At 45.5% G+C, this 141,081-nt stretch overlaps 5 protein-coding genes, 1 long non-coding RNA gene and 2 other non-coding genes across 23 annotated transcripts in view; 3 read left to right on the top strand and 5 right to left on the bottom strand.

Moving 5' to 3' along the window:
- Positions 1-20,245: 20,245 nt before the first annotated feature.
- PNLDC1 (PARN like ribonuclease domain containing exonuclease 1) lies at positions 20,246-49,215 on the bottom strand. 6 transcript variants are annotated; one of them, XR_011568560.1, is made up of 20 exons: positions 46,317-49,215; positions 45,846-45,903; positions 45,485-45,558; positions 43,633-43,672; positions 42,756-42,879; positions 42,490-42,578; positions 41,234-41,334; positions 39,533-39,609; positions 38,835-38,978; positions 38,240-38,309; positions 35,800-35,885; positions 33,927-33,982; positions 30,096-30,160; positions 29,639-29,692; positions 29,396-29,438; positions 27,842-27,941; positions 27,274-27,449; positions 27,092-27,190; positions 22,201-24,897; positions 20,246-21,880 (listed from the first exon to the last, which is right to left on the bottom strand). XR_011568560.1 is itself a non-coding variant. In XM_070796478.1 (19 exons), the coding sequence occupies exons 1-19, from the start codon at positions 46,582-46,584 to the stop codon at positions 24,834-24,836; spliced, it is 1,788 nt and encodes a 595-aa protein (XP_070652579.1). In that variant the 5' UTR covers positions 46,585-49,215; the 3' UTR covers positions 20,246-24,833. The 6 variants fall into 6 exon arrangements, 3 of the variants coding, with proteins under 3 accessions (XP_070652579.1, XP_070652580.1, XP_070652581.1); XM_070796478.1 differs by having other exon boundaries at positions 20,246-24,897; XM_070796479.1 differs by lacking the exon at positions 27,274-27,449 and having other exon boundaries at positions 20,246-24,897.
- A 147-nt stretch (positions 49,216-49,362) lies between these two features.
- MRPL18 (mitochondrial ribosomal protein L18) lies at positions 49,363-54,617 on the bottom strand. Of its 2 annotated transcripts, none has more exons than XM_070796483.1 (4): positions 54,479-54,617; positions 53,791-53,977; positions 50,260-50,491; positions 49,363-49,734 (listed from the first exon to the last, which is right to left on the bottom strand). In XM_070796483.1, the coding sequence occupies exons 1-4, from the start codon at positions 54,528-54,530 to the stop codon at positions 49,663-49,665; spliced, it is 543 nt and encodes a 180-aa protein (XP_070652584.1). In that variant the 5' UTR covers positions 54,531-54,617; the 3' UTR covers positions 49,363-49,662. The 2 variants fall into 2 exon arrangements, with proteins under 2 accessions (XP_070652584.1, XP_070652585.1); XM_070796484.1 differs by having other exon boundaries at positions 50,409-50,491.
- Positions 54,618-55,468: 851 nt separating this feature from the next.
- Positions 55,469-66,498, top strand: TCP1 (t-complex 1). The gene is made up of 12 exons (XM_070796481.1): positions 55,469-55,730; positions 57,358-57,443; positions 57,639-57,767; positions 58,839-58,936; positions 59,312-59,422; positions 59,727-59,908; positions 60,299-60,425; positions 64,385-64,560; positions 64,883-65,006; positions 65,288-65,480; positions 65,572-65,735; positions 66,203-66,498. Exons 1-12 carry the CDS (start codon positions 55,667-55,669, stop codon positions 66,417-66,419), a joined length of 1,671 nt encoding a protein of 556 aa, XP_070652582.1. The 5' UTR covers positions 55,469-55,666; the 3' UTR covers positions 66,420-66,498.
- LOC139185027 (small nucleolar RNA SNORA29) lies at positions 59,097-59,233 on the top strand. Its single transcript, XR_011568619.1, has one exon. It is a non-coding gene; the product is annotated as a small nucleolar RNA SNORA29 (small nucleolar RNA).
- On the top strand, positions 65,070-65,199 carry LOC139185026 (small nucleolar RNA SNORA20). Its single transcript, XR_011568618.1, has one exon. It is a non-coding gene; the product is annotated as a small nucleolar RNA SNORA20 (small nucleolar RNA).
- Positions 66,407-81,976, bottom strand: ACAT2 (acetyl-CoA acetyltransferase 2). The gene is made up of 9 exons (XM_070796482.1): positions 81,805-81,976; positions 80,937-81,071; positions 77,106-77,287; positions 75,556-75,673; positions 69,786-69,929; positions 68,884-69,006; positions 68,064-68,218; positions 67,513-67,623; positions 66,407-66,808 (listed from the first exon to the last, which is right to left on the bottom strand). The coding sequence occupies exons 1-9, from the start codon at positions 81,857-81,859 to the stop codon at positions 66,638-66,640; spliced, it is 1,194 nt and encodes a 397-aa protein (XP_070652583.1). The 5' UTR covers positions 81,860-81,976; the 3' UTR covers positions 66,407-66,637.
- A 5,720-nt stretch (positions 81,977-87,696) lies between these two features.
- WTAP (WT1 associated protein) lies at positions 87,697-114,320 on the bottom strand. Of its 10 annotated transcripts, none has more exons than XM_070796473.1 (9): positions 113,891-114,037; positions 110,552-110,714; positions 105,718-105,755; positions 103,894-103,949; positions 100,744-100,802; positions 99,353-99,480; positions 95,639-95,817; positions 90,315-90,469; positions 87,697-88,951 (listed from the first exon to the last, which is right to left on the bottom strand). In XM_070796473.1, the coding sequence occupies exons 3-9, from the start codon at positions 105,745-105,747 to the stop codon at positions 88,368-88,370; spliced, it is 1,191 nt and encodes a 396-aa protein (XP_070652574.1). In that variant the 5' UTR covers positions 105,748-105,755; positions 110,552-110,714; positions 113,891-114,037; the 3' UTR covers positions 87,697-88,367. The 10 variants fall into 10 exon arrangements, with proteins under 10 accessions (XP_070652574.1, XP_070652572.1, XP_070652569.1 ...); XM_070796471.1 differs by having other exon boundaries at positions 110,552-112,199; positions 113,891-114,036; XM_070796468.1 differs by lacking the exon at positions 113,891-114,037 and adding an exon at positions 112,045-113,864.
- A 24,600-nt stretch (positions 114,321-138,920) lies between these two features.
- LOC109564094 (uncharacterized) overlaps positions 138,921-141,081 on the bottom strand; it is a 6,654-nt gene continuing 4,493 nt past the window's right edge. Inside the window, exon 3 of the long non-coding RNA XR_002181470.2 lies at positions 138,921-141,081. This exon is cut by the window's right edge and continues 443 nt beyond it. This is a non-coding gene — a long non-coding RNA (uncharacterized lncRNA).

The raw sequence follows: 141,081 nt of genomic DNA, 5'->3' as shown, positions 1-141,081 counted from the left end.
ACTGCTCCCAGGCACAGAGCTAAGGAATATATGTATATGAATACATATATACATACATATAGAGACTGACATCCATATTTTTGTAAGGTTCTACATATGCATTGAATACCAATGAATTCACATCAGTATCTCCAATTTGGATCCAGCATCACTGAGTTCAGTTTCGTTTTCTTCCCCTTCTCGTTTGTAATTCCTGTCTCTGATGGTAAGAAACCTGGCTCCCATCGCCCTCAAGCATTTACCTATTCAATCAACCCCGCTACTGGCAATCACTCTCCTGTGTCTAACACTGCCACTGTCTCCTGCCCTGGGACACACGTCTCCCAACAGAAGATCTGAACCTGGCCCCAGGTTTCCTCCCTTGCTGTGCAGATGGCTTTCTTGCCCTGCCGTATCACCACCACCCTCTTCACCTAGCTGGGCTGCTCCCCGATGGCTGTTCCTCCCCTGCTCAGATTCCCCCACTTCATACAAGCCACGATGAGTCATTTTTCATATTGTTTGGCTCATCAGGCAAGTTTGGCCTTGGAGTACAAAAGGAAGCAGGGAAAAGGCTAACAGAGTTTTGCCAAGAGATCACCCTGGTCATAGCAAACACTCTCTTCCAACAACACAGGAGACAACTCAACATGTGGACATCACCAGATGGTCAATACCGAAATCAGATTGATTATATTCCTTGCAGCTGAAGATGGAGAAGCTCTTACAGTCAGCAAAAACAAGGCCAGAAAATGACTGTGGCTCAGTTCATGAACTCCTTATTGCAAAATTCAGACTTGAAGAGAGTGGGGAAAACCACTAGACAATCCACATATGACCTAAATCAAATCCCTTACGATTATACAGTGGAAATGAAAAATAGATTCAAGGGGTTAGATTTGATAGATAGAGTGCCTGACAAACTTATGAATGGAGGTTCCTAACACTGTACAGGAAGCGGTGATCAAAATCATCCTCAAGAAGAAGAAATGGAAAAAGGCAATATCGTTCTCTGAGGAGGCCTTACAAATAGCTGAGAAAAGAAGAGAAGCAAAAGGCAAAGGAGAAAAGGAAAGATATATCCATCTGAATGCAGAGTTCCAAAGAATAGCAAGGAGAGATAAGAAAGACTTCCTCAGTGATCAATGCAAAGAAATAGAGGAAAACAATAGAACGGGAAAGACTAGAGATCTCTTCAAGAAAATTAGAGATACCAAGGGAACATTTCATGCAAAGACGGGCTCGATAAGGACAGAAACGGTATGGACCTAACAGAAGCAGAAGATATTAAGAAGAGGAGGCAAGAATACACAGAAGAGCTATACAAATAAGATCTTCATGACACAGATAATCACAATGGTGTGATCACTCACCTAGAGCCAGACATCCTGGAGTGCAAAGTCAAATGGGCCTTAGGAAGCATCACTAAGAACAAAGCTAGTGGATGTGATGGAATTCCAGGTGAGCTATTTCAAGTTCTAAAAGATGATGCTGTGAAAGTGCTGCACTCAAAATGCCAGCAAATTTGGAAAACTCAGCAGTGGCCACAGGACTGGAAAAGGTCTATTTTCATTCCAATCCCAAATAAAGGCAATGCCAAAGAATGTTCAAACTACCACACAATTGTACTCATCTCACATGCTAGCAAAGTAATGCTCAAAATTCTCCAAGACAGGCTTTAACAGTATGTAAACTGAGAATTTCCAGATGTTCAAGCTGGATTTAGAAAAGGCAGATGAACCAGAGGTCAAATTGCCAACATCCACTGGATCATCGAAAAAGCAAGAGAATTCCAGAAAAAAAAAAACCCGTCTACTTCTGCTTCACTGACTATGCTAAAGCCTTTGACTGTGTGGATCACAATAAACTGTGGAAAATTCTTAAGAGATGGGAATACCAGACCACCTTACATGCCTCCTGAGAAATCTGTACGCAGGTCAGGAAGCAACAGTTAGAACTGGACATGCAACAACAGACTGGTTCCAAATTGGAAAAGGAGTATGTCAAGGCTGTATATTGTCACCCTGCTTATTTAACTTCTATGCAGAGTACATCATGAGAAATGCTGGGCTGGAAGAAGCACAAGCTGGAATCAAGATTGCAGTGAGAAATATCAATAACCTCAGATAGGCAGATGACACCACCTTTATGGCAGAAAGTGAAGAGGGACTAAAGAGCCTCTTGATGAAAGTTAAAGGGGAGAGTAAAAAAAAAAAAAAAAAAAACTGGCTTAAAACTCAACATTCAAAAAATTCAGATCATGGCATCCGGTCCCATCACTTCATGGCAAATAGATGGGGAAACAATGGAAACAGTGAGAGACTTTATTTTCTTGGGATCCCAAATCACTGCAGATGGTGACTGCAGCCATGAAATTAAAAGGTGCTTGTTCCTTGGAAGAAAAGCTAGGATAATCCTAACACCATATTAGAAGGCAGAGACATTACTTTACTGACAAAGGTCCATTTAGTCAAAGCTATGGCTTTTCCAATAGTCATGTATGGTGTGAGAGTTGAACCAAAAAGAAAGCTGAGTGCTGAAGAACTGATGCTCTTGAACTGTGGTGTTGAAGGAGACTCTTGAGAGTCCCTTGGACTGCAAGGAGATCAAACCGGTCAATCCTAAAGGAAATCAGTCCTGAATATTCATTGAAAGGACTGATGCTAAAGCTGAAGCTCCAATACTTTGGTGACCTGACTCATTGGAAAAGACCCTGATTGGGAAAGATTAAAGGCAGGAGGAGAAGGGGATGACAGAGGATGAGGTGGCTGGATGGCATCACTGACTAGATAGACTTGAGTTTGATCAAGCTCTGGGAGTTGGTGATGGACAGGGAAGCCTGGCATGCTGCCGTCCATGGGGTCGCAAAGAGTCAAACAGGACTGAGTGACTGAACTGAACTGAACTGATGATGAACCAGGCTATGATAGAACATAACACCCACCTCCCTCCCGCAAACATAAAAGAATCATAGTCAGTAAAGCATTTGAATGCAAAAGAAATGTTCAGAAAAAAAAGTTGGACATTGTTCAAATTATGTCCCAGGGGTGACTGTATTCTGTCTGTTTATCCTACTTTGCCTGAGAGCCACACTTTCACTCCAACTGACCTTTGTTCAGGTGTGAGTCCTGAACAAAGCAGCTTAGCCCCTCTGAACCCCAGGTTCTTCGCAGCGTTGGCACATATTTTACTGTATTTCTGGAAGCCTGGGGTGTCAGAAAAGCTAGAGACTGAAAAGCACTTTGCCAGTACAAGTCTCATGGAAACGCCGAACTGAGATCATAAATCAACAAGCAGAGAAAACAAGCGTGGTGGTTTCCATAGATGTTTAAGGAAGCGGGCTGGCAGGTCTACTTGAAACTGCTACCTGCATTCACTTCTCAGTGAACAGATGGGCAGCGAGGGTGACAGAAAAGCAAGAGAGATGAGAGAGGGCAGAGTCATGGGGGCATTCCAGCTTCAAGGAGGTAGAAGGCAGAGTTTTAAAGGCTCTGTTCAGGTGCTTGCTGAAGTTTTCTCTTAAAATCTAGAAAGAAAAGCATCCTCTGCCATAGCTCCCTCTCCACTCAGGTGCCCAAGGTCCGCCCTGGTCCTGAATTCTCAGGCTATCATAGCCATCTTAGGAAGGAAGGAAGAGAGGGATGGAGGGAGGGAAGGAGGGAGAAAGGAAAGGAAAGGAAAAAGAGCAAGAGTGAGAAGCCAGCCAGCGTCCAGGGTAGGCCACCTGAAACTTCGTACGCTCCTAGGCAACCGAAAGGAGGGACCGGCCCCCAGGCTGGACCGTGCGGGTGTGCAGCTCCGGAGAGACGGGCACCTGCCTCTGTGTGTGTGCGGTAACCTGGACAAACAGAGACCCATTCGAGAGGTGGAATTTCCATGGCAGGCACCGGATCTGATGGGAATGTGCCGGCAGGGACATCTGTCCTTGTATTAAATGCCTCGTTCCCTCGAGCCGTCTGCACAGAGAAGCAGAAACTCCTCACTCCCTTCCCAAGGGTACAGCAAGGTCACCTTAGACCACTCATCTCGAACGTGGGGGGAGTTGGGTGATTTTATATCTGAGGGGACATTCGGCGTTTTGATGGTCACGCTGAGAGGAGGAGGGAACTGGCACCCAGTGGGCTGAGACCAGGGATGCTGTTCAACATCCTAGGAGCTTCCCACAGGAAAGAGTTTCCCGCAGGGAAGAATTTCTAGCCCCAAATGTCATGATGCCAAGCTCAAGATACCTAGCGGTGGGCTTCTTACCACCTTCTCCCTGCTCTCTGCATAGCGATCGGACGAAATCCTGCATGTTCTCTCTCCAGTTCCCCTTACCCACCCTGCCTGGGAAATGCTGCCAAGATGCTCACATCAAAGAACAGGGGAATCCTTTCAACAGAACCTCGCCACCTGCGCACCTGACTTGAGAAGCGACGGAAACCACGACTAACACACCGTACCCTCTGAGGAAGGCAGAGGAGACTCAACCCCGCTGCCTCCAGCCAAGTGATGTCCCCAGAGGAATCAAACACACGGTAACAACCCCTTCAAACCCCAATTCCTTTATCCCTGATAATATCCCCTTAAACAACCTTGACCACCTCTAAGTCCACCACTGACTCTGGGAACTGAGATTCTTGCCAAGATTCTCGCCCCCAAGATTCTCGCCCCCTGTCACGAGTCAGAAAGAAAAAGTTAGTGTGGAAGTTTCGACCCCAAAAGTTGAAAACCGACGCCCGGGGACAGTTAATGCAGCAATAGAAGCAAATTTTCCAAAACAAAGGCAGGAGAGAGAGGTTTTTGGCAACACAGAGCAGACATCTAAGACACCGTTAAAACCACCAGCACAGAAAGAGTGGCCCAGGCAATAGCTTTTGGAAGATGGAAAAATCTTACTTTGGTTGTCAAGGTCAGCTGAACAATTAGAAACCAGGGTGCAGGCTCACGCAGTCCATTCACTCAGAGAGAGTCAGAGGTGGCGGCCGGGAGGCTGGACCTTCGCGTCCTGGGCGCTGCTGTCCTGCCGACCTGCAGGGTCCCCTGTGCCCACATCCCCTCCAGGCAGGCTGCAGCCTGCCTTCTCTGAGGAAATCAGAGCTGCTCTCCCACTGCTGAAAAAATTCGAGATGTGCCAAGCAGATGGTCCCACGCTTATCAGCAGAAGCTGTGCTTCAAATGGCATTGCTCAGTGACATGCTCAAGTGAAAATCTTCACTCCGATCCAGAGTGGGACTAGGCTGGTGATCACGTGAGGTGACTGACCTCCCCCCTACCCCAAACCACCAGGGCCAGCCAGGGTTGAGGAAGAAGACAGCCCAGAGAAACACTGCACAGAAGGGCAAAATCACGTGTGTAGCCGAAAGACAGCCGCAGCTCAGATTCCTGACTCAGCCTGTGACTGGCCAAGTGATCTCTGCCAAGCTCTGGAAGACTCAGTCTTGTCCCCTGTAGAATGGAACTCATCACGACCCAAAGCTGCAATGGTTAAATGAGGTGTAGGAACGCACCTGCACAGTGAGGGACATGTGGTTAAACAATTAAACATCCCCTCCCTTCCTGCAGGGCTTCCCTGGTGGCTCAGACGGTAAAGAATCTGCCTGCAATGAGACCTGGGTTTGATCCCTAGGTGGGGAAGATCCCCTGGAGAAGGGCATGGCAAACCACTCCAGTGTTCTTGCCTGGAGAATCCCCGGGGCAGAGGAGCCTGGCGGGCTACAACCCATGGGGTTGCAAAGAGTCGGACATGACTGAGCGACTGACACTTCCCTTTCCTACAACCCATGTTCAGAGAGTCTCATGCCCATGTGAGTGTGCAAACGTGATGCAATGCAGGAGGGAGAAGGAGAGAGAGAGCCCAGAACTGGGTCCCAGGGGTGGACGAGCACCAGTGCCCAGCTCGCATCTTAGCCTGGCTCACAGATGATTCCTGGGAGCAGCTGTTTCTGTGAGATGCAGATCCTCACCCAGGCAGTCAGGTTACTTTCTCCCAAGACCCTCTTCTTGGTCAACAGACCCCACGTGAAGGTGCCAAGACCAAGCAAGAGGCTTCTGGAAGGTCTGAGTAACCAAGCCTTGCGGTGAAGACCCCCACCACCCATTTGTGGCAGCATTTATTCCTTTTTTTTTTTTCCCAAAGTATTCCTTCATGGTTACTGTGGCAAAGTAGCTGTGGACTCCTGGGACTGACTCGATCAACAGAGGGCAGGAAAGCAAATTGGGATTCTGTGGGAAAGCAGCCTTAGGAACCCACAGACGGAGCTTTCTTCGGACTGTTTTCATAAGCAGGAAGATGAGAGGCCAGCCAAACTGGCCTTGTGGGAAACCTGACCTGCGGCTCTGCCCTCCAGTGGAAGAGGAGGGGGGTACCAGGGCACCTCACCGAAGATCTCCAAACGGCAGGCAGAACAAGGTGAGGTCCGGGCACCTACTGGGCAGGCAATGCTGAGCAGCAGAGCAGAAGATGGGGGAGACTCAGTGCGATTTCATTACCTGGATGCGATGCTCCAAAGAAGGAGAGTCAGCCTTCTGAAGACCTTTCCTTTCCCCCGAGGATCATCAGAAACTGCAGGGAAACCGGGACTGCCTGAGGCCACCAGCCAGGCCGAGAGAAAGGAGCGGTCGGAGGAGAGGAGATCAGACACGCAGAAGCAAGTACGATTGGGAGAGAAGGATCAGGCTGGCTGAGAAGGTGCCAAGGTCACGGGCGGGAAGGAAGAGACCAGAAGGGAAAGAGGAATGAAGGACGGGGAGCGCTCCACTCCTCAGAAGCTCAGGGACTGTCCGGATCTATGAACCTTTCACCCTGTCCTTTCGGGGGCTGTGAAACTCTGAGCTGAGGGACCCACGGGAAGAAAGTCTCCAACGTCACGATTTAAGTCAACAGAACAGAGGGCCTCCCCAATTTGCTTCTCCCAGTTCCTAACAGAGCAGAGGCATCTGTCCATCCTGCAGGGAACAAGATGCCACATTTGGAAACTGGTAACGGTCACCAGGTAAACAAAAAAACAAGGCAGCGGGAAGCGGTGCCTGGAGTGGCCAGATGGGGTCCAGGTAGGAGGAGACGCCCCGGGGGAAGCCTGGAGGAGATGGCACTCTCCTCCTCTGATCAAGCGGGTAGGGGGAGGCGCTGATTGTTTTGTGACTAATTGGCACCACTAACAAAAGCGGGGACTCTTGCAGATGGAGCAGGCGTTTCACTCGTGGTAGATGATGCTTTATACTTAGAGAAAACGCAGCAACTCTCTGTAAAAATAAAACTGCTTGCATTTAAACCACAAATAGGTTGGCTATTTCTGTGCCCGGCTGGTCTTTGTGAGTAATCGTCCTCCTCTTGAGAGGCAGGCAGAGTCTGGGGTGGGGGAAGTGTAGAGAGAAGGGGCAACAGAGACGGCAGAGGCCCAAAATGAGGACTCCATGGTCCCAAACATCCAGGGTGGGATGAAGTTCTAGCTTTCACCTCCACAAGTTGCCTACAGAAACAACATCCCTCTTTATCCCATCAAACAACAGGGAAACATGGCAGACATGGCCAGGGAAGGGCTTTATGGGATCAAGTGAGGAGGAAGCTTGGTAACCAAGGAGGCCACAGAGTGGACCCAGAAGTAGAGCAACACATGAATGGTAGACCCATCAGGTGGTGGAAGCCAGAAACAGAGCCACACACAGTAGAAACCCTTTCCTTCATCAAGTGTGCATGCGTGCTCAGTCACTTCAGTCGTGTCCGACTCTTTGCAACCTATGGACGGTAGCCCGCCAGGTTTCTCTGTCCATGGGATTCTCCAGACAAGAACACTGGAGTGGTTTGCCATTTCTTGTTCCAGGGGAACTTCCCAATCCAGGGACTGAACCTGAGTCTCCTGCAGCTCCGGTACTGCAGGGAGATTCTTTCCTGCTGAGCCACCACGGAAGCCCCGTTTCCTCAAGAGTTTACTCTTAAGTTCCAAACCCTCTGAATGCCATGTGGACTTTGCTCTGTGCTAACCCCATGGACGCCCAGTGAACTCCAGTCACACCCTAGGATGTTCTCTCCATCTGGACGGACCTCTACTGTACCTTGGCTATCAAGCCCTGGGTTACGGGGAAACAGCTATCCAGTGCTTCCCAAAGCCCTTCCCAAACAGTGCTGGGAAAGATTAAGGGCAGGAGGATAAGGGGGCAACAGAGGATGAGATGGTTGGGTGGGCTCACCGACTCAGTGGACAAGAGTTTGAGCAAACTCCAGGAGATGAAGAGTGGGACATGACTTAGCAATTGAGTAACAGCAACAACGAACCACAGAAGTTAGAGAACTTAGAACTTCCCAAAGGCCAGCACTCCCCTTTAGAGTTAGAAAGATTTGAGAGCTAGCAGAGGAAGAGGGTGGGCCGCTCAGACCAAGAGAAAGGCCCCAGGTGGGGCAGGTGTGAGCCCTCATGTCCACAGGGAAAGATGGCCCCAGAGTCAGTGCTGGAGCAGCAGCTCCTCAAAATGGCAGGCGAGTCGTTTAGCCCCAGTTGTCTCGGTTCACCATTTGTCAGCTAAGCAACTTCAGGTCTGCTAGAAATTGGGACTCGCAAGCTTGATTGGAGTGATGAGTGAAGTTTTATCCCATCTGTTTGATTGACAGGATCTCAGAATGGGCCTGGCCCCGCCCTCTGCCCTCCAGTCCTGCAAAAGGGACCTCAGATGCCATTGGCCAGATAAAAGCCCAAGATAAAACCCTGAGAACAGAAATCTGCTCCGAATCCCATCAGCCTCGGGGAATCTTTGCCCTGCTTCTCCTCGCCTGCTCTGGCCCGGCATCAGTTGGGTCTCTCCCAAGTAAGGATCTTTACTTTCAGTGCACGTTTCTTAAACATCGAATCTTAAAGAGAAATGCACGTTTGACACCCTGCCCTATGTTTTCCTCTGACCAGGCAGGCCGGCGTGCCGGGGACCATGAGAATATGGTGGAGCGGAGCCCATGGCGGGAGCCACGCTGGGGAAAGCAGACCCACCAGAGGCTGTGGAAGCAGCCCCTCCGCGTGGACTCTGGGAGGAGCCGGAGCTCAGATTAGGCCCTGCTGTGGGGGACTAGGTACCCTGCCCTGAGCCTCCCCCGGTCTCCCCTCAGTATTTAGAATCTGCCAGAAAGATTCTTCCAGCCCAGCACGAAGCGCCTTTGCAGGGAGAGTGTGAAGTGACCCACAATGAGGCCAGTGGTCCTCAAGCAAGATGGCTCTCGACCCCGAGGGGCAGTGGGGACACTCGTGGTGTGGCGGTCACCCGTGTAGACACAGCTGAAGCATCAGGCATCTTCCTTAATGATAACAGATGGACCGTTTCCTTCTGCTCTGAGTCAGCACCGAATCGGCAACATAGACACTTGCCCTCTAGATTCCTTACCTAGATTGTAATCGTGTGCTCTCCCTTGTCCAAACATCATGAAAACTCCACTTGTGAGAAAGAGTATTTTTGGAGCACTGCCTGGGGTCATGGAGTTTGTCCATCCCTCTGGATGTTCTAAATATTACCCTGGGTTCAGCCCTGCATTCTTGGCCAGCATTGTCTCGGCCCTTCATAAAACTGTACTTTCTAAATTATCCTTTGGAGATATTCATCAGCTAACATTTAGAGGCTCTATTAAAAAAAAGAGAGAGAGAGACATAAAAAGATGAAGACTGTGTTCATGTTGGAACCGGCTAGCAGGCTTCCCACCGTAACTCCAGAGTCTCCTGTCAGAGATTTCTGCATCCGGAGGGACTGCAGCAGCCAATTTGTTTATGTCAATAGAACACCATAAAGTGTGCAATTAGGGGTTTTCTTTTCCTTCTAGGAAGCTTGAAGACACATTTTTGACCTGCCTTTCCAAATGTCCCACAGGGCTACTTAAAAGAATGTCTGAAATTACAAATTTAGTCCAAGGTCAAATTTGGACACATTAAACTTCTACCCATTGTCTTTTTCTGCCAATGACTATGGGTTTGGGCAAACAATGTTTTTCCACCTACAATTTTTTCAAGGAGACTGAAAATATCAGTCATCTTCAAATGACAAAAATTCACATATTGAGAGTACCACAAGTAGCTAACCTGAATAGCTGGGACTTTGGACCCATGCAGAAGAGTTCGCTAACTTTTGTGATTTGTTGTTGCTGTTGTTCAGTCGCTAAGTCATGTCCAACTCTTTGAGAGTTGGACTGCAGCACACCAGGCTTCCCTGTCCTTCACCATCTCCTGGAGCTTGCTCAAACTCATGTCCATTGAGTCAGTGATGCTAGTGAACCATCTCATCCTCTGTCGGCCCCTTCTCCACCTACCTTCAATCTTTCCCAGCATCAGGGTCTTTTCCCATGTGTTGGCCCTTCGCATCAGGTGGCTAAAATACTGGAGCTTCAGCTTCAGCATCACTCCTTCCAATGAATATTCACGCCTGACTTCCTTTAGGATGGACTGGTTGGATCTCCTTGAAGTCCAGGGACTCTCAACAGTCTTCTCCAACCCCATGGTTCAAAAGCATCCATTCTTGGGTGCTCAGTGACTGCACCTATTAAATTATTTTATTAGAGTTACTTGTTTATGTGTCTGTTTACCTCCAGACACTTAGGCCCTGGAGGCAGAGATAAAGTCTTACTCGTCTGGCATAGGCTGAGTGAAAGGGTAAGTTAAATAAATCAATTATGTATAAAGTTAGTACCACGATTTTATTTTTACTTACCTTTTAATAATTGTATGCATTTCCTTGTTTGGGGTTGTGCGGGGTCTTCGTTGCCGCTTGGGCTTTTGTCTAGTCTTGGAGACTACTCTCTAGGTGCTGTGTGTGGGCTTCTCATTGTGGTGGCTTCTCTTGTGAAGCCTGGGCTCTAGGACACGTGGGCTCAGTAGTCACAGCTCTCAGGCTCTAGAGCACAGGTTCAATAGTTGTGGTGCACAGGCTTCGTTGTTCCCAGGCATGGGAGACCTCCCCAGACCAGGGATCGAACCCGTGTGTCCTGCACTGGGGGGCAGATTTTTTTTTTTTTTTTTTTTTGCTGTAAATAAAATGTTTATAAGTGTTCCTACTAAGTATCAGGAAGCTTTAACTATCTCTTCCTCAAATACACCCATTGTTTTGGCAGTCATTTTTAATTGTCTCTTAAAGGATCATGCATCATGATCAGATATTAAGTAGACTCATTGTTATCCAGGTAGTTTATAGTGAAGTCGCTCAGTCATGTCTGACTCTTTGTGACCCCATGGACTGTAGCCCGCCAGGCTCCTCTGTCCATGGGGATTCTCCAGGGCAGGAATATTGGAGTGGGTTGCCATGTCCTTCTCTAGGGGATCTTCCTGACCCAGGGATTGAACCCGGGTCTCCTGCACTGCAGGCAGATTCTTTACCACTGAGCACACCAAGGAAGCCTGGGACCACAATTTTAAATACTGCTTGTTTTCTAATTCTTTGTTGAATGTTAGTTTAATTTCCCCAGCTGCACTGTACACCACTTGGAGAAGGAACCACATCTACATTCCCTGAGAACACCAGGGCTGAGCACGGACAGGTGGTTTGACAAATACCTGGCTTTACGTCACTGAGAGGGAAACTCCAAAGCCCTCAGGTGATGGTTTGCGGAACTAATCTGTCTCCACTGATTACAATTAGCACCTAGCAAATGCTTCTGAATATAACATGATGCCATGCTGCTGACTTCTGTTTGCTCAGGGTTTTGAGGGGGTCCTTGGGCGTTAGGCCTGCGGTATTTTAGAGGGTAAGGGCTTGTGACTCTTTTGCAAAACCAGAGTGCCTTATTGTGGCCTACTGTGTAACTGCCAGGCAATCTGGGTGGCAGGTCACAGAGGTGAAAATGGATCCAACTAGCCTTGCTCCCATTGTTTGAAAACAACCCATACGACAAGCTCAATATTGGTAAGTCAATATGTGTACGTTGCCCCCAAGTAGGACACTCTGCGGTGTCTGCAGCCAGAAGAAAACAATAGTTAAATGTCTCCTGCAACCATAGCTACGTTAGACCTACTCAGCTGCCCTGTGCTTGGTTATAAAAATTGTATCAGACAAAAACACAAGTGTCCAGCTTAAAGTTGGGACAAATTAAGGCTTTATTATTTTGCCTAACTTACACCGGAGGTCTGAGGTCACAGTGCCGGCAGGGTGGGTTCCTCCTGAGACCTCTTTCCTTGGCACGCAGATGGCCGTTTTCTCTCTGCCTCCTCACGTCACTCTGTGTGTGTCTGTGTCCTAATCTCTTCCCATAAGGACCCCAGTCATCTGGATCAGGGCCCACCCTGAGAACCTCATTGTAACTTAACCATCTCTTTAAAGGGTCTTGTCTTCACATACAGCCACATCCTGGGGTGCTGGGGCTTAGACACATCAATCTGGGGGATGCAACTCAGCTCACAACAGTGACCAGTTAGGTAAGGCCTAAACTGTCGCAGGAGAGGCCTCTTGGGGGGGGCTTCAGCAGCTGACCACCTTGCTCCTGTCCTGCAGGCTCTGGCTCCCCAGCAACGTCCTGTGTCCCAACAGCCCCCAAGGCCTTCCTCTGGCCCCCAGCCTTCACCTGTTCACCTCTGAGCAGCCCCAGGACACATCAGCAGCTCCTCACACAGTTCTTGTGTTTATCCCTGAAAGCAGTTGCCGCTGGGTTAGGATTCTGCATCTCCACTCCTTCCAGATGGAGATGAACAACCTAGGTTGCCCCCACTTGAGATGTTTCCCAGGGGCATTAAGGACACACAACCGTCTAGCATCTTTGGGAAGTTTCATTAAATCTCCCCAGTTGAGGCCACCTTGGGAGCAGTTGGTGGATGGTTCTAGATCTCCACCTTTCCCTGGCTGAGGACCATGCTGCGTGCATCACCCCTGTGTAAGAGGATTCTTCTAGCAGGAGGCCCATACCCTGAAATGTAAGGATTCTGGCCCAGGGGGAGCCAACCCGCACAGGACACGTGGCCTGGGCAGACACATCAGTGCATGCCCAGACTCATGCTCCCAAGTCCCTCCCACAACCAGCGTGGACATACAATACCTGTGCCTTGCTGTCTCGAAGAGTCGACTCCTAAGTGTCCCTAAAGTCAATATCACCCTCTGGATACGGCAGTCTTGAGGCGTTCAGAGTGACCACATCCTGCCTTCTTGGAAGAATGTGCCTTCTCCGAAGTCTGCAATCATCACTGATGCGTCCTGAACAATGAACATTTATTGTTGGGGGCCGGAGTGCGGTACTCCGCCCATGGCAAAGGTCATGAGGAAGCAGGCTCGACATACGCAAAGGCGGGATCGAGCCTCAGGAGTCCCCTTGGAAATCCTCGAGCATCTACCCCCATAACCAGAGCCTGCCTACTTTGCTACTTTGTGCTCTCACCTACACCTCTGACTTTATGGGGGGCTGTCCCCCACCACCTCTTTCGGAGAAGGAGTTAACTTAGAGCGCCAGTTAATAATAATTCCTGGGCGTGATAAGAGTGTTTTAACCTACAAACTCCTCTGAAGGTTCTCTAGCCTGCCTGACAGGCTTGTCTGGCCACATGTGATTGCTCACAGCCTCCCAACTGTGAGAGGCACGAGATGCTTTAAACCTTCTAAAAACAGGTTCCTTAGAAAAATTAGAAAACTATTAGTATAAGTATAATGGGCTGATTAGAAATTGTATTGGTGAGGGGTTTTTCATTTGTTGAGCCAATGTTTGTTGCTAAGTCTCCATATCCCCTGCCCTTACACACATTAATGAATATATAGAAGAAATAACTATTAACCTTTGATATTAATCGCGTTAGACCTTAGGCTAAGTAAATTCTTTCCTTAACTAAAACCCACTACACCCTCACCCTATAGGAATGTAACTTTATTTGGGTGGTGTCTGTTTTAAGAATAATCACCCTTGGAGAAAAAAGAGTTCTGACCACTGTCACAAGGAGAGGGTCGTAAATTGTCAGCAGGCCCCCCTGGCCAGAAGATGATGTAACACCCCTAAGACCTCTGTATACATTTGTGTGAAGCACCTGACTTTAATAAAAGTCAGGACTGCTGTCCCCACGTGACTTTTGTATAACATCTCAGTGTATAAAAACAGACTCTGGAAAATAAAGAATTGGGATCAGTTTCTCAAAATACTGGTCTCCCCATGTCGCTCTCTCTCTACTCTGGTTGAGTCTCCATCTGGAGCACGGAACCCGCCATGCTTACTAATTATGCCTGGGCTTCTAAGATCCGACCGGGGAGGCCTCAGTGTCTCCTCTCCTTCGGGAGAACGGAAGGATGCCTGCGGCCTATGTAAGTGGTGCAAGCTTCTTGTCTTGAAGTTTTATTGGTCTCCCGCGTAAACCAAGCTACTCAGCCTCTTTTCTCCACTGAATTTTCCTACTGAGCTATCCTTATTCTATTACTCTTTATATCTTTAATTAATATCTAATTGAAGCTATTGTATCCTGACCCTCGCTGATGCCGTCCCCACTTTGAATACCCTGGATCAGCCGGGGCTGGACCCCGGCAATTTATCAAGAGGAAAGACCACCCTGGAACAGGGCTGTGCAGCACTTAGGTCAACACCGCCTTCTATTCTACTCTAGTTTGCAGTGAAATGTTGAGGCTCCTCCGAGACACAAGCTTTCCTAAGGCCCGCAGCTCTGGACCATCCCACCTACATCCTCCTCCGTCTCCTGCCCCAAATGAAGCAGGCCAGAGCTGCCTGGTGCTGCGGAGGGCTCAGTTTTGCAGTGGGGCTCTCTCCTCGGTGGCTCCGACAGTTAAGAATCTGCCTGCAATGCAGGAGCGTCAGTGTTAGTTGCTCAGTCATATTTGACTCTTTGCGACCCCATGGACTGTAGCCCACCAGGCTCCCCTGTCCATGGGATTCTCCAGGCAAGAATACTAGAGTGGGTTGCCATTCACTTTTCCAGGGCAACACAGGAGACCTGGGATCAATCCCTGGGTTGGTAAGACCCCCTGGAGAAGAAAATGGCAACCCACTCCAGTATTCTTGCCTGGAGAACTCCATGGACAGAGGAGCCTGGTGGGCTACAGTCCCTGGGGCCAGAGTCGTACGCGACTGAGCACGCACACAGACAGCCCCACCTCAGACCGTCAGCATCTGCTTTGGTTTCAATGAGCGGTCACGTGAGGGGACCACGGCCAGGCCTTACCACAGAGACAGCCCTATCCACATCCTCCTGCAAGCAGTTTCTAGGGGCCCACCTGAAGACTTAGGAAATCTAATGCGGGTTCAAGTCTCACGATCAGACAGACTCTGATACACAAAAGCTTCTCTCTGGAAGACCTCTACTTTCGGTAATTTTTATGCTAAAATATACATAACACGAAATGTATCATTTTAACCATGTTTGAATGTACAGGTCATTGGTGTTAAGTGCATTCACCTTGTTGTGTAACCATCGCCACCATCCATCTCCAGAATGTTCTTCATCTTCCCAAACTGAAACCCTGCCCCTTCCGCAAAGGTTCCCCATTAGCCCTTTTCCCCAGGCCCCGGCTACCATCCTTCTACTTTCTGTCTCTATGGACTTGACTACTCTAGCGACCTCACACACGTGGAATCATACGTGTCCTTCTGGGTCTGCACGATATCCATCCTGGCATGAGGTCTTCAAGGGGCATCCATGTTGTCACGAGTGTCAGAACTCCACTCCTTCCAAAGGCTGCATAGTGTTCTGTGTGTGGAGGGGAAGGTGTGTGCAGCACGTTTGATTTCTCTGTCCATCCAATGATGGACACTTGGGTTTTTGGAGGATGTCCTTTTTAAGAATGCTGCATTATAAATCAAAACCCAAATACCCTTTTTCCCACCCAGTTCTCAGGCACATCCTGCAATCAATAACCCAGGAGGCTTCACTTAAAACTACACAGAAAGGGGTCTTCCCTGGTGGTCTACTGGTTGAGAATCCACCTTGCAATGCAAGAGACACTGGTTCAATCCCTGGTCTGGGAAGACGCCACATGCCGTGGAACAACTAAGCCCATGCACCCCAACTACTGAGCCAGCCCTCCAGAGCCTGGGAGCCGCAACTACCAAGCCCACGTGCTGCAACTCCTGAAGCCCGTGAGCCCTAGGGCCCGTGTTCCACAAGAGAAGCCACCACAGAGAGAAGCCCGTGGCCACAACCAGTGAGTGGCCCCTGCTCGCCACAACTAGAGAAAGCCCACGTGCAGTAACGAGGACCCACCACGGCCAAAAACAGAATAAATTTAACGAAAAAGAAAGCCACACAGAAGCTACTTTGCAGGTACTTCTAGCCCCTAAGCTCCACGTGTGCCCAGGGAGCTGTTATCAGTCTGGGCTCTTAACTGCAAACAACAGAAACAGACTCTGGCTAATTTGAGTAGAACGGCGATTTATTAAAAGCACATTCGCCAACTCACAGAATCTCCAGGAGGACAGAAAAATCCAGGCTAAGTTACGATGCCAAAAACAACTGCGTGATGCTAAAATCGTGCGGCAGAATTAGCTTCATCAAGACGCGCCGCTGCCTCCGCCAAGCTCTTCCGTTCTTCCCTTGCCCTCACAGCCCTGCTGCTGCTGCCCTGGGCTCTGGGTCCTCCCCTCGGCACCTGCCCCCACCAGGGGGGACTCTCAGTGTCCCACCTCCTTCTTGTCACCAGCAGCCGAGGCAAAGCCCAGGCAGGCTGAATCTGGCTGACTGCTCTCCAAGGTCAAATGCCTCAGCCCACTGGAAGGGAGGCTGGGAACCCTCCCATGGTGGGGGCAGTGGGGTGGGCAGGGACCCGGATTCTGCAGGGCCAAAAAGAGAAACAGGGATCCAGGTCAGGCTGATGGCTTCTCTAGCCTTCGCCCCATCTCAACACAGATAACAGTGGTCCCCAACTGTCCTATACTGCCCTAGGCCTGAGAAGCGGGCCCCCTACCCCAAGCCCCACATTTTAAAGGCCCCAGTGACCTGCCCCATCAAGTCCCACCAACCAAAGTTCACAGCCACAGGCTCTGGGCCGGCCTGAAGCCATAGGCCATGCTCTGAGCACCCAGGACCCTGGTGCTCTGGGCCAAACAGCTCTGAGCCTGCCTCCAGGGCCTGGTCCCACCTCCATGAGGGTCAACCATGCTGCCAGGAGCCCTCATGTGCGGCGAAGGGCATCTACACGGCCAGCCGTGTGTGAGGCCCCTCGGGGTCAGGGACGGGGCCCAATGCAGGGAGAGAGGAGAAGGCTGACCACAGGTCAGGGCCCAGCTCCCCAGTGTGGCCGTGTTCCAGCCCAGAACTCCAAGGAGTCCACGAAGTCTCAGCGTGAACCCAGCCGGCCTTCCAGTTGTTACTGAACTATATTTGTCAAGGTCGAACAATAGAACACATTATATTGAACAGTTTGGTATCTTGTGTTTTTTTGATGTGGTTAAATATGCACGACAGAAAACGTACACTTGAATTTAAGCGTACGGTTCAGCAGCACTAACTGCAACCAACAATCCTGTGCAAACTTCACTATTCCCAGTGCTTTTCCATCTTCCCAAACTGACGCTGTGTACCCACTGAACACCAAGTCCCCGCTGCTCCCTCCTCCGGGCCCTGTAAGCTCTAGTCAGCTGAGTTTCACTGCTCTGGATGCCTCATGTAAGCGAGTCACACAGCACTGGTCTGGAGCTGGCTTGTGTCACTTAGCATGATGTCTTGGTTCTTGTTTGCTTTTCCACTCTGTGTGGCAAGTGGAACCCGAGTTCTCTGACTAGGGATGGAACTTACTCCCCCTGCAGTGGAAGCACAGATTCTTAACCACTCGGCCACCACGGAAGTCCCAGCTTGATGCTTTCCAGGTCCATCCGGGTTATACCATGTGTTAGAATGTCCTTTTCTTTTTCTTTTGCCCCCTAGAAGGTCCTTTTCGAGGCTGAATCATATTCTATGGATAGCCCTCATGCTGTTTAACCATTTGGCAGTTGCTCCTGGGTGGATGAGTTTGAGCAAGCTCCAGGAAATAGCGAAGAACAAGGAAGCCTGGTGTGCTGCAATCCATGGGGTCGCAGAGAGTCGGATAGGACAGAGCGACAGAACACCACAGTCCTGGAGGCCAGAAGCTTGAGATCAAGGTGTACACAGGGCCTGTGGCCCACAGAGTCTCTAGGAGAAAAGGCCTCCTCCAGCTTCTGGGCTCCCAGCACCCTCCGTTCCCTGCCCCTGTCTTCGTGGCCTCCCCCTCTGTGTCTGTCTCTTAGGGGAGACCCTCAGGGATTCAGGGCTGTACTTTCATCCAGGGTAACCTCAGCTTGACCCTCAGTGACACCTGCAAAGACCTTATTTCCAAATAAGTTCACATCCCGAGGCTCTGTGTGGATGTGACTTTGGGAGGGACACTGTTCAACACACTCTAAGAAGGAATTCCCCTCCCAAAGCTCCATCCCACTAGCAACACAGAGCCAGCCCATCACAAAGGAGCCACTGAGGTGAGTGGTCACTGGGGCGCCCCGGATTCACAAGTTAAGAGCAACCCGGACAGGGTCCCGTGAGCAACGAACCAGGTGTAGCTTGATTCCCTTTGACTCAGATATGGAGAACTACATCCCTTTTGAATTTTCCAGAGCCAAGCGAGAACTCCCGGAACCGCTTTGTTCTGGAAACATCCTTAATTTTGGCGCCTCGACAGTACTCATCGCTTCAGGTTTAAATAGCTTCTTTCAGGTTCAGAGGCAGTTAAGATGCTCAGCTCAGCCATTTCAATGCCCACCCAGTCCTTCCCTCCCTCCCGCTCTGCAGAGTGGATACAGCGCTGCCTGTAAGGGCGGCTCTGGGACCTCGGGGTGTCAGGAGGGGGTGTGAGCGCCCCCCTCCCTGGCCCCTGAGAGGCAAACGAGGCAGGATTCGCATACAGGAATGGTGTGAGGTGAGATGCCGGCGTGAGATGAGAGACGAGACGGGAAGAGAGCAGCCGCTGGGAGGCGCCAGACCCCAGGCGAGTCTCACCCTGAGCGAAGGGGCGGGAGGACAGCTGGCAGACGCGTCGGATCCGCCGGCAGAAGGCCGGACGGGGCGCACACGAAGGGGGAACCCGGGCCCCGGACAGTGTCCTCCCCATGGCCGTGCCTAGTGCTGGCTCCGCAGGGCCCCCTCCTGGCCTGGCTCTGGGACGTCTCCCTGCGGCACCCTACCTCCACCCCCAGCGCTGGTTCTCGCCCTGCACAGTGAAGCAGGAGGTCATCCCCAGGCCGCCATGTGACACCTGCCCCACCGCGGCCGCTCCCCCAGCCAGGGAGGAAGCAGCGTGGCGCCACCTCCCCTGCAGGTCCCACACTTTCTGGGGGACCCTTCCCTTGGGGTCCGTGTCGAGTGTCCCCCAATCTGCTGCCCCCCACCTTCCCGCGTCCTGTGCCAGCTCTGCTAGGACTTCCTGGCCGGCACTAGCCCCCGAGAGTCTGCAGCCTGTCTTAAAACCAACCCTCTAGCCTATGGTCCTCCAGACCAGACCTGTGGGCGTTCATGGCGCCGCCTTCAAGTTCCCCAGGAGCCCCCCATCACTGTCTGAGACATCCCTTTCTAAGCTCATTTCAACTCCAGCCTGGACAACGGTGTCTGTCCTAGGGAGGGGAAGAGGGAGTCACAGGTAACAAGCTCTTCCGAGAACAAAATACATCCAAACATTATTTCAAACAATAGCATCCCTCCCTCCCGCTGGGAAAAATGACGTTTAAACGCCTCCTCTGGTCAGCAGTGGGAAGCCCTTCTGGGTTTCTTACTTTTTGGTGCCATCAAGTGGTGATTCAGGTTATTACAAAATGGAGATCATTTGAATGAACACTCTTCAACAGTTACTTTAGGGGAATTTCCCCCAAAAGACAAGGGAAGATTCCTTTACCTTGTATGTGTGTGCTTAATTGCTCAGTTGTGTCCGACTCTTTGTGGCCCCATGGACTGTGGCCCACCAGGCTCCTCTGTCCATGGGATTTTCCAGGTAAGAATACTAGCGTGGGTTACCATTTCCTTCTCCAGGGGATCTTCCCAACCCAGGGATCGAACCCACCATGTCTCCTGAGTCTCCTGCATTGCAAGCGGATTCTTCACCCACTGAGCCATCTCCCCAAATTAAACAGGCTGTTTTTTAAAGTCATGACAGACATTCTGAATTTCTACGAGGCAGCACTCAAAGGGATTTTAATGACATTCCTTTGTTTTCTGCCCAAGATAACGTCACAATATTTAGCCATCACCCACACCGCTCCTTCAGCTTTGTGGGTCTCTGCCCTTGAACTTGTTCCAAAGGTCAAGTAGAGATCAGAGCGCTGACACCAGCAACAACCAGAAAGTTCAGAATGATCTTCAAGGCAAATGTGGATGCTGGAGGACTTAAACAAAATACTGCACAAAACAGATTAGAAAGTTCACACATTGTATTTATTGGAAGACACAAAAGCAGAGTATCTGGATCAAAACTAGCATGTGGCGATCTTAAAGGTAAGACTGGCTCATTTCTTCCACGAGTGGAAAGTGGAGTTTTCAGGTCTTCAGGTAAATAAGACTCTACGTGGCCAAATAAGCCCACGGTTCTGGTTGTACATTAGTCCCCTGCCTTCTCATCCCCAGTTCTCATGGGGACCCCTGTCTGCCCTGATCTGTAAGAATATTAATATCGTCCTGTTTCCACAGCAGTTACATTGCTGCAAGGAGAAGGGGGGGTACCCAGTGAAGTCCTATAGACACGAAATTGTAAGAAATGTCCATCCATAAATATTCACTACTTTGTTTTTTTTCCCCCTTTTTTGGGGCCATGCGGGATCTTAGTGCTCTGATCAGGGATCGAACCTGGGCCCCCTGCAGCAGATGCACAGTTTCAACCACTGTACTGCCAGGAAAGTTCCTTACCCTTCTTAATTACATAAAACATTCTAGAGGACTTGCATGAGTTCTTATAATGAATGATAAAGATAAAATTAAGATCTAATAATACGGTCAACTAATATTTCTTAAGGGAGCCAAGAACATATAATGAGGAAGGGGTTGTCTCAACAAAAGGTGTTAGGAAAACTGAATACAGTAGAAAAATGAAATGAACCCCTTATCTTACACCACACACAAAAAGTAACTCGAAGGGGCTCAGACTTAAACCTAAGACCTGAAACTATCAAATTCCTAGGAGAAAAATATAAGGAGGAAGCCTCTCAACATTGCTCTTGGCAATGATTTTAGGATATGACACCAAAAGCACAAAGAGGAAAAAAAAAAATTAACACGTGGGACTACATCACATTTAAACGTTTCTGCGCTGCAAAATGGACAATCAACACAACAAAAAGGCAGCCTGCAGAATGGGAGAAAGAGCTGCATAACCATGGAGAGATCTCCCCCACTTTTGGTTTTAAGCCACTTTCCTTTTTCAAAAGGCCTACATTAGTACCTGATATTCCTAGCTGAAAGGAATCAAGTTTTTCATTTTTATGGAAAAAGATAAAAAGCAGAGACAGTGTTCAGTATTTGTTTTGCAGCAAGACGTCCTAGGGGCAGCGTCACCTCAAGAGCAAGACTGGCGTTACCAGGCTCCTCCCCCAGGAGCTACACTCTAGCACCTCGGCACCCCACTCTATGGTCCTCACTGTCTCTGAGCATCTGTGCTTTATCCCCATCCATCTGGACATTTTACAAGCAACATGTGTCCTCAGGTAACTGCTTCTTCACTTTGCTCCATTGGGGCTTTCAGAAGGTTTCACAGGAAAGCTCTGCTTTCAGAGAGTGGGGGAAATCTGTATCAGATAAGGGGTTAACACCCCAAAGTATATAAAGAACTGACATAATTCAATGAAGAAAAAAACAAACAGTCCGATTTTAAAACAGGCAGAGAAACCAAATAGACATTTTTCCAATGAAGACGTTCAAATGACCAACAGGTACATGAGAGGTGCTCAGCGTCACTAATTGTTGCTGTTTGTTGTTGCTGAGGCGCCAAGTTGTGACGGACTCCTCTTCGACCCCGTGGACTGTGGCCCACCTCTGTCTTCTGGCCACAGGATTTCCTAGGCAAGAATACTGGGAGTGGGTTGCTATTTCCTTCTCCAGAGGATTTTCCTAACCCAGGGATTGAACCTACACCTTCTGCATGGCAGGTGGGTTCTTCACCACTGAGCCATGTCAGAGAAATGCAAATCAAAACCACCCACAGTGAGAGAATCCCCTTGTCGGTCCAGGGGTTGGGGTTCAGGACTTGGCGCTTTCACCGCCAGGGCCTGGGTTCAATCCCTGATCAGTGAACTAAGACCCTACAAGCCAGTGGCACAGCCAAAAAAAAAAAAAATCAAACAAACAAACCCACAATGAGACAATGAGATAAACTCACATCTGTAAGAATAGCTATTATCAAGACGACGACAGGTTGCAAGTTGAGTATTGGCAAAGCTGTGGGGAAAAGGCAACCCATGTGCACGACTGGTGGGACTGTAAACTGGTTCAGTCACTATGGAGGACGACATCGAGGTTTCTCAAAAAATTAAAAATGAAACTACCATATGATCCAGCAGTCCCACCTCTGGGTATATATCCAAAGGAAATGAAAACAAACTATCAAAGAGAGATATGCACACCCACCGTTTCCTGCAGCATTATTCACCGCAGCCAAGACAGGGAAACAATGGAAGACGTGAGACACACACACTCATGTACACACAGACTGGAGGGGAGAGTCTGCTTTATCTGTTTCTCACTTTGGTTCTTTCCTTTGATGACGGGGAAGGCACGGCACAAGATGCACCGACGTGAAGAACTAGCTGAGCTGAGGAGAGAGCGGGGGCAGGAGCCCCAGAGCTGCCCCCCAAGCCCCTGAGGCTCTGTCTGGGGACACAGGGTGGGAGGTGGTACGAGAAGGGCGCTTCCTGGACTCGGCACCTCCAGCGCGGCACCCGTGGAGAATCCTCAGGGAAGTTAATAAACAGAAGCAGATCGAGGTCATGGGTTGAGCAGCTCAGAACCCACCACCAAAGCCTCCTCCAGGAGGGAAAGCAGACCATGCGGCCAGCCGGGGTCCCCACGGACGGATGGACAGCAGGACGCTGACTGCAGCACAGAGGCCCTGGTGAGGGCACCCTTAGCACGGACTCCGGAACAACTTATGAAGAGACAAAGAGTTAAAGAGCAAATGGGTAACATCTGATAAAACAACTACAGGGTCTCTTGCTCCAGAACTAAGACAGCTTAGCGCTCAGCGCCCTGACACCAGGAGGTCAACATGGCCACTGCACAGGCTCAGCTGAGAAATCTGTTTTCACTTCCCAGGTTTGCTTACTGACTGCACGGCTCACATCCATGAGACAGGGTCCCAAAAGCCCATAAACAGTGGGAATTTTCCACAGCATACACAAAGGAATACCCAATAGGAAGACAAAAACAAAACAAAATCCCCCAGGAGTTCCATGGTGGTCCAGTGGCTAAGACTCAGTGCTATCAATGCAGGGTGCCCGGGTTCGATCCCTGGTCAGAGAACGATATCCCACATGCTGCCAACTAAGACTCCCTGCATGCCACAGTTAAGACCTGGTGCGGCCAAATAAATTAAAAAAAGAAAAAAATTCCCCTAAGACGCTGTGTGGACAGATGGACAAAGCCCCCTTCCCCCGACTGAGGGAAGCCTTTCACTGGTCTGAACACAAGAGCTGCCCGGAAGGCTGTAGGGACAGCAGCCCATCAGTCAGCGTGTCACTCACACCCCAGGATGACAGGGGAGTTCCAGAAAGGCAGCTTCCAAACTCTTCTTCTGGGTGACTGCCATCTCTTAACACTTCTGCTTTTACAGAGGAAAAAACCTCTTTTGCACAGAGCTCAAGGCTTTGCTGAATAATGAAGTCAAGTTCAAGGCTGAGCACACAGCCCAGCCAAGTTCAACCCCCAACAGAGAACAGCTCCCGATAAGGCCACGTGACGTGCACGTCACTGTTGAGGAAAGAAAAGAATCTGATCCTACCTGTTTCGGGGCACACACCTGTGCTACAGGTCACTTTGTTTCCAAAGTGAGTATTAATGCTTTATGGTTTATAATGTTTATCTCAAACATGGACCATAAAACCGTAGTCTGCTCTACCCCTATTTATCCGAGGGGAAGCTTCTTAGCAAAACATCAGGGGCCGTGTATGATTTTATAAATGGCAACCTAATTAAAAAACAAAAACTAAATGACTATTACCATAAACATCCAAAAGACACGTTCTAACATCTTAGGCATCATAGAAGTTCAGTAAATATTTGCTGAATCAGTGAACAGATGAATAAGGAAAATCAACCTACCTTTACACTCACTAGAGTTGAGCTACACAAACCTAACAATACGATGTCCTATTTACTTGTTCTGCATGGCATTTTCCATGATTCTGATATTAACTGTTCTCTGTTCTAACCTATGAAATACTATATTCTGCAACTTAAACATATAAAATTTTAACTACAAGTAGCACATTTGTAGGCTGGAGTCTTTTCTCCTCAGTAAAAACTATTTTTGACCCAGAAAACAAACAAACCAAAAAACCCCAAAGAGAAACCCCAAAATAAATAAAAACAGATCAACACCTGTGCACATGGACACTTGGCTTTACTTTTCCCCTTTACTAAAACGTAGGCCATTTCTAAGGCCTAAATCCCTGTCAACCGATTGGCTAATGATTTCTCTGCCAGAAATAACAGAGCCTTTGGCTCGCTCAGTGGCCAGCTCCACTGGATGCCTAGCTGTCCGTTCAGAAGATGCTCTGGAACGTGAGCTTAAACGCCCAGGAGACGTTACTTCTCCTCAGTCATTTATAGAAAGAAACGTTTGGGCCACAAACAAAGGACTTATCAGTGATAATATTTACAGACTTTTTCACGTTGAAACCAGAACACAGTTCCCTGTGGGGACGGTACCGATCCACTTGCACGGAGGATGTGAGGCAAACAGCCCTACGGGGGTCGCATGCAGACAGGATGGAGCTGCAGGCGGCCTCGCTGCCCTCACAGGCCAGCTCCTCCCAGGAGAAACGCAATGAAGGCCCAGGTGGTAATGACGCTGCAGACTCTGCAAGACAAGGACCCGGGTCAGCAGCCTGGCCCTCGCGGAGGCCCCGGCTGCACCCAGCGGGTGAGGCTGGCGCGGGCTCCGCCCCCTCTCCCTTCCCACCTCCGCTAGCCTGGCCCGCGCGGAGGCCCCGGCTGCACCCAGCGGGTGAGGCTGGCGCGGGCTCCGCCCCCTCTCCCTTCCCACCTCCGCTTGCCCGGATGGCATGTTCTTTCTGTGTGCCTCCGGAGCCCACGTTTTCTCGAGGCTGGACTAGCCCTGGGACGCAGAGGGCATCTTCCCTGGTGGCTTACGTTGGAGGAGGAGAGGCAAATGGACTTCTGAGCAGCCAAGAGTTTTTGCTCTCTCCAGAATTTTCAGCATTTATTTTAATGGGATTTTGTATGAAGATTTCATTTAAATTTAGTTGTCACCAAAATATCTTGCCTGTTTTGCTAGTTTCTTTGCCTATTATCGAAACATTTGCTCAGGCTTCCATCTCTGCAGGTTATTTTCCCATGGTTATATTATTTAACGTTTCTCAAATTTCATATATGTAGATGCTCAAAAGGAACATCTACAAATATGATATCTTAATCATATGACATCTACAAAAAAAGACATCTCACTTCAAAACAAGAAAAGTTTAATTTATAAGCAGACAACAAGTAGTATTAATGCATACACAAGCCACAGCTAATAGTTTCTTGGGATTATAACATAAAGAACTTACTTATATGCCAACGGTGTGGCTTGCACAGAGAAGGGAATGGCAACCCATGGCAGTATTCTTGCCTGGAAAATTCCACGGGCAGAAGAGCCTGGAAGGCTACAGTCTATGGGGTTGCAAGAGTCGGACACGACTGAGCGACTCCACCACCACCATGCGGTTGACATAGAAGGAGTTTTTATGCCAACTAGACAACGATGACGACGTGGTTTTCAGTGGATCTGGCCCCTAACGGGAATCCGAAACCTTTGAAGCTCAGTCAAGAGCAGTCCCATCTTCCCAGTTGCTCAGGCGCCAGACCCTGGATTTAAACTTGACCTTGCTCCTGTCTGTCGGCTCCCAGCTCCACCACCCCCATCACCCCTCTGTCACCGAGGGGCACAAGCTGCAATGGAACCGTGTGTCCAGGTGGCCTGGCTTCCTGACGACTCCTGCCCTGTGTCCCCCAGTGTCTTAGTGAGGAGCGATGCGCCACTGCTCTGCCAGGACTATCGATGGAGACCCAGCTTCGCCCAGTCCTCACCCAGCGCCCTCCGCTCCATTGGGACCTGCCAGCCTCTGCGGCCTCGCCTCCTGCCCCTTCCGTCCTGTCTCAGTGGCTTCTCGCTGCCCCTCGACAACACTAGGAGGCCCCACTTGAGGGCCCCCCTCTCCACCACCCCCTCTGCTTGGACGGATGCCGGTCCCTCCACTGTCCGTGTGCTTGGCTCACTCCCTTCCCCTCCTGGCCAGTCTTCGACAAGGGCCCCCATCTTCCCCTTCAAAGAGCAACCTCCCCTCAGGCCACCGCTCTTGCCTCCTGACCCTGCTCATTTCTCTTTCATCACCTACCAGACCATGCAATTCACCTGTTCATTGTCTGCTGCTGCTGCTGCTGCTGCTACTGCTAAGTCACTTCAGTCGTGTCCGACTCTGTGTGACCCCACAGATGGCAGCCCACCAGGTTCCTCTGTCCCTGGGATTGTCCAGGCAGGAATACTGGAATGGGTTGACACTTCCTTCTCCAATGCACGCATGCATACTAAGTCGCTTCAGTCGTGTCCGACTCTGTGCGACCCCATGGACAGCAGCCCACCAGGCTCCTCCGTCCACAGGATTCTCTAGGCAAGAATACTGGAGTGGGTTGCCACTGCATTGCAGATGCTCGAGTAATAATCTGCTATTCCCTACAGGAGAGGCTTCCTTAGTGGCTCAGATGGTAAAGCATCTGCCTGCAATGCAGGAGACCTGGGTTTGACCCTTGGGTTGGGAAAATCCCCTGGAGAAGGAAATGGCAACCCACTCCAGTCCCCTTGCCTGGAAAATCCTATGGATGGAGGAGCCTGGTGGGCTACAGTCCATGGGGGTCGCAAAGAGGTCCACAGTGCTCTACGGGTCTATGGGTCTACGACCCCTTTACAACACACTCCAGCCAGCAAGCCGTGTCGACTCGCCCCGCTCGGGGACCACCAGCCCCGCGAGGCAGGCTCCGAGCCGGCCACTTACTGCAGCAGGCAGTTGATGTCCGGGGAGTGTCTCCAGTAGCGGTACAGGGAGATCCGCAGTGTCGGGTGGCACCTGTACTCCTTCAGGATGCTCCGCGTGCTGCCAAGGGAAGGGCACAGTCAGGGACGCGGGGGCCTGGCCTGCTCCCGGGGGCGGGGCGGGCCGAGAGCCCAGGCACCTACTCCTTGAACTTATTGGTCATGAGCAGGAACTGGCTCCGCGTGAGCCTCCTGACGTCAAATTTGCAGAGGTTCTGAAACTCGCGGTAGACCTGCTGCTCGCTGACCCCAGGCCACTTCCTGACGGTGAGGATGAGGATGGGGGGGCGGATGCTAGGGGAGTCTGGGCCCGCAAAGTTCTAGAAGACAGGGAGGGGAAGCAGAAGCGATTTCCCACAGCTCCTATGGACGGACCACCCACCCAGCTTGTTCTAGAAGGCAGGGAGGAGAAGAGATTTCCCACAGCTCCTACGGACTGACCACCCACCCAGCTTGAACATCCTGAAAGAGAAACTAGGAAAGGCCCTGTCTGCCAGGGGTGGTGGTGGTGGGAGAGAAAGAAGGAACAAGCAAGGTCACCTTGCTTCTGGCATGGAAGCACGAGAAAGAAAATAACAGGCTCAGTGTGAACACCCTTCTCGACTCTGAGTCTGGCTCCTGTCAGAAGCCCTAGAGAGCCCAGAGGAGCATGCTGCATCCTAGCACGAGCCTGTCCCCCTCCCCTACAAAGGGCAGAGTGAAGTCTACTTACGATTTTGGGGACCCCGGCTCGGATAAGATTCACCTGGTTCACGTAGGGAGCCAGCACGTCCAGGTAGAGCGGGAAGCTGGGCTCGGGGATGGGAACAGCGCTGCGAGGGCGGAAAACGCCGTGGTGCTCAGCCTACGGGCGCCGTGCCCGGCCCTCGGCCGAAGCTGGGGCCTGGGGACAGCGGGACTGTGCTGCCCGACACCACCCTCCTACCCCTCCTTGCAAGCTCTAGGGCTCCTGTTGCTGGATGTCCCCCTCACAACCAGCGAGCTCTCAGCATAGCCCCAGCCCAGGGGGAGCATCCAGGGGTCACCATCTGCTGGCAACACTTCGGTGAACACCTCTGGGCTGATGAGCACCAGCCACAGGTCAGAGAATGAGAGGAAGGTCCCTTCTGTCGCCCCTCGAGAGGGCATCACCCCCCACTTTGTCCAAAGGACCGTCCCTCCCCCCACGGCCTGGTTCTGTCACCAGCCCCCGCCACACGTCCGAGAAAGTAGGAGCCATGGGGTCAGGAGGGCCTGGGCTGCCACAGAACCCCTCTACACCAAGGAGGGTGGTTAGGTGGTGAGGAGTAAAAGAAATGAAGGAGGCAAGGCCCAGATACCAGGGCACCAAAAGGCTCCACTGCTCCCCGCTGTCAGGGTGCAGGGAAGACAGAGATGGGGGCAGGGAGGGGGTGGATTTCTTAAGCTATCAACATCTCAAGTTACAAGCTTCACACCGGCGTGTCACAGGCTATTTCTATGTACAGTGCATGCGTGCTTAGTCGCTTCAGTCATGTCCAGCTCTCTGCGACCCTATGGACCATGGCACGCCAGGTTCCTCTGCCCATGGGATTCTCCAGGTGAGAATATTGGAGTGGGTTGCCAGTATGGTACCCTCTGCCAAAATGGACAAGTGCAGGCAATACCCAGATGAACAGGGTACAGTCTGAAAACTTTTAGGTCAGCCCCAGAGAACACAACTTTGTTCGGCTCCTGCCCCGGGCATGCTGTATCCTACCGGGCACACGTGTGCGGCAAGGGTGGTGCTGCTGAGCGTGAGGCACACGTGCAGCTGGTGCCCACGAGCAGGGCCCTGCAGGGAGGCTGAGGCCCTGAGAATGCACGGCTCCGATTCCAGTCTGGGGTTATAAGAACCTCCCCTGCAGGTGCCTTAGTCCAAGTCCCTGCCCTCTCCCCCAGCCCGACTGTGAACCTGGCATGGATTATCTGTCCCCCGGATCGGCTCTGTTTTCTCAGCTCACTGTGATTCACACGGTATGAGGAAACAGGAGGGTAACAGATGGAGCGGGCACACGGCACTGGGACCCGAGCCTCACCCACGGCCTGGCCTGACAGGGACTTTTCCCAAGGCTGGGACAAGAGGCAGGAGGGCAGGGACCAGCCCAGGGGTCAGGGGGGAAGGCCATCCATGGAGGCGAGCTGCCCGCTGCTCGTGAACATGTTGTTTACACAACACGCATCCTCCTCCTCTGGGAGAGCGTGGGCGCCCCGCGGCCCTGGCTCACCCCTGACCACGGACCGGTCACAGGATGAGAGCGACACTCACCTGTGTACCTTCCACAGGAGCAGGTGCGCCACTTTCAACAGAACTGGAAGAGAAGAAGCTAGCAACGTGACAGACACCAAGGCACACCCGCCCACCTTATCGTGATACGCAAACTCAGGCTTTACTTCCAAGGGGCCGCCCACCTGGAAGTAAATGGGGCGGGGGGTGCCCAGGGACAGTGGGGGATTATTGCAAAGAAGACGCAAGCCACCCCCAACTTTGGAAGGGGGTGGCGGCGCTCACCTGACCCGCACAGGAAGGCGTCGTATGCCGCTTCGTGGGGGTACTTGGTCTCCACTGCAGGGTTTCCCCAGAAGCACGAGGACAGCCATTAGAACGCAGCCTGGGAGAGGGCACGCCCCCAGGTCCCCCAGGTACACACCCACGTCGGCCATGCACACACAACACACCCACGGCTATTCCTCCAGAGACCATGACCCTTGTCCCAGCTTCATGCCACCCTGACCTAGTCCCCCTCACACACATGGTGGCAAGAGGACCCATGGAAGCAGGAAGCAGAGGACTTCCCAACAGACTCATGGCCCCTGTGACTGCTCCTTTTGAGGGAGGGGTTACAACATGGACAGGGCGCTGGAGAAGCCCCACCTGGCCCCCCCCACACCTCCACGTGGGGACTGGCCTGAGCGCCAGCACCTCAAAGCCACGCTGACCACGTGGGAGCCCGGCCCAGGGGACCTACCGTACTTCTCACACCTGCTGGCGTGAATGATCACCGGCCCAGAGTTCTTGGTAGGGTTCAAGTCACTAGGAGAGAAGAAAGGTAAAGAACGTTCGCTGAAAACGGTCCCTCTGTGTGCCCTTCACCCTCTTGAGTTAACCAAAAGTGCCCTCCGTACTGGGACTAGGGGGCGAAGTTGGGAAAGAACCTGCCTGTGGTTGCAGGAGACACAAGAAACGGGGGTTCAGTCCCTGGGTTGGGAAGATCCCCTGGAGAAAGAAATGGCAACCCACTCCAGTATTCTTGCCTGGAGAATTCCATGGACGGAGGAACCTGGTGGGCTATAGTTCATGGGGTCATAATGAGTCAGACGTGACTGTGCACATGTGTGTATAGACATAAATCACAACAAACTGTGCTTCTAATAGAATGTAAAATTTAAGCAGACAAAAACCAGGGATCTAGGCATGGGCAGATGGGTCTCATTAACCCAGCAACAGGACAGAGGAAAGAACAGCAATGTGAGAAGCTCCACCTGCATCTTTCTGAGCATCTACCAGACGTGTGACCCCAGGAAGGCGCCAGGACCAACTCCGGGCCGGCTCTGCCCTCGGGGCCTTACTGTCCAGCGCACCCGAGGAATGCAGTGCCCACGGTGCTGGTCTTCCAGGAAGCCTTGAGCCCAGGAAATCAGTGGGGCTGAGTGGACAGCGGGTGGCACCAGGTGTTGGGGCCGACAGAAGAGCAGGCGGAGACACGACGCAAAGGGCGAGCCCCGACCTGTGACGCCGAAACCTGAGTGTGGCCGCAGCCCGCGGTGAAAGCAGGGGCTCGGGAAAGAGCTCGGGTGATGCATGGGGGCGTCAAGAACCACAGAAGACAAACAGGATCCAGTCGAATTCACGTTGTAGAAGATCACTCCAGTGGTGATCACTCAGCACAAGAAATAAAGTAGGTCAGGGACAACCAGCTACCAGGTAGGAGCTCCCGACACCACAGGAATAAAAGGTAAAAGCCTGAGTGAAAGCAATGACTCTTGAGGATGCCGAAAAAGGAACAGAGTGTAGGACGTTCGGGGAGTAAAACTCACAGGACTAGACTAGAAGATACAGGAAGTCCGGCTCTGGGATGCGTTCCAGGGCTCGGTCCTGGCACGTGGGTGAACGAGGGCAGCCCTCAACAGGGAGATCTTCCCTTCATTTGATTCCCAACAGAATCTACTGGCGCCTCCCTATCCACTTACTAGCTGTGACGCCGCTTCCTCATCTGTTAAGCGGCATGTGCCTGGGCCGCAAGGTGGCCGTGGATCTGCCCGGCAGGGGACGTCCCGCTAAATGTCGACGACACGCAGGGCACGCCCCAGCTCCCCTCCCACGTGCGAGCTCGTGTAACCCTCAGGGCCAGCGTGGGTGTTCTGTGCAATGACCCCCTCTCTTCAGGTGGTAACACTGAGGCATGCAGAGGTTAAGCCGTTCTCAAGCTCACGCACAAAGCCAGCGAGCCGCAAAGCTGGGGTTTAAGCCCAAGAGGTCTAGATTCAGCGCCCGCACAGATGCTGTCAGCCCGGCGCTGGGGCGGCAGAAGTTGCTGCAGCAACTCGACAGCAGCAGGCTTGACGGATGGACAGGGGGGCAGGGGGGCCGAGAAGGTGCCTGCAGGCCTCCTGGGGCAGGAACCACCAAGGACAGCAAGCAGGAGTCTGGAGCCCCGGTGGGACAGAAGCGGTTGCTGAGGCTGACGAGGTGGACTCAGTCACCCAGGGGCACGGTCAGGAGGAAGAAGAGAGCTGCGGAGGGGCCCTCAAGAGTGGAGGGACCACAGGGGAGCACGCAGAAGAGAGAGGAAAACCCTCACCATAAAATAAGAGATCCAGGAGAGGGCTCAACTGAAGGGAAGCAGGAGGGGTGCCCACTGCGTCAGATGCCAGCGAGGGGTTCCCCTTACCCGCCCCCCCCCCACCCCTGCCACGCCCTGGTCCAAACGCCTCTGTGCATCCTCCCACCAAATGGGGAAACAAAGTGCCGTGGAGAGAAGACAACTGGCCTCAGGGCACCAGGGCGGAGGCGGGGCCTCTGAACAGACTTGCTGTAACAAGAAGGACAAGGACCGCGGTGGAGGGGTGGGGACCAAGGAGAGCGTCATGCTTTCTGAGCTAGAAGAAGGGATGCTGAAGCCGAGGGACAGACAGAGGGAGGGGCTGGGACTTTGCAGGCGGTGAGGGTGAGGAGGGCAGGGGACGGGGGTGAGGAGGGAAGGGGTGGGGGCCCAGGAGGGAGGGGGAGGGGCCGATGAGGGAAGGGGCGAGGTAAGGCGGGGGGGTGGGTGGAGGGGTGTCACGGAGGGCGAGGCGAGGAGGGAAGGGGTGGGGCCAGGAGGGCGGGCAGGCCGTGGGAGGACAGCCCTTCCTGCCCTGCAGGACACTGGAGGGGATCCGATGTGACGGGAGAGAGGGTGCTGAAGGTGACAACACCGCAGACGCGTCTGCAGGCGAGGAGGGGACGCTGAAGGATTCCCGCCTCTGGCTTCACAAGGACCAGGAGGTCCGTGTGAGAAAGGAAAAAAAGATGAAGCATAAGAGGCCAGAGGACACTGTCACATCTCAAGTAAGTGATGCTGTGAGTAGAGGAAAAAGCACCTCCTGGAAACTCGTAAGAGACCACTGGGGACCGGGCCAGGCACTCATGGGCGTGGCTGGACGACGGTGACCAACAGAGACAGCTTCTTCCCTAAGAGGTCCCACCTGCAACTGCCCCCAGCCACCCTCCGCGCCCCAAACCTAGGCAGAGTATTAAAAAGCAGAGACATTACTTGGCCGACAAAGGTCCGTCTAGTCAACTATGGCTTTTCCAGTAGTCATGTACGGATGTGAGAGCTGGATCATAAAGAAAGCTGGGCGCTCAAGAATTAATGCTTTTGAGTTGTGGTGTTGGAGAAGACTCTTGAGAATCCCTTGGACTGCTAGGAGATCCAACCTGTCCATCCTAAAGGAAATCAGTCCTGAATGTTCATTGGAAGGACTGATGCTGAAGCTGAAGCTCCAATACTTTGGCCACCTGATGCAAAGAACCAACTCACTGGAAAAGACCCTGATGCTGGGAAAGATTGAGGGCAGGAGGAGAAGGGGATGACAGAGGATGAGATGGTTGGATGGCATCACTGACTCAATGGACTTGGGCTGAGCAAGCTCCGGGAGCTGGTGAAGGATGGGGAAAGACACCAGCTGGGGAGGGAGGAGCCGGCAGAGCAGACCCCAGCCTCCTCCTTGCAGACAACACGTTCCCACCGGCACATGTCCGCGGTATGGCCAGGCATGAGGGAAAACTGGACTGCTATTCCCGTGGGAAGATCAGGAACTTGACCAGGTACCAGGTTCATTCAGTAGCTCAGAAGTTTAATGTGCACCTACTGTGCCTCGCACTGTTTAGGCCCAAAGGAAAGAGTGCAAAGGAAGAATAAAACCTGTTCCCATGGAGCTTATCACTCCAACAATCAAACAGATCACAAGAGAAATAAAACCCTGGCCAAACAGAAAGCACCATGGTTCATGGGGTCGCAAAGAGTCAGACACAACTGAGCAACTGAACTGAAATCAAATAGCTCTAAGTCCCCTCCCAGGCCCCCTCCCCTCTAGAACAGGGTTCCTCAGCTCAGCACCAGTGACATCTGGGACTGGAGAATTCTTTGTGTTGAAGGTTCTCCTGTGCATCCTGGCCTCTGCTCACGAGGTGCCAGGAGCTCCCTGAGCTGAAACAACCGAAATGTCTCGGTGCTGCCAAAGGTGCCCTAGGGAACAAAACTGGCCCAGCTGGGAACCCCTGTTCTCTAAGCACCCCCCGAAAACAGCCTCCTTACCTGTTCAGGACTTCATAAACTTCTGAGAGATTTGAAACCCTTGGGAAATTGAGTTCCTGTAATTATGGAAAACAAATGAGGGAGAGTAAGACATTTGAGGTTTTGTTTCCTCTCTGCTTAATGGACTTCCCAGGTGGCTGGCTCAGTGGTAGAGTCCGCCTACAGTGCGGGAAACGAGGGTTCAGTCCCTGGTTTGGGAAGACCCCCTGAAGGAGGATATGGCTATCCACACTCCAGTATTCTTGCATGGAGAATCCCATGGACAGGAGGGGCTGGTGGGCTCCAGTCCACAAGGTTACAAAGAGTTGAGCACGACTGAGCATGCGAGCACCTCGGGTATTACCAAGTGGCCATTAAAAGACCTTGAAAACTCCAGGTCCTCTTCACGCACACCTGGTCCTTATTCCTTAACTGTGAATGACAGAGTACCTAGTGTACTTGGTTGGGACCTGATAACCCAGCCTAGAAAAAAACTGCCACATACATATATACAATGGAATATTACTCAGCTATAAAAAAGAAATTCATGAGTCAGTTCTAATGAGGTAGATGAATCTACATCTACTCCACTCAGCCAGCAAGAGAAAGACAAATACTGTATATTAGCACATACATGTGGAATCTAGAAGGATGGTACTGATGAACATATATGCAGGGCAGCAAAGGAGATGCAGACTGAGAAAACAGCTGGTGCACAGTGTGGGAAGGAGAGGGCACAACAAATCGGGAGAGTAGCGTGGAAACATATGTATTACCGTATGTAAAACAGATAGCCAGTGGGAATTTGCTGTGGACCCAGGGGGCTCAACCCGGTGCCCTCTGACAACCTAGAGGAGTGAGATGGGGTAAGAGGTGGAAAGGAGACTCAAGAGGAGGAGACATATGTATACCTGTGGCTGATTTATGTTGATGTATGGCAGATACCAACATAATATTGTAAAGCAATTGTCCTCCAGTAAAAAAAACCAAACACTGCCACAAACAACTCATACCATCTTCCCTCAAAGACAAGTGTTTAAGGACGCCATGGCATCAAACTGTGGCCAGGGACTCATATGGTCGCTGGGCAGTCTAAGGACCTGCCAGGTCACCAAGTCCTAGAGTTCACCTTATCTTCACTCCCTCAGATCAGCCCCCACGTCCTCCCCACTTTGCCCTATGACTCAGTTACGTAGAGACGGGCAGCATCACAGCACACCGTCAGAGCTGCAAATATAGGTACGAGCAGTAAGTGTGTCCCTGGGCAAAGACGTACCAAGTAACCCAGTCCCAGTTCTGTGGCGTCAGCTTAAGGCTTTATTTAGAACACTCAGTTTAACTTTTAAGCAGGATCTTAACTAGCTGGGTGCTTCTCTTCTCCATGGGCAGTGCACAACCCCAGCCGCACCACAGAAGTCACCTGGCAGCTGGAGAAATGCCGCTCCCAGCCCCTCCACACCAGAGGAGCTAAAGGTGTGGCCCAGGTATCAATATTCACCTTCTCAGGTGATTTTGTTATCTGAGTTGAAATTCCTTGACCCGAATGCTCTGTAAAATTTTTCAAGCGGGATCCCTGCCCCCCAACCCTGACAACTTTTAAGCACATTGAAACACACACAAGGTATCTACCAAGCTCTAGAATAAGTTGTTCTGTTGACCCATCTAAATAAGCCCATGAACTAGACAGCAATAAGTCAAAGCATGAGAACTTGAAGGAGGGAAAGAAAAAAAGATCACATATAAGCCAATATGACTCACAGGTAGTCAAATTAAAAAACCAATACTGGCTATAAAATATGAGAAAAGGATTCATGAAACAATTTCTGAAAAGAGTGAGAAAGCTAAATGTTCCTGGGACTAATGAAGTGTTCCTTTCCCAAAGGAGTTTAATTACCTTCCAGATATCCTTTGTCACATTCTTGGTGTCAATGAGAACAGGAAATAGGTTGTGGATATTCAGCTTAAACTCATCGTAGCTTTCTGAAGGGAAAGACCCAGGTAGTCAGAAGTGAGTTCACTGTAAAAATGGAAGAAATTCTCCAATCTAGCTTATCACCAACACTGGTTACTAAAGCAAATAAAACAAAACAGGAATTGAAAACATCCTTGCTCCTCATCATTAAGGATTTCTGAATCTTAAACCAACCTGACATTACCCTTTGTTACAGCAGAAGTCGAACAGTTTTCCATTAAATTCAGCCTATTGTCTATAACCAACCTTAGTTAATGCAGTTTGCAAAGTTGTAGTCAATGGTAAAAGGGAGAAAGAGATTACTGAAAAGGCAAATGTGAAATCTGTAAATAACTGTTCAGAGAAAAATCCAGTAAGTTAAAAATTGTAAGTGCCTTGATAAAAATCACCTATAATTTGCATATCTGTCAAAATTATACCACATACCTTTTAAAGAGGCTCACTGCAAAACCAACAAACCAAAATCTCTCTGCTCACCCTCTCCTCATTAACCTCCCATTTCCTATTCCCTGACGGCAGTGATCTTCAATTTTTTCCTTTGGTGTGTACTCCCACCACTTCTAAACAAAGCTTATGCTGCTCAGTGGTCTCCCAGTTTGGGGCATTAACTCTGGACCCCCACAAGGTGAGAGGATCGCCTGCCCCGCCCTGGGCCACTCACCACCCCCAGCACCTGCACAGCTCTCTCCATGGGGCCAGCCGGTCGCCTCCAGGGGCCTTTCTGCCATAGCTTTTGTTTCAGCAATTTCTTTGTTTGCCTGTCTGCTTAGTTTGGGGGAAGTGATTATTTGACACTTAATTCTTCCCCAAATCTCTCAAGATGCTCAAACTGAGGTGTTTTATTAATTCATTTCCTAGAAAAATCTCAGGGAAACTGTTCACCCCTTTCCAGCTATGCTAGTGTTTTCTAATGCCTTGACCACCTGATGCAAAGAGCCGACTCACTGGAAAAGACCTTGATGCTGGGAAAGACTGAGGGCGGGAGAAGGGGGTGACAGCGGATAAGACGGTTGGATGGCATCATTGACTCAATGAACATGAGCTTGAACAAACTCTGGGAGACAGTGGAGGACAGGCAAGCCTGGTGTGCCACAGCTCATGGAGGTGCAGAGAGTGGGATATGACTGAGCGACTGAACAGCAGAATAGTGTTCTCTGAGCAGTGTTAGTTCATTTAATCCCCAATTCTGATACTATGATCATCCCCATTTTACAGACAAGGAAACAGAACAGCTACATTAAAGTAACTTGCTCAGGATCATGTGTAACAAGGGATGGAATGAGGATTCAAGCATGACTCTTGAATGCATGCTGTTAACACTCCATCACACTGCAGTGTGTCCAACAGCATCCGTCATGGAAAAGACCGGGACAGCCATTAGACAGTACCGTATGGCCACTGAAATGATTTCAAGTTAAGGACATAAATAAATGCTTTGGGTGAGTGGAAAAAAAGCCAAACGGAATAAAATACACTGTGTGGTCAAATATGTAAAAGCCAAAACAAAGGAAAAAGCAAATTAAGATTATGTGTGTGTGTGCGACCGACTCTTTTCGACCCTATGGACTACAGCCCACCAGGGTCCTCTGTCAATGGCATTCTCTAGGCAAGAATACTGGAGTGGGTTGCCATTTCCTCCTCCAGGGGATCTTCCCAACCCAGGGATGAAGCCCAGGTCTCTTACATCTCCTGCATTGGCTGGCAGGCACTTTACCAATGCGACACCCGGGAAGCCCATGGAAAAGTCAAAACAGAAGAAAAAGCAAAAAGTGTAAGAATTATAGCCGTGATTAAAGGCAAGTTTGTTTTTCCTGCACATCTCTGATTTCACTAAGTTTTACAGTGAGACTGAACAACTTCTGTAATGCGGGGGTGGGGGGTGGGGAGTATCAATCAAATATAAGTTTTTCTCCCTGAGAAAGTCACCTGCTGCTGCTGCTAAGTCGCTTCAGTTGTGCCCGACTCTGTGCGACCCCATAGATGGCAGCCCACCAGGCTCCCCCGTCCCTGGGATTCTCCAGGTAAGAACATTGGAGTGGGTTGCCATTTCCTTCTCCAGTGCATGAAAGTGAAAAGTGAAAGTGAAGTCACTCAGTCGTGTCCGACTCAGCGACCCCATGGACTGCAGCCTTCCAGGCTCCTCTGTCCATGGGATTTTCCAGGCAAGAGTACTGGAGTGGGTTGACATTGCCTTCTCCGAGAAAGTCACCTAGTTCCAGGAAAACAGTAACAGGCACAGATGCGCCGGACCTCTCTGGAAACCCGATGCCTGTAGGGGCTGCTCAGGAGCACAAAGCCGGGCCCACCCCCCTGCCCGATGGCAAGCTGAGTCAGAGGAAGGAGAAGGATGGATCGGCCCTACCTGGGAGAGGTCTGAAGAACTTCTCATGGAGATGCAGCAGATCCATCATCATGTTATGTCCCACTAAGGGCTACTTGGAGGAAATCGACAGGTGAGAGAAATGAAATTTTAAAAATAAAACAAACGCTGTAGACTAACTGCTGTCTCTGCCAAAGGGTGTAGCTTTAGAACCCACTGCATTCTGATGACATGGTAATTCCATCCCCACACGCAATCCACTCCCGTGAAAGGCAGCCGGACTGCTCAAATGCTAGAAAGGCAAACCAGTGGGTCAGAGGGACTTGAGGCCCCAGCCACACTGGGATCTAAGGTGTGAAGCAGACACACGCGGTCCCCAAGCAGTTTTAAGTCAATTTGTATTGAAATGCCTGTGTGCACGAAAGGAGCAAGGGAATGGTAATATTTCACAGGGACAGTCTTTCCCCAAATTAGTCTATCATGACTTTGTAAAACAAGGTTAGATCCACAAAGTTAGTTAACAAAAAGAAACCACTCATTTTAAGGAATCTGAGTTTACTGTTGAAGGACTCATTTGTCTCTACAGTCAGATACAAAACACTGCAAAAAGACCAAGGAAAGAGAATTCTCTCCCTACCTTCCGGGCTTTCACCAGCATCTGGAAAAACACAGAAAAGCCCCTTGCAGAGAGAAGAATCTTCTCCTTCCAGCAGCTCTCTCGATCACAGGAGGTGGTCTCAAGATACCAGCGGTGCTGCGTACTCACCTTCTTCACGATCACCTGAGCGCAAGAGGAGGAGACAAGCTCCCGCATCCTGGGAATGCTCCCAGGCTCCACCGCTGGTGCATGGGTTTAGGCTCTGCAGTGGCAGGTGGGATCTTGCCGGACCAGGAATCAAACCCATGTCTCCTGCGATGGCAGGTGGACCCTTTACCACTGAGCCACCAGGCAGACGCCCCAAGCCCTCTCTGGGGTTCCCAGGTGGCGCTGGTGGTAAAGAACTCGCCTGCCAATGCAGGAGACGTAAGAGACACAGTTTCCATCCCCATTTTCCATGGGTCGGGAAAATCCCCTGGAGGAGGAAATGGCAACCCACTCCAGTATTCCTGCCTGGAGAATCCCAAGGACAGAGGAGCCTGGCCTACAGTCCATGTGGTCGCAAAGAGTCGGACATGACTGAAGGGACTTAGCATGGAGCATGCCGGGAATGGGGCCAAAGAAGTGGTCCCTCATGTCAAACAGGAAGGAGTGGGGGAAGAAGCCTTTCACAGAGGCCCGATTTGGCCAAATGAGACAGAAATGATGGGGGCTGGCCCCTCCAGGTGGGAACTCACCCCTTGGTCTCTCAGCACCGTCCAGATGTCAGGGAGGGCCTTCCTCAGTACGAGCTGGACCTCGAAGGCCTGGAAGCCTGCAGCAAGGAAACAAGGCTTGCACGGAACCACCAGAGACGCTGGCAGGGCAGCTCACCCTCCCCTCAGGAGAAGCCTCGCAGGCAGCAGCAGCAGAGAGATGGAGGAAGCACGTGGGAAGACAGCTCTTCGCTGTCCCCAGGCCGAGTGACGGGGGCGGCCCAGCATGAACCAGGGCAGCTTTCTCTGAGTCTCTGATCTCAGGGCCACTCTCAAACGGAGGACCCCAAAGAGCCTTTGTGTGTGTGGGTTACAGGTCTTGATGTCCACCATGTCAGAAATTAAAACCATACACATGACACTAAAAACTGTAAGGTTTGAAAAATAATAAACCCATTACACTTTTGCCTATGATTGTGTGACGCCACGCACTGGTTATCTGGAGAATGTTGGTTTCCTGATTATACACACCACTTTCCACATGCTCACATATCATGAGATGCCATCAAGACACACTCGTACATGTGGCCACTGATCTCATCAGAAAGTCTCATAAAGCTGTCGAGCTAACCGTGAGAGATGAAATCTCAAATTTCAGTTTCTGACTGAAAGCTCAAATCTCATCTCTACTAAACACTAGGGGTTAGTCTTCCTGAAGACAAGGCTTACTTTTTTCACTTGAGAAGGTGACTGAAAATACCCACATCAAAACAACCAGTCAGTTCCTTCAAGTGAAAATTATATTCCTTTGGGGAATTCCCTGGCAGTCCAGTGATTAGGGTTCCTTGCTTTCACTGCCAAAGGTTTAAGGTTCAATTCCTGCTCAGGTGACTAAGATCCCACAAGCCTCACAGCATGGCCAAGAAAAAAAAAATTACTTTCCTTAAAAAAAAAATTAAAAAGAAATAGAAGGCAGCTAACTCAGCTCTCAACACAAAATCCTGCCCAAGTGCTTTTCCTTGAGGTAACCACTGTACTGCAGGAAGCAGCAGCCATATTTCACGCACATTTATTTCTTCCATACTTCTATTGATGCACAGAACGTTGTAAAAGACGAGCAATGAAATGTTGAAATTTAATAAAACTAAGAATTATTATTTCACTCACAAGGTTCTTCAGTCAGAATTTTTTTAAACTGGAAGTGGCAACAAAGAACATGAGTGCTGTGCGGCCAGATGCTCCCACGCCACCTGTGCGGAGGCGCCAGGGGCATCACTCACAGGGGCTGCGGGACCGCCAGTGCAGATGGCACAAGGACAGCAGCAAGCAGCAGCCAAACCATGTTTTCAGAACCATTCTGACCTCATGGACCCCGTGGAAAGGGTCTCAGCAACCCCTGGGGTCCAATGACCAAGGCTGAGAACTGCTAATGTAGGGCAGCAACCCCACACTGAACTGTGGGGGAAACATTCAGAGATTAACGGAAATAAAGAAAGAGTCCAAGGGGCACTAAGGATTGGGATGAAAAGGATGGTGCTGAGCGGAACCTGACTTCCTCAACCTTAAAATTCAGAACAGGTGGACAGCCCCCCAACCTCCCACCCGAGGTCAGAGCTCCATCTAATCACAGGGACCACGTGTCTGCTGAGCCGACACCCAGGGTCCACCGGAGGAGAAGGGATGCTCCCCACAGGTGACAGTTCCCGCTCCCAGCTCCCAGGTCGGGGGGCCGCCCCTGCCTACCAGCAATACCAGGGAGGGTCATCCAGTCCCCTTCCTCCGCCAGGTCCAGCCAGCGCGTCACCTCGTCAATCACCACCTTGATCTGGTCTTTGTCCAGAGAGCTGAAAATGGGCACGTGAGACAACACTAATGCGGGAGGGGATTCTGAAGGCGCCTGTTTTCACCCTGTGATCCTGGCAAGAAAACGGACCCCAGAAAGACCATTTCTTTTCCGAGTCTTGTGTCGCAAGAGGAAACCAAACACCTGGCCTCCACCCTCGGGTCTGTCCACAGGGGCACGCCCCCCTCCCGCTGACCGGCCTGTGGGGGGAAGGGGCTGGGAGACAACCAACACTAAGGGACCCTATCGGGTCCGTCTCCTCAGTGCCCCTCTCAGAGGTGGAAAAGCACCATCTGGTGAAGAATGGAAAAGAAAGGAACTTTGGTAAGTACATCTTTTCCTGTGTTAGATATACAAGAACACTGTGTCACATGGAGAAAAGGAAAGCCTTTTCTCGAACATTTGAACATAACAGAAGATTAAAAATTCAAGTTGCTTTTCCCTTCCAAAGCAGTATTTTTATATAAAACCAAGAACAAGGATAAAATTCCAATGTTACATAATGATTTGGACCAGACAATCATAACATTCCAGAATTAAAAGCTGTCTAATTTAACCCTCTCACGGATAAAGGCAAATAATCGAAAACCCAAGGAACTTAAAGGATTGGCTCAGAACCGCACAATGCTCAGCAGACCTGGGCCCAGGTGGCGGCTCCTTCCAGCGCACAAGGCCACTGAGCAGGCCTGGCCCAAGCCCCACAGCACGACCGGGTTAACATACAACAGCAGGCACTGGAGGCCAGAGAGACAAGGCAGAGACCCTGCCCTCGGGGAACACACAGATCAAACTCATGGGGCAACATGACCAAGCTGAGCTACAGGGCCACATGGTCAAGGTTACCTGTGACCTGCCTTGAAAAACCCTAAGGCTCTCACAGGAAGTCCCACAGAGCCATTTTCCCCCTCTAGCACTGGAATGGAGTTCCTGCCTCTTTGAGGACCAAGTTAAGAGTCAGTTCTTTTGCCCCTTCATCCCACGCTATGCAGTGAGAGGTTTCTGATCTCAGGCATAGGAACGGCATACCAGCACTCCGGGCTGTCACGTGTGGCTGAGCCCAGCTTAAGGGGACAGTGTGAGGTTACCACGTCCAGCAAAGCCAGAAACACACCAGCAACAAAGAAACCTACAGAGCACCCGGAGAAGCGGGCTTTACCTGCGAACTTTCCAGTTCCCAGTCAGAATGTTGTGCTTTATTTTCTTCTCCTGTTCTTCGTTCATATAGGGGATCCCATTTTTGAGAAACTAAAGACAGGGAGAGACCAGGAAACGAGTCAGTGGCATCATCTGTGTGACAGCAGAGAAAGAAACCTTTGTCATCCGCTTGTACGTGGACAAGTCAGAAGGGCGACAGGAAGCGGACTGGGACCAGGTGGACGCCCGGCCCCTCAACCCTCTGGGCCCCCTCCTCCCAGGCCATACCTTGTTATAGTCGAAGCCATACTGGTTCAAAAACTGAACACTGGAAGCCTGGAAAGAGAACTCTGAGTCCAAAACCCCAAATGTCGTAGGGAAGAGGAAGAAGTTACATGAATGAGCTACATACCTAGCAACAAAAACAAACAGAAGGGGAAAAAGACAGAAAACACTTAAAATTCTGGCTCATGGAGCAGGCTTCCGAGTGGGCTCCTCCTTCCCCTTGAGAAGTCCAGCTGACCCCTGAACAACATGGGGGTTAGGGGCACCAGCTGTTCTTACAGCCAGACATCTGAGTATACTTTAGAGCCTGCCCTGGGTCCAGACACAGGCCCTCTGCACCCACAGACCCCACTGTGGGGCGTACAGTACCACAGTGTGTATTTAGTGAGTGTAAGTGGGCTCAGGCAGTTCAAACCCTGCGTTATTCAAGGGTTCGCTGTATTTGAATGCCAGCTGTGTTTCAAGTACTATGACTGGTGCTGGGGGCCAGTGAACAAAGGCACACAGTCTGACCCCCACTGAGAGAGGGGGGTGCCATTCACATCCTTTCTGGCCGCTGGGGCCTGGGAGCTGCGTCCCCCTCATTGTAACACTGCTGACTGCAATCCTGAAGAAACACACAGGAGTGAAGGACGCGTGGCAAGGGGCACTGACGGTCCGGGGGGTGCTGGGAGAGCCCCCAGGGACGGTGCTGCTTTGAGAGACTTGAAGGACCAGCCGGCGTCTGCAGGGGAGGCGGGGTGGCGGGCCCGGGAGCAGGGAGACTGTGGGGCATCCAGGGCCAAAGGGGTCAGAGCCTGAAGCAGAATTTGAAGGGGGAGCAGGTGGAGAAGAGAAACAGGCGAGAGCCAGGTGTTTCACCAAAGGTCTTTATACATACTTGTTCGACTCGCCTTCAATACTGGAGAACACAGACAATCCTAGAAGAGTGATGGTGGACAGAATGAATGCCAAGAGAAAAGCTACCGGAAGCTAACTCAAAAACGTCCTGCACATATCCCCTCTAGCACTGGAATGGGGTTCTTGCCTCTCTGAGTATCAAATCAAGAGTCAGTTCTTTACACCCAAAGTTACTACATAGGCTTTAGGATAAATTCTAAAAAAGAAACAAAGGAAGGAAGAAAGGAATGAAGGGAGGAAGGGAAAGAGTCAAAACATGAGAACCGTCAAACTGTAATTCACACAAATTCCTGAAATAACTGTAAATGGCTGTTCAAACACAGAATATTGACACTTACAGTTTTAGTAGTTTTTAGTTTATTAATTTTTATTGCAGTATAGTTGCTTTACAAGACACTTTTGTAGTTTTAAAACAAGAGACACTAAAATCTATGAAGATTTACACATTTGAACAATTTTTAAATGTTTGTGTTGTTAAAAAGATCAAAAGTAAAAGACTTTGAAGAAGGGGGAAACAATACGAACGTATTCAAGTGCTGTTTCCCATACTTTCAAAGAGGACTCACAATTAAACACAATCACAACAGAAAAACAGCAGGACTTCCCTCATGATACAGTGGATAAGAAACTGCAGGCTGATGCAGGGGTCATGGGTTTGGTCCCTGGTCTTGGAAGATTCCACATGCCTCGGGCAACTAAAAGCCCGTGCTCTGCAACAAGAGCATCCTACGCTCCAAAGGATGCACAAAGAGCAGCCCAGGGCACTGCAACTAGAGAAAGCCCTCCCGCACAATGAAGATCCAGCATCCAAAAATAAATAAGAAAACAGCAAAGGACAAATAAATAAGAAAACAGCAGACAGCGAACACACACAGGTGTTACTCATTCACAGGAAAAGCAACAATCAGTAAAATATCTCAGGACCTGTTTTTTTTTTAAACAAAGTTTTACTGAAATACAGCCATGCTCAATTCATTTATGTATTAACTACAGCTGATTCCTCATTAACAAAGGCAGCACTGAGTTGTTGTAACTTCATATGTAGACCATATGACCCACAAAACCTAAAATATTTACTTTGGTCTTTTACAAGTACACCAAACACATACACTCAGGACTGCACAGTAATATATAAGAGCTAAGACAGTCAATGCAACCTTGTTTCATCACATACAAATGGCAACCAAAGCATTCATCATTAGGAGATAGAGCCAAACCATACACAGAGTTAGGAGTGCTAAACAAATAAATTACCACATGTAAAGTAGAGAGCCAGTGGAAATTTGCTGCATGATACAGGGAGCTGAAATCAGGTGCTCCGTGAAAACCTAGAGGGATGGGGTGGGAGATTTAAGACGGAGGGGACATTCGTATACCTATGGCTGATTCATGGTGATGTATGGCAGACACCAATGCAATATTTAAAGTAATTTCCTCCAATTAAAAAAAAAATTTTTTAAACTGAACCGGAAATCTGTATAAGCTGATATAGAAAAAGCTCTATTTGCGGGGGCGGGGGGGGGGTATGCAGAACAACATATTTATAGTATAATCTTGCTATGTATGATTTTTGCTTAAAGAAAACATACACTTTCCCCTGGAAGATGGTCCAAGTGCCTCAATGTTGATTCCGGCATGGAGATCAAGTTTCTACTTATTCTGAAGAGTTAGGTCTCTCAGGCAAGACATGGCCAAACACCAAACGAGCATGCAAAATGACAGCCAGTGTCTCAGAACGGCGCCAAAGAGGTTTTACCAGTAGGAAACACAGAGACAATAAAAAAAAGGTTTTTTTCAATAACTCAAAACAAACAGCTGAAGGTTAAACTCACCGATCTGACAGATGGTGAACTGCTGAACACTCTGACGGGTCTTTAGATACCACTCTGATGGCAAGTCAAACAGACTGTGAGAAAAACAGACGTCTCAGTCCAGAGGCAAAGAGATGCTATCAAGGCAGCAGCCTCCACGCTGGGTTAGCAGCTCTCAACCAGGGCAGCGCTTTCCTTGTTACAACAACTAGGGAACCTGCCTTTTGTGGAAAGCCAGCCAGGTCCGCAACCCCCCCCCCCCCCCCCCAAAAAGCTGTCCTGCCCAGCTGCTGCCAACAGGGTGCCCGCTACTAAGTAATGCTGGCCAACCAGGGCACAGAAGAGGCTTTCCAGCCCAGCTCTAAGGCAGCTTTAGCTTTACCTGATCTGCTGGGGCCCAGACAGGTTAGAACGAAGGCCCGTGAACTCTATGTCCAGACCTGCAGGGAAGGCAAAAAAAAAAAAAAAAGAGTCCCCAGGCACAGACCATCGCAAGGCTCTTCATGCTATAAACGCTGCAGGTAGCAAAAGCACTGGCTCACCTTCTTGGCACTCGAGAAGCCAGGTGAGGTCGAGAAAGGAAAACAGAGGGAGCCAAAGCGAGGATGCCAGGCCACCCCATTCCACCTGGACTACATGGGGGCTACGAATGGAACTGCTGACCAACATCCCACTGCCCAAACTTGAGGAGTCCCACTGTCCTTCCGAGGAGCCCTGCTTGAGTCTCCTGTGGCCTGGAGACCACCCGGCTGGGCCTCACCTCTCCCGCCCGGTCTGGCCCGAGAACCATACCCTCCCCAGGAGCGCCGGCCAGCCGGCTCCGGCGCCAAAGCCTGGGATCCCGGGGCCTTACCCACGAAGTCCGCACCCAGGACGAGCTCCTGCAGCAGAGGGAGGCTCTGCTCAAACTCATCGGCGCCTATGTCCATGGCCACGCAGCAGCTCGGCGGAGGGCGCCCAGTGAGTGCGGCCACGCGTCGCCTCGCACTTACACGCAAGCGCCGCGCAGGCGCCTTAAAGGGCTCGCGGAGAGCGGGCGGGGGAGTGAAGAAACGCACAGCCCCCGCGCGCGCCCACCAGCCCCGGCAGGCAGCGCACCTGCCTGCCCACAGGTGTTTCATCTTGTATTTATTTGATCCCCTAGGGTTAAGGATCGCTTAGACCCCCGCCCTAGCAATCAAAGGTCGTTTACGCTCCGCAACAATTCCTTTGCAATCCCTATAAGGGGAGAATGTCATTTATGTAGACCTGGAATATTAAGAAGCTTCTGCACATCAAAGGAAACTATTAGCAAGGTGAAAAGACAGCCTTCAGAATGGGAGAAAATAATAGCAAATGAAGCAACCGACAAACAACTAATCTCAAAAATATACAAGCAACTCCTACAGCTCAACTCCAGAAAAATAAACGACCCAATCAAAAAATGGGCCAAAGAACTAAATAGACATTTCTCCAAAGACATACAGATGGCTAACAAACACATGAAAAGATGCTCAACATCACTCATTATCAGAGAAATGCAAATCAAAACCACTATGAGGTACCATTTCACACCAGTCAGAATGGCTGCGATCCAAAAGTCTACAAATAATAAATGCTGGAGAGGGTGTGGAGAAAAGGGAACCCTCTTACACTATTGGTGGGAATGCAAACTAGTACAGCCACTATGGAGAACAGTGTGGCGATTCTTTAAAACACTGGAAATAGAACTGCCTTATGATCCAGCAATCCCACTGCTGGGCATACACACTGAGGAAACCAGAAGGGAAAGAGACACGTGTACCCCAATGTTCATCGCAGCACTGTTTATAATAGCCAGGACATGGAAGCAACCTAGATGTCCATCAGCAGATGAATGGATAAGAAAGCTGTGGTACATATACACAATGGAGTATTACTCAGCCATTAAAAAGAATACATTTGAATCAGTTCTAATGAGGTGGATGAAACTGGAGCCTATTATACAGAGTGAAGTAAGCCAGAAGGAAAAACATAAATACAGTATACTAACGCAGTGGGAGAGGGAGAGGGTGGGAAGATTTGGGAGAATGGCATTGAAACATGTAAAATATCATGTAAGAAACGAGTTGCCAGTCCAGGTTCGATGCACGATACTGGATGCTTGGGGCTAGTGCACTGGGACGACCCAGAGGGATGGTATGGGGAGGGAGGAGGGAGGAGGGTTCAGGATGGGGAACACATGTATACCTGTGGCAGATTCATTTTGATATTTGGCAAAACTAATACAATTATGTAAAGTTTAAAAATAAAATAAAATTAGAAGAAAAAAAAAAAAAAGAGGCAATGGTAGGACAAAGTAGTGCCCGAAAGAGTAAAAACAGACCAGTAAACAGAGCCTGAAGGAACTGCAATAAAGCAGGTACTGCAGCCACGGTGCGGGGATAGGGGGCCCGCATAGCCTCTGGTTTTTAAATCACTTCTTGCCACCTTGGCCATCACTGTTAACATACGTTTGCCCCGTACCCTCCTCTCCTCCCCGGTCCCCTTTTCCCTACTTGGCATTGCTGTTGCCTTTGTCACACCATTTATCATACTTGCTATACCAAGTCTCAAAAATTGCCCAAACTGAAGGAATTCTTGATACTGAGATGATCTAGATCCTATGCCTCCAAGAAAAAAATCCCCACCAGGTGGTGCAGTGGTAAAGAATCCACCTGTCAGTGAGGGAGAGGTGGGTTTGATCTCTAAGTGCCCAAGATCCCCTGGAGAAGGAAATCACAACGCATTCCAATATTCTTGCTTGGGAAATTCCACGGACAGAGGAGCCTGTCCAGTTTTAGTCCATGGGGTCGCAGACTCCACTCATCAACTGAACCACTACCATTTACAGGTGAACCCTGTTGTCAATTTCCAAAGCCACACTACCCCAGTCCATGGTCTTGTGTCCTCCCTTGAATTCTAGACTTGTTTTGACAGCCTTTTAGAACTGTGGTCTTTAAGATGAGAGAAGAAAATATTAAAACTATCATGGTGGTGGTGTTAGACACAGTCGTGCCTGACTCTGTGACTCCATGGACCCTGCTAGGCTCCTCTGTCCATGGGAATCTCCAGGCAAGAATACTGGAGTGGGTGGCCATTCCCTTCTCCAGGGGGATCTTCCCAACCCAGGGTTCAAACCCAGATCTCCTGCATTGCAGGCAGATTCTTTACCATCTGAACCACCAGGGAAGCCCAGAACTATTAATACATACCTATAAATGTCTTTACTGTAATAGCTACAGATCAAAAGGAAAACTAAGCATTGCATTCTGAAAGCCTCTCACAATGAATCAAACTTTCAAAAAACGTTGATTGCATACATTTTCCTTTTAAAATAATACCCTGAATATTCAGATTGATGATAGCAATATTATTTCACTTCTATATAAATACAGAATTGGACTTCATATTTAAAATGTGGGGGGAATATGCTAGAAGCCACTGTGCTTACTGGCTCTTCCTCACCACATTTCTTAAATAGCCAAGATCAGTTAACACCTTACTCTGACTTAATCACTCATTTAAGAGACCTGCCATGATTCCCATCTACCCTACCTCAACTTTAAATTAACCCAAATGCACTTCAGGCTCCATCTCCCAACAGCTTCTCTAGATGGTATAGACACCTTATTTCCTTTTCTCACTGCATTCCTTTCTTCAAATCTGGCTCTGTTAGGATCCAGGAGCCCAATAAGGTTAGGATTTGCTCTTATCTTTGCATTACTGTTTATAATAAACTGATACTGACATCTCCTACTTAAAAAAAAAGCCTCCACACCTGAGCAGCAACAGTTCTCATTTACTGAGACCACCTGCTATGACCAAGTGCACAAACCTTTAATGTGTATCCTTGCCACCGAGAGTTCATAGTTGGGAGAAAATGCCATATAACTAAAAAATAAGAGTTAATAATATACCTTTATTCTTTAACTTATAAACAACAATTTAATTTGTCCTTCAGAAGTCAATTACAATTGGCAACAATTTTTCTCAGACACCTCTCACGTCCAAGAACGAAGAATTCAGCCCTGGATTTAAGACAAACATACTGAAGGGGAGAAGGAGACAACCTTAACTAATAACATTCTGCTGTTAATTTTTGTATAAAACGTCCAAGCTGGCAGTTCTTCCCGAGGCGCTTTTCTGATGAATGAAGAGCTGACAGCTTTCATTTACAAGTTCCAAACAATGCTTCTGCTTCATTCATAGATTCTCCGAGGCTCCTGCAGCACCACACCACCCTCTATCATGCCAATCTGTAGTCGTTTCATCTGGTTTTGAAGATCAAGAAAGAAGGAAAAGATGAAGTTAACACTAAAAGCTGACCATAAATAGCTCACTTCTTAAGAGGAAGAGAAATAAACCACCGATCTGCTCCTTGCTAACTTCCCAGCCTACACTGTTTTTTTCAGAAAGTGATCTTAATAATGACACAGATAAAAGAAGGTGTAGAGATGTTAAGGATTAGCAGTATTTGAAAATATTCTGTGGACAAGATGATACTATATGAACGGCAGAGAAGTCAACATTACAGCTATAGAATTGGTCGCATGGGTTTGAACCCTGCCCAGCACCACACTAAGCCAGTCAGCCAACCTCAGCTAACTTACAGAAGAGAGACCATGAGTCCTGATGCTAAGGCTGCTGTGAAGCTGAAGTGAGGTACCGTGCATCAGGACACTTAACTCAGGCTCAGACACTTGGAAAGAACTTTATAAACAAACTACTATTATGTAAGTATCTAATGTCAAGAATTAACACGACACCTCCTAACTAAGTAGTGAGAACAAAAATACCGAGTCTGACGCTGCCTCCCAAGGCGTGGGTTGGTAGACCATGAAGTTGATTCCTGCTTCCAAGCACCGCTGTGCCAGCACTCGTCCTACACTCTCACAAGCCACCACACTTTTGGTGCTATAAAGGTGCTTCTTAATGGCCCATTCACGAGTGGAGGCTGACACCACAACCTGGCCGTTGCGATGCTCAACAAGCGCTTCTATGTGATGCTGGCTCCTTATAACTCGCAACCTACACAAGGTGAGAGGAGGACAAAAATCATAGAAGAATTCTAAAGACAAATGACTTCAGGTGAATAAGTGCAAAAGTACTTCTCAAGAATGCAATGTCTCGTTCATTTATGTCAACATACTCAACCTGGTTTTTACTTGGGAGAGTTGTTTTCCCTCTGCCTTTATGAGGATATCCTCAATAGTAAACCAAACATTTCTACTTAGCCTCAAATATCCAGAAGAAAGTTGGCATTTTAGAGCTGAGATTTACACAGTATCTACTTCAAAAAAGGAACTGAGGAGGCAGAGCTAACTTGCTGACTCTTCACTGGATAAAGATATACTTACTCTGTATTTTCCAAAATAAATGTAAGATGGCTCAAACATTTAAATATAAAAACAGAAGTCATGTGAGTACTAGAAGACAACATATTTTTAAACAATCTCAAAGTAAAATAAGCCTATTTAACTATATCAAGCTAGTTAACATAACATCAAACTATATCCTATGGCTTTTATAAAAAAGAAAAAAAGTGAGTTTTCTGCATGCTAAAAACAAAAAAAAACAGTAAAGTCAACAGGCAAACAAAGAAACAAAAAATATTTTAAAATCATATATTGTTCAAAGGGCTAATTCCCATAATATATAAAAAGCCTCCTATCATCAATAAGAAAATGACCAGTAACTTACTAGGCAAAGGATTTGGACAGACTGTTCACAGAGAAGGAAACTATTAATGACCCTTAAAACCCATGAATATATGCCCAATCTCAGTGCTAAACTGCATGCATGAGACAATTAATTGCAACACTGGTTGAAATAATAAAAGATAATCATCAATCCGGAATCAATGAATTAAAACAGTCACGCAATGGTATTTTACAGTAACTTTAAAGTTATTTTACACAGTTAAGAACAAAGTAGCACTTTATGCTGCTACTGCTGCTGCAATCATTTATTGAACACTGACTGTACCAGGGAGTCCTAATTGTTTACAGGTACAGCTCATGTCTCAAACTAATCCCATTATCCTTTCTTTCCTTTTGGGCTGCAGAAACCAACACAGAAAGGTTAAATAACTTGAGCGATATTACAATTAATGGTAAGAAATGGTCATAGGCAGGATTTAAGTCCAGGAGACTGGCTCCAGAGCCAATGTTCCCAACCAACACAAAATACTTCCAAGACGTATTCTGTGGCGGAGGTGGGGGTAGTGGTGAAGGAATGGGTGGGGAAATGCAGAACAACATATATGTTAAGATTTATGTTAAAAAAAATTACAAGTTTATACTTATGTGCACAGACTAGCTATAGAAGGGTACATGAGAAACTACTCCTTTTTGGATTTTATAACATCTGCATACATTACACATTTAGAAATTAAGTTCACGATAAAGAAAACACGGGGCGGGGGGGGGGTGCGGAGAAAACGCTGAAATTAGACTATAGAAAGATTCTTAGTATGAAACAGCATAAAAAGCACTAGATTTAGAAATATGGGTTCTACTCCTGGTTTTGCTGTTAGTCTTAGTAAAAAATCACAAACTCTTAATTCAGTGGTCAACACACTTTTTCTATAAGGGACCAGATTGAAAGCAGAAAGGGTAGTGGGTCCCTGGAGAAAGAGAACCAGGTGTGGCTTTCTTGACCTAAGAGAAGCCATTTTTGACCTAAGCCATTTTGTGATCTAAGATTGGCCACTGTAACTGCTCTTGAATAGGTCTCAGTAATTAATGATCTTAAGGGAAGTAAGGGAATGAAGGAACAAAGGAAAAGCAATCAAGAAACAAAAGAATAAAAGAGAGTCCTGATTCCTCCTCAAGGGACATAGAGAACAATTTGATACCGCCTTGGATTTCTGCACTCAGGTGGAGGAAGGAAATGACGATGCTGACCCTGTGACTTCAACAAACTAAAGCTAGCACTCTGTAGACCTTGGCCCTGATTCTATTCTATACTGAGTGCTCCTCTGCTCAAGCCCCTTCATGAATATGTGCGTAACCTTAACTTAAAACTTCCCCAGTTATGCTGTCTGGGGAAACACTGCTTTGAGGAAGACACCCAGTGTTCTCTTTACTTGCTGCAAGTAATAAACCCCTCCCTCTCCTGATCTTGGTTGTGCCTTCTGGCCTGACACCCACCAAGAGGCGAACCTAGTTTTCAGGTAACAATATAGGTCAACTATTCAACTCAGCCACAGTAATACCAGAACAGCCAGGTGAGAATGGGTGGTGGCTGTGTGCCAAGAAAACTTTCTTTGTGGATAAAGAAATTTGAATTTTACAGTTTTCATGTCACAAAATATTCTTTGCATTTTATTTGAACCTTTCAAAAATGTAAAAATATTTAGCTACCAAGCCAGCTTTGGCCCAGGAGCAAAAGTCTGCTGATCCTTGTCTTAAACCATCTGTGCAATAAAAGAGTGGGACTCATTATCTCCAAGGTCACTTCCAATTTTCTACTGGTAGTACTGTGAACAGGACAAATGGGGGGAAGGGGGAGGTAGGTCTCCCATTATTTAAATATCCAAATATTAACAGAAAATAATAGTTTGAGTGTTTCAAAAAAAATTCTAGACTTAAGAGTCAGATTATTTGAATATGAACTGCCCTGCCACCTTTCTTTGAACCCTCGTGTTTCCTTCCCTAAGCCTCAATTCCCCTGCTCTATAAAATGGGGGAATTTACTGCACTTGCCTCAAAAAGTACTTTTTAGGAGTAAATGAGAAAATGCATATAAAGTGCCTAGCATCAGGTTCCTGGCAAATAGAAAGTATTCAATAATTCACCATCTTTATAACAAAGAATAAACCCCTAACTGCTCTCCTGCCTTTACCACTGGCCCCTTAAAAATCTGTTCTCCTCAAAGGAACCAGAATGATCTTCCATTCAGGCTTAAACTAAAGTCAGTTTCCCACTACAATAAAAATAAAGCCCCCAACGCTTCCTTGATTTACAAAGCTAATGACGTGTATCCTACCTACCTCTCCATTCACCTTCTGGCCCAGAGCTCTAGGTACACAAGCCTTGCGGTTCCTCAAACACACCTAGCTCATTCCCACCCTAGCTGTTTTCCTCTATTAGGAACCCTCTTCTTGGCAGATAGTTTGGCTTTTATTCTATTTTCGGAGAGTTTGGGTAGGCAACCAGTCTCCTATTCTTTACCTTTTTTCCATGACACCTATTTATTTACCGTTTGCCTCCCTCTTCCCCTCCTAGACCCAGCACAAGTCTGAGAATCGCCAGCAGCTACCTGGCACGCTCCTTAAACGAACTGCCGTGCAGGGCTGTGTGGTCAACACGGAGCAACTTAATTACCTGTGCCAGAACTCACGGGAGGGCCACACGGTCCCCCAACCCCGCTCTTTTCTGGCCACAGCTAAGAGCTCCAGATTCCGGGGGTTGCGGTTGGTGAACTCTGGGGCAACGGCTTCATTTCCCACGGGGTCCGCCTCAGGCTTCACCACTGGCTTAGCACTGGTCGAGAACGCTGCCACCCGACATCCTAAAGAACAAAAACCACCACATGGATCTTAAGAGAATGACGAATACGGACAAATCAGGAACATGATGTAACTTGTGCCCATCTTCCCCACTTCAGGCCTCGCGCCCTGGAAAAGGTACAAGAGATATGTTCGGTAACGGGGTGTCGTCACCACAGAACCTGGTCCTTAATTTTCTACTAATGTCGTCACCACGCTACCGTTAGCTCCTTTACTTTTCCGTGGGAAATGATGGCTTCCCAGGAGCCTAAAGAATCTGCCTGCCCGGGCAGGACACGCCAGAGAGGCAGGTTCGATCCAGGGTGGGGAAGATTCCCCTCGAGAAAAGAATGGCAACCCACTCCAGTACTCTTGCCTGGAGAATTCCATGGATAGAGGAGCCTGGGTGGCTACAGTCCATGGGGTCGACAGAGTTGGACTCGACTGAGCATGCATAATGCATGCTGCATATACAACGACCATTTGCCAGTGCAGACCCCGGGGTGTAACCTGAGACGAATTACCGGGGTTTCTGCAAACCGGCAACAACTCCCAGGACCGCGACCGAAGCGCCATCGCTGAGGAGAATCGCAGCCAAAGCCTCGGATAGACCTCGCCCTCTTCTCCTCAACGGCGTCCCAAAGAGCCGCCAGCGGCAGCCATACTTACTCAGGGAAAAGCCTTCGAATGACGTAAGGTCGTAGAGGCCTAGATCGCCGCGCTAACGAGCCTCTGCAGCTGAGTGACGGAGAGTGCAATCCGTCATCTCCATTCCTCCAATCAGCGCATACGCTGTGGCGCACGGAGACGCCGGAGCCAGCCAACCACCTCGCAGTGAGCCAGAAGAGGGGTTGGGCACGGTCCGTTAAGCCGGTCCGCGCTTGTCTGCAGCATCCTGCGTCGCTGGCCCGCAAGGCGTTTTGGTACCTTACTTGGGCTCGATAATCGTCGGGCACGCACACACACACACACACACACGTTGGTCTCTGCGAGAAAACGGCAGCGCGAGGCGGTTTTCTCTTCAGATGTTATGGTTGTTTTCCCTAATGACTCATGGAGAACCCTTACGCGGTCCCACTCAGGCTCCCAAGCCTGAACTATTGAGGCCGGGAAGAGAGCGCTTGTTTTGCGCGCTCTCCGCTCGAGCTCATACTTAAGGAAAACAAGGACGCCGATTTATAAACCACCAAGAACCGTACAGAACCTCGGTCCTACCTCAGACACACCACCTTACACCACCCACCCACTTTCCGCCACACTCCAAGCTCCGCCCTACCGCCCACCTTTTCTAGAAGGTGCCAGAATGTGCAGAAGCGCACGCGCAACCTGTGCCTATTGGGAGAAAGCGTCAGTCGAGTACCTCCTCCCTTTAGCGGTCCAAGATACTGACTTCCGCTCTCCTACCTTCGCGCCCTTCTCATTCGCTCTCTAATTGGGCGAACGTGCTGCGACCGCCCCTTCCGTCTGCTCACTTCCGGCGCGCTCTCGCTTCTCCACCTTGTTCCCCGTCCTGCCCCGCGGCGCGGCCCGGCAAGGTCTGTGTCTGGGGAGGGGAGAGGCTGGGAGCGCCGTTCCCAGCAGCCCCCGCGAGCGACGTCGCTCGGGTCCTTTCCACGCCGTCGCGGCTGCAGTGGCCACCGCCCGGCCCGGGGACCGTGAGACGCTGGTTGCCCGCGGTGTGAGGGAAACTCGACGTGCGCCCCGCCGCCAGGATGGAGGGTCCTTTGTCCGTGTTCGGGGACCGCAGCACTGGGGAGGCGATCCGCTCCCAGAACGGTGAGGGTCTGAGCGAGGCCTAAGGCGGGCCCGCGGAGGTGCGCGTCCCCCTCACCCCCACCTCGGCCTTGGTTGCCGTCTTCGTGGCTTCCCTTCTCTACCCCCCGACAGGGCCCCTGGGAGTGGTGGGTGGCCTCTCCGTCCCGCGGCGGGTCTCCGCCGAGGGCGTAGCGCGGTTTGACCGGATGCTGCGGAGGCCGGGGGCTGGGAGAGCGAGTTCCGCGCACCGGCACGTGCCGCCGCACCTCCAGTCCCTGCCGGCCGGGCCCCTGCGCCCGCCCTTTTGTTTCGGTTCTAGTCCAGAAAGGCGTCTCTGGGTCTCGTTTTACGGCCGTTAACCAGACAGAATTATCTCTAACTGCTTTGTTTTTGTATTATTGATGAGTGCGTGACCATAGACCGCTATTCAGATGACTTGCACATTGTTCAGTCGCTCAGTCGAGGCCCAACTGTTTGCGACCCCGTGGATTGCAGCACGCCAGGCTTCCCTCTCCATCACCAACTCTCGGAGCTTGCTCAAACTCGTGTCCATCGATTTGGTGATGCCATCCAACCATCTCATTCTCTGTCGTCCCCTTCTGCCTTCAGTCTTTCCCAGCATTAGGATCTTTTCCAGTGAGTCAGTTCTTCGCCTCAGGTGGCCCAAGTATTGGAACTTCACTTTCAACATCAGTTCTTCCAGTGAATATTCAGGACTGATTTTCTTTAGGATTGACTGGTTTAATCTCCTTGCAGTCCAAGGGACTCTCAAGAGTTCTCCAGCACCACAGTTCAAAAGCATCAATTCTTCGGTCGCTCAGCTTTCTTTATGATCCAACTCTCACATCTGTACATGATTACTAGAAAACCCATAGCTTTGACTAGACAGAACTTTGTCGGCAAAGTAATACCTCTGCTTTTTAAGATGCTGTCCAGGCTGGTCGTAGCTTTTCTTCCAAGGAGCAAGCGTCTTTTAATTTCATGGCTGCAGTTACCGCCTGCAGTGATCTGGGAGCCCCAAAGAATAAAGTTTGTCACGTTTCCATTGTTTCCCCATCTATTTGCCAGAAAGTGATGGGAGCGGATGCCATGATCTTAGTTGAATGTTAACATAAGCGGTACTTGAAATGAGTTTATCTAGTAAACTTTAACCTGTTAAAGCATTTGTTGTTGAGTCGCTTGAAGTCACAGATCTTGTGAATCTTACCAGTTGAAATCAGTCAGTCTTACCGTTATTTGATAGATTATTGATTTTTGTCGTGGGCAAATTTGAAGTATAGTCAGAACATTCGAATTACTAATTTTTTTTAAATAACTTTTTTTTTAACTTGCCAGAATCTGAAAAAGGCTGGTATCTTTTTGTTTTGTGTGGAGTGGCAGAATCTGCAGTGAGGACTAGTAGGTGATTATTTTTTCTTTAAAGTGATGAAGTGAGTACTCTTAATAACACTTAGTGCCTGTCTGCAGTTGAATTAAAACTGTATATTACTGGGTGCTCTCTCACCTTACATTAGACTTTTGGTTGATTTTCAGATTAGGACAAATTAGATAAATTTGAAAATTCAGAGGCTGTCATTTACTTCTTTTAGACCGAAATGATTGTCTCTTGGAATCTTGAGTTTTCAAAAACATTTTTTTGTATTTACAGTCATGGCTGCAGCTTCAATTGCCAATATTGTGAAAAGTTCTCTTGGTCCAGTTGGCTTGGATAAAATGTTGGTGGATGACATTGGTGTGAGTATATGTCTACACGTAATGTTCATTACTTTAAAGAATAAGTTCATGAATATCTCACTTGTGTTTGTCAGAGTGCTGGTATTGGAAGGTATACAGAAGGTGAATGTATCATAACAGGGTTGGGCTAATTTAGGGGATAGTCTCTTTCTGTGGGTGATTATGTCATTTTTTTCTCCCCTGGAAATTTCTTAGGATGTAACCATTACTAATGATGGTGCAACCATCCTGAAGCTACTGGAGGTAGAGCATCCTGCAGCCAAAGTTCTCTGTGAGCTAGCAGATCTGCAAGACAAAGAAGTGGGAGATGGGACCACCTCCGTGGTAGGTAAAGACTGCTAACTGAGGACTAGTGTTTTTTTCCCCCCTAAAATCAAAGTTTCAGAAAATAAAGCCCTAACCATAAGTAAGTCATTTAAAGGGGAAAAAAAATGTTTTCTTTTTCTCTTACAACCTGTGGCGCAGAAGAAAGTCCTAAAACCTTACCAAGTATTTAAAAAAAACAAGATGTTTCTATATTTTAAATGCTGACAAGTGAACTCATGAGTTCAAACGGGAGTTTGAGAGAGTTGGTAAACATGATCAATAACATGATATAAACGCCTTGAAGATCACCCAGCACACTGATGTAGTAGAAACACTTAATATTTGATGAGGGGAAAAAATAATAATTTGCTGTCTTAAAAAAAAGCACTGGTTTGTGGGGAAATGTTTAATCTCTAAGCCATGGAAGAATGGAATCCACCTCTTCTGAAAGAATGATCTTTGCTAAGTAATTTGTACATGATACCAAAGCTTTTTAAATACAATTAATTTTCCCCCAAAAGATGCAGGCAAGAATTTTAAAGTCTTTTTGATTAAAGCGTAATTTTTGGTCTCCGTAAAAGGATGATTTTCTAAATAACAATCTAAAATAGTACAGATCAGGCATTTCCTGGTAGTCTAGTGGTTAGGACTCCCAAGCTTTCACTGCTGAGAGCCTGAGTTCAATCCCTGGTGCAAAAGCTAAGATCCCAGATGCTGAGTGGAGTGTCCAAAATAAATAAATAATTAAACAGTGCAGATCATTTAATTGTCAGGCTCTTCATTTAGCTTATGTTGAAAGCTATGTAAGCACTTCATCTTGAAAAGGAATGAATGAATCGTCTCTACTGTTCTACTGCAGAACTAGCTTATTCTAGTTAAGAGCCAGAACAGTTTGCTGACTCCTATCTGGCTTTATCCATTTCCATATGAGATACTGTGTAGGGTTATCTTTTTCTGATTTCTAATAAGGAGTTAATCTCTTTGCCCCTATCATTCTTATTATTATTATCTGATGTGTGTTAGTATTTGTACATACGTGTTGCCCATAATGTCAGGATAACATGAGAGCAATGGATGTTTTCTCTGCAGGTTATTATTGCAGCAGAACTTCTAAAAAATGCAGATGAACTAGTCAAACAGAAAATTCATCCCACATCAGTTATTAGTGGCTATCGACTTGCTTGCAAGTAAGATTGTTACATTCAGAAAAAATTTTATTTGTTGTTTGATGTAATAGTTTAGAGTCTCTTCTTTGAATTTTCCAGTTGATGACTATACTTTGATAAAGCTGTGTTTTAGTGTATGTGTAGTAACACTTGAAATAAGAACTAGGGCCAGTATCCCTTTTTTCCCATTTGACTACCACATTATCTCCTGATAGATTTTAGTGGCTATGCTTGTGGGATAGATAAGAACTGCCGTGATCTGAAGAGGGGGGATTTGCTCGTGTCCTCCTCCTATATGAAATGGCTGAACAGAGCATTGATGCCCTAAATATTGTGACACACTGATAAAACAAGATTCTGAGTAGTGAATTGTTTTCTCCCCCACACTTCAAACAGGGAAGCAGTGCGTTATATCAGTGAAAATCTGATTATTAACACCGATGAGCTTGGAAGGGATTGCCTGATTAATGCTGCTAAGACATCGATGTCTTCCAAAGTCATTGGAATGTATCCTTGTGGTGGTCTAATAAAGTTTAGGCTTTTTAAAAGTAAAACCCTGTGTTAGTTTTTGTGCCAGATGATGCTGTATTGAAGTTGCCTATTTTCCTTTTTCCGCGGGGAAGGGTAATACAAAGTATTGTGAAAGTAGTGTGCAGATGGTGATAAACAGTTTTCTAACATTTCAGTGGCATATATCATGCTTGTTTCTTTGGTGAGATTGCTAAAGGGAAGTGCCTTTGTGTTACCCTTGATTTTCATGGGCGCCCACTATCCATCCCAAGTCTCTTGTTTTCCTTAACTGCTGGCTTAGAAATGGTGATTTCTTCGCTAACCTGGTGGTAGATGCTGTGCTTGCTATTAAATACACAGATATCAGAGGCCAGCCTCGCTATCCAGTCAACTCCATTAATGTTCTGAAAGCCCATGGCAGAAGTCAGATGGAGAGTATGCTCATCAACGGCTATGCTCTCAACTGTGTGGTGGGATCCCAGGGTAAGGCTTGTGATTTCACTTTGTCATATAACCATTGTGCTAAAGGATAAAGCTAGCGATTTGTGGATTATCTACTCCATCTTCAGATGAACTATCCAACATGTGTACTTTTATTCTTTAGTGAAGCCCAGAGATAAAGGAAATGGTACATCGTGTTGCCAGTTTCTTTGTAATGTAATTGCATATGATTAAGAAAGATGCCAATTAAAAGAAAGCACATGTGTTTAATGTCATGAGTGTTAGTTTATAATGTTAAAAGTAATAAAATCTAAATTTGTGTGTTTACCTATAACGATTTAAAATCTGTGCAGTTCTTTCTAAGGATAGGTGTGTTTTATAAAATATAGCATTGTTAATTGTAAAGGTACTTAATGTTATGTTCAATTTTAGGCATGCCCAAGAGAATAGTTAATGCAAAAATTGCTTGCCTTGACTTCAGCCTGCAGAAAACAAAAATGAAGCTTGGTGTACAAGTGGTTATTACAGACCCTGAAAAACTGGACCAGATTAGACAGAGGTACGTTGAGAGATTCATTTTTGACCTTGGGAAAGGCATGTTTGTAAATTACTGTCAAAGGATAAACTAAAAAGTCTAATGGGTAGCAGGGTTTGGTAGATGATGCAACTGGACTTTTTTTTTTTCCAACTGTGAATATCTTCAGTTGCTCAGTCATGTCCGACTCTTTGCGACCCCATGATTGCAGCATACCAGGCCCCCCTGTCCATCACCAACTCCTGGAGTTCACCCAAACTCACGTCCATCAAGTCGGTGATGCCATCCAGCCATCTCATCCTCTGTCATCCCCTTCTCCCCCTGCCCCCAATCCCTCCCAGCATCAGAGTCTTTTCCACTGAGTCAACTCTTTACATGAGGTGGCCAAAGTATTGGAGTTTCAGCTTTAGCATGAGTCCTTCCAAAGAACGCCCAGGACTGATCTCATTTAGAATGGACTGGTTGGATCTCCTTGCAGTCCAAGGGACTCTCAAGAGTCTTCTCCAGCACCACAGTTCAAAAGCATCAATTCTTTGGCACTTAGCTTTCTTTATGGTCCAACTCTCACATCCATGCATGACCACTGGAATAACCATAGCCTTGACTAGACGAACCTTTGTTGGCAAAGTAATGTCTCTGCTTTTCAATATGCTATTTAGGTCATAACTTTCTTTCCAAGGAGTAAGTGTCTTTTAATTTCATGGCTGCAGTCACCATCTGCAGTGATTTTGGAGCCCCCAGAAATAAAGTCTGGCACTATTTCCACTGTTTCCCCATCTATTTCCCATGAAGTGATGGGACCAGATGCCATGATCTTCGTTTTCTGAATGTTGAGCTTTAAGCCTACTTTTTCACCCTCCTCTTTCACTTTCATCAAGAGGCTTTTTAGTTCCTCTTCACTTTCTGCCCTAAGGGTGATGTCATCTGCATATCTGAGGTGATTGATATTTCTCACTGCAATCTTGATTCCAGCTTGTGCATCTTCCAGCCCAGCGTTTCTCATGATTTACTCTGCATATAAGTTAAATAAGCAGGGTGACAATATACAGCCTTGATGAACTCCTTTTCCTATTTGGAACCAGTCTGTTGTTCCATGTCCAGTTCTAACTGTTGATTCCTGACCTGCATATAGGTTTCTCAAGAGGCAGGTCAGGTGGTCTGGTATTCCCATCAGACTTTAAAAATTAACATTTTTAACCAAAGTCTAATTATATTACCTAAACTGCCAGGGAAATTAGAAAATGTGGTGACAGTGTCTTAAGAGAGATTGGGGTAATAGATGAAAACTGACATTGTCAGGTACTAGGCAGTGCATATGGTCTTTAACTACTGGTTGACATGCTAGAGAGCTAGTGTACCTTTTTTATTTTTTTGCTGTGCTGGGTCTTCGTTGCAGTGCGCCAACATTGCAATGGTTTCTCCTCTGGTATCTAAAGGTGTCCTTTTTTCCTTCAAAGGCCGGTCTCTTTAGAATAAGTGTGTGAGATCCTGTTCCCTTCTGCTTTTACAGTCTTGCTTCATTGATTATTCTTGCTGAACTGCATATTCAATACTGACTCTATTCTTCATTCCTTTCTAGATTCCTCTTGTAGCTCTCTTATCCTTAACTATTGTAAAAGCCTCTTGAATCTGCCTGCAGTGCAGGAGACCTGGATTCAATACCCAGATTGGGAAGATCCCCTAGAGAAGGGGTTGGTTACCCACTCCAGTTTTCTTGCCTGGAGAATCTCATGGACAGAGGCGCATGATGGGCTACATATAATCCATGGGGTCGCAAAGAGTCAGACATGACTGAGCAACTAACACTTTCACTTCACTTGTAGCTCTTTTATCCTTAAATATAATAAAAAAGCCTCTTGTGTACACATCCTATTGCAGTTACTCCCTGTCCTTCCTCATTTCTGTATAGCCAGATGTTAGAAGAGTGATTGGCACAAAAACTTTTCTGGTGTTTTATTTCTTATGCCCTTTTCAGCTCCTCCAGTGGAGAACCACTTGCTAAGATCACTAGTGACCACTGCTGTGAAGCTCACTACACACATCCAGTTTCACTTGATCTTTATCAAGCCTTTGGCTACTTTTGAAAAACTTGGAGGTTGGAGCAGCATTTTGCTTCTGCATCATCTGTCCTGTGCCTGGGCCACTGCATCCTTTGTGCCGGAGACTTGGAATCTGTTTCTTGGAGCTTGAATTGATTGAATGTTTTTTAAGCATCTCAAAGTCATTATGTCTAAAATTGAACTTGTGATGATACCCCCAAATCTGCTCTTTGCTGTTTTAGTTAGGGACCCCTCTACTGAGGAAGAAGACTAGGAAATGTCCTTAACTCTTTTTTTTCCTTTTCTCTGCTAACCTATCAAAGACCACTTGATGTCTCTCTGTAAATCAAATCTCAAACTCACCCACTTTTCGTTTCCATTTTCTTGCCCAAGCTGTTCCAGGGGTATCAAGCTGGTCATCTTGGTTCCTGTCTCATCACCTCCAAGGCTGTTACCCACACAGCAGCCAAGTTGATCTTACCCCTTGCAAGGCCAGAGCCTTTTGGAGGTTTCCCATCACTCTGGGTTAGTTCAGTTCCTTACCTGCTCTTTGCACTGTGGTCTAGCACAGCCGAAACCAGAATCCACCAAGCTCCTTCTTTAAGAGCTTCAGCCCCTAAGAGTAGAATGTTCCTTCCTCTGCCCAGAACATTCTCTGCCTGCTTGTTTTGACTGGCTAATTTTTTTTACTTGTTTTTCAGTTGGTAACTTTCAGAGATGCTTCTCTTTCCCCCTCAGTCTGAATTATGCTGTCCCTTGAGTTACTGCAGTTTGTCTTCCTGGGGCTTACCACATTTTCTAACTATGTATTAATACGTCTTAAAGTGTAAGGTCTGTAAAGGTAGAGGCTGAATGATTTAGTTTCGTGGCTTTGACATACATACAGTATTTGTCTAGGATGTAGAGAGGTTTATTGTGAGGTTCATTTTTAACTCATTTCACTTTATAAAGATTCTTTGATCTTGAGACTTGCCTAGTGGTCCAGCAATTAAGACTCCAAGCCTCTACCACAGGGGACTCGGGTTTGAGTTCACCAGGGGGTCCGTGAACTGTAAGTCCACATGCTGCACGGTGTGGCAAAAGAAAAAAGATTCTCTGTTCTTTGAATAAGTAAATATTTATTGACTGTTTTTCAGATCTGTGTATCCCGTAGTTTGCCTGTAATTCCCATGCAGTTTCACCTGAATATCATGGGGGCTTCAGATTCACCTTGTTGAAAACCGAACTCTTTTTTTTCTCATCTTGCCCCCAACCTGTTAGTATTTATTTCACTCCAGAAATCAATCGCTGAATCTCCCAGTCACCCAAGCCATAAGCTTTGCCTTCTCTGTTAAGGCCATCTGTTCACATCAGATAGACTCATCTCCAGTTATTGCCTCAGAGTGTATTCATTCTTTCATCCTTTGAAAACACAGATTGATACTACTACTCTCGCTTTAAAATATTAAAAAGAAAAAAAAAACTTACCAATTCAGACTCTGACATTGCTACAGAGTTCTTCATTTTCTGTTCCTACCTGGAGTTCCAACTCTGGACCCCTCAACTCCAGACCGTCAAGCTTTCCTTGTCCCCCTGCCAGCCTGGACACGTGGCTCTCGTGTGCTTGTCCTCCCTGCATTGCATTGTGTATTGCAAGTGACACTGGCCTTCGAGTTTGCTTGATGGTCTTGTCTCCCTACCAGGTCCGTCAAGCTTCCTTTCTTAGGCGCCATTCTTGGTTAGAAACTAAAGTTGGGGTGGGGAGAGCTAACTGGTATTTAATTCCTTGAATTTTTCTGTAAATTGGACTGATGTAAGTTCTGCTCATAGAAGGGAGAGACTCATTAGTATCATTTAATCTGTAGTTATTTTATGAAAAATATTTAATGGAAGTTCAAGCTTTATGTAATAGTAAAAATACAGAAGATAACTTTGGGTTACTACTCAAGTACTGCATTTTTGTAGAGAATCTGACATCACCAAGGAGCGAATCCAGAAGATCCTGGCAACTGGTGCCAACGTTATCCTAACCACTGGTGGAATTGACGACATGTGTCTGAAGTATTTTGTGGAGGCTGGTGCTATGGCAGTTCGAAGAGTTTTAAAAAGGGACCTTAAACGCATTGCTAAAGCTTCCGGAGGTATGTCTCCTGCCAGCTGTCATGTTCTTTTTACGTTGGATGGTAAGATAAGCAGATCCAGAAAACTTCCTTAATGCTTTGTGTACAAATGTGTGAAATCTTTTGTGCATTTGTAACTGGGAAAGTTCTTCAGTGTTCTTCACCTCGAAGTGACATCGTTCTCTTAGGATAGGATGGTTCCTTGAATGTCTTACTGTAAGCCTTAAACTTGAGATTATGTGTCACTTCTATGGTAGATTCCATGTTTCTGAATGTTTAAAGCAGGGTTGAAAATATTCACGAGAGAACAGTGCTTACAGGTGTTTATAATTATTTTTAATAGCAACTGTTCTGTCAACGCTGGCCAATTTGGAAGGCGAAGAAACTTTTGAAGCTTCAATGTTGGGACAAGCAGAAGAAGTGGTACAGGAGAGAATTTGTGATGATGAACTGATCTTAATTAAAAAGTAAGAGCTACTTCATACATTGTAAGGCTGTACAGATTTTATTATTGAGTAAAAACAGATCACCTTCCCATTTATTTGCTGCTATAGTCCTTCAGTGATATGAGCAGTTATACGCATGGGATAAAACAATACTGGGCCCTTGTAAATGGAGGTGAAGTTACCATTTCATCTCTTCTCCATGGTCTAGACATTGCTTCCCTGTCTAAATGTCCTGTGTAAGTAGTAGTGAATTTCTTCATGGACTTACTACTGTTAAAGACTATCGCTGTTGTTTTAAATAGCACTAAGGCTCGTACCTCTGCATCGGTCATCTTACGTGGCGCAAATGATTTCATGTGTGACGAGATGGAGCGCTCCTTACACGATGCCCTTTGTGTGGTGAAGAGAGTTTTGGAGTCAAAGTCTGTGGTCCCAGGTGGGGGCGCTGTAGAGGCGGCCCTTTCCATTTACCTGGAGAACTACGCGACCAGCATGGTGAGAACACCCTGAAGCCTGTTCTGGTTCATAAGCTGCTGCTTTGGGTTTTCTTTCTTTTGTGAAGACACCTCATTGTCTTTCCTCTTAGGGCTCCCGGGAACAGCTCGCTATTGCGGAGTTTGCAAGATCTCTTCTTGTTATTCCTAATACTCTGGCAGTTAATGCTGCCCAGGACTCCACAGATCTGGTTGCAAAATTAAGAGCTTTTCATAACGAGGCTCAGGTTAACCCAGAACGAAAAAATCTAAAATGGTAAGCATACGCTCCCTTTTTCATTGTCATTTGTGTATCATATACGGTAGTTTGGTTTTTCTTCTTAAACTCATTAAGGGGGTGACTAGTGATTACTAGCATTGGTGTGTCTTAGTTACCAAATGATTCCTCACCTCTCTCTAGGTAGTCATTTATGTACAGTAGGAAGGTTCCCCAGAAAGAGGAAGTTATTTTTGGGTGGTCCATGCCTATTTTTAAGCAGCCTCCCTTTAAGATACTAAGTGGCATTTAGAAATATCTGACTTCCACCTAGGCTTTCTACACCTCTTTCAGTGATGAATTTGTATATCCATAATTAGTTACTTAAAGGGATCTGCCCTCAGGTTTCCCAAGGTTAACATTTTAATGGAATAGCTGGCATTTGTAAGCCAGCTTTTAAAGGGGTAAAATGGGATGGATACGAATTACGGAAAAGGCTGTTCAATTGTTTTTTTCCTAAATTGCAGGATTGGTCTTGACTTGGTCAATGGTAAACCCCGTGACAACAAACAAGCAGGGGTGTTTGAACCAACCATAGTTAAAGTTAAGAGCTTGAAATTTGCCACTGAAGCTGCAATTACCATTCTTCGAATTGATGATCTTATTAAATTACACCCAGAAAGCAAAGATGATAAGCATGGAGGTTATGAAGATGCTGTTCACTCTGGAGCCCTTGATGCCTGATCTGTTTTATTTATGACAATGTTAGATGCAGCTTGCTTGTACCTCGAATATTACACATTAAAATGCAACAGGCTGCCGAGTCTTGTGTTCCTTGTGAAGTGGGAGATAGTTTCCACCCTCACTTTGGTCCTCTGGTTTCACATGACTTAGTATTATTAGTAAAAAATGCAATTGTGGTTTTAGTTTAACTCAGCCGAATTAGCTGTTGGGCAGCAGTTTCACCCTCTCTGAACACACATTGCTATTCCCATCCCACCCCCAATGCATAGGGCAGCAACACCACGATGTCCACCCTTGCGCTCCAGTGTGTGTAACAGGGTGACAAGAATCCGACAGCCAGATGCTCCAAGAGGATGGCCCAGGGCTATGGCTCCTCCTTCAGTGTTGACCTGAGGGGCAGAAAGATTTGTATCATTTATAGTTTTCTCTGGACATAAAATCAAAATCATTAATGTCATACCAGTAAACTACCTTCTCAAATTCTGTTTTTACTTCAGTTGCTTAGGAAGTGATTTTACTCTTGTACCATTCATTCTGACTAGTTTAAAGGATTTTAAATACAGGAATTCTTCGGCAGTCCAGTGGTTAAAACGCCACCCTTCCACTGCAGGAGGTTGCTGGTTTCAGTCCCTGGTCAAGGAGCTATCCCACAACAAAGATTTAAAATGCACTCTTTCTGTGGGAAGTGAACTAATGCAGGTAAGTTTTTTGCCTTAGGAAGCAAAAAAATGTCACCTTCCCTGGAGTCCCAGTAGGAACCCACCCAGTGCCCACCCATTACTGTATGGCCAAGACTTGGGACATAGCCTGTATTTTGGTGTTGACAGCCTTAAAACTGGGGCTTCCCAGGTGGTGCTAGTGGTAAAGAATCCACCTGCACTGCAGCAGAATGCCAGAGACCTGGGGAAGATCCCCTGGAGGAGGGCATGGTAACCCACTCCAGTATTCTTGCCTGGAGAGCCCCATGGACAGAGGAGTCCATGGGGTCACAAAAAATCAGACACAATAGCACGCATGAACGCACAGCCGCATGCAATTTCTTGCACTGTGAACATTCATTTGCAAGTTCTCAGGATTGCTTGGTTATGCTTACCTTCTCTGGGTTTAATCCAAGTTCTTTAGCTATTGCAACAGAGAGGGCTGCAAAGGCTTCATTGATTTCAAATACATCAACATCCTCCAGCGACCACCCTGCTTTTGCAACCTAAAGGAAAGGTTAAATTGAACAGAGGTTTAAGAACTCAGGCGGAACCATTCTTTGTTGTAGATGTAAAAGCAGGATATATACTGTGTGATGAAGGATCTAAAAACTGCCCAGTTAATCTGAACCAGTTACATTTGTTAGGTCCGCATGAGGTTATGGAGCACGTGATCCAAATGTTGGCTGCTCTTTTAGTAAAGAACAGCGAAAACTAGATGAATAAGCACATTTAAGGCTAATTGGAAGGCTCAGAGACACGCAGGTGAAACCTGATAGGAATAAAGATGAAAACAAAATCAAGCCTCGTTTCAGCATTTTGGAGTGGGAAGGATCTGAGCAAAGGTTTGAAGAAGACAGAAATAAAGCATTTACAAGTTACGGGTGTGCTCCCATAGAGGTTTTGGCGACAAAGGACAGGTACCAACACTGAAAATTAAACTCACAGCTTGCTTTATTGCTGGAATTGGTCCTATTCCCATAATCGAAGGCTCCACACCTGCTTGTGCCCAGGAAACTATCTGTGCTAAGGGTGTGAGCCCCCGGTTGCCAGCTTCCGACTTCTTCATAAGAACCACTGCTGCAGCACCGTCATTAATTCCTGTAAATAGGAAGCCATCCTCGTTAAGTAGCTGTGTCTACTTTCTCTAACACCAGGAGACGTGAGTTAAGTCAGCCTTAACACATCTTGGCAAAGTCATGTACTGTTAGGCTTTACAGTGTAATTAGAAATGGTAGGTTTGCCAATCTGATACAACTGATTACAGAACATTTCCACGGGAGAAAGAACAGGAAGATGGAAGCACTGGAGGACAGGAGATTAATGAAGTGGAAGAAGTAGCCCAGACATCACAGAAGGTTATCGGAGTTTCTGGTTTTGGAAAAGCACAAAGGTAGTAGATAAAATCTGATTGGCTTTTTTCATGTGTATGTCCCATTAGGATACTGCAGGGAAGCCAAATCCATTTTTCGGTATATTATATATGAGTCTAATATAAAGAAACAAATGGTCAAACCTACATTTTTCCCTAAAGCAACTGAAACAAGATTTTAGAATAACTTGTACAGGAACCTCTTTGGTGGCCCACTAGTCAGGACTCAGTGCTCCCAATGCAGGGGGCATGGGTTTGATCCCTGCTTAGGGAACTAAGATCCCACGAGCCACAGGCACAGCCCCCCTACCCCCATCCAAAAAAGAAGAATCTTAGTACATGGTACTCCTTGCAGAAGATGGTATTCCCCAAACCGCCCTTCAAATAATCTAACCTGAAGCATTAGCTGGGGTGACAGTTCCTGTTCCATCCATAAGGAAGCAAGGCTTTAGCTTAGACACGGCCTCCATGTTGCTCCCATGGCGAGGAAACTCATCTGTTTTAACTTCAGTAAGACCTGAAAAGAAAATAAATGACCCAAGATTAGTACAAAGATGGCAGTCAGGGTACTAGAAATGATGGATTCCTCAAATGTGATACAGAAAGATTCACATTTGGAAGAAAAATTTATTATAAAATACTTCTAATAGAAAAGTCCACAGTAATACAAATTATTGTGACATTACATTAGTACCGTCTTCAGTGTTTTCCATACCAATACAGCCCTTTCTGAGGAAGGCAGTCACAGGGAGTTCTTCATGTAAGAGGTTGCTAAGGTTTGGGGTATAGGTCTTGGCTGGTTATAGCTGATTGGGTCTAGGGTGTCAAAGCTAGTCTCTCACAAAGGCTGGACATAATTGATGTCAGTCAGTAAAAGAACTTGACCGTTGTGTTGGAGAAGAGCTAAGTAACCCCAAAAGATGACACCCTCAAGAAATATGAAGCGCACATAGAAGCAACAGAAATGAATGGACAGTCGCTTCTGAAGAGAGAACTGGTAGGGGCAGAAAGGTGGGCTGCTGCCTTCCCCGGGGGCCAGCACGCCTGTCTCGTTAACCGCTGTACCTACACAGCCTCGGGGAGACCGCGGGCCAGGAGAGCCTCCTCCCCACCTCATGTTCAGATCGACCCTGAATACAGCTTTTCTTTGCATCCTGAGAGACATAAAAAGATAACAATGCACAGACATTCCTGTATGGTATCCTTTGGACTATGAATGCTTTTCTTATAGACTAGTAATGATTGCCTTATAGACAGCCCTGTTGACCTTTAAACCTTTACGATTGACACACCCACCTTTTTTAGAAGATACAAAAACTGGTACGATCTCTTTGTCAAAATGGCCCGCCTTCTGTGCATGCTCTGTCCTGTTTTGGGACAGAACTGCAACCTTGTCCTGGTCTTCTCGACTCACTTGCCATTGTCTGGCCACATTTTCAGCTGTGAAAGAAAAACAAACATTTTCAGGACGGCTTCTGGCGCTGGCTCAAGCACTGATGGCCAACACCGGCGGGCCCGCTGGTGCGCTGAGACAGTCCTCTGTGGCACTCCTGCCTCCCGCCAGGTGTGGAAAGGTTGCAAGGATTCTTAAGAAGCCGTTTTCTTTCTTTGCTGCCTTCCTTCTGCTTTCCTTTCTATAAAATACCTTTCAGAAATTTCCTTCTTGCTGCTTCACCAATTGTTCCTATTTTTTGGCCCCATTTGCCTTCTCATTTGGTTTCTGAACCGTTTGATGGAAAGTTGTAGGTATCATGCCCATTTATCTCTAAATTTTAATGTCAGTGTATTATTTCCCCACAAGAAAAGCCAGCTTCTTACATAACCACAGCTACCAAAATCAGGAAATGCAACACTCATAAAATACTGTTATCTCCACGCTCAGTCTACAGTCAAGGTCCACCTGTTGTCCCAGGGATGCCCTTTATAGCTAATTTGTTCAGTATCATCCAATCCATGATCACACACTGCATTTCACTGTCAATCTCTTCAGTTTTTATTTGCAACTGGTCCTCAGCATATCTCCATGTTTCTTAACCTTGGTATTTTTGAAGGGTAGGGGCCAGTTCCTTTGTCAGATGTCACCAATCCTGATTTTCCTGATGTTTCCTCAAGATAACACATTGGAATATAACATTAGAATATTCTAACGCATTAGAATATAATGTGGGAAAGTATTGGATGATGATATTTTTTTCATTTTTACATTTTTTCATGTATCTTATCAGGATACATGTTGGAGTTTATCTCAGGTTATGTCAACTTTGCTCACTTGATTAAAGTGATATCCACCATATTTCTACACTGTACAGTATGTGCAGTGTATTAAGTGTGCAATAGCACTATAAAAAAACAATGTACATACCTTAATTTATAAATACCTTATTGTTAAAAACACACTAACCATCATCTGAGCCTTGGAGCAAGCTATAGTGGTAATACCAAAGATCAAACCTCCCTGTTTCCTATTTTGTCGATATTGTTTTGGCTTGCTGCTGATGCTGCAGCTAAGTTGCTTCAGTCGTGTCCGACTCTGTGTGACCCCATAGACGGCAGCCCACCAGGCTCCCCAGTCCCTGGGATTCTCTAGGCAAGAACACTGGAGTGGGTTGCCATTTCCTTCTCCAATGCATGAAAGTGAAAAAGTGAAGTCGATCAGTTGTGTCCGACTCCTAGCGACCCCACGGACTGCAGCCCACCAGGCCCCTATGTCCATGGGATTTTCCAGGCAAGAGTACTGGAGTGGGTTGCCATTGCCTTCTCCAATTGTTTTGGCTTATTCTAGGTCAAATGGTTATTCAGATCACCATAATGAATCAGATCAGATCAGTCGCTCAGTTGTGTCCGACTCTTTGCAACCCCATGAATCGAAGCACGCCAGGCCTCCCTGTCCATCACCAACTCCCAGAGTTCACTGAGACTCACATCCATTGAGGCTGATGCCATCCAGCCATCTCATCCTCTGTCGTCCCCTTCTCCTCTTGTCCCCAATCCCTCCCAGCATCAGAGTCTTCCAGTGAGTCAACTCTTCCCATGAGGTGGCCAAAGTACTGGAGTTTCAGCTTTAGCATCATTCCTTCCAAAGAAATCCCAGGGCTGATCTCCTTCAGAATGGACTGGTTGGATCTCCTTGCAGTCCAAGGGACTCTCAAGAGTCTTCTCCAACACCACAAAAGCATCAATTCTTCAGCACTCAGCCTTCTTCACAGTCATACATGACCACAGGAAAAACCATAGCCTTGACTAGACGAACCTTTGTTGGCAAAGTAATGTCTCTGCTTTTGAATATGCTATCTAGGTTGGTCATAACTTTCCTTCCAAGGAGTAAGCGTCTTTTAATTTCATGGCTGCAGTCACCATCTGCAGTAATTTTGGAGCCCAGAAAAATAAAGTATGACACTGTTTCCACTGTTTCCCCATCTATTTCCCATGAAGTGATGGGACCGGATGCCATGATCTTCGCTTTCTGAATGTTAAGCTTTAAGCCAACTTTTTCACTCTCCACTTTCACTTTCCTCAAGAGGCCTTTTAGTTCCTCTTCACTTTCTGCCACAAGGGTGGTGTCATCTGCATATCTGAGGTGATTGATATTTCTCCCGGCAATCTTGATTCCAGCTTGTGTTTCTTCCAGTCCAGCATTTCTCATGATGTACTCTGCATATAAGTTAAATAAACAGGGTGACAATATACAGCCTTGACAAACTCCTTTTCCTATTTGGAACCAGTCTGTTGTTCCATATCCGGTTCTAACTGTTGCTTCCTGACCTGCATACATATTTCTCAAGAGGCAGGTCAGGTGGTCTGGTATTCCCAACTCTTTCAGAATTTTCCACAGTTTATTGTGATCCACACAGTCAAAGGCTTTGGCATAGTCAATAAAGCAGAAATAGATGCTTTTCTGGAACTCTCTTGCTTTTTCCACGATCCAGTGGATGTTGGCAGTTTGATCTCTGGTTCCTCTGCCTTTTCTAAAACCAGCTTGAACATCAGGAAGTTCACGGTACACATATTGCTGAAACCTGGCTTGGAGAATTTTGAGCAGTACTTTACTAGCATGTGAGATGAGTGCAATTGTGTGGTAGTTTGAGCATTCTTTGGCATTGCCTTTCTTTGGGATTGGAATGAAAACTGATCTTTTCCAGTCCTGTGGCCACTGCTGAGTTTTCCAAATTTGCTGGCGTATTGAGTGCAGCACTTTCACAGCATCATCTTTCAGGATTTGGAATAGCTCAACTGGAATTCCATCACCTCCACTAGATTTGTTCGTAGTGATGCTTTCTAAGGCCCACTTGACTTCACATTCCAGGATATCTGGCTCTAGGTCAGTGATCACACCATCGTGATTATCTGGGTCATGAAGATTCTTTTTGTGCAGTTCTTCTGTGTATTCCTGCCATCTCTTCTTAAATCCTTCTGCTTCTGTTAGGTCCATACCATTTCTGTCCTTTATCGAGCCCATCTTTGCATGAAATGTTCCTTTGGTATCTCTGAATTTCTTGAAGAGATCCCTAGTCTTTCCCATTCTGTTGTTTTCCTCTATTTCTTTGCATTGATCGCTGAAGAAGGCTTTCTTCTCTCTTCTTGCTATTCTTTGGAACTCTGCATTCAGATGTTTATATCTTTCCTTTTCTCCTTTGCTTTTCACTTCTCTTCTTTTCACAGCTATTTGTAAGGCCTCCCCAGACAGCCATTTTGCTTTTTTGCATTTCTTTTCCATGGGGATGGTCTTGATCCCTGTCTCCTGTACAATGTCACGAACCTCATTCCATAGTTCATCAGGCACTCTATCTATCAGATCTAGGCCCTTAAGTCTATTTCTCACTTCCACTGTATAATCATAAGGGCTTTGATTTAGGTCATACCTGAATGGTCTAGTGTTTTTCCCCACTTTCTTCAATTTAAGTCTGAATCTGGCAATAAGGAGTTCATGGTCTGAGCCACAGTCAGCTCCTGGTCTTGTTTTTGCTGACTGTATAGAGCTTCTCCATCTTTGGCTGCAAAGAGGGCGCGCTAAAGCGCAGCCAAGAGGAGCCACCCCACGTCCGAGGTCAGGGGCAGAAGCCGGGAGGACCCCATACCCGAAGGGCGGCGGCCAAGACGAGTTACCTCACGTCGGAGGTCAGGGGCAGCGGCAGAGAGTACCAGACTGCGACAGCGCAGGAACGGCCTAGAGGAGCTACCCCGCGTCAGAGGTCAGGGGGGGGTGGCCAAGAGGAGATACCTGGCATCCGAGGTCAGGGGCGATGACGAGAGGAGTTACCCCGCGTCCGAGGTCAGGGGCAGCGGCCAGGAGGAGATACCCCATGCCCCAAGCCCAAGGCCAGGGACGGCGGGCAGGAGGAGCTACCCCACGCCCCCACCCCTGAGGCCAAGGGCGGCGGACAGGAGGAGCAACCCCACGCTGGAGGCCAGGGGCTGTGGCCGGGAGGACCAACCCCACGTCCAGGGAGCCATGGCTGCGCGGGCACAGGAGGGCCTAGAGAAGCTATCCCACATAGGTCAGGAAGGGCGGCGGTGAGGAGATACCCTTCGTCCAAGGTAAGGAGCAATGGCTGTGCTTTGCTGGAGCAGCCGTAAAGATATCCCACACCCAAGGTAAGAGAAACCCAAGTAAGATGGTAGGTGTTGCAAGAGAGCATCAGAGGGCAAACACACTGAAACCATACTCACAGAAAACTAGTCAATATAATCACACTAGGACCACAGCCTTGTCTAACTCAATGAAACTAAGCCATGCCCATGGGGCAACCCAAGATGCGCGGGTCATGCTGGAGAGATCTGACAGAATGTGGTCCACTGGAGAAGGGAATGGCAAACCACTTCAGTATTCTTGCCTTGAGAACCCCATGAACAATATGAAAAGGCAAAATGATAGGATACTGAAAGAGAAACTCCCCAGGTCAGTAGGTGCCCAATATGCTACTGGAGATCAGTGGGGAAATAACTCCAGAAAGAATGAAGGGATGGAGCCAAAGCAAAAAGAATACCCAGCTGTGGATGTGACTGGTGATAGAAGCAAGGTCCGATGCTGTAAAGAGCAATATTGCATAGGAACCTGGAGTGTCAGGTCCATGAATCAAGGCAAATTGGAAGTGGTCAAACAAGAGATGGCAAGCGTGAACGTCGACATTCTAGGAATCAGCGAACTGAAATGGACTGGAATGGGTGAATTTAACTCAGATGACCATTATATCTACTACTGCGGGCAGGAATCCCTCAGAAGAAATGGAGTTGCCATCATGGTCAACAGAAGAGTCCGAAATGCAGTACTTGGATGCAATCTCAAAAACGACAGAATGATCTCTGTTCATTTCCAAGGCAAACCATTCAATATCACAGTAATCCAAGTCTATGCCCCAACCAGTAATGCTGAAGAAGCTGAAGTTGAATGGTTCTATGAAGACATACAAGACCTTTTAGAACTAACACCCAAAAAAGATGTCCTTTTCATTATAGGGGACTGGAATGCAAAAGTAGGAAGTCAAGAAACACCTGGAGTAACAGGCAAATTTGGCCTTGGAATACGGAATGAAGCAGGGCAAAGACTAATAGAGTTTTGCCAAGAAAATGCACTGATCATAACAAACACCCTCTTCCAACAACACAAGAGAAGACTCTATACATGGACATCACCAGATGGTCAACACCATAATGAATACAATAATGAAAAGACAGTTGAAATATTGCAAGCCTTGTGGGTGGATGAAAACCTGATTGTGTACTGCAACGAATACAGAGTTCGATACCAGAAGTACTAGCTTATCTCTGATTTTGCCTTTGCCACAAAGCCACTATTTGTGAGCCCTGTTTCTTCATATGATAAAATGAGAGATTGACCCAGAGGAACTCTGAGGCTCTTCCCACCACCAACTTCCCGACAATCAAGGAGTCACAAAGGAGAGAGGGAATATTTCCCCAACATCAAATGGCAACTATCCCCGTCATCATGGATACAAAATGATGAGGACTCGGTCCCTACCCTTAAAGAGGAAAAGCAGCTGCAAAACCAAATGTTAGAGACCTTTTAACCTTTCTACAGTCGGGATGTTTTCAGCCGCGTCCGCCTGACCTGTAATGCCCATGTGGTAGTTGTGGAATGCGTCAGTGAGCCCGTCACAAAGTATACTGTCAGCCAGCGGTGTTTCCCCAATCTTGACTCCCGTCCTCAAGTGAACCAAATGAGGAGCCTGGAAACAAGAAATACAGATGGATTAGGCGTGGCTGTAACTAGTCCTCTCCTTAGGCTCCCCTCAAAACCATCCAGTGGTTCCTCAGTCTTCACCGAGTCCCCCTTGTGACCTTTCTCCATTCCAGCCCATCTTCCTCACCACCGAGGGCCCAGGGCCTGAAGACCCCTGGAATTAATAGGCTACTCCACCCCACCTGCCCTTGGAAACCCACCTGTAACTCTCTTCCCTATGCATTTGCAGCTTTCCATCAAATAAACCTGTGAATATTGTCCTATTTCTTTAAAAACCTCATTTATTCTTCCAAAGCAACCAGCAATTTGTTACACAAAGAGCTGATCAATGGGCTTAAGTGATGCTAACAATGTGTTCCTTATTTCGATGGGACGTACAATGCCTAGAGTGAGAATAATCAGGTTGCCTGATTAACCGATGGGGAGAGATTTCTCAGTGGAGGGATTTCAAAGGATTTCCTTTTGAGAGTGAAAGTCGCTCAGTCGCATCTGACTCTTTGCAACCTCATGGACTATACAGTCCATGGAATTCTCCAGGCCTGAATACTGGAGTGGGTAGCCTATCCCTTCTCCAGGGAATCTTCCCAATCAAACCGGGGTCTCCTGCACTGCAGGGAGATTCTTTGCCAACTGAGCTATCAGGGAAGCCCCCTCTCAACTCCTACCAACTCAACAGCAGCTAGAAAGGAAAGACTGAAGAGTCTGAAGATCTCTATTTTGAGTCCTGGCTCTGGACCTCAGTTTCCTTAATTGTAAATTGGGAATAAAGCCCAAACCAAGGGCTGTTATGACCGCATGTGTGAAAGCACCCCATGAAGCACCACACAGGTGCTGCTACGGCCCCACCAGAATCACTCTGCACTTGCTGCGCTCACCCTGTCTCCTCCCAGGCCTGAGCAAGGAGGGCTGAATCGGCCTCTGCCCAGGGGTTCCCCAGGGGAGACCTTGAATTGCTGCAGGAAGCAGGGGATACATGTTTTCCTTTTCCCCCACTGTGTCAGCGGGAGGGATGGAACTTGGTGAAGCCAATCCCACCTGGCAAGCCCACTGGAGATGGGCACCACTCAGTGGGTCCTCTCTTCCACATTGTGTACCTACAAAAGGTCGACAGGCTGTGGTCCCCAGGAATACCCTTTGTCCCGTGCAGGAAGGTGAGCGCAACACCTGGTTTTTGACTTTTCCTCACAATGAGAAAGAAATGTAAAACTGAGGACATCACACTGGTTGACCAGCTTTTTCTTCACTTGAATTTCCCCATCACTGTGAATAATTAACATGCAGGCAGGGATCAAGGTTCGATTCAAATTTTTCTTGCTCCCTGTTTGGTTCCAGCTTTCAGACCATCAGTCGACCCTGCTGTGGCAATGCACAGAGTTCCTCAGTGAGTGGTCGGGGTGCCGTCTCTTCAGAGGCCTTACCTTGCTCATATTTTCCATGCCTCCTGCAACAACGATGCTGGAGTCTCCTATCCTTATCGACTGGGCTGCGAGGCACACGGCTTTCAGGCCCGACCCACAGATCATTTGGCAGCTCCATGCAGGAACAGAGTAGGGGATTCCTGCACCCACACTGGCCTGTCGAACAGGGTTCTGCCCACAGCCTGGAAGAAGAATCACAGAGGCCACTCAGCAGCCAAAGAGAAAGACAGCATGTTGGGATGAAAGTGCATGCAGAGTTCAAGAGGCTGCCAACTGGGTCTCCGGCCACTTCCCAGCCAAGTCAAGTTGCTGAGAGAGGCAGAGAATTGTATGGACCTGTCCCGGTCTGACCCCTGAATACATATTCTCTTGTGCTGTCCCATAGAAACTTCATGAATATAAGCTTCCTCCTCCACAAAGTTATTAATACTGTAAGAAGGAACTGTCTTCTTGATCTTTTGCTTGATCTTTTGATCAAGTGTGTACTTGAATGAGCACACATGGAAAAAAAATAGGGCAGAAATTTGGCATTATTCCTGTTTTTCACTAGGGCTGTTTGCTTTCTTCATCATGGCTTAAGATACCTGGGAGGGTAAGCGTGCACGTGTGCTCATTCGAGTCAGTCGTGTCCAACTCTTTCCAAGCCTATGGCCTGTAGCCCACCAGGTTCCTCTGTCCATAGGATTCTCCAGACAAGAATCCTGGAGTGGGTTGCCATGCCGTCTTCCAGGGGATCTTCCCAACCCAGGGATTGAACTTGCGTCTCCTGCATTGCAGGCGAATTCTTTACCCCCTGAGCCTCCTGGAAAGCCTGGGAGGATTAAGAGGGTTAAACCTCTACTAAGGTTTAACCTCTTAGTAGGAAGTTAAACTTAGGAAAGTTTCCTCTACTTAGGAAACCTCTACTAAGAAGCACCTCTTTACTTGCTTAACATTGATCACACCATGATTAACTGGTTATATAACAAGACACGTACAAAATCAGAACTGACAAATATTTTTCCACAATTCAATTGTGGGCACTTCCTTCAGGGAAGGAAGTATGTATTTATTCATACATGCTGCTGCTAAGTTGCTTCAGTCGTGTCCGACTCTGTGCGACCCCATAGACGGCAGCCCACCAGGCTCCCCCGTCCCTGGGATTCTCCAGGCAAGGACACTGGAGTGGGTTGCCATTTCCTTCCACATAAGTATGTATAAATAAGTATGCATTTATTCATAATCCCCATCTTTAGGTGCGTGCATGCTCAGTTGCTCAGTGGTGTCTGACTCTTTCCAACCCCATGGACTGTAGCCCACCAGGCTCTTCTGTCCATGGGATTTTTCCAGGCAAGAATACTGGAATGGCTAGCTATTTCCTACTCCAGAGGATCTTGCTTAGAGTTAAGAAATGAGTGCCAAACAGAATTAATTAATGGTCTGCATTTAGCAGAAAGTGAACTCAGTGAGAATTGAGGATTTCCATCTAACATGAACATTGTTTGTCAGTTGATAATGTCTGGTGCCGGGAGCCGGTGAGGCATTCCAGTCGTGACAAAGGTCATGAGGAAGGAGGCTCAGCATACGCAAAGGCGGGATCGAGCCTCAGGAGTCCCCCCGGATATTCTCGAGCATGTGCCCCCCAAAAACCAGAGTCTGCCTACTTTATTGCTTTGTGCTCTCACCTCTGACTTTACTGGGGGCTGTCCCCTACCACCATCTCGCTCTCTCTGTCAAAGAGTTAACTTACAGCTCCAATTAATAAAGTTCCTGGGCAATTAGGAGTGTTTAAATCCAAACCCCTCAGATGGCTCTCTAACTCGCCTGACAAGTTACCCGGACTCCTACAGCTATGCATACGATTGTTTACAGTCTCACGGGAAGCTTAAGATATTCAAATAGCTTAGAGCCTCTCAGAGAGTTAGAAACTGTCAGAATAAGACTAGTAAAGGATTTCATTGATGAGCCAATGCTTGTTGCCAAGTTTTCACATCCCCTGAATTGTATCCTTGAATGTGTATTAATTAATATAGTTGGTATGTAGAAAAAATAAGTAGTGGCCTTGGTGTTAGTAACTTTAGACCCTTAAGGTAATAAATTCTTTCCTTTGTTGTAAACCCATTACACATCCGCCCTATAGGAATGCAATTTTATCTTCGGAAGATGGCGCCAAACCTTAAAATAATTACTCTAAGAGAAGATAAGTCTTTGTTGATAAGTCCTTGTCAAGAGTCAAAAAATGTTAATAGGCCTTCTGGCCAGAAGATGATGTAAATCACCTAAACCATTTGTATACGATAAATTTGCAGGAAAGAAACCCTGGTTTTTGATAAGGATCAAAAACTGCTGACTTTGCATCCCCTATTATCCTCTATGTGTAACTTAGAGTATATAAGCCCCTGTTAAAAATAAAGCTATGGGCCTTGCTCACCAGCGCTTGGTCTCCCCATGTCTTTCTTTTCACATTCTGGCTGAAGTCTCCATCTGGAGCGCGGAACCCACCATGCTTACTAATTATGCCTGGGCTTCTAAGACCCACTCGAGAAGGTGTCTAGGGTGGGGCACCTTCCACTATTCGAGAGGGCGCCTGCGGCCTACATAAGTGGTGCAAACTTCTTGTCTTGAAGTTTTATTGGTCTCCCGCGTAAACCAAGCTACTCAGCCTCTTTTCTCCACTGAATTTTCCTACTGAGCTATCCTCATTCTATTACTCTTATATCTCTAATTAGCATATAAATAGTCGCCTAGGCCGTCTCTCCTTCGAACACCCTGCATCAGCCGGGGCAGGACCCCGGCAGTCTGGAGTGCAGCAGTTGCTCAGTAAATATTAGTTACACAACGGTGGAGGGGACCGGGGCTTAAAGAGTAGGACAGATGTGGGTTCAAGGCTGTGATCCTGTATTCGTTACTCAGTCTCTCAAGAGGAGAAAAGTGATGTGGAAGAGGTAACAGAGAAACCTGGAGTGGAGGACCCTACGGCAACGGAACAAGTCTGAGCTTGGGTCTGGGAAGAAAGGAGGCAGTGTTCCAAAAAATGAGTTAACACCTGAGGGTGTGACTCAAACACTCCAATGCCTTGGAAAGTCAGGAGAAAAGTAATGTGCTTCAACCTTAAAGCCCATGAGGACAGAGTGAAAAAGGAGAACTAGGAAGAGGAACTAACTACAAAACTGCAAAGTAAATGTACAGAAAAATGGTTTGGGTCTCGGATACAGTAAGGACAAAAGTTGGCAGTGAGTGTGACACCATTATCACTAGGAATAATTAGAATTTATTGTGCTTCTGAATGAGCACTAGTTATGGATAACTAACTTGGAATTGTCAGTGGGTGTGGGCCTGTAAACCTAGTGGGAATCAGAAGTGAGTTGGAACACTCCTGAGATTCATCTACAGCAGCCCCTCCAGGGGTGATGCACCCTTCTCTGGGAGCCACCCACCAGGCCAGCACAGAAGTGAACCCGGTGCAGGCCAAGGACTGACTTGTGCCGGTGGAGCCCTGTCCCAGCACCCAGCACAGAGCGGGACACAGAAGAATTCAATGCATTTTTATTGAATGTGAGAAACTAGGGAAATACAGAAGGCCCTGCATCCTCTCCCATACCTCAGGCTGGTCCTGCCTCTAAAGAATGAAAAGGCAGCGGAGGACGGAGATGTAGGATCGACCAGGAAAAGTATATTAAAGACCCTCGGGTTAAGTTGGAGAGAAGCTACTGATGGGGCCTGGCAGAAGGCGACAGGAGACATTCTAATAGATGAAATGCATAGAGGCAAGAACACATGTTTCTGTGTGTGAAGTAGGGAGCAGGGGGAGGAGAGGTTATTGCTTCCAATAACCCTGATCTAGGCAGTTACCTGCTGCCAAAACGTGTCCAAATATGACCTCCGAGACCTCTTCGGGAGCCACAGCGGCCCTTTTCAGGACCTCTCTGATGACAGTTGAGCCCAGGTCATGGACAGGAACGGTCGATAAGGCACCATTGAAGGAGCCTAGAACAGAAGGGAAGACGAGGTCGATGGAGAGGGAGCCTGGGGCGCTGGGGGAGCCGGCGGGCCGGTGCTTTTTCCCTCGGAAAAGACGCCCCACTACGGGCAGAGAGAGGAGCGCGGGGGACGCGCAGCAGTCGAACCCCAGGCAGGCAGTCCCCAGTGTGTGCGGAGAGACTGCGGACCCGCGGGAAACCTACCCATTCACTCCCCCAAATCAGAGCTTGATGGGCGCGGGCAAAAGCTTCCCTAACAAAAGAAGGCGCCCACTCCAGCGTGCCCAGGGCCTTTGAAATCTATATACCGCTAAGGACATTAGGACAATTCTAACTCTCCTTTTAAGCTACGCGACCCCCTTGCCCGGCGTCCCCCACCCGCCCCGCGCCAACTCAGACCACCCAGCGACCCCGCCCCCTGTGGCCACAAGGCTGAGATGGTGCTTCCCGTGGCTGGCCAATCAGGGGGCTCGCGGCAAAGCGTCTTTCCCCGCCAACCAATAGGAGGGCAAGGAGCCGCGGTGGCCCTACCCAAGACGCCAATCAGAACACTCAGATGAGAGCGAGCGAGGAATGGGCAGGGAAGGCCGGCCGGCCGCAGAGGCGCGAGGCGCGGGGTTCTGAGCGTCCCGGAGGCCCTGTGGTGGGTGGGTTGAGGGTGCGGCGGAAGGCGGTCCCCACGAGCAGGCCAGGCCTAGCTCACGGCTCAAACCCCACGCCAGGTCCGTCTTTCCACTCACCTATGATGGTGCGCGCCGCCGAGACGATGACCACTGGGTCCGAGTCTGCACTCATCCTGCCGCACAATCGCCTCTCGAGCAGCTCCTATGGGCCCCAGAACAGCCGGCTTAGTGAGCCAAGGGGGCCAGCTCCGCCGCGGATATACCGCGCGGCAGGGCGGGGCCTCTGGCAGCCCCGCCCACCGCCTCGGCGGCCGCCGGTGCGCATGCGCAAGACGGGAGCGGGGGCGAGGCTGGGGGGGTTACTGGCCTCTGGGCCCGGGGCGGAGGGAGGGGCCTCTGCGCCCGGAAGCAGCCGACCACCTTTTATCTGGATACCCCCAGAGCTGTCGTTTCTGCATTGACCATATTTGTCTTGGGGGATGGTGGTGGTGGTTTAGTCGCAAGTCGTATCCGACTCTTCCGACCCCATGGACTGTAGCCTGCCAGGCTCCTCTGTCCATGGGATTTCCCCCGCATGAATACTGGGGTGGATTGCCATTTCCTTCTCCGGGGGATCGCCATTTCCTTCTCCGGGGGATCTTCCCGACTCAGGAAGGTTGTCTTTTTTTGAATTTAAGGATTTTTTGGAGTCACTGACAAGTGAGGCGGCAGGCGTATCCCGCGTTCAGCCCAGGCTCTGTATCTCTGCATTGAGAATTCGGTGTGAATCCAACCAGCTGCAGGCCTGCGGGCCTCTCTGATGCGTGCTTTTTGCTCTCGGGGCTTCTCAAGTTCCTCTTTGTTTTTGCCTGGGCGTCCGTAACCCATCATTCATTTACGTAGGGGGTTAGCTTGGTTCCTCTCTGCCAACAGTGGGAGGACTCCGTGCCCTTTTGTGGGGTTGGCCCCCTTGCCTTTCTTATCCTGGAGGATCAGCCATAGCAGCGAGTGTGTGAGCAAAGTGTTTCTGTCCCACACATCAAAAGGATTTCCCCTAGTTGACCGTGTAGATAGTCTGGAAGGCAAGGAGCATGTACAATAACAACAGTTGGATGACTTCTGTTTTAAACCCTTTCCAACTTCCTATCCCTTGTTGGGCAAAGTTCAAAATCCTTCAGAGTTCTAGGAACCTCAGTACCTGGCCCCGCTTGCCAGCCTCAGCTCTGGCGATTTTGCCCTGGACTCACTCCAAAAATCTAGTCTCCCAGAGAGAAGTCTTGCTTTGTCTTATTCTCTCTAGCAATAGGACAGTGTTGGACACACGATAAGGGCTTAATGCTTGTAAAAGAGATATTAATGCATTTTTCATGGTATTAGCCGAGAGCTTTACCCATGCCCAAGGGTTGCATACAAAGAGGTTAGAGTTGGCAATAGACACGGAGTTAATAATTAACACTAAACCACCATTTTCTGTATTGACAAGGTGTTTGAGTAAAGGGTACTGGTGGGGTAATCAGTGATGGCTGGAATTTCCAAGCTGAATAGACTTATCCTGTTTATTTAAAAAAAAAAAAAAAAGACGGTATTTTTCACCTTTTTCCCATGAGCCCAGTTATATAGTGATTGGATCCTAAACATTCATTTTACCCTAAATAGTCTTAGCCCTGGCCAGTGGTTTTGGAATGTACACTGACCTAATCTTGGCCACAAAAATGTGAAGGGAAACTTGCTGGGTCGCTCTGGGAAATGTATTCTCACTTCTGAAAGATAGAGATAGATCCTTTTTCCCTATGGACATTGTGGTGTCTGGGTGTGAAGCCTGGAAGTGCTGCACCCACATTTTGATCATGAGAAGAGCCAGCATGATTTCAAGGCCAACACTCTGAAAACATCTGAGCAGAGATGAACAGAACTATGGCCTTTGGAGGACATCTTTGAGAGCAACTCCAGACTTCACTCAACCTCTCATCTTCCAACAGTGTGAGAAAAGTTTTCCTTATTGTTTAAGTCCTGACTTCCCTAATGAATGGCTCAGCTGGTAAAGAATCCGCCTGCAATGCAGACCTGCATTCGGTCCCTGGGATGGGAAGATCCCCTGGAGAAGGGGATGACAACCCTACTCCAGTATTCTTGCCTGGGAAATCCCATGGACAGAGGAGCCTGGCAGGCTACAATGCATTTGGTCGCAAAGAGTTGGACACGACTGAACGACTAACACATACTATTGTTTAAGCCCGTCTTAGCTAAGCTGTTCTGTTAAACTTAAAGCATCCTGATTCATCCAGGCTGACTCCCTAGAAGTTACTCTGTTCAGTAAATCAGAGAGAAATGCCTATTATACTAGGAAGCAAAGAGTTTCCAGGCAGGCAGTGCAACTTGTTGAGAACACTGGAGGAAGAAAATTTAGTTACAGGTTGTGGAGGGAAAACTGTTGACAAGACAGGGGTGATCCTTCTGAAGAGCTTTCAAGTAGACTGAAAATTCATTAGGTCCTGGGAACCCACATTAAGACTTTACAGAGACATGCACTATAAAGCACAGGCCCTGTGGAGAAGGAAATGCTTGGATAATGGTGGTCAGGAGAATCCTCAGCGTTTGGAACCCTGATGGAATCAGCAGTCTTCTGACTGGAATGTGTTCTGTCCAGAAACATGAGTCTCTAAGGAATTTAAGGAACCTGTCCTTCGATTTCACACTCTGTTCTATACCAGCATCCCCTTACGTCTCTGGCCACTCTCAGCCAGGCTTACTTTGCCCTTTTACTGACTGCTTGGAAATCTCTCCCTACTTTGTCTTCTGAGCTGACAGGCCCTATGAAAATTTGCCATAAGCACATCAAATTTAACATGCCTAAACCAAACCCATTGTATCCACCTCTTCAAGTCTTTGTTCTATCTCTATTCAAAGCTGAGTTTCTGTTTACCAGCCTACCATGTAGCACTCCACTTAGACATCTCTTCCTCCAGGAAGACTTCCTATTTAGGTACCTCTGAGCATGTTCTATCTTTGTCTTTCTACTTACTATATTAAACTTCCTACTTCTGTCTTCACAAGATCTTGCTGTATTGCTTTATGCACAGCCCCTGGCACATTACAATATAAATTAATACATTCTTTAAGCTCAGGGCCTTATATATCTGAATGACTATCTTCTTCTGAATGCAAGAAATGTATTCACTTGTTTCCCACCTGAGGCTCTATTCAGAACCCACCAACCTAACAGCAAAAGTTGAGGACAATTGTTTGCTTTTGTTGAGTGGCCACGCAGCACCTATCCTCAGGGGAGTCCTCACAGTTTTGTCTACCCCAAAGCTATATATGGGCCAGATAGGGAAGTGCCAGCAGAGAAGAGCAGTAGGCAATGGTTGGGCACAGGGAACAGTGAGAATTAGTGAGCAGTAAGAAACATCTGAGAGAAAACTGCCAGAATGACTTTACGTTGTTTGCACAAGTGTCCCAGAAACCTGAGTGCTCTGTTGCATCAAACATAGCTGAGAGGTCAAGAGAACTAGTCTAGTGAGCCCTATGTAACAAGCACTTTTACATTGTTTTCTCATTAAAATCATCCCAGCAGTGGTACCCGCTAAATCTTGTTAAGAGATAGCAACTGGTATATCCCCTAGTAATTTCAGATGCAGTCTCAATCTTTTTGTCCACAAACTAGTTAGTATCATTTCCTTCAAGGGCTAAAATTAACCACTTCTGAGAGGTTAACTAAACCCTCTTCCCTTAGCTAGCATCTTGAACTATATACTTAGAATCATGGTTTGCATTTTTCCCATACTGCACTGCCGTTTTGGGAGTTTCTGACCTGCTTACCACAGTGACCACCCAGGCGGCTGGTGAAGTGTCCTCCTTAGAAGCTCAGGTACACTGTTTTCCTCTTACTCTAGAGGATGAAGGGAGGCAGAATGGCAGAGTCAAGAATCAGCTCTTGGCATCAGACCTGGGTCAGTGGCCAGTTTTGAGGCTGACATGTCCAGAGAGATTTAGTAACAGCACCTGAAGGGCAGCTCGAACGTTTGCCAACTCTTTGCTTTTTACAGGACCCTTTTAAGCACATCTACTACTGTGTAGGTGGGGATAACAAGTGCCTGTCTCATGGAGTGATGATAAAAATTATAATGCATGTAAAATATCCGTCAGTTTCTGGCATGTAAGTACTTAAAACATGTCAAAAAATGTTAAGACCTTTTTTTTTTTTGGCTACCTTCATAGTAAACACTCTGAAAATAATGTTCAAGTAGAAACACAGATACTTTATCATCTTGGGCTTTAACTAAGTTGTCTGCCCAAAAAATTACCGTTCTTTGGCAGTACTCGGCAAGCTTTTTGCCAAAAGCTGGGTTCTCCATCTTCAAGAATGCTTAGGCACCTGCACTTGTCCAGCATTAAGAAGTAAGACACTTCAAACTCAGAAATGAAATAATACAGGCGGCTTTTGACTTTTCCCTCCAAGATACAACAATACATTAAAGCTACTGTCCTGTTCCATCAGTGGAAACTACCCAAACAATAAAAATTTCTACTTGGGAGTATGACCAAAGGAGACAGTCTGTTACCAGGACTGGAACTTCAAGGTAACAGTCATGTGAACATTTAGTGAGCAGTCACTAGATGCTTGGTGCTGTTGAGAGCACTTTACATGTATTAACTCATTTATTGCTCTTTACAGGGAAACACTGGAGCCACAGAGATAAAGTAGTTGACTCAAGTCATGAAGTAGATAAACGGTAAAGCCAGGATTCCAGCCTATTAAAATCTAGGTCACTCTCAACCTCCATTATGATTTACCATCTCTTTAATCAGGCACACCAGGCAAATAAAGCATCCAACTCCAGAAACGAAAAATACCAACAACCTTGAGTTCTCTCTGCCCAAGTCATTCACCCATTAACGCAGATTTAACAGAATTCTGAAAATTGGTAATGATACATAATAGGCCTATTAAATTTAGTCACACAATTCTATCACTAGTTGAAAAATTTCTTCCTGCACACACCAATGATTACATACCACAAAAAGGAAGAGAAATTCCGTTTAAATTCAGCAAGTTAAAAGTATATACAATTAAAGCCAAAGTCCACATTACTTAATACACCAAGGAAATAGTTATTTCAGTACATACCAAAATGTATATAAGCAAATTCATTTAAAATTGTGTAGGATCTTTTTCAACACTTGAAGACTGCACAAAAAGTTAATCAAAAGACAAGTTCAATATTTTACTACACCATGAAAACCAGATATATTTGTATGCCAGTTAAGCAAAACCAAAGGAGTTATTTTCAAGTTGTACCTCAGTTTCAAATGCCGTTAACTCTCCGTCTGAGGTTCCCTGATTATATTACAGATATATATAAAACAAAGTATTTTGCTTTTAGCAAAACTCATACTTCATCTTAACCACACATATGAAAAGCTATTTTAGAGCCATTCCATTCCAGACCTTGATACTTATTTGGAGAATAACTGCTTTACAATTTGTATTGGTTTCTGCTGTACAACAACATGAAATAGCTATTAAGTATACATATATCCCCTCCCTCTTGAGACTACCTCCCACCCCCAACTGGACCTTGATACTTAATGTTTAAAACGTGACAGGAAATGAAGCAAACAGTCTTACCTCTTTAAAACATTTCGCCTTCATTCTAACACTCCACACTGTTATTACATAATATTAGCAGATGTTATTAGTACAAAACCGTGTAAGTGGACAAGATTTTAAAACATCACTGACTACACGATACCTAATTACCTGAAATCATTTCACAAAGCCTACTTTTTCAATTATAACCTAACAAATACTTAGGTGACTATTTCCTTCTTTACATTTTTCTGAATTTTGAAATATTTTAACAATTATTTGTATAAGGCAGGAGAAAAACAAAGTGCACAATTAAATGTATGCATGGACTTAAGTTCCACCTTTGTGGTATGTGGAAAAATGGAGTAGACATTCAGCTATTCAATGAAAAGAAATGACAAATGCTATACACATACACACAAACAAAAAAACAACCAATGTAAGGAGTTACAATAAAAATCTTTATTTAAGTTTGGTCAGTACAGGTAAGATATACTGGAGTCACAGAGCAATATGCATTAACAGGATACAACAATTCATAAAAACTGAGTAACTATGCACACAAATTTCTTAAACATTCAATCACCTAAAGAGAAAATGCACAGATGTATGGTGGGAAAAACTGTATCTAACACTGAAACTACTATAGGACTCCTTCAACAAGTCCAACTTTTAGTGATAAAACTACTGTACTGGGCAAACTTGGCAGTCATAAACCCACATCTACTCTGACAAGTCTGAATGGTGCATAAGCATAGTAACAGCATGAGTAAGAATGCCCTCACACAGCACAGGTTCTAGGGTAGACACAGATTCACACAGACATCACTGTGTTATACTTTAAGCAAAAAGTTCCATTTACAACTTCACATTAACTCATATAAAAATAACCTGACCCTACACAAAATGTCCTTTTAGCAACATTCAAAGTAATTAACTGTTACAATTTCCAAAGTGGCAGAGGTATTGAAGCAAAGAAAAAAGGAAAAAAAAAAAAACCACCCACAAAAAAGGCAAATTGTGACAAAAGTATGCATTAATTAACTGGACAGTATCCTCTTCCAAATTAAATGACACTGTATAAAAATTTGCTGGAAATTTTTTTGTTTTTTTACAAAACTGAACCCTGTACATTTACACTTGAGTCCAAGCCATTCTGAACGTGGCGGGAGGCCGCAGTTCGGTTACCTTTCCCACTCACAGGTTTCTCCTCTTGCGGGTCATGACTGGAGTCTGTGTCATTTGAGTGGTGTGTGAGAGAGTTTTCACTGCCCGTGGGAGAGTCTACACTTTCATACCCCGCACTGAGTTGGTTTACGTAACTACTACCTCCTCTGCCAGTTCTCTCCTCCGAGCTGCTGGAGGCCTTATTCCCATTCCCTGGAGAAGAAGGAAAGTCATCTTCGGCTGTGTCCCCCTCCCTGTGAAATCCAGACCCAGACGTCCTCTGCCGGGAGGAACTGCCATTACTTGGTCCGTTGGCCAGACGACTGCAGTCTTTACCTGTGGCCTCTGCCTGTCCTACAGGCTCCGAAGATGTAGTCCTGCTGGTACTCGGGCCTGCGGCTTGAGACTGCTGCTGTTGGTACTGAGCCAACTGCTGGCGCGTCTCCTTCAGTTGTTGCTGAAGAACTAGAATGGTACTCTGCATACCCTCTACTTCTTCGTCAAGTTGAATGATGAAGTCATTCAGTTCTGTGCAAAGGAGAGCCAAACCTACTTTAATATCTCTTACAATATAATTAAAAATACTTCTTAGTGCCTGCACAAAGCTAGGCAGTCAATAAATGTTTAAGTAAACAAATACAATTCTAAAATCACGAAAGAATATTTTAAGGTTTTGCTTAGAATTTTAAAATAGCCATTCAACAAGTTTATTTGTGAGAGAAAGCAAAAGCCTGAATATATAAAAGCAACCAAATTTACAACGATCCAAACTATCTGGCCACATAAAACTGGTTACAGCCCACAAAATCTGTTCCACGTTTGCCTGCCTATGGGCCCACACGCCTGGCCCCTTACTCCACACCCGCCTAGTCCATGTTCAGCTCCACAGCAGGTGTAGTCCCTGAGGAAGCCCTTGATTCCAACACTCCAAAGAAGCCTATGCTGTCAGCAAAGATTATTCTACATTCAAGAACAAAATTCAGAAAAAATAACTCTTGAAACTGATGAAAATACAGTTATCTATGAAGTTCTAAAAAGGTCTTGGGGTGAGGGAGTTCCTTCACTACTATACAAAAAGACTCCTATTTAGTGTATTTACAAATAGTAAGAGCTAAAAACCACCACTTTGAAGAGGCAATTTTAAAGATATTGACTACTGACCTTCTTTGCAATTACCTGCAAAGTTGCAATTAATTTAATTTTAAGAGAGACTGGGTGTTTTTCTTACTAATTTTCTTCACAAAGGAGAAAGAGCATGCATGCAGCTGTACTAGACCAGCATGGTGGCTGACAAGTTCCATTTCTTTGGGCAAATAATTACATCTTATTCACTAAACAGAAACTCTGTATTTATTTCTTATTTTTGGCCATGCCTCGCAGCTTGCAGGAACTTGAGTGACTTGACCAGGGATGGAACCTGGCCCAGGAGCTGAAAGCACTGACTCCACACCACTGGACCACCAGGGAATTCTTCCACAATCAATTACATATTTTTAGATCCCTGGACATGGCCAAATATTTCCAAGATCTACACTTAGAGAAATCGGTTAAGTGAAGATATTAAGCACTGAATATATCCTTTTAAGCACTGAATATAAATTTATATAGCTACAGAATGCCTTATTAATACAAAAGCCCTCCCCTAAAAAAACCCCACCCCTAAAAAAACAAAAACTTATGAAATTTGCACAACAAACAACTGGGGGGGAGGGGGAAACCACCACTAAATTAAATGGCTTTGTTTGTTGACTCAACTGGAAATATTTCACTTATAACTTCATAGAACCATTGGTAGAGATTAGCATATAAAGACTCTAATCTATAATACTCATGCCTGGCAGTATTTTAAAGCCAGTGCAAAGTTAACCAAACTTTTCAAAAAACCCCTTACCATCCTGACTGCTTTTAAGCTCCTCACTATATTTCTTCTGTAAAGCCAACTCTGCTTCAAGTTGTGCAATACGTCCCTGGGACAGCTGCCTTCCAAGCTCTTGATTCTCCTGGATAAGCATTCGACACTTCGCCATTAACTTTTTGCCTGTTTGGCTGCAAAGGAAAGAGCCATTCATCACAAAATGAAGACAAATTCTTGACAACCTTCTTTGTTTGAAATTATTACAGCAACAGATATAACACATACAGAATATAACTCTATGTCACAGTAGACGCCTGCCTACGATTACCATCTTCTTTTCCGGACACATCCATCTTGTACATTTCAGTATTTTGCCAATACAGCAGCAAAGATAAAACCTGAAGAAAAAATACCTAAGTGGCTACTTTCTATTACATTATAATTGATTCTGAAATCTCCTTTTATCCCAAATTATAATTTGAAATACAAACAGGCCAGTTATTTGACACACATTTCAAATATATCAATATTAATAAAACTCTAAGGTACTTAGCTTTATGAAACAGAAAAGTTCTTGAAAGGGTAAATGCAACATCAACCACAAATGTAAACTTCTACCTAATATATAAAATCAGTACCTATAAATATACAAATGAGAATAAATTCTTGCTAGACCAGTGTTTATAAGGATGCCTGTTAATAGGCAGTTCCCACAAGAACGTTTATTGCATTAAGTGAGGCCTGTTCAGTAATTGTTTTTAAGACTCAAGACTATTTCTATTTATCAATCCCTCAATTAACTTTATATGATATATATGTATATATATATTTGAGCTGTCTTAAACTGGGATGTAAGTTTTTGAAATTTTAATACTAATATATGGTGAAATTTTATTCATGTTGAAAAGATTATCCTTAGGACACAAAAATAAGATTGGGGTTATTTAGCATAAATAATCGGAGAAGGCAATGGCACCCCACTCCAGTACTCTTGCCTGGAAAATCCCATGGGTGGAGGAGCCTGGTGGGCTGCAGTCCATGGGGTTGCTAAGAGTCGGGCACGACTGAGCGACTTCACTTTCACTTTTCACTTTCATGCATTGGAGAAGGAAATGGCAACCCACTCCAGTGTTCTTGCCTGGAGAATCCCAGGGACTGGGGAGCCTGGTGGATTGCCGTCTCTGGGGTCACACAGAGTTGGACGTGACTGAGGCGACTTAGCAGCAGCAGCAGCAGCACAAATAATGCAAATATGTGAGTATCTGCCAAATTAGGAATGCCATACTTTCTACATGCATATATACAGCAATTGCAAAAATCAATCAAGGTTCATCCTCTATATATTACTAATAAGAAGATGTACTGTGAAGTAATATATAGGGCAAATCAAAGCCCATTAAAAGAATAGTGTCAGCAAAAAAATTTTTCATCAGTAAGATCATTCTCAACTTTATGGTAAGAATATCAAACTGTCCCTTTCCAAGTCTCTAAGGTAACATCACAATTGTATGCTTAAATCAGAACTCTTGCTGACACTAAGAAAAGCACTCAAGTTTTACTGAGACACTGTTATTGGGGTTTGTGATGCAAGATTTCTTTTATCAACAGCACATGTTTTAACCCAATGTGATTCAAGTGAAAGTTTGTGATATATTTTCCTTACACAAATCTGAAATAAAACCTGGTGGTTGCTGGTGGTGGTGTTTAGTCAGTAAGCCGTATCTGACTCTCTTGTGACCCCATGGACTGTAGCCCAGCAGGCTCCTCTGTCCATGGGATTTTCCAGGCAAGAAAGCTGGAGTGGGTTGCCATTTCCTTCTTCAGGGGATCTTCCCCATCCAGGGACTGAATCCGCATCTCTTGCATTGGCAGGGGATTCTTTACCACTGAGCCACCAGGGAGGCCCAAAACCTGGCTTACTATTGCACAAAGAAGCCTCACATGAAAACGAGTTAGCACGTGGGAAGGGTTCTCTCACAACATGGCAACTTTATCAGCTGATATCTGTTTGTTGCCATTACAGCTCCAGATTTCCCGTATTTCCTATTAGCATCCTCAGACTTTAGCCTCTACTGAATAAGAGAAACCAAACGAGGAATTAAGAAACAGGCACTATCATCAGAGACAGAGGCTTTCCTTCCATTTCACTGCCTATGCTTCCCCCAACTCTGCTTTCTTGTGAAAACATCAGTTTACCAACCTGAGAATTCTTTTGTATCAAATTTTTAAATACAAACAATTGTAAAATCAATAGAGCAATTTGTGACCTGACTTAACCTCATAGAAAGTACCAAATTCTAACGCAAAAATATTTCATTTATGAAGTCACGCCTTTTAATAAATGTTCTAAAAATAATCCTATCACTTCTAAAATGATTAAAACAAATCTGCACTGAATGTTTTCTTTAAGCATTCTGTAATTTTATGCCACTTTACTATGTTGTGTAAAATTTGTGTTGTGTTCATTGTATCACAAAAAATGGTAAGAATCCAATTTCAAGAAACCTGGCTCTGGAGTAATTTTTTTTTTAATTAAAAAATATTCTAACCCATTGCTAAAAATCAAATAACTCACAAAGAAAAAAGTAGAAAATAATTTAAGAGAAGGAACGGATACTGTACACTGCTTTGTTATCAAGGGGAAGGGATGAGGGTATTCTGAAGGTGTACACACACAACTAACTGTTTATAAATGCAAACTGAAAACTGTCAAAACTCTGCAACATCTCCCTGTAACTATTCTAAAGTATACACACTGTCACATGATTGAAATATTTTAACTAAAGTGGACAACATAATTCAGGGGATCATTCTCTCTCAAAATTTAAACAATGAAAAAGTGAAAAACAAAACCCACACAACCCATTCTATTTGAATTATTGCAGACAGAGTATTGACTGAGCACTGTTTGTTTCAAATTAATGATGTAGTTATACCACCCAATGAACTCTAGCTTACAGTTCACTTTTTACAAAATTCCCTTTATAGGTGGTTAAAATAAAGTAATACAATGAAAATATTATACAACCATTAAAAATGGTAAGTAACCTAAATATACTAAAAAATGGAAAAAAAGTCCAAGGATAAAGGGGGCCTGGGGAAAGTCATGCTACAAATCATCTATATGTACATATGCATGTCCGCATTTGTTTAAAACCAATACACATATAATTACTGTATATGCATACAAATTATCTTGATACCCAAGAAATTTAAAAATGGTCACTATTCCTGGGGAATAGAAAGGGCAAGGGGAAGGTCACCCAGGAGTAAAACTTATTTTACACCTCTACTTTTCTTTATGCTGTTTCAATCTTATACATGAGCATGTGTTATCTTATTAATTAAACGTTTTTTAACAATAAGAAAAAACCCCACCTCAACGTGACTGTTACTTAAGTGGCAAAAGAAAAATGCTTGGCTAAATTTGAGTACATAATACCTTTTATGAATTAATTATCTCTTGACCTACTGAAAATACGTAGCCCATTTCTACTATATTCTTTAATGACATAAAATATATACAAAAGCCTTAATTCGGGTACAATAAGCTAATTTCAAACAGATGTGGTTACTTACCCTCCAACCCCCACAGTGAGAATCTTAGAAGCGGATTTCTTGCTGTGAAGTCACACAAACCACTTCTTCAACCCGCCCTCTGCCCCACAATCAGTTCCCTCAAGTACAGACATACAAGATACTTACAATTGATTGGAATGATTAAGAGAGAACTTAAGTCACCCTTGTTAAAACTGCACTTAAACGTTGGGACAATCTGGAACATTTTATCTTCCACTCATCTTAGACTCCATTATCACCAAGTGAAAATTCGCATTGGTGACTTATAGAATGATCTGACGAAAAAATTCACCTCCAGGATTGGATGGAAGCATGAAGAAAATAATGCCTCATTTATCTAATGAGCAAATGAATTTGCTAGAAATGATCACTATACTTTTTTTTCAATTCATAAAATGTCTCACTTAGGCCAGCCCACAGTTCCGATATATTCTGTCCCCAATCTTCTGGCAGGCACCCTGTAAAGCTGTCCCACATTAATTTCTACTGCAATATCCTGGGACAAGGTGTCAAAAAGCAACAAGTGTCAAGTCTCTTTGTTTTTTTATGATAACAGCTGGAAAAAAGTAGGTCTTCAAAAAATGAGACACAGAGCCTTTTCCTTCACTTTGAAGAGCACACCAACAATTTTTTCCAAATCAATCTGCTCTCCACAGCGCCCCCCCAATCAAAATGTTAAAAGTACAACAAAATCATCATAGTAATCCTTGAACTTAAAAAAAAAAAAAAACAACTATTTCAAGGCACATTTAATTTAATATCAAGAGTGCAATACAAAAGGCCCAAATACAATGAAGGAACACATTCCCCCATTAACACCAACGACAATGCTCTTTCAACATGTGCCTGTTGAATGGATGGGGATTTAATAAATTTCACTACTGAAAAAAAATAACGCAGTGAGTCTCATCACAGCCAATATCCTTATACAATCTAGTTGTGAAATGAATGTTTATAACGCTTCAAACAGTTTAAAACCTGAAGTTTGACACCACACCTTCATGTTTGTACAGTCCTCGGTAAGATTATCTACAGTATTAGCAACCATTCAAAGAACAAATCATTGAGTAAAACCACAGATTTAAGGCTCAATCAAGTAATATAGAGCCCCAAACGAAATGGTTAAATAGATGAACTACTTGTACTGACATCTATTATTTGATTCACTCATGACTATTAAGTTGGTTCTTAGCAAATAAACCCTTTAAAGGCAAAATTCACCTCATTTGAGTGTGACCCAGAAGTTCAACAACAATCACGAAGTCCACGGTCTTATTGGCAAAACTGATATACAGTGTCTCTAAGTCACTATGCTCAAGGTTAAGAGCGATGCATATTCCATCTTTACATTTACTGGAATTTTACATGTTCAATTCATGGTTTTAAATCTCTAGGTTTTCATTCCTCCAAACTGTCTGAAGACACAGTGTGCCACAGACTTAAGACTTCTGTTTCTCCCTCTATTTTCTTCAAACAGAAACATTTCTCAAGTGTCTACATGTTCTAGAAGGGGAATTTTTCGGAGGTGGCCACTTCTTCGGAATAGTCCGACGCCATCAGGCCTCTGAAGCAAGGGGAGGGGGAAGAGAAAAAAGCTGAAACACAAGGTTCATCTGGTAAGTTTTACATTAACCTTTACAAGCTGGATAGTATAAGAATGTGGCTTTTTGGCTCAAAAAGTCTGAGTCTTGGTGTGGAAACGAGTACGTGGCTGTCCCACCACAGCTTTCTCGCAGTGGGACTGTCAGGGAAGTCTTGACTGGGGAGTATGATTTGTTTACCTATCAGGCGTAAACTTCCAGGCACTCAGTTCATTTTGGGCTTGTTCCAGTTTGTCTTTAGTCTGTTCCAGTTCACTTTTCATTTTTAGGAATAACAAGTTGATCGCTGGGTCCACCATTGCTGATCTCAGTTGTGCAACGCTAGGCTGCTGGACTTGCTTGAGGTACTGGATCTGAGTCTGCGCAAAGCAAAAAAACCCCATTACTACCAAATCAAAGGAAACATACCTAAGATGAGGAGATAAAATCCCTTTCTGTTCACTGGTTTACCAACTTGCTTATTAAGCCCCTCTCCCTTCTATCTTAAAATCCTCTAAAAAAAGTACAAATTAAGAACAACTATTTAGGAATTCCCTAGCAATCTAGTGGTTAGGACTCAGTTGCTCTCACTGCTAGGGCTTGATTTCAATACCTGGTCAGGGAAGTTAAGATACCACAAGCCTTGCAGCAAAAAAACTCCAAAACAAAACAAAAAAACCCACAAAAAAGAACACTCACAAAACTAAGGTTATCCACGTAGGAAAAAAAACACCATTTGACTTCATTCCATATATGGAAACTTTAAATATAAGGAAACTACATGTTGGCAATCGAAACAGTACAAAAAAACAAACAAAAAAAAGTTGCTGTGTTTATTAAAAATGCTGATGCCCAATGAGGGAAAAAAAAAAGGCAAAGTTTAAAATATTAATTATTTAAGAGTATAGTGATTTACTCATACAAATCTGTGCTTTTGGGAAACTGTTCCCTAACATTACACCAGGTACAAGATTACAACTTAAAACATATTTGCATTTCTAAATAAAAATACATAGTACTTACATATTTACATGAACTGGCATTACAGCTTTAAAAATAGCACCTTAACCCAAAATTAAGCACATATTCACTTTTTTCCCTCCAAGCAGATTTGAATCACAGCATTGTAAAGCTGAAAGGTGACTGACCTGGTCCAAACTGCTTAGTTTTGAGAGATTAAAGAAGCCGTTTGTTCAAGGACACAGTTAGTTCAATGCCAGTACTGGAACTAGAATTCTTATTCTCAAGCTTCCTGACTTCCAGTCTAAGGCTTTTCCCACCATACCAAATCTCTCTACTTATATATGAAACCTTCAATTTCAACTCTGGTTGTACTGTCAGCACAGTTTTAAAATAGGAAATACAGTTGATTAGCATTAAATGCATCACTTTCTTCACACCCAAAGTAGATCAGGTTCAAGATCCTACTCCATTCTAAACCTTAAATAGGATTAAAAATAATATTTCTAAAACAGCTATTAATGTCTAACATGAATTTAGTAAAAGATACAAATATACTAAGAGGATCAAGCTATACTTAATTACTACTTCACCAAGAAAACAGAACTAATTTTCTTTCTTTTAGCTTAAGGAATTTTAAAAGTTTACAAAATGAAATGCCCTCATCTACTACTATAAGCTTGCCATTTCCTTGTGATTTTTGCTCCTGCTGCCCTTTCTGCAAAACCTCACTGTGTTCTAACTGAAAGATCAGTTAAGTGCTTCAGCTGAGATGTGCAGAGAAGAGCTATTAAAAAAAAAAATGTGGCTGGTAAGTTAGGTTCTACTTGGAAAAAAAATCTTAAATCTAGGTTGAGATGACCGAAGGGTGAAGAGGCAGCACCAAGGCTTAGATTAGGAATAAAATGATCAAAACTGCCAGTGTATATGGGATGGCTGTAGAATCGCTGAGGTGAGTCAACAGCACATACTGTCCAAGTTAAGTGGTTAAGAAGTGCCCGGACCAGGATGTCAAGAGTAGGGAGGACTCAAGAGGCAGAAATCAAGACACACTGGTTTTGTGAGACACTATCATTGGCACCATCCACTCACACTACCTACCAGGTGCCTGCATTTGGAAGGTAAGAGCCATCCTTTGCATGTGTTAGCATCTAGTACAGTGCTGTGTCAACAGGGAAACCTAAAACTATTAGTGAGTGAAGGGTTGAACCTAGAATCCGAAGTATCACAAAAAGAAAGAATTAACTCATTTTGGGACTTGGCACTTCAGTAGTACTACTCATACCATTAGATATGAAAATCCCAAGAGGAAAAAAATTGGAGGGGTGTTACAGAAAACAAAACAAAACCCATTATACTAAGAATGTTGTTAAGACTTCTTTGAACCAAGTACCCAAGTTAAAAAAAAAAGTCAAAAGAAGGAATGCCAAAAGCCAAAGTTGGGGAAAGTGAAGACATAGAAGTGATGAGAAAGAGAATTTTCTTAATACAATGACCTTACAGAAAAAAATGTAGTGGCAGTGAAGGTGGAAAGTAACTGGTAGAAACAAAAGGAGCGCTGAGAAGATACAGACAATAAGAGGCTACCCTTTTCTTTAGCAAAGTAACAGGTAAAGAAGTCATTTTGAAAAAGTGAAGAAAGGACTGAAGACTTGTGCAAATGTGGACACAGGAAGAATAAAGACTGTGATTAAATCCTAAAGAACATTTTATTGGTGAGAGAAGGAAAAGAAATAGAAGTGTGTCCCATAGATTATTAACCTCCAATGACCAGAATACTGGCTTATGCATTAGATTTTAATAACTATCAAATGGATATTACACAAAATTATTCAAGAAAACTGCAGCTTTTAAGATTAGAAACAACAGGGAATTTCTTTGTGGCACAGAGGTTAGGACTCAACGTTTTCACCACAGGGGCCTGGGTTCAGTCCCTGGTTGAAAGTGAAAGTCACTCAGTTGTGTCCGACTCTTTGTGACCCCATGGACTATACAGTCCATGGACTTCTTCCAGCCAGAATATTGGAGTGGGTAGCCTTTCTCTTCTCCAGGGGATCTCCCCAACCCAGGAATTGAACCCAGGTGTCCCACATTGCAGGCGGATTCTTTACCAGCTGAGCCACCAGGGAAGCCCAAGAATACTGGAGTGGGTAGCCCATCCCTTCTCCAAGGGATCTTCCCGACCCAGGAACCAAACCGGGGACTCCTGCACTGCAGGCACATTTTTTAGCAACTGAGCTATCAGGGAAGTCTGATTCCACAAGCTGCGTGGCATGGCTCGAAAATGAAAAGAAAAAAAAAAAAACCAAAAGTAATAAAAAACAACAGGGAAAGAGCTGCCTCTATCTTATGTAACTTACATATAAAAACACTAAAACAAGGGCTAAGGCTGTTGAAGACAAAACTGAGTCTAAATTCAACCAGGGTTAAAGGATCAAATATGTCAATAGATTTCAGATATATGTAGACATGGCAAACAGTACAAATGAAAGGTGTTAACAATTAAAAGGAGACCCAGTAGAAGTTGATACTTAGTTTTCTGTAGAAAGACATAAAGACAGCAAAGGAGAAATTAACAAGAAAGCTTGCCAAGTAAAATGAGTAAATGGTGCTTATACCCTCAGGTATTATGTTACTTAAAGATATATGAACCAAAAAAAAAAAAAAAGATACATGAACCAATACATTAATTCTCATAAATTACAGAGATTTCAGAGAATAACTTAAACTTCTGACTTCTTGGCCACAAAAAATTACTTTAAATCCAATGATGAGAAATTATGTATCAGAATTTTACATTTAGCACACTGAAGCTCAAAACATATCTACCTTAACAAAATGTACATGTATAATTAGTATTAATTATATAAAATTAACTTAATGTGAGTTAACACACAAAATAATGTGAACCAAAACCCAAACCCTCATAAAGGTTAAAACATCTGAAACACTTACAGTACACTCTTGCATTTCTTGCTCCTTGGTTGCTAGTCGCATTACAAGAATGTTTTCCCTGCGTGCAGATTCTTGCTGCTGCTGCTTTAGTTTTTCTTCAGATTCCCTTAAGCCAGTTACATCATTAGCTGATGATTAAAAGGAAAAAAATCCCAAAACATCATGAAACATAATTTAAAGATCAAACTGAATTAACCAAATTAAAGTTCTGACTCCCTTTGTCAAGGATAATAAAAACCATGGTACAAAAATTGAAGTCTTTAGTTTCTATCCTAAATTAAACTTTTATGACAACAAACTTCATTCTTGATCATGAGTGCTTTTTCAAGAGTTAGTGGTGTTAAACTGGTCCACAACCACTTAATGCTAGATGGAATTATGCTGTTATAGTCTCATCTGTTCCCAAAAAAGACAGGAAATTCCATTATTTGCATTTGTTTCTACTACAAAGTATTCACAAAATCCTATATAGTATTGTTTAACCTCATCAATATAAACATGCCCATAACTGCACAGCTAATTATTACTTTAAGCTTTCACAAGGGTTTCCCTGGTGGCTCACTGGTAAAGAATCCACCTGCCAATGCAGGTGATGTGGGTTCGATCCCTGGGTTGGGAAGATCTCCTGGAGTAGGAAATGGCAACCCACTCCGGTATTCTTGCCTGGGAAATCTCACTGATAGAAGGAGCCTGGAGGGCTACAGTCCATGGAGTTGCAAAAGAATCAGATGTGACTCAGACATTAAACAACACTATTCACAACTTTTATGGGTTATACCATAATTATACAATTGAGATCTTAAAATATTAATCTTTCTGAACTTGGGAAACTGTACTGGTTTTTACACTCGCAAATAATATGTTACTCTAAAACTCAGTGAAAAGTGATAAAGACTAAAATGGTCTAAAATTATAAACTTTATTATTTTCAGTAGATTTTGGAAAAATCCATAAATACACAGCTATCTCCTACTGTTACAATTTAAGCTATCATAAATTTAATACCAGTTGCTTCTACATTTCCCCCTGCTAGAGTAATAACTCATGTTTCACTTCAAGTATTTCTGTGGAAGGGCTACATCAAGGAAGTTTCAAGTAGCTGTGAATTTCCCTATCTGTGCACTCTCAGAACCCTGTCGTTCAGTTTGAAGTCATGCTACTGTTAAGATTACTGTATGTCAGTCTTCTCCAATGACGTGAACTCTTCTAAAAGAGAGATCATGTCTCCTTCATCTTTCTACTTCCTAGCATCAAATGCAGTGCCTGGACATAGGTCCTTAATAAAATTCTAGAATAAAAATTACTTAGTAAAACGAACTATCCTGTGCTTATAACAACAATCTAAAAGGAAATATTCACATAGTCCTTAGGAAGCTAAAACTCTAACTTACAGTTGAGATCTGTGTACTTGCCCTCCAAAGCTTGCACATAGGCTTCATACTGTTTCCACCTAATACAAAAATAAAGCCACGTTAGTTATGTTTAAACTGCTTTTACTAAATATACTAGAAATCACATCCATTAACTTTAAATACTAAGAATTCCACTGTGTGGATTTTAATGTCGCTCCCATTTTAACAGGGGCTTCTTCCCAGGTGGCACCAGTGTAAAGAATCTGCCTGTCAATGTAGGAGACACAAGAGACTCCAGTTCAATCCCTGGGTCAGGAAGATCCCTTGCCGTGGGAAATGGCACCCCACTTCAGTATTTTTGCCTGGAAAATCTCATGGACAGAGAAGCCTGGCAGACTACAGTCCATGGGGCTGCAAAGAGTCAGACATGAATGAGTGTACATGCACACACTCTTATTATTTTAAGATAATTATAAATCTAGTTTAACCCATAATAAGCCGTAATAAATTAGTCACTTTAAAATTATTCCTTCTTGAACTTATAGGCGTTAGATAAATGGAAGTACAGAGAAAAGTGTTCTCTGCTGAGTATACAACAAGAGGCGTTCCCATGAGTCAGATCACACACCATACAGGACAGCGTTATCACTGACGTTCAGCATGATGCCTGGATTGTAAAAGGTGAGTGAAAAGCTCACCACCACTTTTCAGATATGCTGTCCACCTCAAACAAAGGCATTTTTAAAATGTGCCGAATTCTAAGGGACTGAAGGTGATCTCGGCTCTTATGTGAAAGTAGTATGTGCTTTCTGACAAAGTAATAAAAAAGGGGGTCTGTCCTTTTTGTACAGTATAAAAAACAGAACATACTATTTTTCAAAAGCATATCTAATTGGCAGAAACAACTTGCATAAATGCCATACGCTATCTGGATCTTTCTTTATTTCATTCCTCTACCCTCAATATATAGGCTTTAGGACTTCCTTGGTGGCACAGTGGGTAAGAATCTGCCTACCAATGCAGGGGACACAAGTTTGATCCCTGATCCATGAAGATCCCACCACCCTGGAGCAACTAAGCCCATGGGCCGCAACTACTGAGCTCATGCTCTAGAACCCGCATGCTGCACTCGCCTAGAGCCCGTGCTCCACATGAGAGAAGACACTGCAATGAGAAGCCTGTGCACCAAAACAGAGAGTAGCCCCCACACTCTTCAACTAGAGAAAGCCTGCATGAAGCAACGAAGACCCAGTGCAGCCATAAAAAAAAAAAAAAAAAAAACACCTCTCAGGGCTTCCCAGGTAGCTCAGTGGTAAAGAATCCACCTGCAAATGCAGGAGTTTCAAGTTCAATCCCTGAGTCAGGAAGATCTGAAGATCTTCTGGAGAAAGAAATGGCAACCCATCCAGTATTCTTGCCAGGATAATCCCATGGACAGAGGAGCCTGGCGGACTACAAATCTATGGGGCTGGATACAACTGAGCGTGCGCGCACACACATATATATATATATATATACACACACACACTAGTTGCTCTAGGCAACTATTGCAGATAACAAACTTTCCCCAGTCTTATGTTTAAGCAACTGCTCTGGACGGTAAGCTGTCTGCTACCTTGCTTACTGAAGAAATATGTTTTCAAGCTGCTCTTCAGTTAGACCTAACAGGAGACCAAAGAGGAGTTTATTCAACGTTTCGGGATGAAAAAAGATGTTTATTTTCTCCTTTCTAAAAGTAAGATTTTAGAAGAAAAGACAAATACAAAAGCTCAACCGCAAACATCCTTATCAAGAAGATAGAAAAAAAACCTACTTAAAAGTCATAACCATACCAGAGACAGAAAGAGAACATCAACACACGAGTAGTGTATCACGAGCATCTACATCAGCAAAAAACAGCAAGAGTAATTTAAAATGCTAACTATTTAAATTTTATATGCAGGAATATAAAGTTATGCAATAGGAAAACTATCCTATGCATGAGACGATGGCAAAGAAAGATAAAGAGCATGTCCACAATAGAGGAGCTAAGGAGAACGAGCACAGACTCTTAACAAACAAGGGAGCACATCATCTGTGTCTCCCTATTTCGCATGCGTGTGTGCATAGTCACTAAGTTGCGTCTGACTCTCTGCAACCCCAGACTGTAGGCTGCCAGGCTCCTCTGTGCATGGGATTTCCCAGGAAAAAATACTAGAGTAGGTTGCCATTTCCTCCTCCGGGAGATGTTCCCGGCCTGGGGATCGAACCCGTACCTCCAACACTGGCAGGCAGATTTTCTACCACTGAGCCCAAACCACCTTTACTCTCCCCCCACTTCCAACTTGTTAAATTTACTCAGTTCAGCAAGTAAAAATTCCCTGAAATTTCTAGAGGAAAAAGTTCAATAATCTTGCAGGCTGCTCTGAAAAGCATTAATTTTTATCTAAAAGTTATTTCATAAAAAACTTACGACAGTGATAAAATGCAGAAAGAATACATTTAAGTTATAAAACACATGTGTGATCCCGTTTTCTGATTTCTTACATTTAAAAAATGAGTAACATAATGCTGTACTTGACAGTCTGCTTTAGTAAGACATTTATAAGACAACCACAGAAATTCAGAGCTGGATGTCATCTTTAAAAGTAATTAAATCCAACTCTTTAAACTTGCAGATTAGAAAATGAAGGATATAATGGTGACTAAAGTCACAGTCACAAGACAGATTAACTTCACTTTATCAGTAAATAATATATTTCTTTCATGAGAAGAATATCCTTGAAGGCTACAACTTTTCCACATGTTACATGGAAAAGGGAAAAAAAACCAAAAACATCAAAACAAGTCTATTCATTTGTTAAACTGAAAGCTTTCTGAGAGCAGTGTCTTTCCCCATACCGTTATATACATGAAGTACAAATGCTTCTCTAGTTAAGAGTTCTGAACACATGCCTCTACAAGAAAAAAATTTAGGTTACTTGTCAGTCTAGAAGTTACCCAAGCTAGTGCTTTAGTTCTTTAAAGTGTTATGCTTTCCCCAATGTTTATACAACGAAGAAACAGGCCATAGAAAAAAATATATTAAATGATCTGAAGATGTGTTAACATTAAAAACGAAACAGTATTTGATATAAACACTATTGTATAAAATCACAACATAATGTTCTATAGAAAGATTTTTATATTTTTCATAAAAGAATATTTTACCTTAGAATTAATTCATCTCGTGCCATAACTTTGAAGTCTGTTTCACTCAGTCGAACCTACGAAGAGAATTAAGATATAAACTAAGTGCTCTTTCCAAAAGTTTTAAAACAAGTAGATAAAAAAATAGTGGCAATACCAAATATGGAGTGAAGATGCAGAGAAACAGCATTCATACATTGCTGCTGAGAATGTAAAATGATACAGCTGCTCTGGAGGTAATTTGGTGGTTTCTTTTAAAACTAAAAATGGATGTTCCATACAACCCAACATTTATACTCTTAAGCACATATCCCAAAGAAATGAAAATTTATTTTCACACAGAAACTTGTATAAAAACGTTAACAGCAGCCTTATTTGTAATAGCCAGAAACTGGAAACCACCCAAATGTCCTTCAACAGGTAAATGGTAGGCTATGATACCACGAAGTACGATTGAGCAATAAAAAGAAACAGACCACCAGCATATACAACATGGAGAAAGCGCAAGGAAATGATGCTGTGAGAAAATGAAAAGGACCCTTAATACAGCATTATTTCAAGTATACAACATCTGTGAAGTAGCATAATTACGTAAATGAAGAAATGATTAGTGGTTGCCAGGAGTTGAGGATAGAGTGGGAGAGGATGGATGTGGCTATAAAGAAAGGAGTGGCATCGAGAGGCTTGTGGTGATGGTTCAGGTAACTGTTTTGGTTGCGCTGGTATTTACATTAAGTACAAGTGATAAACTTGCACAGAACTACACACACACAGAATGTGCATGTAACTAGTGAAATCTGAGCATGTGGACTGTACCAGTGGTCAAGCTGCTGGTTTTGATACTGTTACACAGGATGTTAACATCGAAGGAGGCTTGGTGAAGAGTACACAAAACCTCCCTGTACATGTCTTTGCCGCTTACTATTATTTCAAAATAAAGTTTTTAAAGATGAGAATATTCTAATAAGATGAAACTGCTTTGTAAATTGAGAAATATTGTTTTCTCTAAGCAAAGACTATAAAGCTCAAGAACCTATCCTAATATAAAATTCTTATTAATTTCCCTTATTAAAACATTTTTATTCATAAAAACGGTTCAAATTGTAGCATTTGCCACAATGTAAGTGTTACTATCAGAAACAAAAGAGGGAAAATCACTGTAGCATCAGAATATATTACTAAGCCTAACTGAAAGCACCCAGTAACTCTCAGATTATTAAAGCACTTGACTTTCTAGGATAAAAATTTCTATGTTTACTATCCAATAAATGGTTCACTTAAATACTCACTGGTTAGTAAGCACATATTCCCGCTTTCCCAACTGCATTATAAATTCCTCTTAGAAAATGTTATTCCTTTGTAACCTCTTTTGTGTGTGTGTCACAGTGCCTAAACTGAATTAACACAGGAAAATAAAACAAGGAAAGTGAGACTAGAAAATAAAACTTAACTGGAAAAGGTAGAATTTAGCTATTTGTTTGTTTTTTTTTAAATATAAAAGTGGTTTTGCATTAAAACCAAAGGGATTTAAGTTAGGAAGAAAAAGAAAATAAGTAACTTAGAGGATCTTGTAAAATACTTTCCTACTTTGACATTATTTGTAGCTACGTAGCTGCAAACAGTCATATGATAAAGGTTACAAGTAGATCATGGGGATACTACAAGTTTTCCAAAGGCTGAAAATGTTCTTAATCTACATTACATATAGATACGATGTCTCACACATTATATACCCACAATGCTATATATAACTGATAGCAAGCGGGAAAACAAGCAAACAATATGGACAGTCCCTTCCACTCTATTATTCAAATAAAGTGCTTAAAAACTGCTGAGAAAGCAAACCTTTTTGGGAAGAGGTTCTTCGTTGGTCATCTTGAATCCTAGAAAAGGAATAAAGACAAGAATGTCACCTGATTTTCTTCCAGTTAAGGTAGAAACAAAATATACTGGCTTTTGCAAAAGAATTTATTACTGAACTCAGTTATGACCAAATCATTAGGTTATTTTAATTAAAACACATCTTTTAGACTAGTTTTAGATTTACAGAAAAGTTACAAAGGTATTACAGGGTTCCCGTATACTGTGCACCCAGGTTCTCCTTGGTTAACATCTTACATTATTACTGTCATTAGGTTTTGTTTTTTTTTTTAAAGAATTCTCTCATAAAAAAGTTGATCATTCTTTGTAATGTTCCCACAAAGGATTGAAAGAAATGCAATTTTTCAATGCATTCTTACAACTGCCCTGTGAAAGACATCTCGCAGCAGAAAGGACAGATCTGTGCTGAAGTCAGATACTGGCCTCAGGCAGTATCCCAGGCATCTTGTTAAAAGGATACAGAAGGGTAATACCAATCGATAAGCCTTGCCTTTTACAGAATTAATATTGTTACAGTAAGGTCAAGTTTATCACTGTCATAATTCACCACTATACAATGCAGGAATGAAGGTATTTACATCTTAATAAAAATATTCCTACATTACCGACATTATTTAACTTCATATCACAGAATAATTTGAATCTCAAAATTAGCTTGTTATTCCTAGATATCCCTTCTAGTAATAGTAAAGTCATAAATGTCCCCTTATATCGTAAACCTTTAGTTTATTTTACTTACCCATACTTATTACAAACTCTGTTAACTATTAAAAAGCTAACCAAAGAGAAGTAAGCAAGTTATAGAGATGTGATGTACAGCACAGTGACTATAGTTAGTAACATGATATTATATATTTGAAAGCTGCTAAAAGAGTCAACCTGAAAGGCTTCATCACAAGAAAAAAATTTTGTAACTATGCATGGTGATGGATGGTAACTAGATTTATGAGTGCTTCTCTTGCAATGTATATAAATATCAAATCATTATGCTGTACACCTGAAAATAATGTATGTCAACAACATGTCACATGTCAGTACCTCAATAAAAAATAACCAAAGAATCTAGAGTATAAAACTGAGTTTTAAAAGCTACTTGACTTTTAGTGAATATTTGAGATTCCTCAAAAGAAGATGATCTTTAATACCATTTTTTATATTACATACAATCCCAACTCAAACATCAAATATTTTAATCATACTGTCATTAAACCCTGATTTTCAGAACCCTGATCTTCAACTCAGTACACTGAGTTGAAGAAATCAGTACATTTTAGAGAAAAAAAAAACAACTATATATTGATTATGCCATCAATTAACTGGTTAATTCTTCCCTCTTTGATGATCTTGTCATTGGATGTAATGAACAAAAACCTGAGTATGTATCATTTGCTTCTGAGCTGATGTAGCTGATCAAGTCTCTCTGACCAACTAATACCTATGAAGACACGGTTGTATTTCTACTTTTTAAAAATCAGTATTTTTTTCTCTTTAAACTGACCCCTGCCTACTTTAGGCCCCTTATCACCCAGTTTATAGCCTCTGTTGCAGGTTATAGATAGCTGTTTAGTGACTATCCTAACATGCTTCTAATAAATCTAATCACCTGAGAAATAAACCCTCACTGTGTTTAACTCCAGAGGCCTGACTTTAATGTACATTTACTAGACTGCAACCTCTTGGAATCCACATGTCAAGTTTAACATTTCCTTGGAACTCCCCATTTGTCCAGAGCTAGATAGTAGGTTCGGAGAAGGCAATGGCACCCTACTCCAGTAATTTTGCCTAGAAAATCCCATGGACAGAGGAGCCTGGTAGGCTGCAGTCCATGGGGTCGCTAGAGCCGGACACGACTGAAGTGACGCAGCAGCAGCAGACAGTAGGTAAATATCAGTAACACATTTAATTTAAAAATAAAAAAAAAAAAAAAATTGTGCCATTTGAACGTCACTAGTATACAGTCAAAGCTATGGTTTTTCCAGTAGTCATGTATAGATCTGAGAGTTGGACCATAAAGAAAGCTGCTACTGCTGCTAAGTCACTTCAGTCATGTCCGACTCTGTATGACCCCATAGACGGCAGCCCACCAGGCTCCCCCGTCCCTGGGATTCTCCAGGCAAGAACACTGGAGTGGGCTGCCATTTCCTTCTCCAAAAGAAAGCTGAGCACCGAAGAATTGATGCTTTTGAACTGTGGTATTGGAGAAAACTATTGAGAGTCCCTTGGGCTGCAAAGAGATAAACCCAGTCCATCCTAAAGGACATCAGTCCTGAATATTCATTGGAAGGACTGATGCTGAAGCTGAAACTCCAATACTTTTGCCACCTGATACGAAGAACTGACTCATTGGAAAAGACTCTGATGCTGGGAAAGACTGAAGGCGGGAGGAGAAGGGGATGACAGAGGATGAGATGGTTGGATGGCATCACCAACTCAACGGGCATGAGTTTGAGTAAGCTCTGGGAGTTGGTGATGGACAGGAAAGCCTGGCGTACTGCAGTCCATAGAGTCGCAAAGAGTCAGACATGACTGAGTGACTGGACTGAACTTTAAGGTTGAGCACTGATGAACTGATGCTTTCGAACTGTGGAGCTGGAGAAGACTCTTGAGAGTCCCTTGGACAACAAGGAGATCAAACCAGTCAATCCTAAAAGAAATTAACTGAATATTCATAGGAAGGACTGATGCTGAAGCTCCAACAGTTTGGCCACCTGATGCGAAAAGCTGCCTCACTGGAAATGACCCTGATGCTGGGAAAGATTGAGGGCAAGAGGAGAAGGGAGAGAAAGAGGATGAAATGGTTGGATGGCATCACAGATTCAATGGACATGAGTTTGAACAAACTCAGGGAGATAGTGAAGGACAGGGAAGCCTGGCATGCTGCAGTTCATGGAGTCGCAAAGAGTTGGACACGACTTAGGGACTGAAAAAAAACAGTATATAAATGTGTACTTATTTATTTGTCCCTCTTCTGTATATATAGTAATATACACATTACTATATATAAAACAGGTAACAGGTAAGAACCTACCATATAGGACAGGGAACTCAACGCAATACTCTGTAATAACCTACATGGGAAAAGCATTAAAAAAAAAGTGGTATATGTATAACTGATCCTTTTTGCTGTACAGCAGAAACTAACACAGCATTGTAAATCAACTATACTCCAATAAAAGACAAAAACCAAAAATTGTGCATACCAATCCCTTGCTATCCCCTCATATCCGGCTTTATTTTTCTTCTCAACTCTTATCACAAGCTGACATTTTGTATACTTATCTGTCTACCCCAGGGATAGAATAAGTTCCATGAAAGAACTGTTTCATTCACTGCTGATATCTCAATACATAGTATGCACTCAAATATATGGTAAATGAAAATATGAACAAATGAATCAGCTTCATTTACTATTTAAATTGTAAAAGTGAACTAAATAAGACAACCTAATTTCCCCCCCAAATTACCCAAGATGACCATACTGTAAAATTCTGAGAATAAACTCAATATAACACGTACTTTGAGTTCTATGACTAACAGCTTGAAAACAGCTAAATTTACCACTACGGATAGGTAGTTTACCTATCTGGTTACTAGGCACCCTAGCTACTCAGAATTTTGGTTGTAAAACAAAGTTTCATGGATGATATTCAATATAAATTAGTTTAATAAACTAGTATATACTTGTACAATTTGACACTTCCCCCAGGTTTATTTGTTCATTCTTTTCTTAAAACCATGAGCTTAATTAGCAACAAATAAGCTAATCTGTTTTTTAAAGGATATTTAAAGGATTGGTAAACACATGAAGAAAGTTCTAGTAACTCCACTTTTTTGAAGAGGGTGTAAACTTTGAAAACAAAAAACAGCAGAACCTCTGAGCCTCACTTTCCCCATCTCAAAAAGGATTACCACTGCCAAAGCTCAGAATTACTGTGCTATTTTTGAGGACATACATTAATCTTTAGTATAGTAACTGACACAAAGTAAGCACTTTGTTAGTTTCCTTCTTCCCACTGGAGAGAGAAAAATCACCACAAAAAAGACTCAATCACTCTTTAAAGATTCTGAGGAGAAAATTGACAAGGATAAGATCATAACACGCTCCTGTTTCTAAGCCCTACTGCAGCCCCTACTTGGTATCTCTGATTTTTAGAATTCTAAACAGTAATTTACACTTCTAACACTAGCTTATGTTCCTTTTTAAAAAGTCTGACACTAGGTAGAATTTAATTACACATTGTTTAAAGGATATATAGATTTTCTTTATAAAAATAAATGTCTAAATTTGTAATGTAAGTCAGGGATAAATACAGGTTTTGTACATATGTTTGTGTTTTATATGTTGACTCTCAATCACCTATCATTTCACATATTACGGAATATATGACTTGGGAAATCAAAACATCAGCATTTCGTAAGAAATTGCTTCCTTATCTTTAGCTGGTGAAAAGTCAATCTTGGCTTGAGATTCTATGATATACCACAATAGTTAAATGGACAGTGTGACAAAAGGCAAATTAGAAACAGGCTTAAAATTTAAAAGAATCAACATTCAACTATTTAATCCAAACAGAACATGATTCTCAATTACAACTTTCATATTACATGTGCTATAACACTTATTACTCCCCAAGGTACTTTTTTTAGCACAAGTGACAAGCACAATAACCACCTAAATTCTAGATTCATAAAGACAATGGATATACCAGGTTCTCAGAACAATCTATCAGAAAAACAGAATGACTGGAAATATTATTTGGGGTTGAATCTTGAAGGGAAAAAAAAAATGAATATATACCTAAAGCTATGAATCACTAGGTAATCGGCTCAGATTAAAACAGCTATTAATTTAAAAACTCAGGCTTGAGGATCCCAAATTTAGTGCTTCTTAAAAGTTGGTACCAATGAGGACAGGTAATTCTTCCATTCCTCCATCCTTAATAATGATCAAGCTTTGCAAACTGGACAATGCAGAAAAACAAAACAGAAAAAAATTAAAAACGGACCAATTTAGCTGCCCTTAGCAAGTTGAAAAAGACTGGCTGAAACATGGTTTCAAGTTTTATGTAAAGGTTTGTTATCCATGTGGATAACACAGATAATATAGCTCAAGTTTAGAATGTCAAAAGTACCTTGTACTCTTGATGCCTTTACACTGAGAAACGACATTATGATGTTAAGTTCAGTTCTGGTTGGTTAGGTGCCTAGCATCCTATATTCCAGGGCTTCCCAGGCTTTTAGCATTATGATCCTAAGTCATGAAATTCCGTGTCAGGAAGATCCACTGGAGAAGAGAGGAGCTACCCACTCCAGTATTCTTGGGCTTCCCTTGTAGCTCAGCTGGTAAAGAATCCGCCTGCAATGCGGGATACCTGAGTTCAATCTGTGAGTTGGGAAGATCCCCTGGAGAAGGGAAAGGCTACCCACTCCAGTATTCTGGCCTGGAGAATTCTACCGACTGTATAGTCTGAGGCTGCAAAGAGTCAGACACAACTGAGCAACTTTCACTTCACTTAATAAAGTAGTACCAGATGGTGTGGGCTTCCAAGGTGGCGCTAGTGGTAAAGAACCCGCCTGCCAATGCAGGTAGACATAAGAGACACAGGTTCCATCCCTGGGTCAGGAAGATCCCCTGGAGGAGGGCATGGCAACACACTCCAGTATTCTTGCCTGGAGAATCCCATGGATAGAGGAGCCTGGCAGGCTGCAGTTCATAGGGTCGCAAGAAGTCAGACAAGACTGGAGCGACTTGGCATGTACCAGATGACACAACTTCAGTAACAAACCAGTACCTTGCTGAAACTAATTGTAACTAAATGCAAGAAACTAATAATCTGACACTGTACTAATCAAGGCACAACAGCAGAAAGGGTACTAGCTAGGAATCGGAAGACCAGCTTTTCTTAACTTCGTAATAATCAGTCATGTGATATTGAGCAAGGTATTTTCTTTAGATTGCAGCCTCTAAATCAGCAAAGAGGATGCCAATTTCCTGCCTCACAAAGTGCTACAAATCTCAATGCTCTAAATACCATAAAGATGCTTTACAAACAAATATAATTCAAATAAAATACTAATATTAGCATAAGAGAATTTTAACGTGCACTTAGGAAAAATTAAATTCCACCAATTACATTTTCAAGAGTTAAGACCATTTCTTTATAGCACGGAGTTCTAGCCTGATGCACCACCTTTATATCTAATGGGATATAGTGTTAGAGGAATATTGAGAAGTTTTGTTCCAGTAAGCTTAGTACTAGAATATATTTAAGCCCCAGGTGGCTCATCTACCTGCAACGCTGGAGACATGGGTTCAACCCCTGGGTCAGGAAGATCCCCTGGAGAAGAAAATGGCAAGCCACTCCAGTATTCTTGCTTGGGCAACTCCACGATCAGAGAAGCCTGGTGAGTTACAGCCCACCGGGTAGCAGAAGAGTCAGACAGGACTTTTAGAGGCAAAATAGTGGGAGATAATTAATAAAAACAAAAATAAAGCCAAATACTGTCTAGGTCTTGTTTTGCTAAAGGATCCAACAGAAAATTTTTAAGAAAAATTTTTTTCAAGGGCAAGATAATGTTCTATTGTATGAAAATGATCAAGACCTCTAAAATAAACAGTATTTTCAGGGGAACTGTGTATTACATATATACATACTTAGATGAATGTAAGGGACTCTGAGTGCTGTAACGGACTGGACAAATATAATTATTACAACTCTCGTCTCCATGCCACAAGGCTACGAATTTTCTGTATTTCTCTCATTTCTGACAAATACTCAAAATTCAAACAGGTGAAGTTCTAAGTTAGATGAGTTAAGTCAAAAAAATAGCTGTGTCTGGGATACACTTGATTATCATTACTTTTGTCAGTTGGGACTTAGAAATTTAGGTAGTTTGCCTAAGTTCTGCTACTGGGAAGTGAAAACACTGATCACTTAGCTGTAACTAACTACTTAAGATAATGTAAGATCTGAAAGAATTGTAGGAATACAGCGAAACAAATCACTGAAATTTAACCTCATCCTTATCACAAGCCCCAATATCTTTCCCCAACTTGCCTAATCAGATGATACTAAATGACATATGTAAATGTGTAACACTTAGACATCTTGAAAAGATTTTCACGATAGTTTTTTTTTTTTTTTAAACGGGGTTTTGAATGGCTACAATATGTTTATGTTATACAAAAGTGTTTGTTATACAAAACTTAATGGTCAAAATTTTTAAGTAAAACACTCTAGATAATCACTCTGCTATACACCTGAAACACAACAGTGTAAATCAACCATATTTCAAAAACAAAAAAACAAAAAAACCCGGTAGAATTTGTGGTGACAGACCTGTGACTTCAACTTATCCTCCTCAGTGATGGAACTAAATTCTGAAATAGAAAACTAGGTGAACTCAGGACCATAACATTCTCGTGGAAATATTTTTCTACCTTCCTCTAATCTCGGGAAAAGGATCATTTCTTCCCTTATGAACACGGTTATTCCGGATTTTAACCTAGTCCTTTGGGATCAAATATCCAACTTCATCAAAACAAACGTGGACATTTTTCCACTACGTGTTCCCCACTGACTAGAGAAATACGGTTTACAGGGATCCAAGGCGAGATTTTAAAATTTCACGAAACCCTCGAATTCACTATTTTTTTTTTTAGAAGGCATGCACTCATTTAAAAATGGAAGTCTACAAGACAACGCAGCTGCAGTAGGAAGCTACTGCGCGATGTGAAACGTGCTCCACGGACGCGGCTTTCCTCCCCTCGGCTCATCGGCGCCGCCACTCCTGACGATCCTGCCGAGGGAGGTGGGGGAGCCCGCGACGCCGAGGCGCTGACGGGACGGGACGCGCGCTCCGAGGGGACGGCCTCCCGGCGTTGCCGGTCCCGCGGGAGCGCCCACCTCGCCCCCGGCTCCCTGAGAACCGAGGTAAAATGGCCTCGAGACGGCGGAAGTGTCGTCCCTGTCAGCGGGCAGATGGCGGGGGCTAACGGGAGGCCGGGGGGCCCGGGAATCCCGAGTCCGCCTCCTGCGCTCAGCTGGCCCCTTCCGGGGCCGGGCGGCCGCACCTCAGCCGCCTGGGGACTCGGAGGTCCTCGCCTCCGCTGCGGCCGGCGGCGGCCCGCACCTACCTCTCCAGACGGAGGCCGCGCCGGCGCCCGCCCAGTCACATAGGCCGACCCCGCGCTGTCCTCTCGCCGCCCAGGCCGCCCGACCGCGCCGCCGCCGCCGGCCCCCGCGCTCCTCCTCCGCGCCGCAACCCCGGCGCTCCCCTTTATTTGCGGGTCTCGCTGCCACAAAATGGCGCTGAGGGAGGAAGCGAGGCCCCGACGCCCCACCCCCTTCCCGCTCCTCCCGCCGCCCCGCCCCGCGCCGCCGCCGGCGCCCGCCCGCTTCCCCGCCCCGCGGAGTTCGCGCCCGGCCCACTCACCGACGGGTAGTGCCTCCCAGACGCGGTCGCGGCTACCCGCCCGCCGGGCCCCGCCGCGAGAAGGAGAGCCTAAGGGAAGGCGCCTGCCAGGAGGCCCGCGGTCGCTCAGGGAGGAGCTGCTCCCGGCAGCACGCCTCGCGGCCGCTAGAGCCCTAACAAGCTCGCCGGGGGGGTGTGAGGGGGGGGCGGGGAGAAGAGCTGGCCTCAGGGAAAGGCGAGCCGCGAGGTCGCAGGTCAGCCGCGGGGAATCACGGGACGGGCGGCGGGGGTCGCGATTGGCGGCGCTGGGTGGACGCGCTCGCCGGGCCACCTGCGGCTGCGGCGCGGCCTCCGGCGGAGGAATCTGGGCGAAGGCGGTGCGTGATTGGCTGCCCTTTGGTGCAGCGCCCAGCGGTGATGCTTCCGCGCGCTGGCGGGCCAGGTGCAACTCTCCTGAGGACGGCCTTAGGCGGCGAATGCGGTCAGTCTAGACGTCGCCAACCGTCGCTGCTCTAGGTTTTAATAATTTAGAAATCGATGCCCGCTCTTCCGTCTGGAAGTGGACGCTTGGTTCGACCGCTCCTTGAAATCTCGAGGCGAAACCTGGGAGCTATTGTCTGGGAGATGGAGATTGTACCTCTGTTTGCTGCTCTGGGGGCACCTTGCTAACTCAAAAACCAGGGGAAGGCGAGCCTCCTGAGTTCTTTTTGTCTTGTTTCGTTTGTTTCAGAAAGTATCTTGTCATGAGTGGTGAGCAATAATAAACAATATAATTTTTCTTAACATGGTTCATGTTCCATGGCTTATTCTACCCTCTGCTGCTGCTGCTAAGTTGCTTCAGTCGTGTCCGACTCTGTGCGACCCCATAGACAACAGCCCACCAGGCTCCCCCGTCCCTGGGATTCTCCAGGCAAGAACACTGGAGTGGGTTGCCATTGCCTTCTCCAATGCATGAAAGTGAAAAGTGAAAGTGAAGTCGCTCAGTCGTGTCCGACTCTTTGAGATCCCATGGACTGCAAAATACCAGGCTCCTCCGTCCATGGGATTTTCCAGGCAAGAGTACTGGAGTGGGGTGCCATTGCCTTCTCGGCTCCCTCACTGCAAGAGACTACAAAGTCCACTTCATTCCAGGCCTAACAACAGGCTCACTGTCTGAAATGTTAAGGTATTACCTATATCACGGCACGGTTGGCAGGGCGGTGGAGGGGGGTTCTTTTGATCCAGAGAGGCTGCATTTAAGTCACCGGCCTCCCCTGTCATCATACAGGATAGTTGAATAAGAGATGAGAGACAATAAATAACCCCTAAAGAACCCTATAATACAAGTTTTAAATTCAGATACCCTCCCTTACACGACCATCTGGTCTATCAGAACCACGGTGTTGTCTGGCGGATGTTAGACTCTTACACTTACTGGAGGAGTCAGATAGACTTTGCATTGGGCTCCCCTTATCCAGCTTCCCCAAAACCGTTTATCCCCAAAGGAGGTATTCTGGAATTAGGTGATTTATAAGGATAAGAGTACAGTATACGCTTAAATGCTTTCGAATTGTGCTGGAGAAGTCTCTTAAGAGTCCCTTAGTAAGGAGATCAAACCAGTCAATCCTACAAGGAATCAACCGAATATTCACTGGAAGGGCTGATAACTGAAGCTCCAGTATTTTGGCTACCTGATGCAAAGAACCGGCTCTGGAAAAGACCCTGAGGCTGGGAATGATTGACTGCAGGAGGAGAAGGCGACAGCAAAGTATGAGACAGTTGGATGGCGTCACTGGACACGAGTGTGAGCAAACTCCAGGAGATGGTGAAGGACAGGGAGCCTCAAGTGCTGCCGTCCATGGGCTTGCAACGAGTAGGACACGACTTAGCAACTGAATGACAACGAAGTATGCTCTAGATGGTCAAAGACCAAAATTTGAAGGGAAAAACGGGCAAGGACATGAGTAGACATTTCACTCAGAAGAACAGCAATGACTGGTAAACAGAAAAGACTGTTCATGCTCACTTATAATGGAAATGCCCACTGAAATGACAAGGCTATGGAGAAACAGTGCTGATATGTTTTCTGGTGGGAATGGGAAAACGATTCAAGCCCTATGGAGTGCCAAAATTCTGTATGCACTCATTCTTAGGTCTTGCAGTTTCAAGTCTAACCCTAACCTTATTCTGAACATACACCTTCACATATAGAAAGAACATGTGGACAAGGTTACGTCACAAGTGTCATCACAAAAGTTTGGAAATAAATATCCATTAATAGGGAACTGGTTAGACATGATATATTCATACCATGGAATACAATGCCGCCAGAAAAACAGAATGAGGATGATGTTTGTTACCTTGAAATATGTGCCAGCCTATTTGGAAAATTGGAAGCTTGTTCCATAAACATTAACAAGTAAACCCAAAGTTGATAGCACATTAAAATAAGCTTAACTCTAAGTCACATTGGTAATGTAACTATGTTGTTGCATGGAGAAAAGAATTCACAGGCCTTTTGGACACAGTACTTTAAGAGAATTATCTGTGGTGGGATGGCTTAGGATAAGTAAAAAAAAATGCAAAGGAATCTTCAGTTTCAATCAGATGTTTATAATTAATGGTAATATTGTTTCTGTGGTTTTGAAACATATGTATATTGGGTAATACAAATATTTTAATGTTCTCATGTATAAGACTTTGTAAGAGAAAATGAGATACAAATATAAGATCAAAGTTCGGAAAAAACCTGTAAGTAAGGGTCTTGCCTGGTGGCTCAGTGGTAACGAATCTACCTACAATGCAGGAGACCCATCCACCTACAATGCAGGAGACTCAGGTTCGATCCCTGGGTTGGGAAGATCCCCTGGAGAAGGGAATGGTCAGCCTACTCCAGTATTCTGGCCTGGAGAATCCCATGGACAGAGGAGCCTGACAGATTACAGTCCATGGGCTCACAAAGAATTGGACATGACTTAGTGACTAAACACACTAAACACACACAACACACATATTTAAATTGGATATATCAATCTGAGCACATGATTTAAAAAACAGATTTCCTAGTTTTGTGCCCCAAAAGGGCCTAGGAGCACTGGGCCCTGACCAACTGTCCCAGTTTCCCAGAGACTGAGGGGATGTGCCAAGATGTTGCACTTTCTGTTAAAACCGGAAGTGTCCCAGGCAAGCACAGTGACTGGCCACCTCAGAGTGACGCTGAGGGAACTTCCCCTCATGGCTTCTAAATCCCATTCCCACTAAATAGAAACAGAGCTCCTTGGAGAATTGGCTGACACCTGCCAGAGCAGGGAAGGTGCAAGATGAATGAGACATTACGCTATGCCTGCATGAAAAGGTGTTGCTTAGGCTAATAAAGATGTCAACAGGACTTAGGAGAACAGGCAAAACTAACTGATAGGGATAGAAGTCAAATCCATGCTTGGCTCAGACTGGAACAGAGCAGGAATTGGTTGGAAAGGAACACGGGGGAGTTTTGGGGGTGATGAAAATATTCTAAATTATGATAACAGTGGTGATAATTCAATATATACAGCTTCCCTGGTGGCACAGTGGTAAATAATCTGCCTGTGATACAGAGAACGAAGGAGATGCAAGTTTGATCCCTGGGTTGGGAAGATCCCCTAGACAAGGAAATGGCAACCCATTCCAGTATTCTTGCCTGGAAAAATTCCAAGCACAGGAAAGCCTAGCAGGCTACAGTCCATGGGGTCGCAAAGAGTCAGACATGCTGAGTGACTGAGCGTGCATGCACAGCTAAGTATATAAGTTTGTCAATATTCATCCAACAGTACATTAAAATGGGTGCACTTAATTTAAACTATACCTGATATAAGTTTTATCCTCAGTTCAGTTCAGTCGCTCAGTTGTGTCTGACTCTTTGCCACCCCATGAATCGCAGCACACCAGGCCTCCCTGTCCATCACCAACTCCCGGAGTTCACTCAGACTCACGTCCATCGAGTCGGTGATGCCATCCAGCCATCTCATCCTCTGTCGTCCCCTTCTCCTCCTGCCCCCAATCCCTCCCAGCATCAGAGTCTTTTCCAATGAGTCAACTCTTCCCATGAGGTGGCCAAAGTACTGGAGTTTCAGCTTTAGCATCATTCCTTCCAAAGAAATCCCAGGGCTGATCTCCTTCAGAATGGACTGGTTGGATCTCCTTGCAGTCCAAGGGACTCTCAAGAGTCTTCTTCAACACCACAGTTCAAAAGCATCAATTCTTCGGCACTCAGCCTTCTTCACAGTCCAACTCTCACATCCATACATGACCACAGGAAAAACCATAGCCTTGACTAGACGAACCTTTGTTGGCAAAGTAATGTCTCTGCTTTTGAATATGCTATCTAGGTTAGTCATAACTTTCCTTCCAAGGAGTAAGCATCTTTTAATTTCATGGCTGCAGTCACCATCTGCAGTAATTTTGGGGCCCAGAAAAATAAAGTCTGACACTGTTTCCCCATCTATTTCCCATGAAGTGACAGGACTGGATGCCATGATCTTCGTTTTCTGAATGTTGAGCTTTAAGCCAACTTTTTCACTCTCCACTTTCACTTTCATCAAGAGGCTTTTGAGTTCCTCTTCACTTTCTGCCATAAGGGTGGTGTCATCTGCATATCTGAGGTGATTGATATTTCTCCTGGAAATCTTGATTCCAGCTTGTGTTTCTTCCAGTCCAGCGTTTCTCAAGATGTACTCTGCATAGAAGTTAAATAAGCAGGGTGACAATATACAGCCTTGACGTACTCCTTTTCCTATTTGGAACCAGTCTGTTGTTCCATGTCCAGTTCTAACTGTTGCTTCCTGACCTGCATACATATTTCTCAAGAGGCAGGTCAGGTGCTCTGGTATTCCCATCTCTTTCAGAATTTTCCACAGTTTATTGTGATCCACACAGTCAAAGGCTTTGGCATAGTCAATGAAGCAGAAATAGATGTTTATCTGGAACTCTCTTGCTTTTTCCATGACCCAGTGGATGTTGGCAATTTGATCTCTGGTTCCTCTGCCTTTTCTAAAACCAGCTTGAACATCAGGAAGTTCACGGTTCACGTATTGCTGAAGCCTGGCTTGGAGAATTTTGTGCATTACTTTACTAGCATGTGAGATGAGTGCAATTGTGTGGTAGTTTGAGCATTTTTTGGCATTGCCTTTCTTTGGGATTGGAATGAAAACTGACCTTTTCCAGTCCTGTGGGCACTGCTGAGTTTTCCAAATTTGCTGGCATATTCAGTGCAGCACTTTCACAGCTTCATCTTTCAGGATTTGAAATAGCTCAACTGGAATTCCATCACCTCCACTAGCTTTGTTTGTAGTGATGCTTTCTAAGGCCCACTTGACCTCACATTCCAGGATGTCTGGCTCTAGGTCAGTGATTACACCATCGTGATTATCTGAGTCGTGAAGATCTCTTTTGTACAGTTCTTCTGTGTATTCTTGCCACCTCTTCTTAATATCTTCTGCTTCTGTTAGAGCCATACCATTTCTGTCCTTTATTGAGCCCAACTTTGCATGAAATGTTCCCTTGGTATCTCTGATTTTCCTGAAGAGATCTCTAGTCTTTCCCATTCTGTTGTTTTCCTCTATTTCTTTGCAGTGATCGCTGAGGAAGGCCTTCTTATCTCTTCTTGCTATTCTTTGGAACTCTGCATTCAGATTGCTTTTCTGCTTTGCTTTTCGTTTGTCTTCTTTTCACAGCTATTTGTAAGGCTTCCCCAGACAGCCATTTTGCTTTTTTGCATTTCTTTTCCATGGGGATGGTCTTGATCCCTGTCTCCTGTACAATGTCACGAACCTCATTCCATAGTTCATCAGGCACTCTGTCTATCAGATCTAGGCCCTTAAATCTATTTCTCACTTCCACTGTATAATCATAAGGGATTTGATTTAGGTCACATCTGAATGGTCTAGTGGTTTTCCCTACTTTCTTCAATTTCAGTCTGAATTTGGTAATAAGGAGTTCATGATTTGAGCCACAGTCAGCTCCTGGTCTTGTTTTTGTTCACTGTATAGAGCTTCTCCATCTTTGGCTGCAAAGAATATAATCAATCTGATTTTGGTGTTGACCATCTAGTGATGTCCATGTATAGAGTCTTCTCTTGTGTTGTTGGAAGAGGGTGTTTGCTATGACCAGTTGCATTTTCTTGGCAAAACACTATTAGTCTTTGCCCTGCTTCATTCTGTATTCCAAGGCCAAATCTGCCTGTTACTCCAGGTGTTTCTTGACTTCCTACTTTTGCATTCCAGTCCCCTATAATGAAAAGGACATCTTTTTTGGGTGTTAGTTCTAAAAGGTCTTGTAGGTCTTCATAGAACCGTTCAACTTCAGCTTCTTCAGCATTACCTGTTGGGGCATAGACTTGGATTACTGTGATATTGAATGGTTTGCCTTGGAAACGAACAGAGATCATTCTGTCGTTTTTGAGATTGCATCCTCATGTGTATGTAAATTGTACTTCAGTAATGTGTGGAAATAAATGAAGACCAGCCAAATGAGAAAAGCAAAGTCTTATTTCTTCAGAGTCAGAGTCAGGTCAACCGCCATCCCTTGCATTTTGGCAGAGGCAGGCAGAGGAGTGGGAGGGCTTCATAGTGGAAAGAAAGAATGGCTTCAGGTATGCCCTGCTGGCGGCTGTTGGCACGGAGAAGCTGGAAGCAGGTATCTGGGAGCAAGCTTACCTGTCTGATTGTTTAGGGATGCTGATTTGGCTTTCTCTGGTTAGTTCTAAGTTGGAAGTGGGGACAAAACTTAGAGAAGCTGTCAGTTTTTAATTAGGTCAGGGCCATTTTGAGCTGATTGTCATACATTATTATTTACCTTCCTAGATTGTTACTTGTGATAGCAGCCTGACTTCCTCTAACTGTGACTTACAGCAGGTTGGCTTCTGAGGCTGGTTAGCAGAGATAAGGGAATTGGTTTCCTGGGCAAGCGTATGCAGGTTGTGGGTCAGAATTTCTTTTTTCATATTTGGTCAGGCCATGTCCTTTGGTATGTTCAATCTTCAGAAGTAAATTTTTAAAAGACACAGGAACTAGCTTGAAGGATCTCCCACAGGCCAAATTTAAGGCAAATTTAGCACCAGAAGAAGACTACAGGGACTTCTCTGGTGGTCCAGTGGCTAAGACTCTGCACTCCCGATGCTGGGGGACCCAGTTTAGAGCCCGGGTCAGGGAACTAGACCCCACATGCCACAAGTGAAGATCCTTTATGCCAGGACGAAGACTGAACAAAGATCCTGCCTGCCATACCCAAGACCCTATGTAGCCAGATGAATGAATGAACAATAAAAGAAAATGACTAGACTGGATTGTAAGTACTGAAAAAATAAAAATCTATGACTCTGCAGTTACACTTGATAAGAGACAAAGCGGGTGGGGGCTGGTTTTCCATCATTGGAAATGACTTATACCAGCTTCTTAAGAAATTAGTTATTAAAAGTAAAAATAGTATTTGCCCTGCCTTTTTTTTTTTTTTCAAGGAATAGTGTGGTTCACTCTGGGTGGATGAGAAGAAACTCTTCCTTACAATAGGGTACTAGCAAATAAATATAGAATAAATGAGGTAATTAGAAGATAACTGTTATACAATAAAGAAATCTTTGGGGACTTCCCTGGGGGTCCAGTGGCTAAGATTTTGCACTCCCAATGCAGAGGGCTCAGGTTCCATCCCTGGTCAGGAAACTGGATCCCACACAGACCTGGCACAGCCAAATAAATAAAATTTTTAAAAATAAGTGTTCAAAAAAGAAACAATTGATTCAGGAAGGATTATCAATGGACTTTAAAACCTTTATCTGTTGACAGGACTTCCCTCTGCAAATCATGGCTAATTCCTGGCCATATTCCAGTCAGATGAGGCAGGTGCATTCCCGCTTTAAACAGGGGACCATTTCTTCTGTGAAGTTAGAGCTCAAGTGCCCAGCTCAGGGCCTGCTGCATTATTGACGCTTAGGTGTACTTTTGTTGAATGAATGAAACTGCACGTCATTAAAACAATCTTCTCTTGTGTTACTTTGGTGGTATCTCTTAAAGTCTAGATCAAGAACAGCAGGACCCGAGACTTCCCTGGTGGTCCAGTGGTTAAGAATCTACCTGCCAATGCAGGATGCAGCTTTGATCCCTGGTCAGGGAACTAAGATTCCACGTGCTGCAGAGCAACCAAGCCTGTGCCTCACAACTGGAGGTCTGAGAACCACAATGAAGAGCCCACACAAAGCAATGAAGACCCAGTGAACCAAAAAAAAAAAAGGTCCAAATTAAAAAAAATTCTTTTTGGTCATGCCAAGTAGCATGCAGGATCTTAGTTCCCTGACCAGGGATTGAGCCTGTGCCCCCTGCAGTGGAAGTGCAGAGTTTTAACCACTGGACCACCAACGAGGTCCCAGGAAAAAATAAATATTAAACTTTTCTGAAGGTAAAGTACTTGCATTCATGGAATAAGAATTTGAATCTTGTGTCTTTAAAACCAGCTGAAAAATTTCCTCCCACCCTCAGCCTTAATGAGATATAACTGACAGATAAAACTGCAAGATATTAAAAGAAAATAAAGCCTTTAGCCAGACAGATTGCTTTAGACAGCCTTTAGACAGATTGCTGGGAAATAGGAGGATTCATGTGCCATGGAAGGATCACCTCACAGTTGATCTAGTTGCAAAGGGAACACGCTTGTATAGTGGTGCCACCTGGTGGTCACCGCCTGAACTGGTCAAATTTTGAATCTGAAATGGTGGGACAACCTCCAATTTACAGTAAATACAGGAGAAAGGGTAGTAGTAGTACAAGTTTAACGGTGCTACCAAATTAATTACTCCAAAAAAAACCTTTGTGAAACTATAAACAATAAATTTTTATTGAGCACCCCAGTTAAACCTAGTACAGTGTCAATATGCAGCCAGCTTCAAGCTGCAATTTCAAATGAGATGTCATAGAATGAAGAAGGTTGAGTGAGTGAAAGTCGTTCAGTCATGTCCGACTCTCTGCGACCCCGTGGACTATACAGTCCATGGAATTCTCCAGGCGAGAATACTGGCATGGGTAGCCCTTCCCTTCTCCAGCAGAGCTTCCCAACCCAGGGATGGAACCCAGGTTTCCTGGGTTACAGGCAGATTCTTTACCAGCTGAGCCACAAGGGAAGCCCATGAAGAAACTTACTTACATATTATTGTTTTAAATGGCACATGTGATCGATTTAGATTGGTTTAAGTAAAGTGGTCACTTCTTTCCCATCAGCCTGCTGCTGCTGCTGCTGCTGCTAAGTTGCTTCAGTCATGTCCGACTCTGTGTGACCCCGTAGACGGCAGCCCACCAGGCTCCCCCGTCCCTGGGACTCTCCAGGCAAGAACACTGGAGTGGGTTGCCATTGCCTTCTCCAATGCATGAAAGTGAGAAGTGAAAGTGAAGTCGCTCAGTCGTGTCCGACTCTTTTCGACCCCATGGACTGTAGCCTACCAGGCTCCTCTGTCCATGGATTTTCCAGGCAAGAGTACTGGAGTGGGTGCCATTGCCTTCTCCGCATCAGCCTGCTACTCAGCGCATAACCTAGAACCCTCCTACTTTGATTTAGGAGCCACCTAATAAAGTATTAATAGGGATACCAGAAGAAGAAAAGGAAAAGGTACTTGTGGGACTTCCCTGGAGGTCCAGTAGCTAAGACTCTGCAGTCCTGATGCACGTGGCCAGAGTTCCATCCCTGGTCAGGGAACTAGATCCCACGTGCTGCTTGACTCAAATAAAAGATCCCTTCTTCTGCAACTGAGACCCAGTGCAGCCAAATAAATAAATCAATAATACATGGAAAAAGGTATTTGCAGTAAGTGTGGCTTTTTATCTTTGCACCCAAGAAGTCTAGGGAGCCTGGTGATGGGCAGAATTAGTCCTTGGAAAAGTAGCAGCAGTGATTCGCAGAAGCACTCCTGAGCTCAGAGCTCATGTGGCCTTCACCATGAGCATAGCATGCTCTTCTGTGAGTCACTTCCTTAGCTTCGTCCATCCTTCCTGTCTTCAGTGCTCTTTCCACTCCTCTTTACCAGGTTATCTGCCATTCCTCACTAGCAACTAGCTTTAAACACATTATTTACTTTAATTGTGCGCTCAAATATAGAGGTTTGTGGTTTTACACATAGAGGAGCTAAACCAAGCTTTGTAGATGAATTTTCTAAGCTAGTGGGTTCTACATTGACTTCCTTACAATTTTTCTGTGAGCCTCATTGCAGCATACCAACCCAATCTAATCCTTCAGCCTTGGTTAACAATTTTGTAACCACCATTAAAGCTAATGATATTTAGTCTTCATTGTCTTTGCAGACCACAAAGAACTCTGCTGGTATTCTAAAATATATATATATATATATTTATATATATATATTACAATTAGGTTTTTATCATATTTTTTACTAGTTCAGTTCAGTTCAGTCGCTCAGTCGTGTCCGACTCTTGTGACCCCATGAATCGCAGCACACCAGGCCTCCCTGTCCATCACCAACTCCCGGAGTTCACTCAGACTCACGTCCATCGAGTCGGTGATGCCATCCAGCCATCTCATCCTCTGTCGTCCCCTTCTCCTCCTGCCCCCAATCCCTCCCAGCATCAGAGTCTTTTCCAATGAGTCAACTCTTCCCATGAGGTGGCCAAAGTACTGGAGTTTCAGCTTTAGCATCATTCCTTCCAAAGAAATCCCAGGGCTGATCTCCTTTAGAATGGACTGGTTGGATCTCCTTGCAGTCCAAGGGACTCTCAAGAGTCTTCTCCAACACCACAGTTCAAAAGCATCAATTCTTCGGCACTCAGCCTTCTTCACAGTCCAACTCTCACATCCATACATGACCACAGGAAAAACCATAGCCTTGACTAGATGGACCTTTGTTGGCAAAGTAATGTCTCTGCTTTTGAATATGCTATCTAGGTTAGTCATAACTTTCCTTCCAAGGAGTAAGCATCTTTTAATTTCATGGCTGCAGTCACCATCTGCATTGATTTTGAAGCCCAAAAAAAGAAAGTCTGACACTGTTTCCCCATCTATTTCCCATGAAGTGACGGGACCGGATGCCGTGATCTTCGTTTTCTGAATGCTGAGCTTTAAGCCAACTTTTTCACTCTCCACTTTCACTTTCATCAAGAGGCTTTTGAGTTCCTCTTCACTTTCTGCCATAAGGGTGGTGTCATCTGCATATCTGAGGTGATTGATATTTCTCCTGGAAATCTTGATTCCAGCTTGTGTTTCTTCCAGTCCAGCATTTCTCATGATGTACTCTGCATATAAGTTAAATAAGCAGGGTGACAACATACAGCCTTGACGTACTCCTTTTCCTATTTGGAACCAGTCTGTTGTTCCATGTCCAGTTCTAACTGTTGATTCCTGACCTGCATACATATTTCTCAAGAGGCAGGTCAGGTGGTCTGGTATTCCCATCTCTTTCAGAATTTTCCACAGTTTATTGTGATCCACACAGTCAAAGGCTTTGGCATAGTCAATGAAGCAGAAATAGATGTTTTTCTGGAACTCTCTTGCTTTTTCCATGACCCAGTGGATGTTGGCAATTTGATCTCTGGTTCCTCTGCCTTTTCTAAAACCAGCTTGAACATCAGGAAGTTCACGGTTCACATACTGCTGAAGCCTGGCTTGGAGAATTTTGAGCATTACTTTACTAGTACAATTTTTCAAATTCTATTTCACTGTATCTATCTCCTTGAACATAATGTGGAATGTTTTTCCGGGATTTGCTTCCTTGTATTGATTTGAATCAACATATTTGTCATATAGGGCTTCCCTAGTGGCTTAGATGGTAAAGAATCTGCCTGCAATACAGGAGGTCCAGGTTCTGATCCCTGGGTTGGGAAGATCCCCTGCAGAAAGAAATGGCAACCCACTCCAGTATCCTTGCTGGAGAATTTCATGGACAGACGGGCCTGGTGGGCTACAGTCCACAGGGTCGCAAAGAATTGGACATGACTGAGCGACTAACACTTTCACTTTATTTTGTCATATACCCAAGAAATATTTATTAGATACCTGCCACTATTGAACTGGGTACACAGTTTTCAAAGGAGATGTTTATCTTTGAAATAGTGGCTATACAGTTGGGTTTTAGTCATTCTCAATCCTTGGTGGGAGCAAGGAGCAGAGATATTAGAGGCGGGGGGAACTCAGACTCACTTGTTCCTGGAAACAGGCTTGTCCAATTACGGGGAAATCTCTTCATTAGGAAAAATAAAGGCAGCCCTTGGAGTTGATTTCCCTGTCTTGCTCTCCATTCGTTGTAAGTAACAGTACTTTCTGAAAAGGACTCAACGTGCCAGCACGATTACGCACCCTCCTCCCGACCCCCACCGGGTTACCAGGGCACCTCTGCTGGGAGCCGTGTTCTCCTTCTTGCTCTTGGCAAGATTGTGTTCGAGTCGTGATACCTTCAGCCCATGGGGTGAATGATCGTTGGTTTGAGCCCAGTGTTTCTTAATAGCACTGCTCTTGGTATTTTGAGTAAGACAAATCTTGTTTTGTGTGTAGAAGGGTTCTGTGCATTTTAGAACATTTAGCATCCTTAAACTAATCCACGACATGCCAGTAGCACCTCTTTTTTTTTCTGTGACGACCAAAAGTGCCCCTTCTCTGTTTCCAGTACCTCCAGAGGAGCAGGTGCCCCTGCTAAGAACCCCGTCAGTTGTGGGCACTGTGGTCTTTATAAAACAGTGACACCCGGTCGTCTCGCAGGCAGACGTGGCCAGTTGACCAGTTCTGGCCAGGACCAGAGGATGTCTTCTGGGGCTTCTGAGAAAGACTTTGCCTTCTGACAAGAGAGACGTGTCTGAGGAGAAAAAGTGTCCGTTTCCCCTCTCCACCCCCGCCCCACGCCACCTTTCTTCTCGTGACAGGCTGGGAGGGGCTGCGATGCTCGCCTCCGCCTCCTTGGTAGAAACCGTCTTATGACCCTGACCCTGAGGGCCAAGTGGAAAAACAGGGTGGAAAGTCCCTGGATCCTGGATGACGCTGGTAAGCTTCCAAACTAAAGCAGGGACTGCCAGCTGACGGGCTTTTCATGAAGTAAAATGAAAATCTCCTTAATGGTTTAAACCACTGTCCGTCAGGATTCCTGTTACCCATTGCAAAACACGTGCTGACCTACACAGAGAAAAAGGGTATTTGCCTGATAAACAAGTTAAAGAAAATGGAAAGTTACCAACAAAGGAGGTTTTTCTCAGGATAAAAATATGTATGTGTGTATATGTACATACATACATATATGTATATAATAATTCCTTTATATATGTAATATATATAAGATGATCAAGGAATTCACCAGGAGAGAGCTGACTATTCAGTCTTAAGACATGAACTGTGCTTCCTTTACCCACACATCAAAATAATTGATCTTCCTGTGGCATTTTGCTTTTTTATTATTGTTTTCACAGCACGTTATGACTACAAGCCCTCATGGTTTAGCAGTGTAGTAAAGCAGACATTTAAATCCCATTATTCACTTTCAAAACATCAAACTTATACAGACCTCAGTACATTAAAAATATAAGAGGCTTGGAGAACCTTATTTCCAGAACTTTTCAAAATAGTATTCTGTTTAGTCTCACCAACTGGGTTTAACCTATGGGAGCAATAGATAAATTCTGTTGGGTCAAACACTCAGTGAAACCTCTTCTAAGATTCTTTACCAACTGAGCTACCGCAGAACCCCAGTTTTTAAAAAGGAAAGCTTTATTTCCTTTTTAGATTAAAGACCTACTAGCTCAAGAGACCTACTAGCTGATTCCCCAGGACAAATTGCCAGTTTGTTCTTCTGTCAAGAGAAGCATGCTGGACTCTGGGCAGTTGTTCTAATACTGACCATGCTGACCACCTGCTATAGAGGTCTGCTAGGACCAATATCAGATTTATTTTCATTGCTCTTTCCTGCCTTTATTAACCTCCAAACTATTTTCCTGCATCCCACTCATCTGCGTCTGCCAGTCAAGTCCAGACCTTCATCTTTTCTCCTAGTTGGTTCCCAGCCACCCATCAAAACCATCTTGCTTTTCTAATATAATTGAGCAAGCGTTCGTGTGGCCACAGTGCAGAAAGCCAAACTCTAACAGAGGGTGTTTGCAGCAACGTAAGGGTTAATTTGCAGGGAATCCGGCAAGGGAGTAGGAGACAAGCCTCAGATCCACTCCACCTTGGTCTTTGAGTTAGGGGTGTTTTAAATGGAAAGAGCAAAGAAACCCGGGTTAATCGTCGTCTTGTGACATTTCTCTCTCTTTTTTTTTTTGGTCACACTGTGAGGCATGTGGGATCTTAGCCCCCTGACCTAGAATGGACCCCGCAGCCCTTGTGCTGGAAGTGCGGAATCTTAACCACTGGACCACCAGGGAAGTCCCTCTTGTGACATTTCTAAATTGTGGTTTTGGAGATCAGAATGTCTCCAGTTTACCATTCTCTGACCAGGTGGTCCATGGCTCCAGGATCTGTGAACTCACCTTGCCCCAGAGAGACAACCTGAGTGTGTCCATCAGTGACGAGATCTACAACAGCAGACACGCTACCACTTCAATGACATCATCGGCACAACCATCTCGGCCATCTGACTCTGGTTGGTTAGCGTTCGGTCAGCACAGGATTGAGATTAGAGGAGACAGAAAGGAATTGAGGGCAGAGGAGACAAGCAAGGCAATCAAAGTTTGGACAGAGGTTAATCATGAACTCAGCAAGAGAAGTCAGTTTTCGGGAGACTTGGTCTCACTAATACTCTTCTCCAGGAGAGTTCCAGCCCCGGGGAAATGGAGTAGACACACACTTCCATGTTACTCTCGCTAACCACAACTAAAAATCCCAGATGTCGCGTGTGCATCAACCACAGTCAGACACACTGGTTGGGGATCTCAGGACCCTTGGCTTTGCTTTGGCTTCATAAACCCCAGGGGCTTCCCAGGTGGCACTAGTGGTAAAGAATCCACCTGCCAATGCAGGAGATACAAGAGATGGGGGTTCGATCCCTGGGTCAGGAAGATTCCCCTGGAGAAGGAAATGGCAACCCACACCAATATTCTTGCCTGGAGCATCCCCTTGGGCAGAGGAGCCTGGTGGGCTACAGTCCATGGGATTGCAAAGAATTGGACTTGACTGAGTACACACAAACACACATAAACCCCAGAAGCAGGCACCCTGGAAAGTATAGACAAAACATGCCCCTGTCAACCCCCAACAAAAGCCTGTTCCCTGTAACCAGGACGTGGGAAGGGGCAGCCCAGCAAGACAGAGACCCTGTGGACAGCAACCACTCTCTCTACCGTTCACTCCTGCACAGGCTTCTGATCTGAACCCCGACACGCCTGGATGTGGTTAACTGGAGCCGCACCAGGGCTGGATTACCCTACCACCTGGGCACTGGAATCAGTCATCTGATACAACTTTTCAATGGATTGCAGAACAGGAAATGCTTCAGAGTTTTCTGGGAAAGAGTACCACCTAGTGAGGAACCAAAAGCAAAAAGGGGAAATACTGTGCCTCCAAGCCCTCTGGTCAAAGCCAAGTCAAGGCCAAATCACTACCCAGGCCCAGCCAGGGTGGGGGCAGTTGGGTGCGTGCAGTCAGGAGAAGGGACTGGTGAAGCCCAGATGGAATGTGCTAGAATGTTCCAGTTCAAAGCCGGGCTCATCCCTCTTAGGACGTGGAAAGTCTGTATGGGACTCGTCACCCGGTGGGGGACTCAGGGAAGCTCAAGGTCTGGCTGGGTTTCTGGAGAGAAAAAGAATACGGGGGTGGGGGAGGGTATAGGCAGAAAGAGAGGTGGGAAACTGCTCCTAATGCTTTGCTGGTTGTTTCCACATGTTGTTTCTTTAATCCTCACAGCCAGACATCTAGCGAGGTAAGGGCTTGTGCTTGTCCCATTTCACAGGTGGGACGGCTGAGGCACAGAGTCAGTAATTAGCACCAATTTCGAGGGGTGATCAGCTTGGATGAATTTAAGTTGATTTCAGAGTCCACCCAAACCTACGCAACAGGCTTCCCTTAGGGACATATGCAAAAATAGAAACCATTAGCAAAGTAATAGCCCAGCTACTGCAAAGCATGTGACTCAGTTCAGTTCAGTCGCTCAGTCATGTCCAACTCTTTGCGACCCCATGAACTGCAGCACGCCAGGCCTCCCTGTCCGTCATCAACTCCCAGAGTTTACTCAAACTCATGTCCATTGAGTCAGTGATGCCATCCAACCATCTTATCCTCTGTCATCCCCTTCTCTTCTCACCCTCAATCTTTCCCAGAATCAGGGTCTTTTTAAATAAGTCAGCTTTTCGCATCAGGTGGCCAAAGTGTTGGAGTTTCAGCTTCGGCATCAGTCCTTCCAATAAATCTTCAGGACTGATCTCCTTTAGGATGGACTGGTTGGATCTCCCTGTAGTCCAAGGGACTCTCAAGAGTCTTCTCCAACACCACAGTTCAAAAGCATCAATTCTTTGGTGCTCAGCTTTCTTTATAGTCCAACTCTCACATCCATACATGATGACTGGAAAAAACATAGCCTTGACTAGACGGACCTTTGTTGGATGTTTACCTTCATCAGGCAGATATTATGATGATGTGTCCCCAACTTGGAAATTCCTTATTTTCTGCCTGTAAACCCTTAAGCTGAATAGTAAGCCTCCCTCTCAGTAGGATAAACCTTAGATACACACACAGGAAGGTTTTCTTTTTGGTCCCTAGGAAATAAATGCTGAATATAGCCAAACAATCCAGTAAGTCTGAGTCGTGCTTCTGTCCCATTGGAGGAATAGCCGCGTGGTAGCGAGAGCAGGATTGGGCATGAGGCAAGGTAAGAGGGGCTGCAGAGGCCCCAGGCTTTTTTTTCTCTAAGTATTTTCTTATTTGTTTACTCTTTGGCTACCCTGGGTCTTGGTTGCTGCACGCAGGCTTTCCCTAGTTGTGGTGTGTGGGCTTCTCATTGCGATGGCTTCTCTTATTGTGGAGGACAGAGGACAGTCTCGATGGTTGTGGGGCACAGGCTCAGTTGCTCCGTGGTATGTGGGATCTTCCCAGACCAGGGATCGAACCCATGTCTGCTGCATTAGCAGTCAGATTCTCAACCGCTGGACCACCAGGGGAGTCCCTCAGAGTCTTTATTAATGAGGAACCCTAGGCTGTCCAAGGCCACGTCTAGGAAGCGTGGGAAACGGAGATGTGTTTAGATGAACAAGTGTTGTCAGAGGCCCATTCTAGGAGCAGAGCTGAGGGGGAGACACGTGGTGGTACCCGCTAGTTACATCCAAGTAGGGCCCAGGCAGAAGTGCCAATGCTGAGAAGAGGACCAAGCCTCTAGATGAAGGGACAGGTGAGGGTAAGAAGTGTTTACAGGCCTCCGATACTGGAAACAGCAAATGAACAATATGTACAGGATCAAAGCCAGCAGATCCATGTGCTTGCTCCGTATAGGAATCTTACTAGAAGGCATTAGAAAGAGACAAGAATTTAATAAGTTTTTAAAGGGTAAACCATGGTATGACTTTGACCTAGGTATTTATCTACACTCCACTATGTACTTGGCTTCAGCCTTGGCCTTTGGAAAACTGGAGTCAAGAGCTGTCTACAGGGTCATTTGGGCCATCCCTGACCTCGTGCTGGAGGAGTGATTGTGTAAGAGCTTAGGTTACCACCATATTCAACTGTGGTAATGATGTCAGTCATATTACCAAGGCGTGTTTTTCAGATTAATTTCAAACTAGCGAGTGCCTAGATGTGGCATGGGGTGACAATCATCCTAGGTTCTGTGTTCACTGAAATTTTATCAGTCAGTTGTATAAACGTATATTCATTATATAAGAATGTTAAAGGAGCTAAATATATCTCCCTTATTTACTATCATTACTTAAATTCTTATAAACATTTAGTGACTCAAGAGAATGTAACTGTCTTCCGAAAGTTACCTATTTAATATGCTTTTTTTTTTTTAAGATTTGTTTCTTTTTGGCTGCACTGGGCCTTCGTTGCCGAGTGGGCTTCTCTCTAGCTTTGGTGAGCGGGGCCGCTCTTCCCTGTGATGCCTTCTCTGGTTTCGGAGCACCGGCTCTAGGGCAGAGGCTCAGTAGCTGTGGCTCACAGGCTTAGTTGCTCCAACTCACGTGGAACCTTCCTGGACCGGGGATCGAACCTGCGTCCCCTACATGGGAAGGCGAAGTCTCACCCATGGGACCACCAGAAAAGTTCCTTAACCGACATCTTCACATTTATTACAATTACCGGAATCCTTAGTATGTGTGTGCCAGTCACCTGTTAGATACTCATCTAGCCCATTTCCTCCTCTTCCTCATCACGGAAGTCAGCTACTTGGTTCTGCTTCTCTTACCGTCAGATGCAGCTGCAAGACTGAACTCCAGATAATGGTTTGTGGGCAGGGGATGTATGGCATTTCCAGGCTGGGCCGGTTAACACCTTTCTCATTCTCTTTCTCACCTGCCCACCAATGGACAGGAGGCCGGGGACACGACCCTGGAATATATACATGAACGCTGGAATATATAATGTCAACCCTGGGGAAGTGGGAGCTTGTCTGTCAGAGCAGTTACTCTTACTAATACTCTTCTAAAGGAATTGGTGAAAAGTTTGAAAACAACTCAGAAAGCCATTAAATATCTAGAAGAATCTAAGTTGTAATTTTGCATAAAGTGCAAGTCGCTCAGTCGTGTCCGACTCTTTGCAATTCCATGGACTGTAGCCTGCCTGGCTCTTCTCCCTTCTCCAGGGGATCTTCCAGACCTAGTAATCAGAACCCAGATCTCCTGCATTGAAGGCAGATTCTTTACCATCTGAGCCACCATGCTGGGGCTGCTGCTGCTAAGTCGCTTCAGTCATGTCCGACTCTGTGCGATCCCATAGACGGCAGCACACGAGGCTCCACTGTCCCTGGGATTCTCCAGGCAAGAACACTGGAGTGGGTTGCCATTTCCTTCTCCAATGCATGAAAGTGAAAAGTGAAAGTGAAATCACTGAGTCGTGTCCAACTCTCAGCGACCCCATGGACTGCAGCCCCCCAGGTTCCTCCATCCACGGGATTTTCCAGGCAAGAGTACTGGAGTGGGGTGCCATTGCCTTCTCTGCTGAGCCACCATACTCCTTTTTGAATTCTAAGGTTATATTTGGGCTGATTGGAGATGGATAGTCATTTTTTTTCCTTTTTTTATTGTGCACCATGTGGAATCTTACTTCCCTGACCAGGGAATCAAACCCATGTTTCCTGCATTGCAAGGTGGAGTCTTAACCACTAGACTGCTGGGGAAATCCCTGGGATGGATACTCTTAGGCAAAATGCTGGCATGAGCAAAGTTTCGTCTCTAAAATCCCCACCAAAATGATTCATGGGGAAAAATATCCAAATTAGTGCTGGAAATCTGGTGGCCACTCGAATATCCTCTGGAAACATGGGAGGATTTCTGGTCAGTGTAGCAGTACATTGAGTCCTGCTCAGTGTTTGAGTACTCAAAACACTGAGTAACAATGACTCATAGGCTGTGGTAATACAGTGACTCTCTTTTGTCCCCAGCTGCGTCATTACATTGGCCTGGGGGCTTGTTGTTTTCTTTGCCCTGGACCAAAATGCCAGCCCCGTTGCCATTTTTTTTAAAAAACTTCTTACATAATAAAAAGTCATATAATCACTTTAAGTCAGAACACAGGCACAGTCTTTCTCTCCTTGATTGGAGTATAATTGCTTTCTAATGTTGTATTAGTTTCTGGTCTACAGTGAAGTGGATCACTGTATGTATACATACATCCCCTCCCTCGTGAACCTCCCTTCCACCCCCTCAATCCACGCCTAGATCATCCCCGAGCCTGAGCTAAGCTCCCTACGGTACACAGCAGCTTCCCATTAGCTACCTATTTTACACACAGTGGTGTATATATCGTCAGTCTTACTCTCCCAATCTGTCTCACCCTCCTCTTCCCTCTCTGTGTCCACATATCCATTCTCTACGTCTGTGTCTCTATTCCTGATCTGCAAATAACCTTATCCGTACCATCTTTCTAGATTCCATACATATACGTCACTGTACGCTATTTTGTTTTTCTCTTTCGGACTTACTTTCCTCTGTATGACAGACTCTAGGTACATCCACATCACTGCAAGTGATCCAATTTCATTCCTCTTTATAGCTGAGTAAAATTCCATTGTATATATATGTACCACATCTTTTTATCCATGCATCTGTTGATGGACATCTAGGTTGCTTCCATGTCCTGGCTATTGTAAATAGCGCTGCACTGAACACGGGTACACGTGTCTTTTTGAATTACAGCTTTCTCGGTGTATATGCCCAGTAGTGGGATTGCTGAGTCATATCGTAGTTCTATTTTTAGTTTTTTAAAGGACGCTCCATATTGTACTCCATAGAGGTTGTGTCAATTTATATTCCCACCAAGAGTGCAGGAGGGTTCCCTTACACAGGCACATCTCTGGTTTAAGGTTGAAACTCTATTCTTTCAGCACAAACCTGTAGAAAGCTAGCAAGCCTGCAGTGGGAGAAAGGTGGGAAGCTGGTGGAGGTTAAGTTTCCAGCCTTGTTCTTGTGTTCCTCCTCTTCCAGTAAGCTCTTCGTGGCTTCTGACTTCTCCAGGGATTGAGCTGCAGGAGTGTGGAGGTTCTGGTACTGTTCGTGGTGGTGGGGTGGGAGATTCCTGCTGGTGGGGGCGAGGCTGCTACCTGACCACCACTGTCTTGCCTGGCAGATGTTTAAAGCAGACTCTTTTCTCTCCTGGTTTTGGAGACCATCCTATCGCTGAGGATTTCTCCCCTGGAATTCAGTCTGAAAACTGAGGGATGGCGTCGTGTTCCAGGGAAACGAGAAAAGAAACACAGATCTCTGTCTCGAACTTGAAAAGTTTAGGCTTGAACTTGCGAGGAAACTAGGCCAACGGAAAGTCCAATTTTAACAACATGGATATTATGTTCCAAAGACCAGAATCTTTAAACACAACTTCCAAAGTGTGATCACAGAGATAATGTGTTCTTCATTTAGCACTAAGAGGTGAATGTCTTCTTACTCCGTGTGATCTAAAAAGTTGGAGTCATGGGACTTCCCTGGTGATCCAGTGATTACGAATGTGCCTTGCAATGCAGCGGGACCTGGGTTCTATCTCTGGTTGGGGAACCAAGATCCCACATGCCTCGGAGCAACCAAACCCGCCTGCTGCAATTAGAGAGTCCGTGCCTTCAAACTAAAGATCCTGCATGATACAGCAAAGATTCCCCTTGCTACAACTAAAACCTAATGCAGCCAAATAAATAAATATGTAAAAAAAAATGAAGCGGAAACTCCAGTCCTTTGGCCACCTGATGCGAAGAACTGACTCACCAGAAAAGACCATGATGCTGGGAAAGATTGAAGGCAGGAGAAGGGGACGACAGATGAGATGGTTGGATGGCATCACCAGCTCAATGGACATGAGTTTGAGCAGGCTCTGGGAGTTGGTGATGGACAGGGAGGCCTGGCGTGCTGCAGTCCATGGGGTCTCAAAGAGTTGGACACGACTGAGTGACTGAACTGAACTGAACTGAAAAAAATGAAAGTTGGAGACACACAGACATAAAAGAAAACCTATGGTTACTAAAGGACAAAGTTGGGAGGGGGGATAAATTAGGAGTTTGGGATTAACAGATATACATTACTATAAATGAAATAGAGAAACAACAAGGACCTACTGTATAGCACAAGGAACTATATTCAATATCTTGGGCCCACCTATAATAGGAAAGAATTATATATATATATAACTGAAATATATATTACATATTATAAATATTATATAATATATATAGTATATATAACATATATTGTTATATATATTAACATATATAATATACAACATATATTATATAATATAACATATATTATTTATATATTACTGAAATATATATTATATATATATATATTTTTTTTCCCCACGGAGGGGAAAGACTCTCCCTGTCTTCCTGTGCTTCACGCCAATACATCGGAAGGAATCCCGTTGGTAAGCCTTACTGTGTAACTGATGCCCATGAGCCCCCAGGCTGTGCTATGTGGAGTGCAGTAGGCTGGCTTCTGGACACACGTGTCCAACTGGTGGGATTAACCGCTTTTTGTTTGGAAAGACCTAGTGGGGGGTCCACCTCTAAAGGCACGCAACATAGCTAGGGTGATAGAACGTGCTGTGCTGACTCCTGCTAGACCACCAGAAGGTTTCTTTATTGATTTATTTTGGCTGTGCCTTGCAGCAGCAGGTTTCTTTTATTTATTTGTCCTTTAAAAAATATTACTTGGCTGTACCAGGTCTTCGGAGAAGGCAATGGCACCCCACTTCAGTACTCTTGCCTGGAAAATCCCACGGATGGAGGAGCCTGGTGGGCTGCAGTCCATGGGGTCGCTAAGAGTCGGACACGACTGAGCGACTTCACTTTCACTTTTCACTTTCATGCACTGAAGGAAATGGCAACCCACTCCAGTGTTCTTGCCTGGAGAATCCCAGGGACAGGGGAGCCTGGCGGGCTGCCGTCTATGGGGTCGCACAGAGTCGGACACGACTGAAGCGACTTAGCAGCAGCAGCAGCAGCAGTACCAGGTCTTAGTAGCATCACGCAGGATCTTCACTGTGGCATGTGAAATCTTTAGCGTGGCATGTGGGAACTAGTTCCCTGATCAGCGATTGAACCCAGGCCCCCTGTATTTGGGAGTGAAGGGTCTTAGCCACTGGACCACCAGGGCAGTCCCAGAATGTTTCTTTTAAAGCCGGCCTGCCCCTCCATGTGGGGGTGGCTCTGGCTTGGTGAAAACCACGGGTGGCCTTCCTTATAACTGGACAGGATACCGCTGCTATTGACTCCCTTTCCATTGACCCAGTAAGCACTTGGCTGCAAAATCTGCGCACATCCTGGCACGTGAATTCTGAGCAGACTCGGTCTCTCGCTCTTTAGTTCTCTTTGGCTGCTTCTGTCTGTGCTGTATTTGTTGTATCTGGTTGCAGTGCCCCCTACATACCTGACCCCAGGAAGGTTCCGGAAGAGGGGTGGATCAAGAGTGTAGGGTCGTGCAGGGTATGTCAGGGTGGAGTGTATGACCAGGCCACTCAAGATGGCTGTTCTCTGGCTCTCTGTCCATCCCCTGTGGGACCAAGGCCTGTTTCACATACACCAACTCACATGACTGACTTTCCTCTATACCTGCCCCAGGCCCCAGCTAGTGATTTTTCTTATCAAAGGGGTGGTGGGGGTGTGTGCAAGCTCCCTCTTTCATCAAACCACTGATGTCTCAAGAAAGGAAAAGAAACTCTGATTCACTGTCCTGTTTCCCAGTTTGCCCAATGCCTCAGTGTTTTGCTCACAGCTGCTTAAATCATACCTCCCAAAGGACATTAGTAATCTTTCACAACTGTGTTTACCCTTTAAACTGAGAAACTTGTGGGTGATGATGTTAGCATCTTTTTCTTTTTTTTGCAGGTACTGTTTTTCCCAGATAGTTGTCATCATTCAGCATAACTTTGTTCCAATGTATAGGTTTTCTCCAGTTATTTTTGTTTGTTTGTTTCTTAATAACAGTTACCAAGAACTTCTTTCATCTCTCTTAGAGGTTATTTGCCTTGCTACTAATTGTAAGCTCATCCAACCAAGCTTCAGGCCAGGACGGTATGGAGGCTGAGAAGACTTGAAAATGGAAGGGCTGGGGTAGCATCACGTGCAACGAGCAGACTGAGACATCTTTGGTTGTCACAGCTGTAGGTGGGTGAGGACTACCAGCTTCTGGTGGGTAGTGGCCGGGGAGGTAGGTAAACATCCTGCATACCCAGGACAGCCCCCCAGTGGGAGAGTTACCTGGTTTAAATCGTCAGCAGTGTGGAGGTTGAGATTGAAGCCCCAGCTGTCTGGGTTCCAGCCTTTGACCCCAGACTCTAGTCTCTGGGTAGCCTCAGGCTTTTGCTGTCACACCCCAAGAGCCGCTGATCTTCTGGGGTAACAGGCTCTGCAGGACTATGACCAAGCACCTGTGGGTGGGGACACGGCTGGTTCTACATCCCAGCTCCTGGCAGGCTTAGCACCACAGGGCGGTCCGTGCGGGGAGTAGAACGTGAAGGTTCAAGCACCCACTGAAATCCTTTCTCATCCACCCTCCAACCCCAGCTAATGGAGTCAGCTGCTACTCAAAGCACGATTATGAAGTCTCCGAGCCTGGACCAGAGGCAGGGAGACTCCTGTTCTGGGCAGCGCGGCACTGGGGAGACAGAAGAGCTGTCTCTGGCTTTAACAGAGCGTTGGGGTTGACTCTTCTCCGTTCTGCTCACCCCTCACCCCTAGGAGTCTGAGAGCGAGGTGTGGGAAGGTTGGCCTCTTCTTAGGTCTGCCTCCTGGGCTCTTCGATGCCCCATGTCCTCACATGGTCGCCCCTTGGCCTGTGTGTGTCCCTGGCCTTGCCCCCTTTTTATGAGGGGGGGTTAGTGCTTGCATTGTACCTTAATTACCTTTTAAAAGGCTCTGTCTCCATAAGTTTGTTTTCTTAGAGTCTGTGAGTCTGCTTCTAATTTTTGTCAATAAGTTCATTTGTCTTATTTTTTAAAATTCCACATATAAGCGGAATCATATGATATTTGTCTTTCCTCGTCTGACTTACTATGGTGCGGGGAGGGATAAATTAGGAGTTTGGGGTTAATATATACACACTACTGTATGTAAACTAAACAACAGGGCATACTGGATAGCACAGGGAACTCTACTCAATATTCGGTAATAAGCCACATGGAAAAAGGATCTGAAAAAGAATGGATAAATGTATAACTGAATCACTTTACTGTACACCTGAAACTAATACAATACTGTAAATCGACTATCGTTGCTGTTGTTTAGCTGCCAAGTCACATCCGACTCTTTGCGACCCCATGGATTGTAGCACACCAGGCTTCCCTGTCCTTCACTCTCTCCTGGAGTTTGCTCAAACTCATGTCCATTGAGTTGGTGATGCCATCTCAATCAACCATACTCCAAAATAAAATAAAAAGGAAATAAAAAGGGAAATAATTTAAATAAAAAGTAAAAGTGTCTGATACTAAAAAAAAAAAAAAAAAAAAGCTCTGTCTCTGGATACAGTCACATTCTAAGGTACTGGGGGTCAGGACTTCAGCATATGAATCTGGGGGACAAATACAGTCCTTGACAACTGGATTAAGTGTTAAACTGGTCTGGGACAGGACTAAGATGTCTGCTCAGGGGGGACTGGAATGTTTAGGGTGAATGTGGAGCATAAGAGAGCTGCTGGTTTGTCCATCACTGAGAGGCTATTCTTCAAACTCCTTACAAGAGTAACTGATCAGCTGTCTTTCATAAACAGAGCATCTTACCCCAACACATAGCTGACTAGTTCCTGACACTAAATCAAAGGTTAAAGATCCCTCTAGGCTTATTGGACAGGATTTTATCCAGTTTCCCACCAAAGGGCCAGTGCACATGTAAGTGGGCCCTAGGATCGGGTGATGCAGACCAGGATGGAGAATATTCTGGGACACGCCTGAGACGGGACCCAGGGTCCATCCTTTCTCGTGGACCAAGTTCTGGAATGAACCTCCATTGTATATGAGGCCATGCCTCCTGCGTACCCCCTCTGGTTCTCCAGAGTGGACCTTTGGTGGGAGGGCGGCTCCTAACAAATGCTGGCCAGGAGACATAGCCAGCCTGAGCTCCTTCTGCATGGTCATTGCCCTCTGTGCTGCTGCTACTGCTGCTAAGTCGCTTCAGTTGTGTCCGACTCTGTGCGACCCCAGAGACGGCAGCCCATCAGGCTTCCCTGCCCCTGGGATTCTCCAGGCAAAAACACTGGAGTGAATTGCCATTTCCTTCTCCAATGCATGAAAGTAAAAAGTGAAAGTGAAGTCGCTCAGTCGTGTCCCACTCTTAGCAACCCCATGAACTGCAGCCCACCAGGCTCCTCTGTCCATGGATTTTCCAGGCAAGAGTACTGGAGTGGGGTGCCACTGCCTTCTCCGATTGCCCTTTGTGGTCAGGGTCAACTCATTGTGAGTAGCTCTTGAGAGTTATTCTTAGAACTATGCCATGAATTCAGCCTCACTCCATGATAAATCCTGGGCTGTTAAGTGGAATTCTGCGGTGTAATGACTAACAAATCTCCCCACCACTTACATGGAATGCATTGCCCCCCCTGTGTTTTACCTGTGTGGTGGTTAGTTTTAGGTGTTAACCTGGAGGATGTTTTGGATGAGATTAACATTTAAGTTGGTAAATTTCTGGGTAAAGCAGATTGTCCTCTATAAGGTGTGTGGGCCTCATCCAATCAGTTGAAGGCCTAAGTAAAGCAAAGACTGACTTTCCTTAAGTGAGAGGGAATCCTCTATCAGATTGCCTTCACACTGGAACTGCACCATTGGCTTGCCTGGGTCTCAAGCCTGCCAGTTCACACTATAGGTTTTGGATCTCCAGCCTCCATAATCGCATGAGGCACTTCCTTATCATACATCTCTTTCTCTCTGCATATACACATCTTAGTAGCCTTGTTTCTCTGGAGTACACACCAGGAGTGGTGATGATGGTGGATTGTTGATTCCCCTAAAGGGGCAGATGTTGCCTAGTTTTTACAGAGGGATCTTACGCAGGCATCACCTGGATTCTAAATATGGGACCACTTTTCTCTTCACCCTTCCCCCATTCTGTTCTGGTTTCCCAGGTTCATGGCTAGTGAGTCTAATTCCATAGACAAGGGTAGGAAAGTCAGCCAGGTGGGTCAGGGTCAAGGGAAGCTCCAGGAAGCTGGGTCTTCACTGAGACTAAGGAGCAAAGGTGATCGAAGGGGCAAATGAGAGGGGGCAAGGGAGAACGGAGGACCAGTTCAAGCTTTAGGTTCAAGAGCTAGGACCTGAATCATATGCAAGAGAAGAGGCTGGAGATCAATCAGGAGTCGAGAAGACAGGAATAAGCTG

The sequence above is a fragment of the Bos indicus genome, chromosome 9 (genome assembly GCF_029378745.1).
Source record: "Bos indicus isolate NIAB-ARS_2022 breed Sahiwal x Tharparkar chromosome 9, NIAB-ARS_B.indTharparkar_mat_pri_1.0, whole genome shotgun sequence".
NCBI classification, from domain to species: Eukaryota; Metazoa; Chordata; class Mammalia; order Artiodactyla; family Bovidae; genus Bos; species Bos indicus.
Note: the sequence above shows the minus strand (reverse complement) of the source record. Positions and strands in the feature narration are given on the sequence as shown.

What these genes read in the sequence shown, in the direction of transcription:
- WTAP (XM_019967657.2), bottom strand. Translation starts at nt 105,747, where the DNA reads ATGACCAACGAAGAACCTCTTCCCAAAAAG. An exon ending in CAAGTACACAGATCTCAACT is followed by an intron (nt 99,481 to 100,743) that starts GTAAGTTAGAGT and finishes TTTAATCATCAG; the next exon opens with CTAATGATGTAACTGGCTTA. An exon ending in TGGAAGTTTACGCCTGATAG is followed by an intron (nt 90,470 to 95,638) that starts GTAAACAAATCA and finishes TTTCCTTTGCAG; the next exon opens with CCAAACAGGCAAAAAGTTAA.
- ACAT2 (XM_070796482.1), bottom strand. Translation starts at nt 81,859, where the DNA reads ATGAGTGCAGACTCGGACCCAGTGGTCATCGTCTCGGCGGCGCGCACC. An exon ending in GGCGGCGCGCACCATCATAG is followed by an intron (nt 81,072 to 81,804) that starts GTGAGTGGAAAG and finishes CTTCTGTTCTAG; the next exon opens with GCTCCTTCAATGGTGCCTTA. An exon ending in TGGACACGTTTTGGCAGCAG is followed by an intron (nt 77,288 to 80,936) that starts GTAACTGCCTAG and finishes TTCTTCTTCCAG; the next exon opens with GCTGTGGGCAGAACCCTGTT.
- MRPL18 (XM_070796483.1), bottom strand. Translation starts at nt 54,530, where the DNA reads ATGGCGCTTCGGTCGCGGTCCTGGGAGTTGTTGCCGGTTTGCAGAAAC. An exon ending in GCCGGTTTGCAGAAACCCCG is followed by an intron (nt 53,978 to 54,478) that starts GTAATTCGTCTC and finishes TTTGTTCTTTAG; the next exon opens with GATGTCGGGTGGCAGCGTTC. An exon ending in TCCCGTGAGTTCTGGCACAG is followed by an intron (nt 50,492 to 53,790) that starts GTAATTAAGTTG and finishes CACCTTGTGTAG; the next exon opens with GTTGCGAGTTATAAGGAGCC.
- PNLDC1 (XM_070796478.1), bottom strand. Translation starts at nt 46,584, where the DNA reads ATGAAACACCTGTGGGCAGGCAGGTGCGCTGCCTGCCGGGGCTGGTGG. An exon ending in TGCTGGTGAAAGCCCGGAAG is followed by an intron (nt 38,310 to 38,834) that starts GTAGGGAGAGAA and finishes TCCTCCAAGTAG; the next exon opens with CCCTTAGTGGGACATAACAT. An exon ending in TGACAAAGGATATCTGGAAG is followed by an intron (nt 33,983 to 35,799) that starts GTAATTAAACTC and finishes CCATAATTACAG; the next exon opens with GAACTCAATTTCCCAAGGGT.
- TCP1 (XM_070796481.1), top strand. Translation starts at nt 55,667, where the DNA reads ATGGAGGGTCCTTTGTCCGTGTTCGGGGACCGCAGCACTGGGGAGGCG. An exon ending in CTGTGTGGTGGGATCCCAGG is followed by an intron (nt 59,909 to 60,298) that starts GTAAGGCTTGTG and finishes GTTCAATTTTAG; the next exon opens with GCATGCCCAAGAGAATAGTT. An exon ending in CTGGACCAGATTAGACAGAG is followed by an intron (nt 60,426 to 64,384) that starts GTACGTTGAGAG and finishes GCATTTTTGTAG; the next exon opens with AGAATCTGACATCACCAAGG.